Here is a 144,179-nt window from a genome sequence, read left to right as displayed (position 1 = left end):
AAACTTCACCATACCACTCCATATTTATTTTATTAAAATTTTGATCTCTCCATGTCCTTTACCTATTTTAGTTTGTTCAGTCCACATGAAAATTTTAATGTATCCTTCAAAGTTTGGAATCCTACATCCATCATGCTCATGTGTTTCCATAAGAAAAATAATGTATGTCCCCTCCGCTATGGGCCCCAACCCTGGTCCTCTTTTCCACGGGTAACCTCTGCAATTCCAACGTACCATGTTTATATACTCCTGTGAGGCCCCAATTTCCTATTTCTTGTGTGTCCATCAGTCGGTGATTTGAGCATTCCCATTTTTCATCCAAGCTCATTTCCCTACATCTCTTGTTGATTTCACTTTCTCTCATTCTTTCCTTTGTTCTTCTTATTGATCAAGAGTCAAATCATCATCAAGGTAAATATAAGTACCTCTAAGCATCCCCCTATTTTTTACAATAGTAGATTTGTCCTCCAAGCTTCTTAAAGTAACTCTCACATGCCTATCCTTTCCTTCTCCTATTTTCTTCCTGATCCTATTTGTTTTTTGAATACAACCTGTCCAATTTGGCTTGTCTTTGAGAAAATACCTTGCTAAGATGTTTGTTATTTCCCTCTCTCCAAAGTCCTTCAAACCCTTGATGATGATATTTACCTCCTTGTCTTGTTTGTCTTTTTCTTCTTTTATTTGCCTCTTGATTTTTTTTTTCTATGATCTCCTTTTCACCCATTATCGGTTCCTTTACCACTTCCATCCAAAATTTGGCTTCTTTCATCTTCTCTTTCAACTTGTTCTCTCTTGCTACCATGTCCTATACTATTGATTGAAACTCCTCTAATTGTGTCATGATATCTATTTTTACTGATTTTGAGTTATCTTTCTCTACTTCTCTTGTTTGTTCTATCTCTTGTTTAACATTGTTTAGCTCTTGATGTCCACTTTCTATGTTGTATTTCAGACTTATTACCTTCTCTTTTAACATCTTGTTCTCCTTTTCCAAATTCCAACGAGCCTCTATAATTTCCCTTAATCTCTTTTCTTCTTGCTACCCCTTTGATTCTAACGTTTCAATCATTTTCTTCATGTTCATGATCTCACTAACATAAAGTTTTGGTGACCATAGCAAAGGAGAGGTCATGAGACTGTATAAATCTTTATTGCATTGACTGTCATGATGATCTTCCTCCCTTGTCTCCTTGTCTAATGTACAAGTTTTAGTTTTAGCTTGTGCAATCTCGTATTCATCCTTGAAAGAGATCACCTCCCTCTTTTTGTTATTGTTTCATTCTTGATATTTCTGATCAACTACTAGGGCATACATTTTAATAGTTACTACGGAGTTGCTTTTAGCAAACTTTGGTAGAATCATAATAAGCCTCTTTTTCTGCAACTGCCTCCTCTTACGAATTTTCCTACACCTTAGTATCCCCAACTATTGTTTTTCATTTACAAAAATCAGATTATCACTTATGATATCCCTATATGCACATTTTCATAAAGAATTTTTAGAAACTTACCCACTCCAAGATGGGAGAGAATACCTAGTCAACTCCTCCATTCCATTGTGCAGTTAAATGTATTCCAATATTGATTTGTAATTGAGTCTTACAACTAATTGAGTCTTACCCCTACATTTTAAAAAAGTATCCTTTACTTCCAAATGGTCATCTCTACTCCCACTCAAGGCCTATCATCAATGCATAAGAACATCCACCACACCATTAAGAAAATGAAAAAGAATGAATATTGATACTAGTAATACTACTCCGACGGAAAGGAATTTGAATGGTATTGATCTGTTAATTCATGTTGCTAGTAATGATTTTTATTGACCCTACATATTTTTTTCGGTTTTTTTGTTGTTAGATTTAATTTACATTTTGATTTTTAACTTTGTTATTATTTTATGTATTAAATTGTTTTTAAAAAACAAGATCTTTATGAAAAGCCTTAATCTGAATGGTCTATGGGTTTCACCCAAACTATTAACACTCAAAAAAAACTTACAAATAGGGACTTAAGCCTCATTTCACTCACTCCAAAAATAAGTTATGACCAAAATTTGTAAGAGAGAAAACAAATGCAAGTTGAGGCACTAAGATTGAGGAATAGTGAGAGAAAAAGAAAGAGTGATGTCAATCCACCTTTAAATCAAATGAATACAAGAATTATTGGACCCTAAAAACTAAAGTTGTAAGTTTCCTTCATAATTAACTTAGAGATTTATAGGAATAGTGAGAGAAAAAGAAAGAGTGATGTCAATCCACCTTTAAATCAAATGATTACAAGAATTATTGGACCCTAAAAACTAAAGTTGTAAGTTTCCTTCATAATTAACTTAGAGATTTACAATTCTTATTGTTGTAAATTTTAATTTTAATTTATTATTTTAGTTTTACAGAATAATAATCAAATTTTAAAATTTAAAATTTTATAACAACATTATTATATTTGTTTGATATTTTTTTTGTGTCAAAATGTTATTTTAACTTTTTTTTATCCTCTACTTTTATGTTTTGTACAATCTAAAATAAGAAAAATAAAAATGAATTATTGTTTGACAAATGTTAATAATAAGAATTGTATTATTTTCTCCCACGTTTCATGTGACTTGAAATAAGAAAAAATAAGATGCAAATTCTTGTGTTTTATTCCATTGTAGTATGCGTGATTTTATTTTAATTTTTAAATTATAAACCTATAGATTTTATATCATTTATTGTAGTGTCACTATTAGTATGAATTCTCAAGACATGAATGACGATGAAGTTAAAACTCAAAAATTTGAAGAAATTGAAGTGAAATGTGAATATGAATTTCATAAAAGTATAAAGTGAAGTGGCTAGTTCTATTGGGAGTGCAACTACTAGTTGACCTTCCAAAATACTAAAAAAATATGATAAACATCCTTTTGATCATGAATCCCTTATAATGTAATTTGCAACTAAGTTGCAAATAAAGATTAGGACATTTAGGGACACTTAGTTGTGGAAGTGCCACCTTTTTAAGCTTGAATTTCATAGCAACATTACCAAATTTAACATCTACCTCCTTCATATGCAAACCAAAGGTGTAGAATTATATAAAGAGTTGGCACAAAACCTCAAATACAAAGCAAAGTTAAGTAAATTATGGGGTGGCAGTGAAGAAAATGCACCTACATCTACTTATTTTCTACTAAGGGGAGGGGTTATTAGATTTTTTTTCTACTTATTTACAAAATCCACATGCACATATTCTATAATTCTCTAGTTCAACCAAAGGCTAAAGGTAAATCTAGGGCAACTAGTGATGCTCCAAACATAAAAGAAAATGTATTCATATTTACAAAATCCACATGCACATATTCTAGAATTCTCTAGTTCAACCAAAGGCTAAAGGTAAATGTAGGGCAACTAGTGATGCTCCAAACGTAAAACAAAATTTATTCAATGTGCAATTGAAAGATGAGGCAAATGATGCCCTTGGAAAATTCTTGTGGCTTGCTCACATTATAAAAAAAGTTGTGGAAAAGATAATAAGAATGAGCCTATCAATGTGCCACAAAGGGAAACTAAATTGAGGACAAGAATCTTGGATAAGAACTATTCCAATATTAATATTTTAATGCAAAAAATAAAATAATCTTGGGTCACAAGTGGATGTAACATAGTCATATATGGGTGGATGAAGATCAAGTATCACCCACTCATCAATGTCATGGATACATTGTCATGCCCAAACTTTAGGGCAAAAATGAAAAATAAAATAAAATAAAATAAACAACATAAAATACTAAATAATCAACGATAAAATTGAGATAAATAAGTTTGTCTAAGCTAAGGGTTATCTCAAGCGTTAAAAGAATGGCGTACTAGAGTTAATTTAATTAACTCCACAATTATAACGTTTATAATTTAAACTAGACTAATTATACTTTAAAAGGGTCGTCACAACTTAATTTATTAATTTAATTAATTTACCCCAATTAAATTCCCCAATAATTAATCAAGAGATATTAATTATCTCAAACGGTATTTAATTGCTCTTGGACTAATTAAAATAGCGTTAACACATATTTTATTGAAATTAAAATAATTAATTGAGCAATAGTAATAATGTTTTTATATTCGTCTATTAAAATTAACTAAATCAAATAAAATAATAATCTAGTCAATAACCTCATTTAATTGATGAAATAAATTTCCCAACATTAAATATTAAATATTTAATATTTGCCATTAAACTACCTCCTTAACTTAAATTTAATCATTAAACTATATAAAATTCTCATTTAAAAACTCTTCTAATAAATTTACTCAATATGAGTATATTATTACTCCCAATTTTTAATTATAATCCCAATAAAAAAGTCTACCAAATTTAATAATAACATAAACCAAATGGGGCAATTCCCATTTCAAATTTTAAAATCAATTTTCCCCCTCTTATTATTATTTCCTCTTTTATTATTATTTCAATTCCTAACCCTAATTAGGGTTTCTATTTTAAAATCTATTAACTCTCTTCTTTTTCTTTTATTCTTTTTGTTCTACCCTAACCCAAAATTGGGTTAGGGTTTTACCGAGCCACACCAATATTTTTTTTCTTTTTTGTTTTTGTGTGCGTGTGCAGGTGGAAGATGGCAGAGCAGGCCGAAGGAGGTGAGGGTTTGTAGGGGCTGAAGGGTTCAATGGAGGCGGCGGTCGAAAGGTTTTTTTTTGTGCATAGAGGGGTCGAGGCGGAGCCTTGGTGGTCGTAGCGCCACCAGTGGGAGGCTCCACTGGGTGGGTTGCGGCCCACTATGGGGGTCGCAAACCACTCAGTGGTCGGAGCCCACTGTGGGGGTCGCGGACCACTCAGTGGTCGCGGCCCACTCAGTGGTGCTGCCCACTGTGGGGTTCGCGGACCACTCAGTGGCCACAACCCGCAGCTTTCTCAAGGGAACATGCCTCCTAACTTCCTTTGCAATTTTATTTTTTTTTTATATTTAAATATACATATTTTTTTTGAAACAACAGGTTTAATATATATATATATATATATATATATATTGCCCAAAGGGATAGGAACATTTGTATATATATCAAATATATGGGTATTTTATATATATATATATATATATATATATATATATATATATATATATATTTATTTATTTATATGTGTGTGTGTACATAAATTCCCATGCATAGATATATTTATTTTCAAATTTAAAAAAAAAATTAACTGATCTTTTAAGTCAGAATATTAGATGTTCCTAATATACATTTCTACATATTTAAATAACCTATTTAAAAAAAAATTGAAATTAAATGTATGAAAAGTTATGATTTAATGCGCAACACATGTTTTATTAAATATTTTTTACAAGAGCATGTTTGATAGATGCAAAATGGTAGGTTTTTAGATTATTTAATCATATATGCAAATATATTTAAATATGTGTATTAATATTCCTAAATCTGCATTTCTTTTCTTTTTGTTACACTAATTAGAAACAAGTATGACAATAACAAAAATAACTTATTTACAGTTGCACTAATCTTTTTCACATTTCTTTAAGATAAATAAAACAACCAGATAGAAATTCAAAGGAGATTAAAACTAACATTTAAAAGTATTTTTCCTACATTTCCTTTTTAAAAATATAGCTTTTCATTTCCTTTCTATAACTGCATTTCTAACACTTATATTTTGCAGAATGAAAAAAAAAACAGAATGAAAACAACTTAAATATTCATCTTTTTTTTTTCTTTCCCATTTCCTACATGCATACATTTTATTAACAAATAAAATAGAAAACAGATTTTTTCCATCCTTTTTTTTTCAAGCAATAAATAATTACAAATAAATAACTTAAGCCTTACTTCTCTCTTATTTTCTTTCAATGAACTAGTCATATAAATATGTTTATTACATCATGATTTCCTTCACTAAAATAGGAAGATTACAAAATCAAGCCTCTTCATTTCTACCAAATGAGGGCTTGCCAAATACATTTGTTTTCTTGCAACTAAATACAATGAAAATAGGATAGTACAATAGTATCCCCTCCGATCTTTATTTTCCAAGAAAACCTGCAATAACATTTGTAGGTTGTGACCATGGAGGCTCACCTCCCAACCTAGGCTTACATGAAGCCACCCCCGAGCTAGGAGAACCATGGCTAAATGGGTTACAAGCATAAACACACAAGCAAGAACAATACACAACACAAACACTCTCAACCCAAGGATAAACAAAGTCACTTAAGTGACTATTTCTTATGGGGTGAAGGTGGACCAAGTACCTAGAGGAGAAATCTGCAAGCAGGAGAACATAATGTCTTTGCAAGTCTACCAAGTAGATTATCCACAAGTTCAAACTTGACCCAACAATACCCTTATGTCCCCCATGGTATACAAGCCAAAATCTCCCCTTATGACCCCCAATGCATAAACATAAAACACTATGCAGCAAGGGTCCCATAACCCTTGTATATCACTCTCTTCCAAAGAGAGTATTTACAATCTTAGGCTATCAAATAGCCCTTCACCCCAAGGCTACACTACCCTCCCAAGGGTGAGTGTGGCCTTAAAACACCCAAAACAATAAACATGATACAAGCAATGCAAAAGAAACACAAGAACTCAAACATCTTCCATGACTACAAGGAAACAACTAAAGAAAACACATACAATCTTTCATATACAATGCAAAACATAAAAGGAAGTATTTCAACCAACCTTAAAACCTGCAAATGGGATGAATAGAGAAGTTGTAGGAGAGCTTTCCAATCCACTAATCTTTTCCTTCTCAAGACTTAGCCAAAAAACTTTAGTACCAAAAATTCCAAACTTCTCAAGATTCTATGTCTCCAAAAATGGAGAGTGGGTGATCAAACTTCTCCCTCCCAAACCATTCCCTACGAAGACACTCCTCGCTCTTTCCAATCCTCTTGGGAAGGGTGAGGGATGTTCATAGGTTGGTCTTCCCAACACCTTACAAGCTCTCTAGCCAAGGCACCTCAAAAAGGTAAAAGAGAATGGGGAAGAGCAAAGTCACTCATGAGGAAGGTTGTCTAACCTAGGTAAGATCCTCAAAAGTTGAAATTTGGCCATCTTGAAAAACTCAACTTTTGGGGTGACTAAACAGTCCCTAGGGAGTGGACACATGGCTAAAATTGTCCTTTATCCATAGGTACATCATATGGCCCATTAAAAATGCCCCTAACTTGACCTTAGGAGTTAGTTTAACCCTCTAGAAACTCACCCAAAGTTTACCTACGGGTCAATCCTGAGTTGACCTTCCTAATGGCTCCCTATCCAAGACTTTCTTGGGACCATACTAGGATATTTGAAAAATGCATTGGTAAAACAAATTTCTTCCAAGGGATATGTCACTACCAACTCACTTTACAACACGTGTCAAGTGACACCACAAAATTACACATCACTTAAATACACATGGCAATGTCCCTTTTTTTTTTGGAATTAATGAATTTAACACACATCCAAGCATAAACATTTACAAATTAAAACACATTTACACACGAGGTGTTGTCTCTCCAAATAGAGAACCCTTGGCTTCACAAACGCACATAGGTTTAGGCTTGATTCTCCGAATAGTTTCCATGGTCACATGGATTAGTTTTCCTACACATCTCACTTTGTACATTAGTAACCCCAAATAATCACATTTAATATCAACATATGAAAAGAATACAATTCAAACACTTTTGCATATAATTTCAATCATAACAATCAATTTATCATTTATCCAATAAAATCCACATAAAACAATTTACTCAAAAGGCATCATCGTAATCCTCATAAAACTCAATCATTAATATGGCATGCATCCATGTTTTCTAATATCATAATGCAATACAGCAAATTTTGAGATAGCTGACATACGTCATATCAAGATTATCAAATCAGTGGATCATATAGGATCTAAATCCATAACACATCAAAATGTGCACCGCAAGGTAAAATGATTCCATACCTGGTTCAATTTTTTTTCCCACTAATCTATCCATCTAACATAGCCCATCCTATTGAATTATAGCATTCATTAATACGGTCAACCATGGTCAACTAACCAGAGCTTGATCAGGGAGGGGCTCTACATACATGTACAAAGAGCCCTTATTTCCTTATTTTTATTAATTGTTCAAAATATTGTAAGGAATCTAATTTTCAATTTAAAATGCTTAAAGATGTTATAGAGGTTGGGGCCACCAAATATGGTTTAAAAAGTGATAGAGTGGTTCATGTGTGCAAATTTGAAACCTAGGGTTAATTGTAGTATCCTAAAGACATATTTGGTGGACTCCTTGTTGTGAGAATGCCATAAATAATTCACTTGACATGGAAAAAGTTTCTAGATCAAAATAGTTATTAGTAATGTTATATATGTACAGTTGTTCATCTACAACCACCGCACTTCACACACGCTTTTCAAGACCACCTTGAAAAGGGAATTCTTAAGACCTTTAAAGACTATGTATGCATCATATTTCATTCTCTTGAAGATAATTCTTGAGTTGAAAGTGACATTGTAACTAATGGTTATGGTAGTAGAATGAAATTAGTGGCCTAAGTTCAAGACAAATCAGGGATGGCATTGGAGAAAATGGTGAAGAGTAATATTTTGGGGGGTGATGAAAATATATCGTATCTATCATTGTTATTGTCTTCAAAGTGATTAAATATGGAGATGTCAATGCATCTAGCCTTGAAGAGATTTATGGTTCCATTGATACTATTACCAAACCAAGGGCTATTGTGTGACAAACGAACACATTGTAATTCTACAACAAACATATTCAAGAACAATTCATCACAAATGGGAGAAGCATGACACTCCTTTGCACATGATTGCTTATGCATTGAACCTGATTTGGTACATGAAGAAGCCTAACAAAATTACAACTATGAAGGATGTTGAGGTGAAGACAAAATTTGTGAAAGTCATTCAAAAGATGTAAGATTATATAAAATGCAACATCATTCGTACTAAGTGGAAAAAACTTGACACTTTTATTAAAAAAAATTAAAAAGCTTGAGATAAATAGGAAGAATATGGCACAAAGGGACCCAATTTTGTAGTGGACTATAACATAGGCCTACTTCTTTTACTACATATTTAACCATTCATTTGTTGTTTCAAGCTTCTAGTTATACTACTAAGAGGAATTGGTTTATTTTTAGCTTTATCCACTCTATTGCAAAGAACATACATCTAGGAGGGCAAAAAAACTTGTAGATATACATAGTATCATGTTCATTAACCACAACACACTTTTACACAAAGAAAGTCTGGCATCCCAAAAGGATGTAGAGCCAAAGGAGATAGAACAAGTTGATGATGATCTCACATAAATAGGGCTAACTGTTATTGGTTTGGAGGAGTCTAAACCTTTGGATTACAATAGTTCTAATGATCTAAAGAGTTTGGATATTATTTCAAGCATCTATTCAAGCCATTTTTTATTTTGAACATTGTAATCATCATTAGGAAATTTTGAATTTAAAATTTTCATTACAAATGTTCACTTCAAAAGCTAAAATTTTCAATGCAATCATTACAATGTATTTAACTCTACTATTTAGTAGTCTTGTTAGCATGCCAAATTTTCATTTGTAGTTCTTGTAATGAAAATCAACCATGGTGACCAATCCATTTCCTATATAACCGCATGAGATAAAAACATGCATACAAGTATATAGATAACCAAATTGAAATATCAAATGCATATCAAAAGGTAACACAAGATATACCTTGGGAAAACTCTCATAAAGAGAAAAACCCAAGCTCCAAAAGCATACATACTTAGTGTATTATTTAGCAATGAAATACGACAATACAGTTATAGAGCCTCTATGAACACCTGCAAAACATTAAACCTCTTCAATACATCCTTAATGTGTCGAAGCGTGTATCCACACATCCCATGTCATGCTTCCAATATGCACTCTTCGGAAGTAGACTCAATATAATGATAGCCAAACTAAAACCCCAACTATCCAACACTAAACATGTGCATACTCTTATAGACATAAGCTCACACAAATACAATCAAGTGGTAAAATCAAATCATGACTCAAAATTATATGAATTCACAAAATCATTGATTCCACATTTACTTTTTATTACAAACATTTTTAAAATAGTTTCCTATGTGCAACCCACATAAAGTATCCAACCCAATATTACATACAACTCTATAAATGGATCCAAATAAATATTTAATATGGCTTAACACATCACCTAGATGCACCGCAAATAAATATTTATTTAATTACATAGTTAAATTAAAACAATGTTATGCAATTTGTACAACATCTAATCCTAACATTCTCTCACTTGTTTTATACATTGCATAAGGGTCAATCAATGAAGCATGTCATCATAGCCATACATGAAACCACATGAATCTCCACAATGCTTTCATCTCCATCAAGATACCTACAACAACATAAAATATGTCCACCATCTCAAGCAATAAATCATCTCATCCTCCAACATGCAACCAATGGAAGAAGATGAACAAGCCAACGTAAAAATGCACCAATCTAAAGAACACAAGCATCAAATCTAGGTGTTAATAAAGGCTCTAAGCTATTGTCATTGTAGCATTGTAAATTATACACCTTTAATTAGGGTGTCCAATTACATGCTCTGTTAGCACTCATTTTAGCATGTCCTATTATACTATGCATTATAGGAATCTCTTATGCACTTAATTAATATTTAATTCAAATTATGAACCCTTTCTTGATTCTAACCCCATCACACTCTCATTTGGGACCTTAATTTTAGGTGTGCCCTTTATCTTTTAATCATCCCGATTTATCATAAATCCTAACCTATTTTAAGTCTTAAGACATGTTTCCCTTACCTAAAAATTATATATTGTCACACAAACTTATTCTCAGCATTACAACCCTATTACTCTCATCCCTAGAAATTTGGGTTGAAATGGTCAAGACCTGGGCCAATAAATGCATCTTGATCTTGCCCTTTTTGTTCCAAATTTTCAGACGATAATAAGATGGTCCTATCCTATTCAAATCTAGTTTCGTGCAAAAAAAATAAAAATCTAGGTCAGCTATTTATCAAATCAAACCTCAAATCCCATATATAAGCAATTATTTTCTCATTTTTGATATCTATCTAGAATTATCAATTGAAGGTGTGAATTGGTGATACCCTCATGAAGTGAAAGTGCTACTTTTAAGAAAATTTCATATCTACAAATTTTTCATCATCAAATCTTCATCAACCATGGAAGCTTCAAGAGACATTAGGGAATTATACGGAGTTACCGACTAATGATTGGCTTCTACCTATTTCTAAGGGATTTGGTATGATTTCAGGTTGTTCTCGTATTTCTATCATTAAGCTTAAGATCTACATTTTTATTATTCAAGTTATGTGATTCATACGTTACTACATTCAAATCATATCATTTAGAGTTTTCCTCCAACACATTGGAGTAGGCTCTAGTTTGCATTTATACACTTTAGCTCATAGTAATCTTAAACACACATAAGGTTCAAGACCACGCACATTATTCCAATTTTAATACTGGCTATTCGTGGAGGTGGAAATCACGAAAATGGGGGGTTTGACCAAGGCAAACCCCTAAATAGAAACCACCCTACCCTCATTCTATTTTGCAAGTGCAACTATAGGTTTTTGGCGAATATAGGGAGAACTAGCGATAATCAGTAAACAGTTACAAATCAACACCCAGAATCATGTCAGAAATGCCTTAGACTATGGTGCTCCAGGCGCAACTGTCTAAGACCAAGATTCTCTAGAATTCAATGGAGTAGAGTACAGGACCTCAGGAAGTCTTAGTTTAGTTGGTGTGCTAAAACAGGAAGACTACTGCACTCTAGGTGCCCTAGTCTAGTGAATTTAGCTCTAAATTATAGTCACAGGTGTTACTCACCCTACACATTAATCCATGGTCGGTATTTTATGTCGTGAACTTCACTTCATCACGGAAGTCCTTTATCTGTTGTAGTTCTCAAAACCCTCGATCGGTCAATAAGCCTTTAAGCGTCGAGTCTTGGTTACGTCCAAAAGGGGCCTCACCATACCTTATCGGTTTATCAATATTCGATGGAAGTTAACTTACTAGTTCTCATTGTTGTCTAGGCTTGTTTCACCCAATACTCTGATCCTCAATAATACTATGTCAATGGGTCCCTCACAAGTCACATATCGACTGATCGCACGATAGGGATTTTTCAACACACACATTTCTTTGTTTCGCAGTTCTTAAAGGATGTGATTTCTTCATACTCTGATGGTAGTAGCTCCAAGGTCGGTGACTTGCATTGTGACGTCAACCAAGTGATTTTTTATAATGGGCAATAAATGGGATAATTAATAAAAGTTTTGTTTCAAGTCCCAAAGCAGTACAAAAGTTGTCAAAACAAAAGAATTAATTGCTCCAGGTTTTTATACGCATGTCAACCTTGCCCATGCCATTTGCATTCGAGACTTCTAAAAGATTGGAAGAGGTGCAAAGGCTGAAGCATAAAACCAGGTTTGAGGATAGAAGCTCTCTTTGGTTAAAATTGTTGAAATTTCTAGTTTTCTTGTCAATAAAGTAGGTGAAGTTTGTTAATTTGACATTCATGAACATCTGCTTTCCTCAGTGTCCCTTCCTGTTCTATCCCAATCTGATTTTCCACCCTACTTTATAAACCCTGTCATTTCTACATTTACCTTTAATGGTGCCCAATCTCTCTCAACCCATTGAAATTAAATTGGACTATATTAAAGACACAGAGATCATTCCATTTACCATGCATGATATTCAGAAGAGGTTGCATAGTTCAGAGAAGTCTCCCATTATGCAAAAGGTCAATGAGTTTGCTCTTTCCCAAGCTAGAGGTTATCCTTTTGTCATTGCATGCACAGAACTGGTTGCCTCTTGTGTACAACATTACCATCTTGATTCCCTGGAAATCAAGAGTGCAAACCAAAATTTGATAGCTAAAAAAGACACAAGCAACATTTCTCTTTCTCTACGCATTCCTGAAAGAGAAGGACATATGAATTTGTCTTTCCAATCAAGATGGGAATACTTCCATAACCGGGTAGATTGGTGCCTGGATATAATTGCACAAGGCTGGTTGAAAGCTCCTCAACCTGGGAAATCTAGGTTACCCTCTCAGATAAAAATAGAGCTCTTCAGGGATGATATCGACAATATCATTGTGTTGCTATGCCGAGAAGTTGGTCGACCAGGAACGAAATTCTTTGAGTGGATGTGTCATTTTGTTCTCACTATCTGTGATGATAAGAATCAGATTGACTGGGCAAGATTGATATGTGACTCTCTCCATGAACAGCTCATCAAGTTTAATGATAGGAATCGATTTCATTTTTGCTCTGTGCTTTTGTATGTGATAGCTCTCAGGAGAACTTCTTGGCCAGGCTTGAGATAGGTTGGCAATCTTTCAGATGGCGCCCCTATTTACAATTGTTTCCCTCGGTTACAAAGAGGAGAAGGTATGAGTAATTTCTCTTGCATCCATGACGTTTTCCTCATGATAGACACTAGAAATATTGAGGGAAACCTAGACAAAAGAATATCAGAGGGAGCCTTGGCTCTAATCCAAACTTGTGGTAGTTTCTATATTCAATTCAGGAGATTATCTTTCTTGAGGGTCGGAGGTTATGAAAAGGACCCATTGAGACTACCTAGATATGCCTCTGATTACCTTGTATTCTTAGAATTGTGTTGCCAGATGACCTTTGTAAATATCAAATATGTTCAAATGAGGAAGAAGGGATATTCTTTTCCCCTGAGCCTATCCTATTTTTCTTGTAAAAATAATGAATCTGCCAAGTTCTCTGATAAGCTTCTAGCTGAGCTCGGACTCCCTTCTCTACCAATGAGGACCCATTTTGACAAGAAGGGTTATGTTAAAAAGAATTTTTACAGAGAAATTCTCTATGTCCATGTGCCCAAGCTGGAGGAATTTTGGGAAGATTGCATTGATGAAAATGAAGTTTTCTAGAGAGACTTTATGCAACTAACCTTCAGTCAAATGCTAAATTTAAATGTTATTTTTGCTATTCCAGAAAATGTCATAGATGATGATTCAAACCTAGTAGACAATTCATACCAAAATGCCATCTTACCCCCTTTTTAGTGGCCTAAAAATGAAGAAGAAATGAATATCAAAGGAAGAACTTCACAAGTTCTAGACAGGTCGCAAGCCTGTTTGGAGCATGTAGTTAGAAGTCATTACGATTCTTCATCACAAAAGGGGACACCCAAGGAGACCAGCACAGTTGCTCAAACTTCTCAGAGGGTGGCAGGAAAATCAACATTAGAAACTAGTGTATCTTAGGAAGATTCACAATCCGGTGGAGATAATGACCCACTTGAAAAGAATCAAAAGTTGAAAGTTGTTTATGAAGCAGGTGTCATAACACCTCCCAATAAGAAAATGACAGCTTTGCAAATCAGTTCCAGTGAGGAATACACCTAGTTTCTTCACCAATTGGAAGAACAGAGCCCGTTAATCTCTTTGATCGATGATGAAGATCCCCAGACTCCTTCTAATGTTCCCATGTTGATGCCTGATGCTACCATTAAAACTTTATCTGTCAAAAGCCCAGCAAACACTTCATCCACTCTGTGGCTTAGAAAGGTGATTGAGAAACGAAATAAACAATACTCGCCAGCTACTCAAATCAAAGTTGATACAATAACGCGCCTGCTAGGAGAGACAGCAAACCCTAAAAAGGCAAAGCAGATGGCCAGGATGATTGTGGACCCGCAAACGGAACACCATGTCTTGGAAATTGTTGACCCTAATGTCGACAAAACTAAATAGGAAATCACAAAATGGGAATTTAATATAAGTAGAATTGGCATGGGGCCCATGACAACAGAGGGAGATATCTATCATGCTTAGCATTTTGTTGCTATTCTGTCCAGGAGAACTAAAACTGTGGAAAGGAAGAATCAAGAGCTTGCACAATAGGTGGATGTTCTTACTTCCTTCATTCGACTTGCTTTGTCAATTGAGAATCTCGCCACCGATTCACCTTCAGGGGTATCCATCACTGAACTTATCAATTCGGATAAGTTAGAGATTGTCAAACGATCATACACGATCGCTAAAGCGGTAGACAGGCCAGTCAAGTAATTTTGAAAGGACTTTCATTCATCGAGCATGGTCTGAGAAATTATGACACCCTTAATCAGATGATCAGTGTTCATCGGATCGATTTGCAAAGAACAAAGAAAGAAACTAGTAGATTAGTTATTGCCCTCCAAGAAATGCAAGAGATTACCAAGTTGCCCCCAAATATTTAAAAATTCTAATGTAGATAATGTCACCATTTGGATGGAGATGCTAGAATGGAAACATCATGTTATGAATGAACTTCAATCACACCTGACTACTTCAGTAGTTCAGAATGTAAACCTTCGACAAGACCTGAAAAGATCCTTTGATACAATTGGTATCAATATACTTAGTGATGATAGGAAGGAATTACTAGGAGGAGAAATAGTGAGAAGAGCTTTTCGCCAAAAAGTACAGAATAGTCTCTCTGCAGCTAATGTAGGATCTAAGTCTTTAGAATGCCTGAAGGATGTGATGATAGTGTTAAACTATGTCGGTGAAGAATTCTCAGATGATACTGGTAAAATTGTCGAAGCAAGTCAAAAGATTACCAAGTAGAGAGTCGGATATGAAGCCACAATTGAGCCTGCAACAGAAAGCATATCACTGATTCTCTCCAATTTCAGGGCCTACAGAAAGAGACTAAACCCACAGATGGCATAGCAACTACATGGCAATGTAATGGATATAGCAGTGGTAGGTCAAGAAGCGGCATATGATGATGTGGATCTAGAAGATGAAGAAGCGGAAGGGGGCGCAAGGGTTTTATTTCTTGCTTTCTAGTTAATTATTTAATTTCAAGTCTTGCCTCATAAACTATTGGTCCTAGTGGATCGTTTATTTGGTGGTTATGTTTAAGACTTTCTTTAACTGGTTCGTCTCCAAGAAGCCATTATTTTTTATTAGTTTAAGTTGAACTATTTAAAAATAGTATGAACCATTGTGGGGGTTCCGAATTAGTTCTAAATGACCTAACTTTCAATTAACAGTAATTTTGCATGCTTATGAAATTTTAATGAAATTATGTTTGAAGGAGACTTTGTGTTGTTTCAATTAGAATTCTAATTTGTGTTTGATGCTATCATCATGCTTATATCTAAATGGTTCATTGAATGTTGCCAAATCAATTCTTGATTCAAACTTTGTGTTGAGGCGAAGGGTTGTTTTCTGTATTATTGTAAATCTATATCAGATATTCTGCATATTGTTGTTACTGATCTCTTTATGTAGCGATCGTCCATTAGTAGAAATCTTTGCATGAATGCTAGTGGATGATTTGAATTTGAAACATATGGTGATTGATCTTTATACTTTGTTGTGGAGATCATGAGTGGTTAGTTTTATCATGTCTTCTTTATTTTGTGAAGATTGCCTTTCCTTCTTTCTGGTTAAAAGCATACCCTGGAAAAACCCTAAATTCATATCATAAGAGGGAGCTATACCTCTAAAATTCAAAGGAAAGTTGCAAAACAAACGCAACTTATCCAACTATTGTTAATAGTTTGGTTCCTAATCCAGGGCTAGGAGTCATATTGTCATATTTTGAAGGGAAGAAAATCTATTAACCAACAACGGATGCACCTTTGTGATCTCTATCCTATTTCGTACCTGTTAATGAGTTTATGTTTGTATATTGGTTTGCTACCATCTTTTAGGTTTTCATTTTAATTTTACCTAGATCCTAGTTTAATATCATCTCAAATTGTTAGACTTTCCAAAGCAACATAGGAATAGAAGCCCCAAGGTACAATTTGACTCTCTTTCACAAGAGTTATTCAAATCTAATCACATTTTTGTGGCTTTGTATTCTAATGTTTTTGTGAAAGTGGACCTTGGTCCTAATCCGACCTTGCTCCATTGTTACATTAAATAGTCATATTGAAGAAAAATCCAACATGACTAGAAATAGCAATCATAGAAAATTTGGATCCATCCAATCATCCATACCTCTAAGGTGTACAAACATCAATAAAATTATGTCAAACAACACATACAACCCATAAACTACAATCACAAGCTCCATATGCCAAACTTGTCAATGAAGAACATACACGTCTAGGAACTCTCTTTGCATGGGTAATGTCAAAGCTAAAAATGATCAAGGCATATCAAGTCTTATAATAACATCACATTGAAGATGTAACCAATATCATGTATAGAGGAACATATACAAAGATATGCAAATCTTGTAAATAAGTCAACTGCAATATACTTCTCATAACTAGTCTCTAAAGCTCTCCCAAGCTCACACCTAACAAAGGAAAGAGATAAAGGAACCTCTATGTCATCACAAAAAAATAATGAATTACAAGTGACAAGATTTGACCACAAACGTATCACCATGTACTCCACACAAGACCTCAACTTCAATGTCATGTGAATACAAACATCCATGAAGATAAACAAGGACAAAGAGAAAAACATGCTGCAAATTAAAAAAATGTTTTAATTTGCATGTTTTCTCTTTGCTCTTGTTTACCTTTGTTTATGACAATTTCATAAATTGTATCCTTTTACAATTTCACACTTGATAGTTGTGCCTAATGTGTACTTAATTTATGTTTGATTATCCTTAGTTTTAGGATCATTTCTATTAAATTAATGTAGTCCCTTATTCACAATATTTTTCCCAACTCAAACTACTAGGACTAGGTCTCTTGGTGTCAAGGTAGTTTTCCCCAAAAATTTGAAATATGAATATCGGCTTTGTAAGTATCAATAATTATCCCTCTGATGTCAACCCTCCCTAATAATTAAATATGAAAAGGTGTAAGTTCCATATAGATACAACTCCCTCTCTCATTTCAAATCCTATCTAATTCAAGTGACACAATTCAATTCCTATGAGCATTCACTAAAGAATACTTAAGTCAATTAAGCATAGATCTGCAATCAAGGAGCAAGAAGCATTCAAGCATAAATATTTGTTTCAGGAATCATGATCAATCATAATGTATTCCACCATGTTCAAGGCATGCATTAACATCTTTTAGCAACAACAATCCTTATGTGAGACTTCATGTCAAGGGTTTCATATTTGAGGTAATATTTGTCAATTCAAACATTTCCATCATTGGTTAACTTTACATTTCTAAGGACGGGCTCTCTTTTACTTCAATCATTGTTGTTGTGGAGGTGGGAGCACCAACACTGAGTTTGACTCGGGCAAGCCCTTATACAACACGACCCTTCTCTCTTATTTTTTGTCATAGTAGGTTCAGATCCAATAATAGAGAGTGTTACAGGATTGTAGAACAAATAGCGATGCACGTTCTCAAATTTCAAACAAGCAAAAATGCCTAGACTGGGGTGTCCATCACATGTGTTTGACACTTTTTAGCTAAATTTTAGAGAGATGGACCTACAAGACCTTCTAACTATGAATATGCACCTTTCTTCCTGCATAAACATCCTCAAATTGGGGCACCTATCACAGTAGTTTAGCACTTTCAAACTCAGCTTGTAGTTACAGGTTCATTTATGTGTCTTTTTCAGATCTAGCCTACTATGTTGGCTTTATGTTCTATAATATTTTGTTACTATTGAAATTTATCATTTCCTACCAAATAACATAAATCTTAAACACACACTTCACAATCTAAAGTACGTTGCAACAAAAAGGAACATAAATGCAAAGCATTCAACTCTCCTATTAGGAGCATTCAACTCTCCTATTAGGATTATAGTTGAATCGTATTATTGTTCCTAATGATATGCTATGTAGGTTTTCGATCTTAGTTTGCATCCATAGGTTAGGATCTCATTTCATATTCATCACCAAGATCAAACACAACATATGTATCATGTAACCAACATGGATGTAAGCCTCTCAAACCATGGAAGATCAAACTATAAACAATTCCCATAACTTGTATCATGTAACTAGCATTAATGTAAGCCTCTCAAACCAAGGAAGATCAAAATATAAACCATTCCCATAACCAATAAATCAACCCAATACATATCCTAAACTCCACATTTATGAATGCCATCATAAATGAACTCATATGCTTAAGGATATAACCATATCAACCCACCTCAAATGAACCCTCCAAAGCTAGATAACCATAGCTCAATATCTATATGCATGATAAAACAAAGCATAAAACATAATCCGTCTAAAAACGAGAATGGATAATAGCTCTGAGATGACTATCCGCCAAGTAGACCAAGAGTGAGGAATGAGAATGTCCCTCTAAGATACCTATTCATCATGACTCATCCAAGAACGATCTCCTTGTGAGTCCATACTAAACTCGTGTCTAACCAAGGTGTAGCCTCCTCAAACTTCTGGTCGAAACCTCATCAAAGAGTGATCGTCTCAACATGTCTCTATAATCATAAGAAAATTCCTAACCTCACCTATGTCTCTAGGTATCCATAACACATTTAATCTAATCAATCCACGTCAAGCACCAAATGCAACAAACAATGTCAAAAAGCAACTAGAAAAATTATCAAAGTACTCAATACAAAGAGATCCAACGAGATTGATGTCAAAGCGACAACCATGGAATCAAGAACACAAACATGACATCATGATCTCACATCTCCTAAAATGAAGATCATTTGCTACAATTAACATATCATGGTCTCAAGAGAAGCTATATCATGCCAACACTCAAATTGTGTAATCAAGAGCACATCATAGCATAATAAAACTTATACTCTAAACCAAAGATCACATCTCAAGACCAAAAAGTCATTCCACCTCAACCAAAGACTAAAAACGTCTTTCATGGTTAGCCAAGATGTCAACATTTTCAAAACACATGAAGATAATCATTCATCACCAAGTGATGAATCCACATCACTACCATAGACTCCCACTGAACCACGTAATCAACATCTCTAGGCAACACAATAACCATATCCTAATTGAATATCCTTCATGACTCCCACATAATCAAAGAACTCAACACCATGAGCTCCCAAAGGGTACAACTAAACCATGGTATTCAACCCAAGAAAATCCAACTACCATCAAATCGTTAGAAATGAATTATGTATTGTCAAACCATAACTGTAAACAGCTCCCATTGAAATGTATAACCAAGCTATCATGACATAGTGATCAACTATATGTCACAAGTCCCAAAAATCAGCTATCCAAACACTCTAAACAAAATGCATCCTCTCCTCTCAATGCACATATCAATGCATAGATAGTCACAAACAAGGCCAAATAATTGAATTCGTATCAATGTTGAAAAGACATATGGATATAGATAGTCCACATCTGGGTCATCCCACTACAACAAATGGGTGACTAATCAAATGCATAACTCAAAGATCCAAAACTAATGAAGAAAACAAACTCAACATCACATTAGTAACATGTAAACAAAAATAACTAACAAGATAACTTGAAGATATCAAGACTCAACACCAAATCAACCATAGATCCAATTTGCCAAAAGAGTCCACAACCAAGTACCATAGTTAAGGAACCAAAACAATAATGAAAAAGGTAATATAAATCTCCTAAAATTAAACCAAACCACCACCAAACAAACACAAACCTAATCATGTTTTGTTGGTGCACAAACGTACCTACATATCCATGACACCATAATTGTTAGGATTAAGGTGTCACTACCTTGTAAATCCTATTACATGGTTCCAACATCCTTGGAAAGTGTTATAAGGCACTTAGTATGTATTGTGAAAATGATTTGTAATATTTAATTCTCACCATTGTTTGTAATACATTCATAAGGGGTGATGGGTTACACTAACAACGCTAAAAATGGGTTGTGAACATAAATATTTAATATTATTTTCCCCACTTATGGATGTCTAGAATACGATATTTAATGACTTTAAAAAGTGGAAAAAGAGTGACTTGTGGGCTTCTCCAAGTGGGGGTATGTAAGAGGCAACATGGGTCTCTTGGTTTTCGATCATTTATTACATTTATTGTGATGTTTATCTTGCAAGTATAGGTGTCCATGTTGGAAGGAAGGTATTGGAAGCTAAACTGATTTCTTTTTGAGTTCCATGGAGGCATTCCAAGGATTGTGGTCATGAGTAATGAAGAGTCTTCTTTGGGAACCTTTATTGGTGGTTTTGAAGCTGTTATTCTATAAATTTAGCCTTTGGGTGTAGATTATATACAACAGTTGGGAACAATTGAATGTAGTTTTCTCTATCGGAATAAATGGTGGATGGGAGGCATAAGTTGGTGATTCACATGTGCATAGGTGCCAATATGGTGGAGGCAAAGAGGAGAATGGAAGTGATTGTATTGTAAGCACTTTTATTGTTGTTAATACAAGCTTCTCCTCTCTTCTTGGTGGAGTTTTTTCCCACAAGGATTTCTCCATGTAAATCTTGGGTTATGTGTGAATATTATGTTTCTAATTTATGCCTTGCTGTTGTTATCTTATGCTAATGTTAATCATTATTTATTGTTGTACATAAGATAGGTTTATTAAGCATGGTTAATAGGCTAATTTTTGGCATCATAGAGAAGAAGGATCTAATCATAGGTTTTCTACAATTAAGGAAACTTAATTTTCAGATTTGCATGAGTTTCAGATTTGCATGAGTTTCACGATTTTATGTTGCTACGATCGAAGCCTTCAATTTCATCCTTTGATTAGTTTATTGGATAGAGATTGGTCTTTACAATCTTTGGTATCGACCCTGGTTATTTCCCAACAATAACCAACACCAATGTTATAGCTATATTCAAGTATCACTCACACATGACTCCAATTCTACATACATCTCCAACCATGTCCTCAAAACCAAAGATAACCTATGTACTTGTTTCCATCAATGTCCAAACTTTGAAAACACCTGTAAACTTGTATTAGGAAGCACCAAAATGATAAATCAAAAATCATTATGTCATGATCAACAGTCATGTGACGTGTGATGATCCTCTGCAAAAGAAACTTTTAAAACATAACCCTCTCTTAAGGTTTCCCGTGGCACTAGATGAAAAACAAATGAATACTAAAGTACTATTACATTCCAATCTGTTGTTTTAGAAGGTACAATAAAGGATTTCACCTCTCATCCAAAAGGGCCTTCTATACTGCACTCTCGAAAGTTACGAGTTGCTTCCCCTTGATAGTAGGGAGAAAGTAGCCAATACCCGGGCACATTTGTTCTACGTATATTGTACCCTTTTGTTGAGATCGTCTGTAACACAACAGATCGATCCAAGCCACTTAGCTAACTAATATGGATGGTCAAAGAAGATATGTTCATTCATCAAACTAGAGACCGACCTTTATTGAATATTCTTGTTTCTTGTCCTTACGGTGTAATGTTTTCCATTTTCTAGCAATAATTGTTGTTTCCATTTTCTAGCAATAATTGTTGTTACAACTGCTTTCTAGGGATTGCAACCCTTCAGCTTATTTTGTTTACACATATAAACAATTGTAGACCTCTACCAAGATGTCCATGCTCTGGGGATCTGAGTTTGGCGTTTAAAACCTTGTGCCTGTGTGTATGTCCAGAGAGGTATAACCTTGGTTTACAATAAACAACAGTTTATGTATCTTGTTCTCCTTATCCTGCCAAGTTAAATCAAATTTTTATAGAGTTCTATTGGGCAATATGATGAAAAGAAGAATTCAGAAATAGCGGCAATTAAAAAAGTTAGGTTGGATTGCTGCAGGTATGCAAAGTAAATTATATATAACCTTTCCAAATTTTAAGACAAATGCCAAACTTTGACTGCCTTTGACTTGGAAATGAACCAAATTTATCCTTGTACAGAAGTCCAATCAAAATTGAACAGTAGAAATGTATACCCCATGCTTCCACTTTATGTATCAAAATTTGCTTCTGTTTCTAAATTTGGGAGTGCCGCACAATTCCCAGTTAATCTCGTCGTACGTTATCTAATGATATAATATTTCTATCTTGCAAAAGGCTGCCAAGACTAAAGGTTTAGCAGTGAATAGTAGAAGCTGCGTCAGCTAACATTCGTAACGATTGTGGTATTGGCTGCGAACATTCATCCAGTAATTTTATTAGTTCGGCTGCAAGAGGTGCATCTGCTCCAGAACAGAAACTGTACAGGATACCCATTACTGAAAAGCGTGCCATTCCAGTCAGCAGTTTGCTATACGATTGGAGAGAAGATGGGAAGTCATATATGATGAGAAATTGTGCTTCACTAAGTATGTCTGCCTGACGTAGATTTTCAGTTACCAGAATCTGTAACCTGTTTCAATTCCATTCACAAGAAAAACCACAGACGCATGTTAATGCATTAACACTTGATGGAAATAAATCAAATCACAAATAAATGAACATTCAAATAGCATTCTAAAAGCCAACAATCAATAAGATACAAATAAATAACTTCTTAAGTTTAGTAGTATTTCTCAGATTTGAAATTCACTCAATACACAAAAAGAAAACCACCACAAGCCCCACTGGTCCTTCTTGCATCATTATTCGACTCCACATTCAGAATTCAAAAATCACAAAAGAAATTTTATTTCAATATATCTGCTCCCTTTCTGAAGGTCATAACTTCCAAGTTCAATAATATTTTCACCCAGGTTAAAGATCCAGCATATCATAGCTATACATGATACCAAGAATCTTTGTTTGGCATATTAGAGGACCATCATAGTCATCAAAGCCAGAAAAGTATCAATTGCTTCTTCCAAGTTGCTTCACTTCATTTGTGCAAATATAAAGAATGTGATCAGTAAGCAAAACCAGCGTTATTTTGCACTCTATTTTGTTAATAATATCCATTAAGAATCTAAGGTTGGCATTTTCCTCCTAAAATTTAAATAAAAATATAGGTTTTCAGAGGATGACACATATCTTCCTGACAATGCACCATTCTATTGGATGGTATTTGCCATGCCTGAGGTAATTACTACTTCCAAGTTTCACTTCATTTGTGCAAATATAAAGAATGGGATCATTAGGCAAAACCAGGGTCATTTTGCATTCTATTGTGTTAATAACATCCATTAAGAATCAAGATTGGCATTTTCCTCCTAAAATTTAAACAAAAATATAGGTTTTTCAGAGGATGATAAATATCTTCCTAACAATGCACCATCCTATTGGATGGTATTTGCCATGCCTGAGGTACTAAAGAGTCTATACTGTATAATAATGATTACAGGCAGTAGAATTCTCCTAAGAGAAGTTTTGGCTGTGAGGAGCTCTTCAAAGTTACTTCGTTACGTTATTGCAATGCTCTATTTGGGACCAATTGTGACTAGTAAATTATTTTAGTATCCCAAACACATCCGGAGGATAGAACTCTCTTCTTATACATATTAACTGTGATCCTATCTTTTGCCAACAGGCAATGATCCTTCCTTAAACCTTTTACTCCAAAGGAACTACATAAACAATAAGATTCACTTATATATCATATCATGAAATTTCATTAGTTGACCTTTAACTCCACCAACAGCTTCATTTCACCATTGCAGATCAGACGTAAGATGTTATATATCTTATGCCAACTAGAACAGCTAGCATTCAACATTGAACCACAAGAGTCAAGGATAAGGGCACTGCAGGTGCCAACACAGCATGATCTCATCACCAATTTATTTACTGCACTGGCCATGGACATTGGATGAAACAAGGCTCCTAACAGAAAATACAGATAGGCCGCTAACTAATTCATTCAAACAGAACTAGTAAGACGCCCTATATGGAAAAAGCATACAACTAAGTTTTTGGTGGACGATTCACCAAACTGGTTATCTCTTGCACCAAATCCACTGCACCTATGGATGATTCATTAAGTACTGCATTGGTTATATGGAACTTTAGGAATCAAATTGTTTTTCTCAAGAATGTAAAGGTTCGCATCTTTGCTAGTTTAAGAGTGAATGAGGTTCAAAAGTTTAAGTGGCATAGTACAATGGTGCAACAGAACTCCAGAACTCTTGCGTTTGGATATTTGGCAAATGTCAAGGTTTTAACATGTATCTTGATGATGCAAAGGTCCACACCCCTGCCAATTAGTGAGTTGGCAAGATTTGGAGATTCATAGACTTGCAAATTTTGTTCTTGTGATGAAGAGACTCCAAATCTCTAATATTATGTCCATAGGAATCAAAGGTTGAAGTAAATTTTACACATTTGGCTTTTTGCATTCAATAACTCTGAGATTCTGCCTCTAAGGGTGAAGATCAAGAGTTAAATTTCATTAATGCAAGGACTTGTTTTTGTGACATAGATCGCTGAATCTCCATTCATATAACTGTGGAGTCTGGACCAAAGATCAAGTCAACCTTGGTACAGTTTTAATCCGGATTTGAAACCTTAGAAGTTGCTAGCTTCCATACAGCAAGGATTTGAACCTAGCATGCTAACAATTCAAAAAACAACATGCATGCTTGGAATGATCACTCTCGCCACAAAACCTCATAACAAATGAAACACCCAAAGAGACAGATTTTAAGCATATGAACATAAGAAAGAACGAAACTCCAAGTGACTATAAAATGTGAAAATAGGGGTCTGTCAAGAACAGAAGCCTTGGGTTGCAGAAAACAAACATGATAATATTGACCATATCAACAACATAACCCTCGATTGTAACATGCCAAACTTAACCTACCAGTAAGAATGCAAATGTGAAGCGTAAGAACTCAAAGCTGCAATGAGAAGCTCAACTCCCCCTTCTATGGCTGTTGTGCAAATACAATGTGTGTGATGATGAATTGATGGCTACCATCTAAATAGATGCACGAGAAATGCTTGAAAGCTCAAATGCAACAACTAATAACAAAAAGATAAGTCAATGGGGCTTTCAAACTAGGTCATACACACAAAATTGCAAAAAATGCACTATTGAGGAGGTAAAGCAGAGGCCCAATGGGTTGTCACAAGGGTTTTGCAAATGTGATGCTGATCACCAAAATTCCACCACTCTTTAAGGCACTAGAGATCAAAACTTTTAAATGTGTTTTACAAATTTAGAGCGGTCATAAAAAAAGGTCTTAACCTTCACAAGATAAGTCTTGCACAATAAATCAAGGATTTAAATATACTCTTAACCACAGTTGGACTACTTGCCGAGTACTCACTGACTCGGCAAGTTATTGCCATGTTAACTGGCAAAGTTTCTAGCATAAACACGCTATCTTTTCGGCGTGTTTTCACTAGAAACACGACTTGCGCACCAAAAAAATGCCATTTTACATCAAAAACACCTATATTTTTTGCTTTGCCCCTCCTTCCCCCCACCCCCCCAATCAACAGCAAGCACACCATTTGCAATGGTTTTTCATCAAGAAGATTGAAAGACTTTTTGGTGAATTTCGAAGGCAAATAGCACAAGTTTTTTGTTTTTCTTTTCTTTTAAACATTTTATTTCCTTTTGGCTACATCTAGGTTAAAAAGAAATCATCAATACTAAAACTAAGTAGTATTTTTAAATTTAAATTCCACAAAATAAGATTCATCACCATTTTTTGTCAATTTTTCTGATTTTTTCACAATTTTTTCATACCCAACTTATTTTTTACTTTAATCCTTTTTTTGAAGAAAATGTTTACAATCTTTAGATTAGATTTAATTTTTACTTATTGAAACTAATCTATGTTGATTTAAGCTAATTTTATGCTAATTTTTAGTGATTTATCTGAGTTACCGGGTTCGCCCTTGGACCCCCCTGGTATTGGTCCTGGTTCAAACAGGTTCCTGGTTCGGGTCCGGTTCAAACTGGGTTCAACAAGGGTTCGAAAAACCCAGAGGTGGTTCGTCCCTGGTTGAACCCAGGTCAAACCCAAGTCAAACCCAATCGAACCCGGGTGGCTGGGCGGCCCAAAAAGGCAAATTATATGCAAAAAAAAAAAAAAAATTAATTCCGCCTGCTAAAAAGTGAAACTTATACCCTAAAAGTGACTTCTAAAACATTATATTCACTCATTTCACCTCATTTGTGTTGCAAACAAAAGTTTTATGAGAGCAGGTTGAAGAAAGGCTGAACAAAATTTGGCTTCCAAGATCAAAGAGGAGTTGAAGACTGATTTTTGAAGCTTCAACAAGTGTTGCAGCATCATTTCCATACATTTTCAAGCTTCCATAGGCTGCAAGAGGTAGGTTTTTTAACATTTTTTTCCAACTATATTTGTTTCACAAATTGTCAAACATGAAACTTGAATTTTTTTTCATTATTTAGTTTTTGTTTTTGAATATGTTTATTGTAAATGTATTGTAATTTCCAATTTAATGGGCAAGTTATATGCAGGATGGTGTATTTTAATTTTGATATTATGACTATGACACTAATATTGCTATCTTTCTTTTACTGCAGGTAAGGAGGATGAACATATATCGATTTCAATGTCATCTCCTTTGATTTTAATGATGTATAAGTAGTAGGATGGCCACGATCAAGTGGCACCTTGATTGGACATGTCTTTTAGACATGTCCGACCAAGATGTCACTTGGTCGTGACTCTTACTAACATTAACCGATCCATAACTAATCGGTGCTACAAACATTCCTGTTAATGTATCGGTATCATTGTTAATGGTAACAATGCTTATAGACATACCCGATAATGAATCGGTATCATTGTTAATGGTAACAGTGCTTATGAACATACCCGATAATGAATCGGTATCATTGTTAATGATAGCAGTGCTTATAAACATATCCGATCATGAATCGGTATTTGTTAATTGTTACAGATATAAAACATACCCGATAATGAATCGGTATCAAAGCATATAATAATGGATCAATATAAAGTAAACAATAACAATAACAGTTAGCATTATATGCTATTGGGTTAATACCCCGATAGCATATTAATGCCGATTCATATATGAATCGACATTAATATGCTATCGGGTTAATAGCCCGATAGCATTTAGATTGACGCTTCACATAGTTAAGTAGGTCGTCAATCTAATCCATCATTATCCAATATCAATATCATAATTATGATCAATGTTATAGTCTGATAAACATAAAGCATGAATGAGTAAACTAATAACAGAGTAGAGAGTTAGGAGAGTCTTATCTTGCAGAAGCTACTAATGCATTAACATTTATATTATTTCTTTCCATAGGAACTAGAATGGCATCTACATCTTCCTCCATTGGCAATGAACAAACAATTGCAAAACAAAGAAATGATCCAAATTCTCCCTTATGGAAGTATGATGACATTATAAAACAACTTCCAGGAGGTGGGGGATTCCGTTGGAGATGCCAAGGATGTGGTATTGAACGTAATAGTTCATATTATCGGGTGGTAGGCCATTTGTGTGCAATAAAAGGAAGAGGCATCAAAAAATGCCCTAGAAAAAATGGTAAACCTATACCAGATGAGACAATGATGAAATATATTAGGGAGCATGAGGCGTCAGAAGAGAGAGAAGCTTGTAGATTGAACCAAACCGCATCAAAGAAAACAAGGGGAATGCAAGCCCCTTCTATTCCCAATATTGTAGTAGAAGCCACCCCTTCTTTGCCACAAATGAACCTCAAAGTGAACCACCCTTGACACGCAAAAGAACAAAGGGACCTTTAGAAACCGCATTCCAAAATGAGAGTAGAGACATTGTTGACGAAGATATAGTAAGGAGCATTTATGCAAATGGGTTGTCTTTCAATGTTGTTCGCTCCCCATACATATTGAATGAAAATAACATTAACATATTATCATTGTATTATCCGATGACTTTCAAGTCATGTTCGATATTACTACTACCAAATTGTTATTGTTAAGCACGATAGATGATTCAGCACATAACTAATGACGATTGACAGTATATGGTGAAGTGCTATGGATACGTAGGGTCATGACCATACGTGGCAACGTAGGGGTCATGCCTCTACATAGACATAACCCTTCACCGATATATATATGCCAATGATATCGGTGCTTGCTGATAATGAAATCAATAACCGTAGCAATTACATTATACAGCAAGCAGTCGATAAGTAATATATTCATTAGTTATTATTTGTCAGAATCGAATACATATCAGCAATCACTTTGAAAATCTGTTCTTACCATATAGCATTATTCTTATTGTATTCTCAGATCAAATCTGAGATTATCCTTACGAAAGAATATCTGAAGACTAATAAAATCTGAAAGTAAATATCATATATACATTGAAATAAAAGACTATTGTTTTTCTCTATCACTGATCTATATTCCTTAACATGGTATTAGAGCCAAGTTGGTAGAGAAATAAATAAAAGATAGTGACATTTTTTAATTAAAATTCAGACTTGCATTCCGAATCAAAGGAAGAACAATCATGGTGAACAGTGTTAGAGTGGAAGATAGACTGGAAGGCGCATCAAACTTTGTCTCATGGAAAATTCGAATAATAGCAATTCTTCAAGAACTTGAATTGGATACATATATAGAAGAAGACACAAAGATGCCCGAAGACGAACCAGAGAAAACAACCTGGAAAAGACAAAACAACAAGGCTAAGAAAATAATAATTGATGCTGTTAAAGATCACATTCTTCCAACCATATCAAAACTAACTACAGCTTATGATATATTCAAGACCATCCAAAATACATATGAAATAAATAGTGCAAGCAGATTGCTTACTTTAAAACAACAATTAATGCATATCAACATCCTATTTCATGAGAATTTCAGAGTTGAAAGACCAATTGTCAACTATTGGAAATAATGTAGATGATATGGAGCTATCTCTAATAGCACTTAAGGGATTACCATCCAATTGGGAATCCTTTATTCAAGGCATTAGTGCTCGACCTACACTACCGAAATTCGATCAACTCAAGAACGATTGTACTCAAGAAGAATCTCGACTAATTACAAGAGGGATGGGTCAAAACAAAGAGGGAGAAATTCAAGCACTACATGCTAACACAAGCAACAAAGGGAAAAAAAAAAAAGTTCAAACAGAAGAGAGGAAATAACAATCAAAATCACAAAAACAGAGACTTCTCCAAGATTCAATGCTACAGGTGTGACAATTTTGGACACACTCACAAGTTCTGCCCGGAAAGAAAGAAAGCCCAAGCAACCATAGCTGAAGTCAAGGAAGTAGAGAATCCTCTATTCTTCTTAGCCTTATCAAGCGAGCTAAATTCAAACAAAAATATGTGGATAATCGATAACGGAGCATCACGACGCATAACCAGATTTAGAGATCAATTTGAAACCTTTGAAGGGCACTCAACTGAAGAAGTTACAATTGGAGACAATTCTACCTATCTAGTGAAAGGAATTAAGACCTGCTCAATTCAATTAAGAACAGGAGTTACATTACAATTGAAAGATGTTCTTTTTGTACTAGGTATCAAAAGAAATTTGGTCTCTATATCAAGACTAGCTGATCAAGGATATCGCGTCACCTTCCATGAAGATAAAGTTATACTCTGGCCTAAAAATTCTAACATAAAGAATGCTATTCCTATAGGATCTAGAGATGGTAGTTTATATAAACTATGTAATGCTCAAAAACATGCACTAAATCATGAAGTATCAAATTCTAATGAATTTTGGCATAGAAGATTAGGACATCTTCGGTTTAGTGCCCTACCTTTTATAGGAAAGATCACTACAGGATTACCTAATCTAAAATCTGATCATGTTGGAACTTGCAAAGGATGTGCTCTAAGGAAGAACTCAAAAGGGTCCTTTCCTTCAAGTGAACACAAATCAAAAGTTGTACTAGAACTTGTCCACATTGATTTGTGTGGTCCAATGTCATTACCATCACTAGGTGGATTTTTGTATTACGTGATATTTGTTGATGACTACTCTAGGAAAACTTGGATCTATTTCATAAAACTTAAAGAATCAAATGAAGTGTTATTGAAATTCAAAGAATTTAAAGCCTTAGTGGAAAATCAAACTGGGAAGAAAATAAAGACTCTAAGATCAGATAATGGGGGTCAATATATCTCTGAAAATTTTAAAGAATTCTGCATTTCTGTTGGGATTAAGAGGTAGTGTACAGTACCTTATAATCCTCAACAGAATGGAGTCGCAGAAAGGAAAAACAGAACCATCATCGAAGCCGCTAAAGCCATGATGCATGATCAAAATCTACATATCTCATTCTAGGTTGAAGCCTCAAATACAGTTGTGTACATTCAAAACAGATGCCCTCATTCAATCTTAGAGAATATAACACCTAAAGAAGCCTCTACAGGGAATAAACCAGATTTAAGCCATCTAAAAATCTTTGGTTGTCATGTGTATATTCATGTTCCTAAAGAAAAGAGGACCAAACTAGAACCCTCCGGGAAGAAAGGCATATTTGTTGTCTACAGTGAAACCACTAAAGGATACAGAGTCTATATTCCAAGACGAAGATCTATTGAAATCAGTAGAGATGTCAAATTTGAAGAAGATGCTGCTTATAAACTCTCTCTAAGTACAGAAGATTATCAAATCACAGAATCAGATGAAAATCTTACAATTGAGAATCAGAGGGAGAATAGCATAGAAGATCATGAACCTCAATCATCTAATTTTGAGAATGCTGAAAATCATAACAAGAAGAAAAGACCACTATGGGCCAAAAAGATGATTGAAGAAAATAATGTGGAACCTAACGAAATCTTCAGAGAGAATAAGAAAACAAGAAATCAATCATGCTATGTTGCACTCATGACCAAGCTTACAAAATCTGAACCATCAAATGTTGAAGAGGCTTTAACATGTCAAGCTTGGAAAGATTCAATGATTGAGGAATACCAATCTATCTTAAAAAATGATGTCTGGGACATTGTACCTAGACCAAAAGACAAATCAGTTGTCACTTCAAAGTAGTTATTCAAAATCAAATATGCACCAGATGGTAGTATTGAAAAACACAGCCAGATTTGTTGCCAGGGGGTTTTCTCAAAAGGCTGGAATTGATTACGAAGAGACATTTGCTCCAGTTGCCCGATATACTTCTGTAAGAACCATTATTGCCATTGCAGCGTCTAAAGGGTGGAAGATACATCAAATGGACGTAAAGACCGCATTTTTGAATGGTGTTATTGAGGAAGAAGTATATATAGAACAACCTAAAGACTTTGCTACACATGATAGAAACCTCTATGTGTGTAAACTGAAAAAAGCTCTCTACGGCCTTAAGCAAGCTCCCAGGGCATGGTATGAAAGGATAGATAGTTATCTCGCCAAGCTAGGATATTCCAAAAATGAAGCAGATCCTAACATATACTTCAAAATTTCGGATAGTGACATGTTAATACTTGTTCTCTATGTTGATGACTTGTTGATAACAGGAGAAGATCATCTTATTACAAAATGCAAACAAAATCTTGTGGCTGAATTTGATATTAAGGATCTAGGTCTTCTGCACTATTTTCTGGGTCTAGAAGTATGGCAAAAAGAGAATTATATTTTCCTAAATCAAGGAAAATACACCATTGATATCTTGACCAAATTTGGTATGATGGATTGTAAACCTCTATCCACTCCAATGGAAACAAATCTTCATAAGCTTAAAAGTGAAGCAGTAGATTCAGAACCTACAGATCCTACATACTATAGACAAATTATTGGATCTCTTATGTACTTAGCAAACACTCGCCCTGATATTTGTTATGCTACTAATGTGTTGAACCATTTCATGTGCAAACCTAAGAAGATTCACCTAATGGCTACTAAGCATATTCTGAGATACTTGCATGGTACTATTGGACTTGGCCTGAAGCATGAAAATGTTGAGATACAACTCCAAGGGTATTCTGATTCCGACTGGGCAGGCAGTTCCATTAATCGTAAAAGTACTACGGGGTGTTGTTTCAGTCTTGGATCGGCTATGATATCCTGGTTTAGCAGGAAACAGTCAGCAATTGCTCAAAGTTCCACTGAAGCCGAATATATGGCTGCCTCCATGGGAGCTCGTGAAGCAGTGTGGTTAAGGAAATTGCTAGTTGGACTATTTAGGAAGCCCCTGAACCCCACAGTGATTCACTGTGATAATCAAAGCTGCATCAAACTTTCTGTAAATCCAGTTTTTCATAATCGATCCAAGATTATAGAAATCCCTTACCATTACATAAGAGATATGGTAGTGTTGTGACCATTTCACACATCGCCCCATTTGAAATGGGGACCCCCTCTTTTTGCTCGCCTTTCGCTTTGCTTTTTTAGGGTTTTGGTAGTTTGTTAGTTGTCTGGATTTAGGGTCAAGCCTTAGGGTTTCCTTTACTGCCTTTTCAGGCCAGAGTCCAGTCAGTCTTGAGAGCTTTTAAGCTTCCTCTCGTAAGATGCAAATTTTGAATGAAATGAATTCGCCAGAATGGTCCATTTTCAATTGGAATTTTGGGTGCAGAGTCTTAATTTGTCTAAGTGTTAATGATGAAATGTGAATTTTTGTCCAATTGAGTAATTTTGACTAAATTTTGAGTTTTTTTTATTTTTGATCCTGGGCATTGGGAATGATTTGTTTTTGCCTTGTGAAGTGGTTAAACTTGTAAAATCATGATATTTTTGGCCTGTAGGAGCAAAATCGCTCCTATCCCTCAGTGAAGGACCGGAGCTCGTTTTCAAAAATCTCACTGTTTCTGCAGGATCAAGATGATTTTTCGAATGGAAATGATAAAGAAAGGTGTGATCGTTCCGTTGAATATAAATTGAAGAATTTCACGAACACGGAAATGCCCCAGGGAGCAAAATCGCTCCTGTCCCTCAGTGAAGGACCGGAGCTCAAAATCAAATATTATTTTGTCCTTGCAGGATTTTAATGACTTGACGATTTGAAGAGGTCCAAGGAGATGTGTTTTATCAAATGAATATAACTTGAAGTGTCGTCGTGAAGAAGAATGACCCAAATATGCAAAATCGCTCCTGTCCCTCAGTCAGGGACCAGGGCGAAAACCATTGTAGCTCCCGTCCCTCTCCCAGGGACCAGAGCGAAATCCTTCATAGGGCATGTTCTGGGCAAAGATCAAGCAAGTTTTACGTTCGAAGGCAAGAAAGGAAGTGAATTGAACCTGTTGAAGACAAATTGAAGATTACCAAACGTCAACAAGGGACCCAAATGCCCAAGTTCGCTCCTGTCCCTCAGTCAGGGACCAAAGCGATTTTTGTCTTAGACAAATTTCTTGCCAGGTTACAATGAATTCCAAGGCATGGATGAATGAAAGGAGGTATGACGAGACCATTTAAGATAATTTTGAAGTTAGCAAAGTGAGACAAAGCCTACAAGAGCAAAATCGCTCCTGTTCCTCTCCAAGGGACCAGGGCGATATAATGATTATGTCGCTTTTCCTCCAAGTTCAAGACACTCCAAGTCCGGATATAAGGTGGCAAGAACATTTCGAGGCATCTCAATCAAACACAAAGTTACGAAGATCACCAAATTGAAGGATTTGCATTAAAATACCCTAATTCGCTCCTGTCCCTCAGGAAGGGACCAGAGCGAAATTCCTATAAGGGCCTAGATTTTGAAAGTTTATCAAGTATTGAGCAACCAAGAAGGATCAAGGGACTACGTTTTACCCAATGAAGGTAATGACAAGTTGAAGAAGGCAAGGACGAGCTCAAAACCTTGAAGTTCGCTCCTGTCCCTCTCCAAGGGACCAGAGCGATATTTACTATATTTGCCAATTCATGCAAAATTCATGCCAAGTCAAGGTTTTGCGAGGTCGCACAAGGTCTAAGGCGTCTTAACAAGATAATATACAAGGGTTTTAAACGTCAAATGAATACCAATTTGTACAAAGAAGCTATATCGCTCCTGTCCTTTGGACAAGGACCAAAGCGATTTTTATTAAAACCTTCATTTTCCTTCAAATACATGTCAAGGCAGGGTCGCACAAGGTCAAGGACGTTATTTGGAAGGCAATGAACGAAGAACAAAGATTGAAAGGTGGTGAATTTAGACCAAGACACAAGGATCGCTCCTGTCCCTCTCCAAGGGACCAGGGCGATATTTGTTAAGTCACTTGTTATCCGTTGAAGATCACGTCAAGGCAAAGTTGCACAAGGTTTAAAACATCATTTGGAAGGCGATACAAAGGAGGTGAACGTTAAGATGTTACCAATTTAAGCTTGAAATGGAGAAAACACATGGATCGCTCCTGTCCCTCTCCAAGGGACCAGGGCGATGATCCTCCAAACATCAAAACGCCTTGTAGAAGTCAAGTGAAAAAAGCATAGAATGAAGAAATAATGTTATTGTTCGCCTTATGATGAAAATTGGAGATTAAAGATGCAAGATCTAAGTGAAAACATCTAGATCGCTCCTGTCCCTCTCCAAGGGACCAGGGCGATAATGGTCATAAAGGGCACTCGTTCACACAAGCAAATCAATCAAGCTCGAAGAACCCAACGAAAATGGCAAATTCAACGTGGAGATGAAGACTTTGAACGTCAAAAATGCAAGGATCAAGACAAAGTTAATGGATCGCTCCTGTCCCTCAGTCAGGGACCAGGGCGATGAGGTTTGAATCTTCCCACTTTCCCAATTTTGGCGCTAAACAAATATTTTTGAATTTATTTAAATGCTAGAAAATTCGATAATTTGAAAATTTAATTAAAAATGGCATTTAAAATTTGCGCTTGATATTAATTAATTAATTGTTTTTGCCTTGTAAAAAAGGATCGAATTTATTAATTGAAAAACAATGGCATTTAATAATTAATTATTAATCAATTAAAAAATTAAATGAAGCGCTTGGTTTATGGAGGTCGGCCTTTTATTTTTATTTAAAAAATCGTTTTAATTGCCTTATTTTTACAAAGTCGGCCTAAGTGAATTGGTGATATGAGCGCTTATAAAGGGTGGTGAAGATTGTTATTTTCACATTACCATTTTATCCTTCAAGTGCGATTTGAGGAAGACAAAAGGAGGAGTGCGAGTTGTGTTTTAAGGTGCGAATCCAATCAAAGGTGGTGCGAAACTACTATCCAAAGGAGAGGCGAACTTGAAGTTTCACTTGGGCGAATTTGCCAAGGACGTCAAGGGCATATCAAAGGTGGCGAAGTTGCTAACTTGAGGAAGAGATCACGTTGAAGACCATCTAACGTCAATTTTGCCTAGGCGATTTTATTCATTTTGCATTCTAGAGTTAGTTCTCTAGTGAGGTATGGCGATATGGTTTTATTGTTTTAATTTTAATTTTAGATCGTCATAGCTTAAATTTCGAATTTTGAATTTTGAATTCCCCTAGCTCGATCGTTTTTTTTAGGAAATGATAACTCAAAGACTTATCGTGATGTTTCCTAAAATCTATTCTCTAATCTATGTTATTCATTGCAAAATCTAGTTTCTCATTATGAAATGTTGTGTAGGTATGGCGACCCCGAAGGCGGGAGCATCCACCAGTCGTTCAGCTCTCATGAAGGAAGATCAAAAGACCGAAGAAGTGGAGACCAAGATCGTGTCAAAGTGGAACAACATTGGAGATACTAACTTGGGTAACTTTAGCACGAAGAAGTTTCGAGATGTCCCTTACATTGGCAAGCCATCACCTGTCGCCTGGAGGATAATTGAAAGTGGCATCATTAAGGCGGCCGGCTTCCCTCCAGCAGTTCAGTGTCATGAGTTGATGATCGAGTGTGCTCGTCATTATGATCCGCAGTCCAGAACAGTCGTGTCCAATGAGGGAAACACTTTGGCGTATCTTTCAGAGGAAGCTATAAGTGAAGCTTTCCATCTTCCAGAGCACAGAGACATGATATACAAGAGCATAGAAGGAGCCAGGTCAATGTATGAAGATGATCCAGATGCTTGCCTAAGCATCATTAACAAGAACTGGTTACTCAAGAGTCGTCCTCGCCTGAGCAAGGTACCAAACACACCACACAGGATTGATTTCTAGGAGGAGTACAGAGATTTGATTACAATGCTCAACCGAGTCACAGGAGCCCCTCACGCCTTCTATTTTGAGAAGTGGATGTTCTACTTCATCCAGGTGATTGTTCAAGGGAAAGGTACCATAAATTGGGCTAGAATGATTAGCCATTGCTTGGACGTACAGTTGAGGAGACTCAAGGCTACCAAGTCCTTCCACATGAGTTCATACGTCATCTATGCATTGATCAGGAGTTTTGAGTACGCAGGACTACCCCACAGAGGAGTGATTGGAAGAGGACCCAGCGAGGTCAGGGTTTGTGATTCCTATGTCCACTTGCATCATCCGCCAGGAAGCAACTACAAGTTAGTTAATGATACCTTCACGATGAACATCACAAGGACGTTGCAAGGTGGGATTCACAACAGATTATCTCAGGATGCACAAGAATTGGTGAAGAGGTACGGTGCTTGGTTTATCCAATTTCCGAAGTTTACTTATATCAGAGTTCATGGATGTCCTTTACCTCCATACATGTTGCCGAGATATCCGACAGACAGAATTGTGTTACTTGAAGTAACAAGACAGTTGGCAGCGTATGCAAAGGCATTCAGACACAGACATGGGAATGGAGTTCCAGTACCTATCATTTTGGGCAATTCAGTTAAGGTATGTCCTAATGCTTTAGCTATGGATGACGCAGAGAAGGAGTTAGCCTTGTATTCTTTTTCAACCTTTGCTTTGAGGGAAAGCTTTGATCCACATGGACATTTAGAGGAGACAGTCGGTAGGAAATTTAAGCATGAGTACCAAATTGAAGATTTTATGATGAATCTCTTAGATGATCTTGAAGTGAAACGAAAAATGCATTCTAGATTGCCTTTGGATTTCATCAGGAAATGCAGGATTAACAGAGTGGCCGACCAAGCACAGGACAGTGGCAGACATATCCAGTCATCCTATGATCGAGAAAGCAAATCAATAAGGTTAGATTGGAATGAGCCCGAGGTCGTGGATTTAGATGCTTTAATGGCTCCAGTCTTGTCTTGTACTCGCAGATGGGTTGACGTACAGCATCAAAAGTTGAGAGAGCAAGGCGTAGCTATGACTTTCACTTTGGAAGAGAAACCAGCCGAAGGTGGAGCTAGTGTGAGTGAAGGCAATCCTAATCCTAGAAATTCAGGTGAAGGTAACCTTCGATGTGCCAATGAAGGCAATCTCCATCCCAGAGGCTCGAAGAGGAAAGAAAGACCTGGAAAGAGAGAATCTTCCAAGAAGAAACAAGAGGCCAACCGAGATCAATCATCCGGTACTTCTTCTAGACCAGAGAAGAGGACACTTCAAGTGGAAGAATCCATGGAGTCGATGGTACAGAACGACAGGCAGGAAGAAGGACAGGCACAACAAGGGTCACCAGATGGATCTCTCCAAGATTATGAGTTAGATGAAGATAAAGAAGACAATGAAATGACATCTCCTCCCAGACAAGAAGAAATAGTGCATAAAGAAATTCAAGTTCAAGAGACAAGATCAGCTATCCCAGATTGGTTGAAGGAAAGATTAACCAAGGTGATTGTAGTAGAGGACGAGGACAATGCAATTGATTTAGAGAGCCTTGTTGGACGCTCACACGAAGTAACAGAAAGGAGGAAGGCTACCAAGATGTCCAAGATGATTAGAGATGAGACTGGATCCAGAAAACTGCAGATAGCTACACCGGCAGTAGACAAATATGAAGGTGAGATCCTAGCAGAGGAATATGATATACAGACTTTTGAGCTAGGACCATCCACAGCTGAGCAGACGTTGGATGATGCCACCGATTCATTTGAAGCATTGAAAGACAAGCTTAGAGAAGAAATGGAGAAGAATAGAAAGCTTGAGAGAGAGGTCGGTGCATGGAGGACATATTTCAGTCATCTCAATGAGCCTTTAGGACGTCAGGATCCAGCTAGATCACCAGTGCAGGCACTTCCACTTCAATCAATTAATGAGGCAGAAAGATTCAGGAATATGGTCCAGCGTACGAGTACTTGGATGGATAAATCTCATACAGTTGCCATAGAGCTTGTAACAAGGATGATGAAGATTATTCATCAAGCTATCCAGGTTCTTGAGATAATCCACAATTTGATGATAACAGTAGCCGCATTTGCCCATACCAAAGATGTTATCATTTCTGTCTTGAAAGTAATTAGACACACATCAAGGAGGGTCTTAGCACAAGAAAAGATCATGGATGGAGGACCTCACAGTTTGCTTCAGTGGTCAACCTTACTCCATATGAAGAGTGTTCTCTTCGAGGACATCAGTACTAAATGTAGCCAAGTTGAGGAGGTGATCAATCCTATCCAGGACAGAGTATTTGAGGTACTTCGTACCATTCTTGGCAGGAGGATCGAGGTCGAGATAGATGTGGATATGCAGGAATTAGAGGATAGAATCAATGTCATCTTTTGCAAGGACGCTAATGTTACAGACGAGCAATATGATCAGATGTTTGCCACCATGCTCCTGATTGAAAGAACAAAGGAACTTGAATCTTCATGGGACGCAGCTCTTCTAGATGCATTCGATCAAGTCATCCATTTGGAAGAAAGTATGAAGAATCTTCCCGAGATTCCAATTGCTGAGATCGAAGGAATCGTGTCAAGATTCATTACATATGCTAAAAAAGAGAATTGGAAAGGGAATAAGATTCTAGATGAGAGGTTGTTATAGATGACATGGCATCTTATTTGTCATTGGTTCATGTCTCCTAGGTTTTTGTGCCAAATTTAATATTTGGCTATGCATTTAATATTGTTCAGTAAAAAGGAGGCCATTTGTAACAAACCCTAATTAGGGTTTAGGTGTCATGATCTTGACCGTTGATCTACTTTCGATCTGGACCATACAATGTAATTGAGGATGCTATTTATACCCTCATTTTTCATTTCATTTATATATAGAATAGATGTAATAGAGAATAAAGATAGTCAAGAGATTAGAGAGATTAGAGTTAGAAGCAATTTTACTTTTGTAGCAAGATTGAGTTTTGAGGAAAGGAATTCAAGCAATTGTTGTACATGATGACTTGGAAATCAATGAAATATTGAAGTGATGGTGTTTTGTTGCAACTTTCTTGGTTATCTTCATGGTTGTTCAATTTACTTGAATCATACTCGATCAAAGTAGTGTGTTAATTTGAAGGACATAGTGTGAGACTTGATCTTTGGTAGGATTCGTAATCCAAACCACTAGCTCCTTGCTGATTGTAGGAACGCCTTGTGTGGTCGCCTGGAGAATACCTGAATCATTTAAACTTCAATCATTATTGTATCCTGGATATGTACCTTCGTGGTAGTGTCTTTGATCTTTGATACGTTGAAAATCATTTTGTTACCTTAGAAGATCGCATCAATTTCAATTGAGTTGTTATTTTATGGCGAAATTGAAGTTGGTAGAATCTTGCCAAGTCTTGTCCACATGAAGTCATTCTTAGGGTTAGACTAGATTAGACTTCTTGCAAAACCCTATCCTTTTGTTATTTTTTGAAAAGCTTCTTAGTTTAGTAAAATTTCAGGCTTTCGGAAGCGTAAGACCCCTTGAGGATACAGCAAATCACATCATACCACTGGTGCTTGTCCACACGTAGAGACCCTACTAACCAGAACATTGGAGTCATCCTAACTGATCCTTCATGCGAATCTTCAGCAGTTAGAGACTTTATTCAAGAGAGGATAAGATGCCTTTAGGTATTTTATTCTGTGTATGATGGTGTACAAAATACACGTCAACAGGTAGACAGAGATGTTATCAAATTGGTCTACATCAGCACTGAAGAGCAAAGTACCGACATATTCACTAAACCTCTTGCAAAGTAGAAAGTGGAGTACTTTAGAGGTAAACTTGGTATGACTAAATTGTGATTGAAATTTCTGATATTAAATCTCAGTCATGTAATTTGATATATTCATGAATATTTTGAATGCAATATTGCAATTGTGTTATGTCATGAAAGGTGACGATCTTTCATGTGATGTACGTGTAAGATCGCTATTGTAAGGAGACGACCTCAACAATAGCTTGATCTGTTATCAAGATTGACTACATTAAGTTGTTGTCCCAGAATGTGCCAGAAATCTTGATACTAAATTTGTTATGTTTGAGTTATTGATTTGTTGTCATTAAGTGTTGTCCCGAAATGTGTCAGAGATTATGATAACAATCATATCATGATTGACTACATTAATTTTCTGTCTCGGAATGTGCCGGATGTCATGATACTAAAATTATTGTTCCTGTGATAATGACAAAAATTAATATGTTGAAGAACATAATACCTGTGATAATGACAATCTTACAGTTGTTACTAGGATCAAGGTTGTTATCTGATAGACTTCATGTAGTTGTTGTCCCAAAGTGTTGGAGATCAGATAATCCATATCTCCCTGAGATATGAAGTATTTCACTGGTAAGCATTACTAATCCGAAATGAATATATATCTAGAATGTTGTTCCTTAAACATAATTATGAAATTCAATCCTCTTTTGCTAAGAGGGAGCGTTAAGGATGTAGCCTCATTCGAATTGAAGCAAGCAATATATTATGAGTAAAATAATACATATATATATGTTTGAATGGAAATATATATATATATATATATATATATATCAATTAAAATCATATACATATTGAATGAAAATAACATTAACATATTATCATTGCATTTTCCGATGACTTTCAAGTCATGTTCGATATTACTACTACCGAATTGTTATTGTTAAGCACGATAGTATCGAGCATGATAGATGATTCGGCACATAACTAATGACAGTTGACAGTATATGGTGAAGTGCTATGGATACGTAGGGGTCATGCCTCTACGTAGACATAACCCTTCACCGATATATATATGCCAATGATATCGGTGCTTGCTGATAATGAAATCAATAACCACGGCAATTACATTACAGCAAACAGTCGATAAGTAATATATTCATTAGTTATTATTTGTCAGAATCGAATACATATCAGCAATCACTTTGAAAATATGTTCTTACCATATAGCATTATTCTTATTGTATTCTCATATCAAATCTGAGATTATCCTTACGAAAGAATATCTAAAGACTGTGATTATTGTATTCTCATATCAAATCTGAGATTATCCTTACGAAAGAATATCTGAAGACTGTGATAAAATCTGAAAGTAAATATCAAATATACATTGAAATAAAAGACTATCGTTTTTCTCTATCACTGATCTATATTCCTTAACAGTTATGAGAAGGTACGTGGAACATTATTGGAGAAAGAGGTGAAGAGGGTTGAAGATGCATTGAAACCCATAAGGGATTCATGGGTTGAGACAGGTGTAACAATTGTTTCAAATGGGCGGAAAGATGCTAAAAACCGTCCCTTGATCAATGTCATAGCGGTGTCCCCTAAAGGGGCAATGTTTTTGAAAGTTGTGGATTGTGAGGGCCAAATAAAAGATGGCCAATTTATTGCAGAAATTCTCATCTCCGCCATTAAGTCAATGGGACCTCGCAATGTTGTCCAAGTCATAAAAGACAATGCCAAAAATTGTAGAGTTGTTGGTTTGTTGGTTGAGCAACGCTATGATCACATCTTTTGGACACCTTGTGCGGTACATTCACTCAATCTTATGCTACAAAGGATTGGGCAAAAAATAAAATGGATCAGAGATGTGTATGCAGAGGCTGAGGACATCCAGATGTTCATCACAAACCACCACATTTCTCAAGGGATTTTTAGAACCTATTCGAATTTGGAGCTATTGAAGGTAAGTGAAATAGTAATTTAATTTTACATTTTCTGATTTTTTTAATTTTCAATGTTCATAATATCATTGTGTAAGCTATATTGTGTATTCTTCTTTAAAGTTTGGCTTTATTTATTAATCATTTGGCATTAATTAATAATTTGTGTTATAGGTTGTTGAGACCCGTTTTGCATCAAACACAATCGTCTTAAGACAACTTGTGAAAGTTAGAGTGGCACTATGCAATATGGTGATTAGCACCAATTGGGTTGTATAGAAGCAGAGTAGCACTGAGAGGGCAAAAAAAATTAGGGAGAGAATATTGAATGAGAAATGGTGGGATCTTGTTACATATCTCCTAAGTATCATTGAGCCCATCATGAGCATGATTCGCTATACAGACATGGATAGGCCTTGCATAGTTGAGATTTATGATGGTATTGACTCAATGATTGAAAAAATAAAGGTCACTATAAATAAAAAAGACAATGACCCCCAGGAGAAATTCTTCAAAGAACTGGAAGCAATTATGTAGAAAGGTGGAATAAGATGACCACTCATTTGCATCTTCTTGCCTATGCCTTGACACCTAAGTATTATAGCATTCAGTTTCTTGATAAACCAAGAAGGATTCCACCATGGAGAGATCTAGAAGTATCTGATGGGTACAAGGCAGCATTTCTTAGACTATATCCTGATGATGATTTGCGAGATGTTGTTACAAATGAGCTCATAGAATTCGCAAATGGGAATGGTCTAAGTGTTGATGCACTTCGTCGTAGATCCAAGAAGGATGCTCATAGTTGGTGGTACTTCCATGCCACATGCTTCCAACACCTACAACCCCTAGCTATAAAAGTTTTATCATAAGTTTAATTAATTAAAATATTAAATTTACAAGTTTTAGTTTATTTATAGTTTACTTTGTCTTCATAGGTTGCTAGTAATTTTATTTTTATTAATGTATAACTTTAATTGTTTACTTTGTCTTCATAGGTTGCTAGTTCATCTGCTTCAGAAAGAAATTGGAGCACATACTCTTTCATCCACTCAGTAAAGTGCAATAGGTTGCTATCAAAAAGAGCGGAGAATTTAGTATATGTGCATTCCAACCTACTTCTTTCACACAAACAATGTGACTACACACAAGGGGAAACGAAGATGTGGGATATAGAGCCAGAGCATACTGATTTGGATGTTCCTGCTTCTCAGCTTCTTGCATTGACACTTGATGACTCGGAAATCGAGCCAACTTATAGTGCAAGTGCAAGTGGCATTGGCTCATCTAATGTCAATGTCAATGTCAATGTCAATGTCAATGTCAATGTCAATGTCAACGAGGAGGAGGAGGAGGAGGATGAATTAGATGATCCATTTGATGATTAAACTTTATATTGCTGAAAGTTGAAACAATGATACTTGAATATTTTGTCATTTTGATATTAAACTTGATGTACATGATGCTATTATGGTATCATCATGATGCTATGATTACAAGCTTATGTTTGTTTTGTTGTTTATATGATGTTATGCGACATGCAAATTTTAATTCATGCTTATAGGCTTCACAAATATCAAAATATATATATATGTGTGTAAAAAAAAATTAATTGTTTTTGTACTAACGAACCCAACCCCTTTTCAAAATTTTGTCATACCGGGTTCTTCGAACCCGAACCGGTAACTTAGTGATTTACGTATAATTTAGGTTTTTTCTTGTATTAGAAAATTAATATGTTGTGCTTTCACTTTGTATGTGTGGATTAAATACTTCATAAAATGGTAAATAGAGAAGCTTTTGCATCAAGTTCAGCCTCAGGCTCCACCCCATTGTTGTCGCCGCCACCACCATTTGCAGGATCTTGCAGGAGCTAGAGACCTTGCTTGGAAATATGTCTATCGAGGACCGAAACTTGGTTCAATTTACTACATAGCATGCAAAAAAATATATCATGGAGGTATAAACCGCCTCAAATACTATCTCACAGGCATTAGTCATTGTGATGCCAAGGCTTGTCTTGGGTCCACCAAAGAGATAAAAATAGAGATGAATGCCCATCTTTTAGCCACAAAAGAGAGAAAATAGCAAAGGGAGAGGACAAAGGGAGAGGGCAAAGGCAACCATGGCAGCATCCATAGATGTTGCTCAAGGTGCTCCAATCCAACTGAAATCAGATGAAGATATATGTCAGGGCATAGTGGGCTCTCTTCGTGGTCCACACATCCAAAACAAATCCATCACCACCTCCACTTTATCTACTTCTTGTATAATGGAACCAGCAACGCTTGCACCGAGCAATGCCTACGCCGACATGCACACCATAGGCACTTTTGTGCCCAAAAACACACTTGGAGCACAACCATCATTGGAAGCTATTGGGTGGAACAAGGAGGTGCATGAACATGCAGATATTGCATGTGTTGATTTTTGGTACTTTAACAACATTCCTTTCAATGTGGCGACTAGTCCTTGTTGGGGCAATTTAGTTACTGCATTGATAGTGGTGGGAAAAGGCTACAAGGTGCCTTCTCACAAAGACTTGAGTGGGAAGTTAGTTAATTTAAACTTTATGCTAAATTTATACTTCAGTAATATATGTTAAATTTTAGACTAAATTTATGTTCTTTCATTTATAATAATTTATGTTGAATTTAGGTTATTTTTTGTTTAAAAAGTAAAACTGTGTACTTAATTTCACTTTATACTTGTAGGTTGCTCATGAATGCAACTAAAAGGGCAAGGGTAGTGATGGTAGAATAAAAAAAGGAATGGAAAAAATATGGTTGCACTATTCTTTTTGATGGGTGGACGGATCGGAAAACCCACACCAATATTAAGTTTTTGGCAGCTTCTAAAGTCGAGGTTTTTTTTGAAATTGGTGCTTGCTCCAACATAGTCAAAAATGCAGAAACATTGTCTCAAATGTTGGAGGAAGTTGTCATCGAGGTGGGCATAGAAAATATGGTGCAAATGAAATCTTATAATGTTGCAGCATACTTTGTGGCTGGGAGAATCCTTGAAGACAAACACAAGACACATTTTTGATCGCCTTGCGCAACACATTGCCTTGACCTTCTTTTGGAGGACATAGGCAACCTTGATTGGGTGGCACCAATTGTAAAGATGCAAGGAGCATCACAAAATTTATCTGCAATCACCCTTGGGTTCCCCATTTGATGAGAGATCGCACCCAAGGGAAAGAGTTGGTCAAATCGAGTGTCACAAGGTTTGCAATAATTTTCTTAACGCTGCAAAGCATTATTGGTCATTGACAACTTTGAACCAAATGCTTGTGAGTAAGCATGGCTAGACTTATCTTATTCAAAGAAGTTTAAAGGAGGGAGGGTTGCAAGTATAGTCTCTAACAACTTTTTTGCACAAAGAGCTACAAAGGTAACTTCAAAACATTGAATTTAATTTCAAATTGAATATTTATTTTTTAATTTAAGTCTTTCATTATCGTAACTTAAATCTTTTTGTATTTTTAAATTGTAGGTGTCAAAGCCATTGATTAGAGTTCTTTGTTTGGTAGATGGCAACAAAATTCCAATGGAGTATATTTATGAGGCCATGGATAGGGCCAACGACTCTATCAAAAATTATTATAAGCAGGACCACCTCAAAATTGATACCATATGGGAGATTATTGATAGGAGGTGGAACAATCAACTCCACCAACCCATCCATGCAACCGGGTACTTCCTCAATGTTATGGTAAATCAATGTATTAAAAAAGGAGACAATCCTCAAATAGATTTATAAAGACGATGTTTCTAAATGAAACAATTGTAGACTGAAGACAGAAAAGGAAACTTCCTAAAGCAACTGAGATGACCATTAAAGAAACATTACAATATTTTAATACCCTCCCTTAATGGTCATCATTCTAACTACCCTACAAAAAACAATCTGCAAATCTTTTGATCACAAATGCATAGAAGGTTGTTCCCTTGTGGTCACAAATGCATAGTAAAAACTGCCCCCCTTCTCTTCGGAACGCTTAGCACAATGAGCCTGCTGCTAAGACCCTCCCTAACTCTGCAAAACTTCTGGAAATGACTAAGATAACCAAAACAAACTGAGATTTGTCCAACTTGATGTTGGGAAACAAAACTATCCCTCCCTGTAGCTAGAGATACCAAGAATAGTTTCTCAAACTAAAACCATGATTTTGAGGAAAAATTACCAAACCCAAACTGCTTCTGAAGAACAGCCACGATTTTGTGGAAAAAATCAGCAAACCCTTGTGCAAACCGTTGCCCTAGCAACTCTGGGTGTGATTCAAAACAGCTACAAGAAACTAGACACGATTGTTTAGGAGAAAAAACGATCAAAACCAGACATGAATTTTGAGGGGAAAAATCGATCAAAACCCAAACAAATTTTTTAGGAAAAAAAGGTGAAAACCTAGACACTGAAACATCAATAGGTAGCTAGCACAAAATCCGCAACACGAATCAGCATACAAAACCTTGTTTTTTAAGGAAAAAAAAGGTAAAACCCTTTGTACAAAACGATTTTTGTGGAAAAATTCTTACAAAACCCACAATAATTGTTTTGAGGAAAAAATTATAAAACCTAACCAGGATTTATTTATTTTTTTAAGGAAAAAAATTATAAAACCCATCCAAGATTTTTTTTCGCAAAAAATCTGAAAACCCTTTCAAAACTTTTTAAGGAGAAAAATTATTAAAAAAACCCACCACTAATTTTTTATGAAAAAATATTAAAAAAATCAACACTAATTTTTTATGGACAAAAATTAGAAAACCCACAAAAAACAAAGATTCTCGTTGAGGAGAAACCCATCCACAGAAAACTCGCACAAAGCTTGTTGTAGGGACAACACAGATCGCCAAAATATGCAAACACAAAGCGTTCTACAACAAAAAAAACAAAGTCGTGGACAAAGAGGAAGAACCCCCGACGGCAGAAACAAAAACGATTGAAGACACTTTCGCGGGCCCAAAAAACATGAAGAAAGGAAGGAAAAAACCTTAGATCTAAACAAACGCGAGCAATAATTTATACAAGCGACAAACCGAAAAAAACAAGCTGCAAGGGGTCATGTGGGCCGCAAAAACAGAAACGCGACTTCAAGGAAGAGCTTGGACAAGAAAAAAACGTGCGAGTCGCAAGAAGAAAAACCCTCCCATTGCCAAAAAACTACGCATGCCTACCCTCCCATCGCCAAAAAACTATGCACGCCTTTGAATTTCTCAAACGAAAAAACCTCAAAATAACACTAAAAAAGCTCCAATGATTTCAAAAAAACCTCCAACAATTATTATTTTCAAAAAAATCAAAAAACAAATTTCTGGAAAAATTCCAAATAAGAAGAGGCTACAAATTTTTTATTAAAAAATTTGCCAAAATATGAAAAACCCCATCAACCCGCTATGATACCATGTTATGGTAAATCGATGTATTAAACAAAGGAGATGAAGGCTTCTTAAATAGATTTACAAAGATGATGTTTCTAAATGAAACAATCGTGAATTGAAGACAGTAGGAAACTTCCTAAAGCAACTAAGATAACCATTAAAGAAACATTGCAATATTTTAATACTCAATACCCATTTTTTCTACTCAAATACCTTCTTAGATCCCAATGGAGAGGTTATGCAGGGCCTCAATACATGCATTCACGGGATGATATCCAAGTTCAAGTGAGAGACCTCATGTCAATGAATAGCAAAGTTACAATGAAGTAAGGAGTAAGCTCTTTTCTTCAGAGCTAGCTAAGCAAGGAAGAATCACTCAAACACTACGTATAAAATTTGGAGTCTTCCACATGCATCTTACAAGTTACAAATTTCAAATTTACAAGTTTGCAATTATTGATAATTTGATTAAATATGCTCTAACATTGCTTTCTAACTCTTCAATATCTTATTTTGTACAGTTTTGGTTGGCAAATTTGGGCTACAAATACCCCAAATCTCCAAAGATTTACCCTCCAACCTTGTAGTGCATCCAGTTGGGAGCATGATTGGGGCTTGTTTGAGGCCATCCACACAAAGAGGAACAAATTAGCTCAAAAACGCCTTAATGACCTTGTCTTTGTGCAATATAATCTTTAGCTGAGCACAAGAAAGATATGGGGCATATCAAATGATCCAATTGATTTGGATGAAATAGATCTTTATAGTGATTGGACAGGGAAAGATGAGAAACCTCCATTGTTTACAGAATATGAGATCCTTGATTTGGAGAGGCAGGCATTGGAGGAGGTGGTTGCAACGGGAGATTTGGGATTGGATGACATTGTTGAGGCTAAGGAGTCATGCCACTAGAATCTACATCCATGATAGAGGTCAACCACAACCTGTCATACCAAGCGAGGTGGATGAGCCACAACAGACTCCAAGGACTAGACCCTCTAATTCTACCTCTCCCCTACTTTTCGATAGATCACATAAGAGTAAGATGTAAAATGTTGTATTTACTTTAAGTTTTACAAATACAACTTACTATTTTCATTTTGTTTCAATCTATCACCCATCAGCATTCCACATGAGGATGCCATTTTGTATTACAATTTGCGTTCACACATCGCCTCATTGCAAATAGAAGACCCCATGTTTTTGCTTTTTAGGGTTTTGCCTTGGCGTCGCGACTGCTAATCACTAGTCTTTTTTTTACAATGAGGAGTTAGAGTTTTTAGAGTGGTCATCCAAGTCAAATGGACAAATCATGCTCAGAATAGTGTTTAGACGTCACAAAAGTGCTCAGAAGGCCCAAAGGACAAAAAACGCAATTGCTTAGGGTCAATTCTGACACCTTCCTATTTTTGTGGGATTCTGCTTTTTGCTTTTTTTATTTTTGGCACTTTGGGACCAATCCAAGAAGCATCTTTTTCGCCTGCTTTTTTGGTTTTTGCTTCTTTCAGTTTTTTTGAAAGTTAACATAGGATTAGGTCCCGCAGGTCATAGCAACAACATTCCTATCTTCAAAATCAAAAATTTGTCTCCAAGTGCAAAAAACAAGGTGAAATCTCCAGGTGAAGTTTTGTTCCAGATGTTCCGGATAAACATGAATGGTTGAGAAACAAAATCTACTAAGTGGTTGTGCCAAAGACAAGTTTGAATCAAGATAACAATGGAAGAAGACCACGTCTTGCCAAGGTTAAAGTTCGCTATGACAAAGGTGAGATGGTGAGGTAAGTGCCAAATCCGCCATGGCACAACACTCTCAAGGTACACCATCCTCAAGTTAGCTTGAATGTCCAAGTAAAGCTCAAATCCGCCCTCCCAAGCTTGGATTGTCCAAGGCCTAGCAAAGCCTGCCCAAGGGGAGATGGCATGAAGTTGGCTAAGTCCGCCCAATGATGGCTGGAAACACTTAAAGTTCGCCATGTCCAATCAACCTTAAAGTCCGGCCAACACCTAGAAAGGGAAGTGGCACGGCAAAGGGTAAAGCCTGCCCTCAAGGAATGTTCAACATCAAGCCAACTTCGCCAAGGTAGGGAATGGCAAAAGGTTGGCAAAGTCCGCCCAAGCAACATGCACAATGGCCAGCCAAAGCTAAACTCCACCTTGGCATACAAGCTGCTAGGTCCACCCAAGGTGCAAGGTATAGTTGGCATGTTGATCATCAAGTCCACCCAGCTAATGGCTAGACATCTACCAAGTTCACCAAGGAGAAAGTAAAGATGGCCAAACAGCTACAAAGTCTGCCATGCCAAAGGCAAAAGTTGCAAGACAAACTTGAAGTCCACCCATGAAAACATGGCACATGAAGTGCAAACTCCGCCTTAGCAATGTCAAGGTGGCATAAAGAGGGTGAAGTTCGCCCAAAGGGAAACCAAGGGGAGATGGCAAGAGAGCTGCAAAGTCCACCCTCCACATGACATGTCAAGTGCAAACTCCGCCCAACCAAAGTAAAACATGGCATGCAAGTCTTCAAGTTTGCCCAAGTGAAAAGTGGCATGACATTGCCAAAGTCCGTCGAGATACATGAATATGTGCAAGCAAGCTACCAAGTCCACCCATTACTTGAAGAAGGTGCAGTCCACCTAGGACAAGGCAATTTGGCGTAACGTATGAATCAAAGCCCGCCATAGCGAGAAGTTAAATGACATGACAAAGTTGTCAAATCCGCCAAAGAACATGTGAAAATGGCACAATACATGGGTAAATCCGCCATTGGAAAAGGGTTAATCAAGTTTTAGGTTGGAAAAATCAATCCAACACTTAGAATTATTTTTCAAAATTTGCCCAACACTTAAAAAAAAATTTGAACAAATGAATTTTTAAGAAATTCCTTACAATACATGGCCAAGATGAGGGCAAGTTGGCTAAGTGTGAATTCGCTGGCAAAAGCTAAAGTACTACCCAAGGAAGGAAAGGAATTACCAAAGTCCGACCCAAGTATTGGAATTTGCCAAGAGGAAACAAAAATGGCTAAGTGTGGAGTTTTCCACAACAACAGAGTCAAATTTTGACTAAGTGTTGGAAAGGAAACAGGAAGTATGAAGAAGAATAAAGAGGAAAAGTAATGAGGAAATGAATAAAATCCTTGTCCAAGGATGGAGTTTGTCCTATTTAGCACAAGCCAAATTCATAATAGAAGGCAAATTCACAAGCAAAGTTTGTCCCACCATAGAAATGGCTAAAATCATGGCTAAAGTTAAATGTTTGCATGAAGGTGTTACAAAATGAAATTGAATAGCCAAAATTTGGCTAAGTATGGGAAATACTTCACGGAGAAAATTCCAATTTCCTCCATTATGGCAAAAGCACAGAGGAATTCTTCTCCAAATTCAAGGCACTTGAAAGAATTTCAAGGCATCAAGAAAGAAAAGTCCTCAGACTTGGTGAAAATATAGAAAAAAAATTCAGACTTCTTGAAGGATTTCATCCCCTGGAGAATTGAAGACAAGCTCCCAATTAAGAATTAGATGGTGACAAGAAGAGTATTCCAAACAAATTTCCATACTTGGGCAATTTCTCAACACAAATTGGAGAATTCAGTGGAATAACATCAAACCAATTCAAGCAGGAGGAATTTCAAAGCAATCAAGAAAGAAAATTTTAATAACTTCAAGTCGAGACATTTGCTCCAAGAGGAGACTTCCAGACCTCAAAGATTCAAATACAAGGGAGGAAAGATCAAAATCTCGAAAGAAATCTGAGATCACAGCTAGGAAGAAGCAAGCGCAAAGGATAGAGTCGTCAGCAAGGAAAGATATTCTAAGGCAAGTACATGGAAAAGGAAAAAAGTGACCAAGGAGGACATCCAACACGCTGAGGTGGCATCTTGTCATCTTCCAACCAATCAGATTGTTCCATGTCAACATGTCCAAGTTCAATCAACCTGACTTATCCACAGAGGCTTCTAGAAGGCACACTTCACAATGCAACAACTTTCTATTTTATTATTGGTTTATATTTAGCAAAAGGACAAGTGTCCCAAAAGGTAATTTTCTCATTGGTCGAGAGGGAGTCAATTGTAACAAACCCTAATTAGCGTTTTATTTTGTAATCTCGGCCGTTAATTTGAAATCAATCCTGGCCATTGAATTGTAATTGAGGAGCCTATAAATTGAGCTCGCCACTCATTTGTAAAACATGGGAGCATGTTGCAAAACATGTTGAGATAAGTAAATTGTTGTTGACGACGACCAAAGTAATAAGTAATGCATTGTTCAAATTGATGGTGATTACTTCTCTTATTTTGGAGTTTGCATGGTTCTTATCCCTCATCATAGTTTAGATTTTATTTCATGTATGTTAGACGAATGCAAAATCTGATACGTATTGATTTATGGTGAATCTTCGCTTATACTTTTGATGAACCGATGACTTTTGTTCATTGTGTAAAGTTAGTCTAAGCCTACTTTGTGGATGCATAACTTCTGTCTAGATGAATATTGTTCGATTTGATGGTAGTTATTCATGACGTGAAAATCATAAAGCATACCCCCTTGAAGATTGAACCCACTTTGTGTAGTTGTCCCAGAGTGGCGAAGCAAAGCGTGGTTATTGGTTTCGCCAAATCAATACTGTCTCTTCAATTCTTAGGAATAAATTAGAACTCCTAAACCCTTGTCTCCTTTTCAATTTTCTTTAAGTCCATGATCCAAGACCCAAACAATAGAGCTTCATTGTCTAGACCTTCATTGTGAATTGAAGGAGCCAAGCATAAGTCCCCCTTGTATTTCAGCATACATAACCAAGGAAGTTATCCCACATAAAGTCACCCATTCGCACATATAAACCTTGGAGTCGCCGTGTGGTCTTTCTTTGCAATCTTGGCACACGTAGTCATTTTGTTCAAAAGAGGGTAGAGTGTCCTTGACATTTTATTCTAATGTTGGCTGAATGATAAAACGTACACCAACATATATTGGCACTAGAAGGAGGGTTGGATATTAGGTCGTTTATTTTCACAAGTGGAAAAATTCAACTGGATGGAACCAGTATGAACTTTGAAATGCCAAATCAAAGATATGTTAGATCTCTTTTATGTCAAAAAATCAAAAAAAAAAGTGAAAGTTGAATTTTTTTATTTTATTTTTAAGTATAAAATAAAAAAGAAAAAAAAAATAGAAAATAGAAAATCAAAAAAAATGACTTCTCAATGGATGGGCGATCATTTCATATTTCTTGTTGTCAGAACAATCTCCTTGTGGACATTGCTCAGATGCAAGAAGATTTGAATGCACAATTGCACCCCCGGAATTTGTCACGATTTGCCTTACCAGGGAGGTGCCGGATTCATGAAACAACCAAGCACGATGAGATGAATTGCTTGACCAGAATTATGCATACAGTTTGACAATGAGGTCAATGGAAATGATTCTTTCTCAATATTCAAGTTGAGAATTCAAAATCAAATAGAATTGGGCAATAAACGACTTGAAGGCATGTTGCTTCCTCGTTGGTGTTGGATTCACAATGAACCACATTCAGAATTCACTTGTTCTATATGTGAAGAGGCCATCAACCAAGCTAGATGTCAATTGGGATTATCAAAATTGCCAAGGAAATGCATCTGGAACAAGCATCGTAGTCCTGCATCAAAAGAACAAAGCATTGCAATGTCATCAAGTTGTGAAGGAAGAAAATTGGAAGAAGATAGTATAATTGAATCAAGCATTCAAGTAGATGAAGATTGTTCCTACATCACACAAGAACGAGAGGCCATTGGAGTAAAGATCAAATAAGCAATGGAATACATCCAAGCAAGGGGAATAACCCAAGGCAACTGTTAGCATATGGAAGCGAATGAATATGCAAAATTGCAAGTTATTGAAGATCATCAAGAACCAGAAATGGAGGACTTAGCTCAAAATAGAGATGGTGTCAGAGATTTCCAACGTTCATTCATCCAAGGAGAAAAACATGAAGAGGGAAGTGGTTCCAATGCACTTCAAGAAGGAATAGTCCTTCATGAAGAAGTTTGTTCATGCATGCTTAAAATGGAAGAAATGATAAGTGGCTTGAGGCAAGATGGAATGTTTGACAATCAATGGGCTACCAAGATGGAGGTAGAATATGAAATACAATTCGCGTCAGCACTTGATCCAATGATCACAATCGTGGAGGAATTGCTAGATGAAATTGAAACAAATGGAACACTACCTGATGAACAAGTAACTGTGAAAGAGACCGAAAATGAAGAACAATTCAGGTTGGGGCTTGATCCATTGTTAGGGATTCCAAAGGAACCAATGCATGAAATGTTCCAAATTTCCAAATTCCCTTTTGAATCCAATGCCCACCACACTCCACCCAATTTGGAATGCGATGCTGATCTCCATGTTTCAGATGCAAGTGGTATGGTTCACCATCACCTTCGACATCCTGATGAAGCAATGGATGACGGACAAGAATTTATGTCCACGAATGAAAACCTCCAGGTTGTATCTTTCCCTACTATTGACTACAAGGAATATCATTTTGATAATGGAGATTTAGGAAAGACAACTTGTTTATGGATCAATCATGGTCCGAGTGAGTTGCCCCAGTTACTAATCTTTCCTAAAGTTTTACTTGAGTTTCAGATTTCTACTTTGAAAGAATACTTTTCCGAGTTTAAAGATAAGTTTGCAAAACTTCGGACCATGATTGCCGCTTTGCTGTTACGACACATCCTTAGAAATCATGCTAGGACTCAAAAATTTTGGTTTTTGTTTAGAGTAGGTTTTCTTTCATGGTTCGAGTCAGTTTGCTTTGTTTGCTTCAGATTAGTTGTTTTGCTTTCTTAGTTTAGTTTGCTTATCTGTTTTGTTTTGCTTTCAATAAAAAGGGGATCCCATTTGTGAAGGGTGTTGTTTCTTGAGAACTCTAGCGTCTATGCTAAACTATGTTCAGTCCATTTCTTGGATAATTATTTATGAAGTACTTTTGAATCTGAGGTGGTTCTTTTTCAACTTCATCATTTGGTTAGAACTTGTACTTGACTCGGAAGGGGATCATTTATTGTGTCTTGACACCAATGTCATGTGATTACTATATTTTTACACAATTAACTAATCGCTCTAAGTCAGTAAGGTTTGCAGGAAAAGTCATGGTAGGGAAAAAAATCTAAGTCTTGCTTCAGTGCCACTGTGATTCGCAAAACCCACATGTGAACTTCAATGTTTACAAGGCAAGTGAGAAAATATGCAAAGAATAAAACAAAAGAAAAAGAAAAGAAAAGAAAATGAAATGAAAAATATCAAAGTACTTGGTTTTGGGAACGTGTGAATAACTCCATCGGGGCTATGGACGCCCGGCTGGTAGTGGAGCAATATTCATGAGATTACAGCGATAACCTTGTCGAGGCTATGGACGCTCACTAGCAGCAAGGCTCTATCCAGGATGCTTTTGAAGTTAAGATACTAACATAGCTCACCATGACAGATTCTCAAAGTCTTACTCTTCCTTTGAGCTCAAACTAACTCAATTGCACACACTTGGGTAATCCAGGATGAAGTGTCTTGATCCAATTTGAGTTTCTACTTCCCTTTTGCGTATGTTATCTAGTCATTTGATGGATTTGAAGGAATTTTCCAAAGTTTCTAGGTATAGATTGGTCTTATCTTAGAAATGTTCGGGAACATTTATTCGCGTTGGCGCTAGATGTTGCGACCTTTTTCACACATCGCCCCATTGCAAATAGGGGATCCCCTGTTTTTTCTTTATAGGGTTTTGCCTTGGCGTCACAACTACTAATCACTAGTCTTTTTTTTTTCAAAGAGGAGTTAGAGTTTTTAGAGTGGTCATCCAAGTCAAATGGAGAAATCGTGCTCATAATAGTGTCTAGACGTTAGGAAGTGCTCAGAAGGCCCGAAGGACAAAAACGGCAATTGCTTAGGGTCAATTATGACACCTTCCCTTTTTGTGGGATTCTACTTTTTTGCTTTTTTTTATTTTTGGCACTTTGGAACAAATCCGATAAGCAACTTTTTTGCCTGCTTTTTGTTTTTTCCGTTTTCGCTTTTTTCAGCTTTTTTTCAAAAGTTGACCTAGGACTGGGTCCTATGGGTCATAGCAACAGCATTCATATCTTCAGAATCAAAAATTTGTGTCTCGAAGTGTAAAAAGAAGGATGAAATCTCCAGGCGAAGTTTTGTTCCAGATGTTTCCATATAAACATGAACAGTTGAGCAAGAAAATCTACTAAGCGCTTGTGCCAAAGACAAGTTTCAATAGAGATAACAATGAAAGAAGACCACGTCTTGCCAAAGTTAAAGTTCACTCTGCCAAAGGTGAGATGCCGAGGTAAGTGCCAAGTCCGCCATGGCACAACACTCTCAAGGTCCACCATCCTCAAGCAAGTTTGAATGTCCAAGTAAAGTTCAAACCCGCCCTCCCAAGCTTGGATTGTCCAAGGCCTACCAAAGTCCGCCCAGGGGGAGATGGCATGAAGTTGGCTAAGTCCACCCAATGATGGTTGGAAACACTTAAAGTTCGTCATGTCCAATCAACCTTAAAGTCCGCCCAACACCTAGAAAGGGAAGTGGCACGGCAAAGGGTAAAGCCTGCCCTCAAGGAATGTTCAACATCAAGCCAAGTCCACCAAGGTAGGGAATGGCAAAAGGTTGGCAAAGAAAGCCCAAGTAGCATGCACAATGGCCAGCCAAAGCTAAACTCTACCTTGGCATACAAGCTGCCAAGTCCACCCAAGGTACAAGGTAAAGTTGCCATGTTGATCATCAAGTCCGCCCAGCTAATGGCAAGACATCTACCAAGTTCACCAAGGAGAAAGTAAAGATGACCAAACAGCTACAAAGTCTACCATGCCAAAGGCAAAAGTTGCAAGACAAACTTGAAGTCCGCCCAAGAAAACATGGCACATGAAGTGCAAAGTCCGCTTTAGCAATGTCAAGGTGGCATAAAGAGGGTGAAGTCCACCCAAAGGGAAACCAAGGGGAGATGGCAAGAGAACTGCAAAGTCCACCCTCCACATGACATGTCAAGTGCAAACTCCACCCAACCAAAGTAAAACATAGCATGCAAGTCTTCAAGTCTGCCCAAGTGAAAAGTGGCATGACATTGCCAAAGTCCGCCGAGACACATGAATATGTGCAAGCAAGCTACCAAGTCCACCCATTACATGAAGAAGGTGCAGTCCGCCTAGGACAAGGCAATTTGGCCTAACATATGAATCAAAGCCCGCCATAGCGAGAAGTTAAATGACATGACAAAGTTGTCAAATCTGCCAAAGAACATGTGAAAATGGCACAATACATGGGTAAATCCGCCATTGGCGAAGGGTTAATCAAGTTTGAGGTTGGAAATATCAATCCAACACAGTATTATTTTTCAAAATTTGCCAAACAATTAGTATTTTTAAGAAATTCCTTACAATACATGACCAAGATGAGGACAAGTTAGCTAAGTGTGAATTGGCTGACCAATGCTAAAGTCCTACCCAAGGAAGGAAATGAATTACCCAAGTCCGACCCAAGTATTGGAATTTGCCATGAGGAAACAAACATGGTTAAGTGTGGAGTTTTCCACAACAAAAGAGTTAAATTTTGACTAAGTGTTGGAAAGGAAACAGGAAGAATGAAGAAGAATAAAGAGGAAAAGTAATGAGGGAATGAATAAAATCCTTGTCCAAGGATGGACTTTGTCCTATTTGGCATGGTTCTTATCCCTCATCATAGTTCTCTTACTTCTCTTATTTTGGTGTTTGCATGGTTCTTATCCCTCATCATAGTTCTCTTACTTCTCTTATTTTGGAGTTTGCCTGGTTTTTATCCCTCATCATAGTTTAGATTTTATTTCATGTATGTTAGACGAATGGAAGATCTGATACGTATCGATTTATGGTGAAACTTCGCTTATACTTTTGATGAACAAATGATTTTTGTTCATTGTGTAAAGTTAGTATAAGCCTACTTTGTGGATGCTTAACTTCTGTATGGATGAATATTGTTCGATTTGATGGTAGTTATTCATGACGTGAAAACATAAAACACACCCCCTTGAAGATTGTACCCACTTTGTGTAGTTGTCCCAGCGTGGCGAAGCTAAGCATGGTTATTGGTTTTGCCAAATCAATACCGTCTCTTGAATTCTTAGGAATAGATTAGAACTCCTAAACCCTCATCTCCTTTTCAATTTTCTTTAAGTCCATGATCCAAGACCCAAACGATAGAGCTTCATTGTCTAGACATTCATTGTGAATTGAGCAAACCAAGCATAAGTCCCCCTTGTATTTCATCATACATAACCAAGGAAGCTATCCCACATAAAGTCGCCTGTTCGCACGTATAAACCTTGGAGTCACCATGTGGTCTTTCTTTGCAATCTTGGCACACGTAGTGATTTTGTTGAAGAGAGGGTAGAGTGTCCTTGACATTTTATTCTAATGTTTGGTGAATGATAAAACGTACACCAACAAGACTCTTTGTATGCATCTTGTCATTGAATTTTGTTAAAAAATGTGCTTTTAATGAAATTTAAGCAATGTTTTTAGTTGTCAAGTGTTTGCTAAATTTTCACCTAGTCAAGTTTTGTGGGCCTAGCGAGTTTTTGCCTGATCCAAGGTTTCCAACTATGCTCTTAACAACTTTGCAACTTTGTAGAGATGTGTCTAAAAGTCTATCAAGGTAGTTGAGATCAAGAATTTCAATTGCACCCTGCAAACTTGCATTCTAGGAGGAAAACACCAAAGTAGTTTCTGAGCAGGAGGTTGAGGTTGAGGAACCATCTGTCAAAATGCATTGCAGCATGTAGGAATCTAGAACTCCGCGCCTCAATGAAAAAGACTCAACTTTGACTTGAATGACTCGAAATTTTGAACATTTAGACTTCACTCCAAGACCTCGATGAAACCACTTCCATGCCCCTACAACAAGTACACCTAAAAAAGAAGATTTTCATGACTAAACTCAGATTTTCAAAACAAGGGGAAACTCCCAATTCAAATGTTGAAAACAAGGGGGGGGTGGGGGAGGGAGCTTGGGGAGGAGTGGGGACATATTTTGCGAAGACAAAATGGGGTATATTGTGTGAAGCACAGCACATACCATGGCCAAAATAATCAATCTAAAACTGAAAATATCTGCAACTTATTCAAAGCTCTAGACGAGAAATTAAATAACAGAAAAAAAATGTTAGATAATTCTATCTGTATTTCTAGTTTTATCTCTATTTTATTAGCTGCTTGTATTATCTAATCCTCTTTGTTTTTAAAACATTATAATCATCTTCACCCTTTTTGTAATCCTCCAGATTTGTATAATAAGTTGTGTATCATTGCATATGGGCACTTATTTACGGGCATTTACCAGAAGATTACAAAAGATCACCTGAAACATAATAAACTTATGCGAACATGGTTAAAAATAAATATGAAGCTTAGCAGTTGGGAAGTTTTTGATCAAACAAATAACTCTTATAGTCAAGAGATATCATTTATGGGTACCAATCATAAGCTAAAATACTGAAGGAACTAATGGCGTATTGAAAGCAAAGTATTATGTACATCCTTTGATAGTATGAAACTCGATTTGTAGCATGCTATTTGATTTACCTGTTTGGATTTTGGAGTCCCAATTCATGGATCAACTTTTTGAGGTTAGGATTAATTAAGAATTACAACTTAGGATTACAAAGTATTATTTCCAAGAGTTGATATTAAAGTGCCACAATAACATAGCAGCAGCATAACAATGGAGCAATGTGTACCAAGATCTTCACTCTACAACACGAATAATCTTCCACACACACAAGAGAGAAGCAACAACAGAATATTCTATCCCACCTATCAAGAATATAATATGAATACAATATTCACAAGATGCTAAAACATGCAAGATAAGTCTTTCTTATAAAGGCTGAGGTGAGACCTAGGAAGGCATAGGATTAGGGAAGGTGTTGTAATCATGAGAAATGAGACAAAAAGAGATAAGCATCCTAGGTGTATTCTAGAAGCTACCTAAGTAAGCTTAACTACTACATGTGAGTAGGTCCTAGAAGAGAATCAATTAGGGAAATAAACATTTTCACACCAACACTCCACCCCTTAAGTGCAACTTAGGGAGGAACAAACCAATGCAAGAAAACAAAAATGGGTCCGGGCAACAAGGCTTGATGAGGTATCAATGCACAAACAATCTCTCACAAATGGAGAAAAGGAGAAAAACCCTATGGGAAATAACTCTTAGTGAAGGAGGACTCGAGAAGACCCCCCAAGGACAACTTCCTTCACCCCAAGCATTAATCACAATTGAAGATAACAAGGCAATGCCAAAGGTTTAGTAAAGATGTTTGCAACTTGTTGCTCCGCAAGCAAGTACGCCAAAAGAGAACACCATCTTGGATGAGCTGCCTAATGAAGTGCATGCAGATCTCGATGTGCTTACTACACTAATGCTCCACTGGGTTGCATGAAATATGAATGGCACTCTGATTATCACACCAAAGAGTGGTGGTATGATCAAGAGAAAATCCAAACTCAATCAATAAAAATGAGCACTGTGAGGAGCCATCGATATAAATGAGCACATACCTAGCCTCTAAAATGGAGTCAAGAATGACATAACATCACTATGAACAACCTCTAGCAATGTAGTACATGTGGCGTTTCCCCTTGGAAAGGGATCCCGATGGTGTTTGTCATTAACACAAGCTCAACAAACTTCCTCTATGCAATAAATCCTAGAAAGACCAATCACCAAGTCACGTGTGCTCATTTATTAAAGATATCTATAGTTGAAGTACCCAAACTGATCATGCCAAAGCTTATTCATTGCATCCATCGAAGAGTTGAATCCATCAAACCTATACAAACGGCCCAAATGATCTATTGTCCCTATAGCAACAACCTTCTCAAGATCCTATAATTGTTGAATAGTCACATCATGTAGAGTAAACTCAACTATTTTTCCATCTCGGGATGACAAATCTGATATATAAAAAGAAGATTTGTTGAAATATCAAGAACAAAAAGAGCATCCTGCATCTAAATGAACCCTATCCCCAAGACTGGAATCTGTGAAGGGTTTCTTACTACAATCTAAGAAGTATTTCTGTTAGATATGAAATCAAGATCATGTGAATTAGTCGTGTTAAGTGAAGCACCTAAATCAAGAATCCAATTGTCTGTAGATGAATCCAAAGCTCATGCAGAAAAAACTAGTCCTTTGCATATGGAAGAAGACTTGGGCACTGAAATATTATGCCCCCTCATAGCTTTCTCCAAGGCTACTAGCCTTTTGAAACAATGAGACTCATCATGCCCAATTTTCCACAAAATAAACAAGGATTTGGGTGAGTGCAGGATCATGGGGTCCCAAAAAGTGGTGATAGGAAAAAAGTGTTTTTCATTTGCCCAAAAATGTGAAAAATTGATTTGACTTTTTACTTGGGTTGTGTAAAAAGTACATGCTGCCATGGTAAGAACCAAAAAAGGGAATGGATATCAATTTCTAGCTGAATCAAATAAAATAAAATAAAAAACAATTATAATATAATAAATACTATAATATAATAAATATTATAATATATAATATTAATATTTATATTATATATTAAGATATATATTACTATATAATACTAATATATATAATACAACATATTATATATTATATACTATATATCATATATTAAATTATATTATATTATATTATATACAAATCAACATATAACTTTACCTTTTAATAAAAAAAGTCATGGCTTACAAAACGGATATCTATTTCGAATGCATATCCATTTTGGACAACAAAATTTAAAAAAAACCAGTCAAACATTTTCAATGTTATCAATTCTAATAACATTTTCAATATCAACTTCAACAATTTCATTTTCGACTTCAATATCATGTTCCACATTTTCAAATTCAGTTTCATCTTCACTTGAAATAACACTTATGGGTGGAGAAGAAGCCTCACCTTGACAAATATTGACATAACCTGTCTTCTCTTCCTCTGACTTTCTCTATTTTTTTTCTCTTTACGCTTCATTTTGCTTCGGTGTGAGTTCTCTTGCCTTTGTTTATGATGACTACCAATCACCATTATACTTGCAAAACGATGCACAAAAATGATTGCTAACTTGAGATTTGTGTAAAAGAGTCCACCAAAAGCTCAAATTTGTCTGCATGAGACATAAATTACAAGCTTCCCGACAACAAAGAATGTGGGGATCATTCAAATGTTCAAAATGGTCCTCTATTGCTTTTTATATGGTCCACAAAACAAATATCTGTCTTGACGGATATCTGTTCAAGACGGATAATCCGTTTTGATCACCACACAAAGGGTGCCAAAGGATTTAGCCTATTTGGTTAATAATAGGAAGACTAAACCGATATCCACTTTTTTTTGCCACATAAAGGGCACCAAAGGATTTACGTTGGCCTCTTTTGCTTTGTATGTAGGAAAACAAAATAGATATGATTTTGGAACAAATGTCCATTTAGTATTTTTAGAAAACACAAAAAGTACATTAAAGTAACCTCATGAAATTTTGTACTATTAACATATAATATATAGTATATTACATACATAGTATATATAATATATATTATATACAATATTATAATATATATAGAGTAAGAGAGAGAGGGAGTGAGAGAGAGTTATCTAGGTAGGGAGGGAGTGAAGGAGAGTGGGGGCGAGGGAGGGGGTGAAGGAGAGGGAGAGAGAAATAGAGTTCTAGGTAGGGTGGAGGGATAAAGAGAGGGAGGGAAGGAGAGTTATATAGGTAGGGTGGGAGGGATAGAGGGAGGGAGGGAGCTCGTGATAGAGGTACTAGGTAGAGAGAGAGAGAGAGAGAAGGGATTGAGATAGAAATCTAAGTAGAGAGAGAAAGGGAGAAAGGTAGAAAGGGTGAGGGAGAGTACAATAGGAGAGAAGGGAGATTGGGAGGAAGGAAGCTCGAGATCTAAAGGTACCAGGTAGAGGGAAAGAGAGAGAGAGAGAGAGAGAGAGAGAGAGAGAGAGAGAGAGTTATCTAGGTAGGGTGGGAGGGATGAGGGAGTCAAAGACTTGGGAGAGAGAGAGGTTGGAGGGATATAGGGATGGAGGGGGAGAGTGAGAGAGATATATCTAGGTAGGGTAGGTGGGATAGAGGGAGGGGGAGCGAAAGAGAAAGAGAGAGAGGTAATATCTACTCTATTAACATGTGCTTTTGAGAGGTGAAATAATGTTTAGGGTTGTTGGATGAATAACCAGCAACAAAATTGACTTTATTGTTTGTACTATTTAATTTTGGACCTTCCACTCTTGCTTGCTTGGGCCTTGCAACACCATATGATTGTCTTTCTCATTTATGAACTATGAAAAAAATGTCGGAGACTAGGACTAGAAGGTGACAAAGAAATAAGAATTAAGGCAAACTAGAAAGGATGGACTAAGACCTACAAGAAGAAAGTACAGAGGGAAGGGGAGAGAGAGAGATGAAAGTAAGGTGGGAGGGATAAAGTGAGATATAGGTAGAGAGAGGGCATGAGGGAGAGACCTAAGAGAGTGAGGGAAAGTAGGTAGGAGGTATAGCGGGATGGAGGGAGGGAGCGGAAGACATATAGATCTAGGTAGGGTGAGAAAGAGAGAGAGGGGGGGAGAGAGAGAGATGGAGAGAGAGAGAGAGGAGCAATAGACTCTATTGTCATGTGCTTCTTAAAGGAGAAACAATATGTAGGGTTCTTGGATGAATTGTGTATAACAAAATTCACTTTATTGTTTGTACTATTTAACTCTGGAACTCCCACTACTGCCTGCTTGGGCCTTGCAACACCATATGATTGTCTTTCTCATTTATGAATTGTAAAACAAATGTTGGTGACCGAGACTACGAGAAGGTGAAAGAAATAAGAATCAAGGCAAACTAGAAAGGATGACCAAGACCTGAAAGAGAGAAGTGCAGAGGAAAGGGTAAAGAGAGACGTACGTAAGGAGGAAGGCATAAAGTGAGAATTAGGTAGAGCAAGAGCACAAGGGAGAGACCTGAGAGAGATGTCTAGATCTAGGTAGGGTTGCAAGGAGAGAGAGAGAGAGAGAGAGAGAGAGGAGTAGACTCTATTGTCATGTCCTTCTAAGAGGAAAACAATGTTAGGGTCAAGAATTGCCTACAATAAAATTCACTTTATTGTTTGTACCGTTTAACTCCACCTCCCAATCCTGCCCACTTGGGCCTTGCAACACCACATGATCGTCTTTCTCATTCATGAACTGTGAAACAAATGGTGGAGACTGAAACTAAGAGAAGGTGAGAAAGAAATAAGAATCAAGGCAACCTAGAAATTAGTACAAAGGAAAGGGGAGAGAGAGAGACGTAGGTAAGGTGGGAGTGATCAAGTGAGGTATACGTAGAGAGAGAGAGAAGGCGAGAGGCATAGAAGGATGGATAGAGTAAGTGAGAGAAATACATCTACGTACGGTGGGACGGAAAGAGAGAGAGGCGGGGAGAGAGAGAAGCAATAGACTCTATTGTCATATGCTTCTGAGAGGAGAAACAATGTGTAGGGTTCTTGTATGAATTACCTACAACAAAACTCACTTTATTGTTTCTACTATGTGGAGACTAGGAGAAGGTCAGAAAGAAAGAAATAAATATCAAGGAAAACTAGAAAAGGTGACCGAGACCTAACAATACACAAGGAAGGGAAAAGTGAGAAACATAGGTCAGGTGGGAGGGATAAAGTGAGATACAGGTAGAGAGAGGGCACGAGAGAAGATAAAGATCTAAGTAGAGGGAAGGCGAGAGAGGTGGAGAGTAAGGGAGAGCAATAGTAGGATAGTAGGAGAGGATGGAGGTTGGGAGTTCAAGATAGAGGTACTAGAAAGAGAGAGAGAGAGAGATGTAGGTAAGGTGGGAGGGAAAAAGTGAGATATAGGTAGAGAGAGGGCACGAGGAGAGATAAAGATCTAAGTAGAGAGGGAAGGGGAGAGAGGTAGAGAGAAAGAGAGAGGGACAATAGGAGAGTAGGAGAGGAGGAAGGTTAGGAGAAAGCGAGATCGAGATAAAGGTACTAGCTAGAGAGGGAGGAAGGGGGAGGGAGAGAGAAGTTACAAAATAGAGGGATGAGGAGAGGTGGGCAGAGATAGGTGTAAGGTGGGAGGGATAGCAAGAGAGGTAAACTTGTATAGAGAGGAAGAGAGTGTCCAAGAGGGAGAGTAGGAAAGGGATAAAGGGAGATATCAAGCATATATCAATATTTAATACATATTATATATTAATATCATAAATTATATCACACTATATATTATTAATATATAATATTATATATTAAAAGAAATATATAATGGATATTAATATTAAATATTATAAATTAATACTATATATTAATATCATTAATTATATTATAGTATATATTATAATCATTATAATATATTATTTATTATATGCTAACAAATTTATTATCAAAATACATAGTTGACATAACAAATTAATTATAACAAAGAAACTTACAAAAAATAAAAAAAACGTATCCACTGAAAACGGATATCCATTTGGAACGGATATTCATTTTATGTATATTTGTTTCAAATGGATATCCATTTTTTTTGACAAAATTTGTAGCCTTGGGATTTCCCTCAAGATTGCTTTGGGATTTGGCTTGAGGGTGTCAAACCTAGAAAGTCAACAACAAAAACATGTTTAGAAGTTTTCCTTGGTTTTGCAATCTTCACCCTTATGGCTGACGACCAGAGTTGTCGGAAACTCCTTTGTCCCTCCCTAGGAACACGTATACCTGTATCTGTTCCCGTTTCTGAAACAAATACGTATCTGATACAGCCCGGATACACGTCAAATATTGTACCCACGCATGCCCAAAAATCCTTGATTTCCAACCATGCGAGATACTAATGTGATTTGATTTTTTTGAAAATTTGACATAAATCTTCCTAAATTTAATTTTAAAAAACTTCATTCATGCATTTTTTTTTTTTAAATTGATATTAACAAAACCTACACCAAATGAGAAAGACAAATGAAATGTTTTTCTATTTCAGTGACCCATTTTTTGGGTTATCTTCCATTGCAACTCTACTATTTTTGCATATTGTAAAATGTCAAATCAACTAATCATTATTTATGTAGCAATTATGTGTCAATGTTGCTTTTGAAGTAATGAAAATCTCCTCAAATAACTTAGAAAATTGTGTTAAATATATGTGTATGTGTTTTTTATGAATGACGTATCCAACTGTATCCATATAAGGGGTCTTAAAAAATAGGCGTATCTGTATCCGATACCGTATCCGTATCCACGCAACTTTGTTGATGACATTTTTTATCCAAATTTGATGGAACAAAAAGAATTTATTGAGGAAATTGTCAGCTTCCCACCAATATAAGATATGTTTTATTTTGAATCTAATAGACAATTATTATTGAAATCTACAAGCATTATGACTAAAGTCATTGACTAGGTTGATTGAGAAAAATCTATATGTAATGTCTCCACTTTGAAATACAATTTAATAAAAAATGATAATAATAAAATTAAAATTAAAATATAAAAGAATACAATTAAATATAATTAAATTTTAATTAAGTTAATGAATGGTCAAAGACATGAAATGAAATGTTGCGACTCCCTCAAACATGAGATATAAAAGGAAGAAGAGAACCTCATTTGAGGGGATAATTTGAGAAATCAGAAGTGCAGATCTGATATAAATAAGAAGTGCAGATCTGAATGTGAAAGGTTGTGTTCCTTTCAAAAGGCAGAAATAATGAAGAGTTGCACTCTTTCAAGGGGTGCTAATGGTGGAAAGGGTGTGTCTCTTGCCAAAGGGGCATACATGATGAAGAGGTATGACCTCTCCCTCACATTGGAGGATATAAAAAGGAGAAAGTCTCATTTGAGGAGGGCATCCAAGGGAGATCAATTTGAAGAATAATTTATTATTCTCAAAGGGCGGCAATGAAGAGTGATGACTCATTTCTTATGAAGAGGTGTGACTTCCCACAAATGAAGATATAAGGAAGAGATTAATTCAATTGAGAAGAGGGAATTGGAGGAACCATCCATAAGATCAAAGAAGACGAGAAAGTCAATGGATCAATATCTAATATCAGAATTAATAAGGGTGAAAATTAGCAGACTTTGATATTTACAAGGGCAACATTCAAGGCAATTCCAAAAGGGGACATTACACTAACTTTCAAACGGTTTCACAATTTTTGAATCCAAAAAATGCAGCACATTCTATGCTTCCCATACTATAGGATTAAAAAACAAAATGAATTTCATAAAGTTTTCATCAAGTTATGGTGAACAGACATACAAGTTTTAATATTTTTAAAAAGTTCTAATAAAAAATTAATAACTAGTTATTTACTTGCAAAATACAAAAAAAAATGCAGCATATCCAAGCATGTGCAATCTACTTATAATGAAAGTTACAAAGAAAAAAAAAAAAATTGTTTGTAGTTAGGTTGGTCAGACATACACCTTTTCAATTTATTCCTAAAATTTTAGTATTACTATGTTGAAATTTCAAATTTTCACCAAATTCAAATTTTCACCAAATAGATTTACCTTTTTCCAAAAAAATAACTAGAAGTTTAGAAACTACATTCAATTTGTTACAAATTCCATTCTTACATAATTTTCAAATTATGTTGATAACCTATTCAAACTTTTATGTCAAGTTGCCTAACTCAATTTTTTTGAGTTTTCATTGCCACTTAAGGGCCTATTTTGGACCCCCATGATCCTACAATGACCCATCTCCTTTCTTCTTCTTGAACTTGGAGGAAGATTCTTTTAAGTTTAAAGTAGGAGAGAACTTATGATTATTCTACTTTGGTTTGGAGGGTGACTCACTACCTAAAGGATACTTTGCCTTAGGCTTCTTATTCCTTCCTCTACCCTTGGAAGATTGAGCCATTAGTACTTGGCTCTTAAAACTAGGAAGTGCATCCATCTAAATCATCTTGGCCCGTTCCCTATTAAGACACACAAAACAACTCAAAGGTAGGCAACTTATGATATTTCCCCAAGGCATCCATAGTAAAAGAGAAAGCGCATGAAAACACTTAGTAAGAACCTCTTAACTTTGACAAAATCAAGAAGATACATTCATCATCAATTTTATCACACCTACATCCCTTCAATTGTGACAAAAGCAATCTGAACTGGCAAAGAAATCTCGAATAGTAGGAAAATTATCTAGAAACAGTAATGTCAAATCTGTCCCTAATTGCAAAATTCGATAATCATTGACTATACCATACAATCTATCAAGTTTGTCCCAAACATGTTTACATGTTGTGCACTCCGCAATATAAAACAAATTATCGGATATATCCAATCATATGAGGCCCACGGCTTCATCAAGTTTGTTTCTATGAGCAATTTTTTTCAAATTCCTATGTATAATTAGGTTGTTTATCATTCCAAATTTTCCAGACACTTTTAGATTGCAGTAGTTATCTCATTTTTAGCTTCCATGTGTGATAATTGTATGGAGCGAGAAGCTTAATAGTCCTTAGATCCACCATGATTAACAAAAGAACACCAAGAGAACAAAGACCAAATGGCACTTAAATTGTGCCTCACAACAACCTCCCCCCTCCCCTGCCCACCCCCCCCCCACCCCACACCAGAATGCATTAAATTTGTATTTGCAACCCCCTAGGAAATTACCATGAACAATTTTTGCATATTGTACAAGTGAAAGGCTCAAATCAACTATTTATTACAAAGTAATTTTTACAATTTTCAAAAAAAAATGGCTTGTCAAATCAAAAAACAAAGGTTCCAAATAGATTACTTGCATTATTTTAAACAATTTCAAAAAAAATTGTCAAATTTCAATTTCATATGCAAAACTTACACCAAAAATAATTTTATCAAATTTCGACTTCATATGCAAAAGTTAAGCTAGTCGCAAGAAATCAAAATGTAAGATGTACATTCGAGCTATTAGATTTAGCAAAATTGGCAAAATCAACAAAAATCACCTGCACCAAAACAAAGTTCATCGAACCAATTTTCCGACCACTTGTTTGCCAAAATCCAACACTGAAAGATACCAACCACTGTTTTTGACAGCTGAATTGTTTGTTTGATTCAATTCTTTGACCAGAGTATGATTGTTTTGGGGTTTTTGAAGGAATTTTGTGTTTTATGCGATTTTGAGGGTTTTGAATGAGAATAAATAAAGCAATTTTGGAAATCAATACAGGAACAACTTACAACTACTGAAATTAATCTTCAGAATGTCTAATTTATTAACAGCTACTTAGCAAATCAAATTGAATCACAATCTTGGACATTCAAAGCCAGAGATGGCATACCAGGCAACTAAGGCTTATCCAATAAGGCTTATCCAAATGGGCCTCTTTATTATCAGAAATTGAATGAATGCAGATAGATGAACCTCCACTATGCTTTAACAACTCCAATCAGCTTTATTTTGCAAAAATGAGTAACTACAATAAATCTGAAGAAGAAAGTGCAAGGTAAATGCAACATTGTATATGATGCCATGCGCAATTCATCTGAACTAGGGCTCCTTTCCCCATCTAAACATTCATTTTTCTCTCCCACGTGTGCGATCTACTGAGATGATGATTTGTATGCTACTATTATACCCTGACAATGAAATCCGAGCCAGATAGAGGGCTCAAAACCCTAGCATTTATTTTATTCGACTCCTAGACAAGCAAGGAGCCTGAAAAAGTACGATCTGCATTAAAGAGGACTGCACTTGCTGGGAATTCACTGTAAACTGCTCAGATCAGAAAATTCAATCACCAATTAGCTTATATAGTCCAAAAAACTCCTGAATTTGGCCCTCACGGCTTGATTGGAGTTTGCCTGTAGTTGCTACGTGGCTGCCAATGATTGGGTGGACGTCCAATCTTGCTGAGAATAGGGAGTTTCATCCCTATCTGCCAATACTTAGAGATTCGCTGCTGCTGCAGATAGAAGAACAACAAATTTTGAACCAAAGAATGCCAAAAACAATCCCAACACATTGCTATATTCTCATCAAGCTCTCACGCCAACCCTAAACCTCAAGATTCCAAGATGCTTGTGGAATCTTCTCCTTCATAAAGTGGCGCCAACTTGAGGGGGGTCTTCATCATGAGATTTATAACCACCTTTTAAGTTACTTTTACCTAGGAAGATGTGCCAAGGGGTGAATTAAAGAGTTCTATTAAATCATCCTTTAAGTTGTCTTTTTATATTTTTAGAAAAAGTGAGTTTTATAACTTTATATTATAAAGTTATATTAATAGTAAATTGCTTGCAATTTGACCACCCTCCTCACAATCTGTTGTTGGTGCAAAGTCTCGCAAGTGGTCCCCAACAGGCTCTGCAACATCTTAGATGCTTAGCACTGTGAGTGCAGTGCTTTTATATATTTTGTTTTTTTTAATTCTACAAATTGTACCAACTTGCGCAATGGGTGTATGCCCTTCCTGCTAGAAAATTTTGCCTCACAAAAACATAAGAGCAAATATACACAAATTTATAGTCAAAATTCATTTGCTTGACCTCTTAGACGTAACAACATGGTCTTTTTGGACAGAAAATGCTCCAATAAAAAGTTGTCGACCAAATTTGAGTTTTAAACCCTTCTTTGCTACTATGTAATATGGTGGCCAAATTGAGTAAAACAAAATCCAAATCTGACTTTCTCAAGCCTCCTAGATGAAAGGGAAGAGCCAAAAAAGATGCTACTATAGCCAAAATAGCTACAATCACCAGATTTTACCAAGAAACACGCATTCAACATAAGATCAACAAATCTTCATAATCCATTCTGACTCTCCACATTGTATTAGAACACAGGAGAAGAGTATGCCAGAATTTACAAGATCGTATATTAAAAATCTCAAATTACACTAGAAAAAATCGATGGTAGAAACTCTCTAGATTAGGAAGGAGCTTGCCAAATTCAAAGCTTAATACCATATTGAAGTGAGCAACCAAAATTTTCCATCTACAACACAATATAACCTTCCACACAGACAAGAGAAGCAACAATAGAAGATGTTATTCTACCAATCAAGAATACAATGTACACAACATGCTAAAACATGCAAGAGAAGCCTTACTTATAAAGGCAAAGTGAGACCTAGGAAGGCATAGGATTAGGACAAGTGTCATAATCATATCCAATGACACAAAAAGAGATAAGTATCCTAGGCATACTCTAGAAGCTACCTAACTAAGCTTACCTGCTAGGTGTGAATAGATCCTTGAAGAGAATCGATTAGGGAATAACCCTTTTTACACCAATAAAATGAAGTCTGATAACAGAATTAGTCATAACATCTTACATTATCAACCTATTTGAATAATCAAGATCCTTATAAATGTAAAATAGAAAATGAAATTTATTGATGATTGTAACCTTGCAAAAGTTGTACCTATAAAATGATCGAATGGGCCGAGTTCACATAGTTAAAGAAAATGGGATTTTAAATTAGTGGGCCAAGTTCAAAATCTACAAACAAGATTAGGGATGAAATTGGTTAGATACCATATACAACATATACAATATGGTGTACCCCAACGGGCAAAGTCAGGGGCAAGACCCAAGTGAATTCAACAGAAAAGACACCTCTTGGTCATGGAAACTAGGCCAAAGGTTACTCAAAAAGAGGAATTTATCTAAACAAAAAGCACTATACCTCCAAAATCTGAAAAATAGGGTCACGAATTATTGTACTGGCAGTCATTCTTCACAGCAAATTCCCAGGAATATTACACTGTCAAGCATATATATAGTTTTCCATAGCATGATGAGAAAATCCATCCCAAAGTTTTGATAATATAAATGTTGCTGACAGCTAAACCATAAATAGTAGCATCCATGACACCATTTCATCTAAAATATCCATACAATCTTGTAATATAAAATCAATCATGATTTCTCTAACTTTAAACAAAAGAAAAAAAAGTTGCTTAGCCAATCATGGTATTAACCATATAAATTAAAATCATCTAACAATTCCGAAATGTCCTTCATCTCTGCATGGAATCAATCTTCTATTAAACAAAGCATACTCATTTGTAATAATGCTTTGTTGATTTTTCCCAGTGCTGTTTCATTCTCAAGCCCTTCTGTTTTCATCTTATGTTCACAGCCTGAGGCTAACCCTGTACTGAACTTTAATGTTAATAGAGAAAGACCTTTCCCAATTTGAAAAGCCAAAGCATTATCATCAAGGACCAGAAATTTATACAAATAGGATATAGAGAACAATTCAATTAAAACATCTCAACGAAAAGCATCTGCCCATGAGATTAATAAAATATCGAGTGGTAAACAGTTTGGAAAAGGATTTAGGACAATATCAAAATAAGGCATACAAACTTGGTTTTAAAGGAAACAAAAGCAATAGAACTGGATGCAGACAGAGTGGATTGAGCATTAGCATCTAGAAACTATGTTCAATTGCAACTATCCCTTATCTCATGCATTTAATAAGAGATTGAGAAGCAAACCTGTTATTCTCTAAACCACTAAGAGAAATCTTTTCTTCAACTTGTAGATTTTTAATGAAACTGTTAACGATATATCCTTCATGTTCCATGGCAGCCACTAGTTGTTGGGCCTTCCCAGCATTATTAACTATTAGCACAACCCTGACTAACACAGTACCTTTCTTTTCATTTATTTGTCGCAAAATCCTCGAAACCTATATTAATGCCAATCACAAACAGAAAGTTATTAGAATAAATCAATAAATAAACCAATAAAATATGTTAAAAAAAAAACAACGTAGAAATAAGTTAATAACTCATAACAAGATATTGCAGGAGAAGCCAATGTTGTCAAATGCAAAGAAAGATGTTGTGGTAACATTGACAAGTGACAGCATAGGTCTACAGAAGATTATAATAGCAAAAAGAATGTAGCACCTAAAGAATCCCCCAAAAAAAAATTCGCTTGGTAAATGGAGCTCAATTTGTTAATACATGTCCCCCATCTTTTTTAAAAACATGAAGATAAAAATAAAAATCTGTCCAAATAGGCCAAAGCCCCATTGTTTTGCCCCCGTGGGGTGTGTGCATTTTGTGCATAACAGTACAGAGATATAGGAAATATAGCAATACACAATGATGCAAGTAAGAAGAAATCATATGTCTATATTCATTGATTCCAAAATGCAAGTACATTTAAAACATAGTTTCCTGAAGCAATATCCACATCCTGAAATAGAGACCCAAGTACATATATATAGGTGGCACTACAGGTTGCCTGGTGCCAACTGTCAGCAACCGTCAGGTAACCACCGACCCTTAACAAACTTAACATTCTAATTACGATATGACATAATCACCCGACAACATCATCCCCCCCCAAAAAAGGAGGTCGTCTCCTAACAACTTACAAACAAAATGGCGAATGACACCAAGACAAAACAAGAAAAATCAAAGCCGAGGGGGTACAGAGGGCATCCCTGATGAAGAAGGGGTCGACGATGCTGCTGCTGCCAACTGCTACCTCAACTAGTGGACTTGTTGTGTCCTATGCCTCGGATCTCGCTCAGCCACCAACTGCCTCTCCCTGGATTTCTTCACCATAAAAACCGCTTCCATGAGCTCCTTCTGCTTTCCGTCCAGCTCCTCTAGGGTAGATGTGAGACGGGTCTCAAGGGTTGTCCACTCTGCTACCACCTATGCTCGCCCCACCATCTCCTAGGCCAAGTCTGCCTTGGCACGAGCAAACTCCTCCTCCAAACTGGTCGCTCGAGCCTTCTGTTGTGCCAACTCCATCTCCATCGTGAGTGACTAGCTCCTCTCAAGCTGTGATGGTCGCCACCCGCTCCGTCTCTGCTGCAAATGCACTATGCTGGGTACGCCTGAGTTGGTAGTACCTGTCCCGGAATGCTTTCTCTACCCTCTGTAGCAACAAGTGTACTCCACTAGCCCCAGTTGTCTACTCGCACCTCCATTCCTCCAGTATCTCCGGAGTCTCCACAACAGACCAACCCTTGGCCTCAAAACATCTCCCAAACTCCTCAGCACACCCTCCTGTGGCAAAGGCGAGGAGACCCTCAACTGTCAACTGCCCGAGAGCCTGCTCCTGAATAGAGGCTGCCAATCTCCGTGCACTGGCCTCTACCTCCGCTGCCATTCTTTGCGTACTGGCTCCCATCTCCGCCAGAAACATCTCCATGATCCCTGGTTGGCTCTCTGTAGTGGCCATTATCCGCGGTTGCATCTCTCTCGTCTCCTCCCCAAACCCAACGGTATCTAGCAGGAAGTCCATCGCCAACTCCTATCGCCCCTCCTCCTGATGAGAACTACCCTTATCTAGGTGCACAATCTCGAGAAAAGGACGTGGTTGGGGTGAGCCAGGCAGGGGTCCCACTGGTGACATAGGAGGCATCTCATAGCGACCCAGCCACTCATCCATGGTGGCATCATCATCTGTCTAGTACAATCACCGTACCCTTCGTTGTCATCCCTCTGTGTGTACAAGCTCCCTCAATGCAGCAGACTCAGTGCAAGAAGGTTCGTTGTAAACTGATGATATCGTTGGAGCTCCCTCTGCCACATTTTGTGCCTGAACCACTGGTATGTCTCCTGTCGAAACTGTTGTGGCAACACTAGAGGGTGTCAGCAATGGAGGTCGGGGTCTCAACTACCCAAATCCTAGGATGGGCACGGCTGGTATTGCTCCCATCATCACCCCCAAAGCCAAGAGTGGTGTCAATCCTCCATCCGAAGTCAATACCGATGGCGCAAACACCAGTCGGCCCACTCCCGCAGGTCTCACTCCACCCGTCAGCAATCCAAGGATACCTCTCGTCATGTGCCCAAAAGACACCGCGCAGACACTAGTCTCCAACCTCTCCTCTGTACTAGGGGTTCTCTCGACTTTTTTTTGACTAGCAAGGCGAAATACCTCGTTTTTCTAGCTGCTCCTAGAAGAAGTATCATCGGAATCTTCCTCTTCCTCTACACTACTATCATCTTCTTCTTCAGCCTCTTCCTCTACATCGCCTTCAACTGTCTCTGTCTCCTGCTCATTTTCTGACACTACTACTTGCGATGCTCTCCTTCGCTTCTTGTTGGAATGGGCTTCCCCACTACCCGTGAAGGTATCCAGGTGGGTCCAATAAAATATGGCTGGCTACGAAGATTCCAACATCTCCCGAGGTTTCTAGACATGCCTCTCCGAAGAAACTTGTGTGCATACAGCATCAAGGAATAACCCAATGGCATGGTACGGCATGCAAAAAGCTTTATTTCGTAAGGTCAGAAATTCATGAATTCTATCTGATAAGACTGCAGCCCAATTGTACACCGTCCCATTCCTCAATACATTCATGAGTGCAACCATGGTTACTGTCGTGTCTGATGCCCTGTTGGCTCCAGTAAGTTTGCTTTTCATGACATCTAGCAAGCACTACCACTCTCCTGGGACTATTTATGATTTTTTCAATCCTTTGCCCTTAGGTGCCTTAATCGTTGCCCATTCCTACTCTGAGAGATCACTTCGACATATCAACTGGAGCAGTTGCTCCCTCCTCTCTGGCGACATCTTGGTAGCGTTCTTGTCTACTTTCTTCCCCTCATCTGGTATGCCAAAGACCCTAGCAAAATCCTCGGGTGCAAATGATACTGTCACATTGCTCTGCTGATAAAAGAATGTTGATACCCTTGTTGCACTGTCGTATGTGGCCACCATTACTCGCATATATGGCTCAAAATCCTTGATCACAAAGATGGGCATTTGAATTGCCCAGTGCACCTGTGCTTTCCTGAGAGACCGCTTAATCAAATTATTATCTGAGATCTCCAACCACAAGGTTCTGCATACACTTCCACTTAATCCTTCAAATGTAATGGTGTCAAATGTAATTTTTACCAACATTGTCTTCTTTTTGCCCTTTGTTGTGTTTGTTGGCCCTGCAACTTTTACTCCAGATTGCAATACTCTCTTTCCCTTGTCCATGCCTGCAATGCTTGCTTCCGCCATCTTTCCTGACTTAGACGGTTGCTCCGTGGAACGCTCTAACTATTGCAACCATTTTCACCAGTCCAGCTTCCCCAATCTTGGTTTTCCTAACTCCATCAATTGATTCTTTGAATTGCTAGCAACACTTATGAATTCCAAATATTGTTATTGATACGACTTTTCCTGCTCACAGTGACTTTGACTTGTACGATGTTGGACGGAATTCTTGTCTTCTCCTGTATGGTGTTCTTCTAGCGATTACTCCTCAGCATTCCGCTTGTACGGATTTCAATGTACTGACCCTTCACTCAACAACTCCGGTAGATGTACGGACTTCCCCCTCCAAGTCGTGTTGTCATACGCATCATCTCGTTTGCTGCCGATGTACGGATGTATGCTCCTGTCAACCTCCTTTGTTATGCTGTACGGAAATATTGCTCCTTCGTACGGATTTCGTCCTTAAAGTGTACTGCCCCTGCAAATTGAATCGTGCGGATTTGATGTCTCTGTACGGCCCCTTTGTCCACTCCTTTGGTCATACGATGCTTTTTCTTCTCCTACGGTCATACGGTCCTCTTCTCCACCGGCTCCAAAATTATGATTATTATTATATATATATATATATATATAATAATATAAAACTAAAAGATAAAATAATTACCTTTTCAAATTGTTCGACTAGGCCCCGCCTCCGGACGAACTGGGTCATTTCGCTGCTGCCTGCGGTGATACATTTTTAATTTCGACCCGTTCACCGTCTCCTTTATTGGTTGGTTGTCCAATGTGGACAACTTAATGGCTCCATTCTCAGCTACTTCGCAAATTTTATATGGGCCCAGCCATCTGACTCTGAATTTTCTAGGTTTGATCTCATTCCGCCCATTGTACTTCAGCACCCATTGTCCCAAAATGAATTCCATACATCGGATGTGCTTATGGTGCCTAAAATTTTCGTTGTTGTTGGGCGACTTCGGTGGCCCATTGGGCCATCATCCTTCGTTCATCCAACTTGCCCAACGCGTACAATCGTTCCCGCAGGCTTTCCATGTCTCCTAGTCGGTTCTCAATTGCAATCCTTAGACTCGAGACCATAAACTTTGTCGTTTCCTTAGGCTTTCCATGTCGTACATTAACTGGAAGGGTGTCTGACCCGTCGTCACTTTGTAGGTGGTCCGGTATGCCCACAGTACCAATGGCAACTTCTCTTCCCAATCTTCCCGTTCAACTCCACAAGACTTATAGATCACAAAAACCAGTATTTTATTAGTGGCTTCGGCCTGCTCGTTGGCCCTTGGGTAGTACGGCCTTGAGAAGGAATGAAAGATTTTGAATTCCGTCGTGAGCAGTTTGACAACATGGTTCACAAAATGCCCACCTTGATCACTAGTCAATTGGATCGGAATGTCATCCCTTGTGATGATCTGTTCGTAAATAAACTTGGCCATACTCGAAGCTGAATTATCCGGCAGTGCTCGTGCCTTAGCCCACTTGCTGAGGTACTCTGTTGCCACCACAATGTAACGACACCTCCGTGTTTTGCTAGCCTCCAAGGGTCCAATAAAATCCAGGCCCCAACGTTCAAACAACTCCTAGGCATGGGATGGGTTGAGGGGCATGAAGTCCCTCTTCAATGGTTTTCCTACCCTTTGGCAAGTGTCATAGCCCACTACCCATTCGCGTGCATCATTGTAAAGGGTCAACCACCATAGACCTGCCAGCAATACTTTACGTGCGGTGGTGTCTGGACCCATGTGGCCTCCTGCGGGCCCTTCGTGTGCTTCCCGTAGCACTCCTGGAATCTCTTCTTCTGTCACACCTTTTGAGGACTTGGTCGAGTCCCATTTTGTACAGCATCCCATTAATTAGCTGGAATGTCCTGCTCCTCAGGACCAATTTCCGTCTCTCTCCAGGTAACATATCGACTGGAAACTGAGAAGTGGACAAGTACTCCCCGATGTGTGCATACCACGAAGGTAGTGCGGCAATTTGGAATAGATGTGCATTGAGAAAGTCATCATTGACTCCCTCTAGTGACTCTCCCAACTTGATTCAGGACAATTGATCCGCGATCACATGGCTCCTACCTGGCTGTACAAGTATTGTGAATGTGAACTCTTGAAGGAGTCTTAGCCACCAGCTTATTCTGCCTTGAATAATGGGTTTATTCATTAGTTACATCAACGCCTACTGATCCACATAAAAAGTGAATGGTGTTGCCAACAAGTAGTGTCGAAATTTTTGTATGGCATAGACCATTCTGAGGGCTTCCCTCTCGGTGGTACTAGTTCGAGGCATCCACATGTACGTGGAATTCTCGGTCCCAATTTGGATAGGCCAGAATGGGTGCGGACACCAGTCTCCTCTTGAGTTCATCAAATGCTTCCCCCTGTGTCGATCGCCACACGTACGGTTCGCCCTTCCGTGTCAGCTTGTCCAATGAGAATGAATGTTGAGCAAAGTTCTTAATGAACTTCCGGTAATATCCTATATGTCCCAAGTAGGACTTTACTCTTGTCACGTCAATGGGCGACTCCATCTCCACAATTACCCGTACCTTATCAGGATCAGTTTTTAATCTAGCCTTGCAAACAATGTGGCCCAGCAGCTTCCCTTGTGGCACCATAAATCTACATTTCTTCGGATTCAAGGCCAGCCTGGCCCTCCGGCATCTCTCCATGCATTCCCACAGTGCAACCAAGTGAGTTCTTCGCTACTAAAAATAGACCAGTCATCCAAGAAGGCCTTAAAGTTTCCCATAGACATTTTGTCGAAGATGTGGAGAACTATCCTCTAAAATGTTGTCGGAGCATTGCACAAACCGAACAGCATTCGGTTGTACGCATATACTCCATCCTCCACCACAAAGGTGGTCTTTAACTTGTCCTCCTCAACTATCGAAATTTGATTGCATCCCGAGAAGCCGTCCAGAAATGAGTATATTTCATGGCCAGCCACCTCCTCCAGGATGTTGTCTGTGAAAGGTATAGGGAATGGATCCTTGATGGTGACAACGTTAAGGCACCTAAAATCAACGCAGATGAGGATTTCGTTGGCCTCCTTCAGCGAGATTACGATCGTGTTGTGCATTGCACACACTCCCTGTCGCCGACAAGGTCCCCCTCTCTTAGTTTTCAGCCTTCGTCCTGTTAAGTTCTGCGCGGAGAGTCTCGCGTCATTTTTTTTGAATGCCCAAAATCAGTCCAAGAGAGATCTGGTCATAGCGTAAGCCTGGGAATCTGCAAGGTGAGTTTAACGCTTAAATTGAAAACTGTTCAATTATCGCTTCTTGGCCGATTTTCACCAAATCTGAGGGCAAAATTTAGAAGTTTGAAAAAGCTCCAAAAAGCCCGAACTTTGGCAATGAAGGAAAACTTTAAAATATCGAAAGGTTTGCAAAGTGCCTATTTCGCCCAAAGCGCCGAAATTCGCACCAAAGGGTAAAACGCGAAATTTTAAAAAGTTTGCAAAGGAGCGATAAAACCCAAAGTCGGCGCACCAAAGGGCAAAAACGTTGAAAGTTAAAGGCCTTGCAAAACACGCATTTTGCCCGAAATTGGGCAAAGCAACCGGAAAGTTAAAATTTGCAAAAGCCTCGGCAACTTGCAAAAGCCTCGTATTTGCCGAACTTCGGCGATATAAGGTAAAATTTAAAAAGTGTTTTAAAAGGTTAAAAACTTTAAAAATCGCGAAACTCCCCAATTTCAGCGATATGGAGTGAAATGCAAAAAGTGTTTAAAACTTGGCAAAAATCCCAAACTCCCAAACTCTGGCGATATAGAGTGAAATGTGAAACATTAAACTTGCAAAAAATCGTAAAACTCCCGAATTTCGACAATATGGTGAAAAGGGTTTTAAAAAGTTACAGTTTGCAAAGAATCGTTGCAACCCGAAAATCGCCAGTTTTAACATTCGCAAAATGGAGGTTTTACCCCAAAATAGGGAAGGGCATCATTCTTTTTATATAAAATCGCGAGCTATGCATTTTATCTTTTTTTCCGAAAACGCAAAACATAAGATAGGGGGGCACTTTTGCAAGCTTGTAAAGATTGGTCTTTTTTCCCACAAATCAAGCAGAAAGGAGAATCACGGAATAGTTGAAGGGCGTTAGGCTTCATGAGTTTGCAAAAAATCACTCCAGTCCGAAGGTCGCCTAGCAAGGAGAATTTCGCAAAACTTGGTGGAAGGGTGTTTTAACATTCGCATTTTATGCCTTCCACCCCGAAAATCGGCAAACGCGTGAAAGTCACAAGTTGGGGAAGGCGTTAGAACTCTTCGAAAAGTGAGAAGGCACTGGTTAATCCGATTTTCGCGTGATAGGGTTTTATCTCAAGGTTTCCAAAGCCCTCCCAACCAAAACTTGAGTTAAGGAAAAGTAGAAAGGCGTTACACTTTGCAAAATCGCCCAAGTCTCCGAAATTTCAAGAATCACACTTTGCAGAACATCATTTTTGGTCGAAGATCATCTCGCGTTGGGCAGTCCGCCAGGTAGGATTCGATTCTCTCCTTCACATCGTTAATTTATGCAGAATTGGTCATGATTTTTGAAAGTATCAAGCGTAGCATGCAATAACAAAACCGGCTAGGAAAATTGACCGTTGAAATAAAATTCAAACTCAGAGAAATATTAATTTTTAAAAAAAAACTAAACTTAGGCCAAACTCTTTTCCAAGTACAAAATTGGCAGTCGGTAAAACATTTGAGCCCTAAGTCGCAAAATTGAGCATTTGCCCGTGCCGTCGTGATTGGTCAGAAGTGGCACTGTTGGAACCCCTCCAAGCAACAAATTTTAAACAGAACCAGCTTAGTTTCCTGTTTCATAGCATTTCATGTCCAAATTAATCAGGGTCTTTTGTTGAGGCATCGTACTTTCTTCATTTTGGTTTTCCATTGATCCTTATGTGCTAACGTTATCCTCTTTTGACTAACCTGTTTGTTTCCTTCATCTCATCTCGTAATCTGTGTCCGTTTGTGCAGGATAGATGCCTAAATCTGCGCTAGAATCCTCAAAAACGCCTGGTGCAGCCGGAACATCTCGAGCTTCTAAATCAAACATCCCCCGCAAAGGCGAGAAGATGAAATACCAGTACCAGAGAGGAAGACTGAGGGAGTCAAAGGTCCAAAGCATATGGGAAAATGAAGGCAATACTGACTTGGGCCACATAGACATTCAGGACTTCCGAGACCGGGTATATTCCCCTAATGCCTATGGCAGGCCTAGGCAGATGATGGAAAGTGGTATTGCCCAAGCGGCAGGATTTCCTCCATCAGTGCAGAATTATGAGCTAGTAGTTGAGGCTGCCCGACATTATCAGCCAGAGACCAGATTAGTGGTTCTGGAGAATATGGTCCTAGCTGACTTCACACCTGAGGCCATTGGCGACGCATTCGACATCCCGTTCCCAGATAACCCCATTGCGACAACCATAGATGAAGCACAAGTGGCATATGACATGAACCCTGCTAAATGCAGGACATTGGTAAACGAGGAATGGTATAAGGAGAGAAGGCCTCCGAGTATTAGAATTGGGAAAAAGACCCCCAGAAGTGACTTTCACAATTAGCATGGAGATATGGTCACTTTGCTCAGCCAGGTTATGGGACTCCCCCAGTCTAACTTCTTTGAAGAATGGATGTTCTACTTTATGGAGCAGGTCTTTGCTGGGAAATCCAAGTTCGACTGGGCCCAAATCATCAGTGATAATATCCATACCCGGTTGGTCGAACTTGAAGAGAAAAAGCACTTCACCATGACCTCTTACCTAGTTTATATGTTCGCCCGACACCAGCCACTGACAGGGTTAATCAAGAAGGGTGAAATCGGGAACGGGCCCAATCAAGTAAAGGTGTACGACTGCTATTCTCAACTACATTACCATGACATAGCTCAGAGGGAAAAGAACAACCCTTCTTATGCAATTGGTCAGTATGAGCATGTCAATGACGCCTTCACAATGCGCCTAGTTAGGCTGATGCAGGCGGGATTGCACATAAGGCTCTCAGAGCAAGCTACCATTTTGGTACAAAGGTACGGGGCTTGGTTTATTCAGTTCCCTAGGTTCTATATCCGGATAGCCGGCTTTGAAGGAGCTCCGTTCTGACTTCCACACTATCCAACAGACAAAGTAATTCTTTTGGAAGTTGCAAGGCAAGCACATCCAACGGGCAGCTTACTCAGAGACAAGAAGCAGTCCAGATTCGCCTTCCCTATGATTTTGGGTAACCTCGATGTGCATTTAAAGAATGCAGCGCATGTCGATGAGTCACTTGCTGAATTAGCATCTTATGGCCTACAGGAACCTTTCCCAAGGAAATGTTTTGATCATGACAATTTGGCAAAAAGAGCCTATGGCAGGCGTTACAGAGCAAAGGAATCAATTGAAGACTATTGGAAGAATTGTTCTGATGACTATGAGCTCCGACAGCATGAATATTCAAGGTTAAGTGTTGCAGCAAATGCGACTTTATGATACCGTCGGGTCCTGGATCAAGTGACAGATTCTGGAAATTGCTTGCACGTTCGGGAGTTTGAAGCAGTAAGGCACCTCTTGTCGGGCATTGATTGGTCTCTGGATCCAATTACTGATTTTGAAGCAGTTATGGCAGCCCTGGGAAGGTACACCGATCATTGGTTACACCAACAGATTAAGAGACTAACCCATGAGGGAGTTCAATTCACATACCATATGATGGGTAGTCTTGATTCTCAGTCCTCGGAAGATGAGGGAACCTCAAGTGCACCAAAGGAGGAGGTTGAGAAACCCGAAAAAAGGAAGAAAGCCAGAGCTAATAGAGGGACTCGAACGTCAAAAAGGACTAGAAGGGAAAAGATCCCTATTAGAAGAGCAGAAGTCACTTCATCATCCAAGGACCCCAGTTCCGATGATGATGTAGTTGAACTTGATTATATACCTGCTCCGCCTTCCCAGAGCGATGATGATGCATTCGAGGCTGATAATCCTCTGGCACAAAATGAGCTAAATGCAAAGGTGAGAATCATTGATTCTAGTGAACCTGAAAATCAAGTTGAGGAAGGAGAAATTCCGTCCAATCAAGAGGTTGATGTTCATGAACTCACCCAGGGGAGTCGACATGAGTTGCAACTGCATAGTACTGGCAAAGATGACACCACCGTCGAAGGAGAACGAAAGGCGGATGAGACCAACGAGCCCGATAGAACTGAGGAGCAAACATCACATGGGGATACCCGACAATTGTTCAGTGAGGTAGGGGAGAACTCAGCTATAAACAAAGGATTGGATACTGCCTCTGCTCCTCCTATGACAAACCAATTGCAGATATGCAATGAACCAACTGAAACCTCTGAGCAGAGTGGAAACTTGGCCAAAACATCCAAGCAGACCATACCTCAAGACTGGTTAGTTGCTCGTGTACAGCGGAAGGCAGCCACCAAGCCACCTATCGACTTGGAGGATATTTTCTCTCGCCTAGGGGAAACAAAGTCCAATGGGAAGAAAAAGCCTAAGACCTACTCCCAAATCACCAAGGATGAGCAGAGGAACCGCACCATCCATATCGCTACCCCGCCTGTCGATAAGCCAGTAGATCAAATTGCGTTGGCCGATTATAGCATTACAACCATCCGGATAGGGTGAGCCACCAAAGAACAAGAAAGGGAGGAGTTCAAGGACTCTGTGCAAAATATGCTCAGGCAACTCGACGAGATAACTGCTGAGAGAAACATGTACCGAGTTCGTGCTGAGCAGGCTGAGGGGTACGTTGATCACTTGCTGAGACCGTTGCATCATGCCCCTGAATCCCATGTTCCCCCATCAGCATTGGCGCAAAGGACTACAACAGAGTTCAAAGGAGTATGGGATACCGCCAAGGCTGTCAAGGAATGGATTTGAGACATTAAGGAAAGGGGAGAGCTAATCATTGAAAATGTAAAGGAAATGGCCCACCACCGAGAGACCATTTTGGTCAAATTGTTCGAGGTAAAGAGGGAATGCCTCAGGGTTCATGAGGTCGTTGCTGCAACTCTTCCCCTCATGCGGGCTCTTTTCTGGACCCATGCGCAAATTCCTACATTGTCCACCATCCTAGATCCCTATGACATCAGCATTTTTAAGGAATGGTATTGGACCGCCACCATGAAGAGTGAAACAAACGATACCATTAATAAAGAGCAGGCGGAATGCGAGGAAATCTTGAAAGACATGAGGGACCTTGGTGGGAGGATCCTCCGATCAATGGTTTTGGGCTGGAAAAATAGTTTGTCCGATGACCTAGTGCAGCCGGACTGGGAGGATAGATTGAGAATGGATAAGGTCGCCTATTCCACGGAGGACCTGGATTTTGCCAGTAGATTGCACTTAGATATTTTGTGTTTTGAAGCTCATCGATCCGACTGGAAGGATGGGTTAAAGCATGTAGATCGTCATTTGGAGGGCATGCAATATAAAATACGCCAGCCTCTTATGCCTCAGTTCATGGTGTTGTTCCAGCTATGCATCAGATTTCAAGAATATGTTCGGGCAGAACGTGCGGCAAGTCGGGATCTCTGGAAAGAATATTTGCACGCCGAGGATGAATTTCTAGAAAAGGGGTCTACAGCAGAAAAGGAAAAAGTGCCTTCATAAAGTGCAGAATTCTTTTAAAATCTAAAAAGCACTTTTTGGCCATAAAGTCCATTTCTAACTGCCAAGTCAATTGTAAATCTTGGGCTTCGTGCATGTGCACTTTTTGAGCTACTTTTTGGCAGTTATTAATTGCCTTTTTAGGTAGTTATTATTTTTCCTTGGGTCGTTGTTGATATTTTGCCTCCTATTTATGGGCATGGGTACTCTGTTGTACGGATGAATCTGGGCCACTTGTTTTGTTTTAATCTTGGCCATTCATCTGAGTTTTGAAACTCTATTTAAAGGGGTTGGTTTTCCCTTATTTTTGTAAGAAGTCTAAGATTGTTGCTGAAACTCTGACGAAATTCATGCAGAATTAATGGAAATTAAAGTTGTTTCATTTCTTTGTGAGTGCATGGTCTCCTTCACCATTTAATATTCTTGTTATGCCTTTTGTTTTCAGATAGTATTTTTAGGATAATATTTGATAGAAACATTGGTGTTCATACCATTAAGGATTGGTTGATTGTCACTCCCCCTACATGGTTAGTCTGAACCCATTTGTGTGCTTAGTTCAGTTGTTAAACATCAAGTGAATGGACATCAAATTCTGCATTTATGTTTAGTAGCATGAAAATTCAGCTCCCTTTCAAGATTGCACTAAATTTTACAACATTGTGCTTTATTAGCTGATAATGTTAAATCTGGTTTTTTTTAGGTTTCTGTCTATTTTCCTGAATATGTTATCTTAGATAAATTAATCAGATATTCTCTATCTCTTTTCCCCTTTCCTTTTCCCCCTTTTTTTATCAAGAAGAAACTATACAGTCAAGTTGAGATAATATCAATCCAGGTGAAATCAAATGATATAGGACTGTTAAACTTTAGGGAACTCGCTCGAAGCCGTCCGTCTAACCTTAAGTCCCCTTTGTGTTTCCAGCAAAACACATCAAACCGCTAAGCTATCCTACTGTCAAGACCTGACAACCGAAACATTGAGGTAATCCCCATTGATCAATTAAAAAACAGCACTAGGGATTTCCTTATTTCAAGAGAGGATAGGATTCTTAGTATTCTATTCTGCGTTGGCCGGATGGAACCGTAGTAATGCGATTTCAGACACGTCAACAGATCAGCGAGACCCACTCACTTGTCTCCACCCGAAACATGATGTCGGCCTCCAGCATTCGTTCGATTTCTTCGTTCACCTTAGCCGCATAGTTTTTATTCATGTGGTACGGCCTCTTCCGTACTGGCTGGGCTCTAGGGACCAATGATATCCAATGGACACATAGTTCGGGCAGGACTCCTTTCAGATCTTTGTAGGTCCAAGCGAACACGTCCTTGTATTCCACAAAAATTTTGAAGGTTGTCGCCTTCAGCACGGGATTCCAATCGTCTCCCACCAAGATATTTCAAGGGGTTGCAGCATCCCCTGGGTTCGTCTCCTTCAGGGTGGGGTCTCCGTACCGCATCGGTTTGTCCTTTGCAAACTCGTACGCTGGAACGTCATTCACTCTGGCATCTCCCTCCTTATACTCCTTGTATTCTAGTGGGAACTCATCTTTCTCGCCCGACTCCTCTTCAATTTGCAGCATATGGCACGCAGGATGGAAGACTTCATAGTCCTCCATCTGCCAGTGGAATGGCCCATTCAACGAGCCTACCTCATCATCAGAGCAGTCTTCTAATTCCAGGACACCTTCGTTGTTCGGCTCCTTTTTTAATCTCATCCACCCCGGAATCCCCATCGGAGTCTGAATATGAAGAAGAGGCCATTTCTTCACTCACCATCTGTGTTCAGAGGTCGATGATAAATTTTCGGCCCCCACTCTCCATGGAGAGCGTGTTCCTCTTCCAATTGTGATTTACATTGGCTTTAATCAGCCAACCACTTCCAAGGATTGCGTCATAGCCCTTTTTCTTCAAGGGGATCACCACAAAGTCGAGAACAAAGGGCTAAGTGTCAATCGTCCCCTGTTGAGCCGTGAGTGTCCGGATGGGTTTGATACCGTGTTGGTCGGCACCCACCAGGTTGAAGGTCGGCGGCCATAGTGTTGGCTTGCCCAATTTCCGCCAAGTCTCCTCGGGAAGTACATTCACCCCCGACTCTCTGTCTATGATGGTGTCGATGAGGATAGTACCCAATATCCCCATTTCCACCACTGTCGGGTGTCTCCCGTTGTTCACCGCCAACAGCATGGGGTCAGCCGAGGGGCTGATCGGCACCTCTGTGTGAAGTGTTGTTGTACGGATCAACACTTCTATGGCATTAGTGATGGCTTCTCTTAATCTGGGCATGATGTTGAGGAGGTCCTGGAGTTTGATGGGTACCTCGATCTACAACACTTGTCAAAGGATGTTCCGTTCGGATTCAGCATGTGTACTTGTCGAGGTTTCTCGGGGCTCCTTCCTCATTTCCCAATCAATATCGGCCTTGGCTGCTCGTACTCGTTCCTTCTCTATACAGGGGTCAGGATAAGTAGCCTTCTTCGTTTGTGCTCTAGTGATGGCGAACGTCTCCCTTTCATTGGACTTTTCAATTGTTAACAAATTTATTCCAAACTTCAGGCAACTCCCGTCGTCGTGATCTCCTGGCCCGCACCACTGACACATATGCTAAGGGGTGTCTCCCTTGGGACAATCGCGTGCATAGTGTCCCCATTCATTACAGGCTCAACACTGGATCATCGGGCGGCATTTTGCATCATACTGCACTCGACAGGTTGCTATTGTTGTTATTTTTTCCTCCTCGTCTATTGCTTTTGTACCCGTCGGAAGTTGTGGTATTGGCTGATTGCTATGGGTTAGTAGTTGTCGCGGTTGTGGAAGGTTGCTCCTGAGTCAGAAGCACTTGGGCGCTTCTTGTTTTCATATTGTACGGGCACTCCTTGGTGGAGTGTCCCAGTAGTTGACAAATGTCACGGAAAGCTTTCTTCGAATACGTACCTTTAGTGTGACCTTCCTCCTTGCAATCTTTGCACCACAAGTCCCCTTCGTTCTTACTATTGCTTCCCTTCATTGCTTTGAATTCTCTCATCATCCTATGCATGTCCTTTTCTCTCCTGGTCTCGTCACCTCTAAATGATGTGTACGGCTCTACCGTACTCTCGTCGCCAATCTCCTCCAACATGAGGGAAAGGTCCTGTTGTGACCTTTTCACACATCGCCCCATTGCTAACGGGGACCCCCTCTTTGTCGGCTTTCTGCGTTGTTAGGTTAGGGTTTTGGCTGCTTAGTGGGCAATTTTGCGTTTCTCGTGCCTTAGTCTCGAAGTTTTGAACATGCCTAGTGTCATCTAGGGTTTTTGAAGTTATAGGATCACGTTGCAAACGTTGATATTTTTAATGATCCTAAGTTTTGTCCGAGTGTAGACCTATTGAGCGTTAACGTGTTTTTAAACATGCACATCAGTGATTTTAAAGTGCCAAGGTATTCACAGACCTTTTGGAGTTGTTTTCTCGCTCCTAAGGTATTATTTAAATTGATTTTGCACTTTATTCCAATATTTTCCTAGCGTTTTGCTCATATTTTTGGAAAATTAGCCTAAGTCTAGTCTAAATTTAATGTTTTTAAGTGATTTTGAGTGATTAAAATGATAAAATTCCAAGGGAAATTCATATTCCAAGGGTTAAAGTGTCAAATTCCATGCTACAGGTGCTTTTCCCCTCACATTCCAGACTACCCAACCCATTCCCCCACTCAAAATCCACACTACACATGGGTTTCCCCTGAAATCCATACTGGCTACTATTTTCCCCCACTGTTTATCCATACCCAAATCGATTTTCCCCTAGGAGTGCTAAAATTTGGCTAAGTGTCAGGATTTATCCAAACTGCCATCGATTTTCCACCAGGAGTGCGGAGTGGAGTGCGGACTGAAGTGCGGACAACATTGAGGATGATTCCATGCCTGGGTCGATTTTCCAACAGGATTTTTGTGACAAGTGTGGATTTTTGTCCGGATTTCCATCCAGACAGAGGTTGATTTTCCCCTGAGAGCTTTTTTGTAAGGATTTTTGTCCGGATTTTCATCCAGACTGAGGTCGAAATTCCACCAGGGAGTATTTTTGCAAGTTAAGTGAGTTTGGAGTGTGGATTTTTCAATCCAGACTGCCATCGATTTTCCCCTGGAGAGTTTTATGTGCGGTTTTGATGAATTTATACATGGATTTTTATCCAAGCTAGGATCGATTTTCCCTTGGAGGCTTATTTTGGATTTAATTTGCAATATTTCAATAAATAAGCCCCATTTTTAATTGCTTTTAAATAATTATTAATGATTATTTAAAATTTAAAAGCAAAATTTAATAACTTGCAATAATCATTTAATATTTGAACCTTCTAGAAGCAGGTTAGGTTTTCACCAAGCAAGTGTTTTATCCCACATTGCTTGTGTGGTCAAAGTAAGAGGTAAAAGCAAGTATAAGAGAGGAGCCTTAGCATTATTTTATTATAAAATTTGCCAGGTGTCTCCATGAAAGCGATTTTTTCTCCAAGTTGGGTGAATTTTAGCAAGTGATTGAAGTAAAGTGTTGGGTTGAGGATTCTTTCCTCCTCTATTTTTTCCAGCTTGCTGATCTATTCCCCTTTGCTGCCATTAAAGACCAGTTCTAGAATTTTGATTTTTGCTAAGTTTGGCGATTTTTCCAAATTTGGCATTTTTTGGTGAAAGTTGGCGATTTTTCCAAATTTGGCATTTTTTGGTGAAAGTTGGCGATTTTATGTTTGGAGACTTGGGCGATATTTTCCTCCATTATTTGCTTGTTGTCCAGACCTCCATTGTTGCAGATCAAAGCTGCCATTAATAACATTTTTCAGAATTTCACCTTGGTGCCATAGCTGGAAAAATTCGATTTTTACTAAGGAAGGCAATTTTTTGCGTTTGGGGTATCGAATCCCAACTTGGGCGATTTTCCAGATTGCTGCCATCCTTGCCATTGCAGATCTAAGCTGCCATTGACAACATTTTCAGAATTCCACTTTGGCGCCATAGTTGGGAAAATTTCGGTTTTAGTTTGGAGAGTGGTTTGGTGCCACATTTTGGTGATTTTCATGCATTCTTGGTGGCTGTCATCATTTCCAGCCTGCTGATTCGCTTCAGATCTGAGGTTTGCTTCAGATTTTGACCTCCATTAATGGCTGCCATTAATTTTCAGACTTAAGTTTTTATTGCCTAGCCAATTCCGACTTAGGCGATTTGCATTTGGAGGTGTTTTGTGGAGTTTTCTGTGCATTTTCAGAGCCATCTTATCGCTGTTGCAGGTCTGAAAACTCCATTGTTAAGCGGTTGTCTTCAGAAATTTTCATTTCCAGCCACCTAACCATTTTGGCGATTTTTCTTGGAGATGATTCCTTAGCCATTTTTCATCATTTTCAAGGATTTTTAACTACTTTGCAAGGTACTGGTAAGTCTGAAGTATTCAATTTTCAGACTTGTCCTCAGAAATTATTTTTTTACCAACCACACTTACATTCTTGAATATGATTGTTTTGATCATTAGAACTGATTTTTATCGAGTTTATGCACATTTTTTAAGATTACAACATGTTTTAAAAAGTCTGATTTTCAAATTGTCTTCAGAATTGTTGACCTCCATTGTTGACTGCAAAAGGTGTCTTCAGACATACATTGTGCGAAAACACAACCTTTCACACCTTTCCTTAGTCATCATTTGTCCAGTATACTCCTTTGCATTTTAGCTTGCATATTTTCTAAACATAAGGAGGTATTCGTGAATTTTATGAAAGGCTCCCATGCCTTAGTGTTGTCACACTTTGAACTTAATTGTTAAAATTTACCAAGTGTATGGATTATTTTCCTGACTCCATGCTTTAAATTAGCTAAATCTTTAGAAAGTCAGGAATTTTATTAAGAGTATTATTTATTTTCCTAAGTCTAACTTCGAGCTTCGTACAGGTGCGATGTCAAAGTCTGGATATAAGGAAAGGAAAGAACTATTGAAGATGCTGTAGACTGGATTTTATCCAGAGCTTAAGATTTCATCTAGATGGAAGCAAATCACTGATACAAACGTGCATTTCCTAGACTTCGACCAGATGCAGCGACGGATGTTCAGAGTCGGAGATCAAGTTCCTTCCCCAGCATATGCGAACATTATGAAGAGTGGCATTTTCCATGCCGCTGGATTTCCACAGTCCATACAATGCAGTGAGCTTATCCTGGAGTGTGCACGATGTTACGATCCGCTCACAAGAATGATTAAGACTCCTAGGGGCGTTGTCATCGCCTACCTTGCTGAGGATGCTATTGTAGAGGTGTTCGGAATTCCACGCGGAACAGACATGAAGGATGTGAACAAAGAGGATTATGCAAAAAGATACACGAAGAAGATGGGTGTATGCAAGAATTTAATTAACAAAGAGTGGATGATTGAGCCTAGGTCTCATCATTGTAAGGCTCCCAAGACACTCATGTGCATAGATTTTAAGAAGGAATATATTGATTTGATATTCCTACTCAACAGAGTGTTGGGGATGCCGCGGGGAGCAATATTTGATGGATGGATGTTCTACTTCATCCAGGATTGTCTTAGAGGAACACTAGTGAATTGGTCCAAGATTATAAGTGACAACCTGGATTTTCAGCTGAGGAATGTAGAGCAATCCAAGTCATTCGCCATGACTTCTTACCTAGTCTACCTGCTTGCACGGTTTGTTTCATACAGAGGATTAATATGCAAAGGTGAAGTCGGGAATGGGCAAGGACAGTTCAAGAGTTATGAATGCTACCCCCAGCTGAGCATGCATAGAATTGAAGACTATAAGAGAGTGAATGATGCATTCACTATGTACATCACACGGATGCTGCAAGGCGGAATCCAGAGAAGATTGTCCAAGGAGGCAACAGAGTTAATAGAAAAATATGGATCGTGATATATACAGTTTCCCACTTTCACATACCTGAGGATTCATGGGTTTCAATCTGAACCCTATAGACTTCCTAGGTATCCAATTGACAGAATGATATTGTTGGAAGTGGTAAGACAGCTTCTAGAGTTCGATGTTATCCAGAGAGAGAAGCACAGGACAAGAATGACATTCCCTATTTCAGTTGGGAAGACATCAGAGGTTTGTCAGTCCGCCATAGCCGCCAGCACTGCGAGTGAGGAGCTTGCATTCTATCAATTTGCTACATATAAGAAGAGAGAAAGATTTGATCCAGACAAGAAGGTCGGAAATATTAGAGGAGAGAAGTTCACTCACAAGATTGACATAGAAGATTATTGGGCTAACCTGATGGACAAGCAAGCAGTGAAGAGAAGAATGTGGTCCAGAATGTCAATGGATTTCATGAGGAAGTGTGGACTTTTCCTCATTCCTGATCAGGTATTAGATGATAGAGATCATACACATCCACAGTATGAGAGTGAAATAAAGAAGTATTGCCTTATCGGTCAGTGTCAGAAGAGATTGACCTGAATATATTGATGAGAGAGGTCTTGAATCTCTCCCGCCTATGGGTGGATATACAGATGAATAAGTTAGTTGACATGGGTGTTCCCTTCACTTATGAAAGGATGAAGCTGGAAGAGTCTACTTTTGAGGATGATCAGAGGACTATCAGTGGTGTCAGGATTCATGCAGACGAAGAGAGTCAAGCTCCCAAGAGAAGGAAGAACACGCCAGGAGAAGTCAAGACCAGAGGGAAGAAGATTGAGGAGGTGAAGAAGAAACATAAGGCTATCATCCCTTCACCCCCTCCCAGTGTCTCATCAATCGAAGTGATTGAAGTAACAGAACAGAATAAGGAGACTCAGCAGTGTTCGAACACAGTGATACTACCAGAGAATATTCAAGAGTTCCATGCCACAACGACATCTGCACCTCCTGATGAGAATAATGATCAGCCGGAATCCCCTACTGTCCTTTTCGAAGTTAGTTTGGGAAATGAGGTATATGATTGGACCAAGAATAATCCTGATCATGATGATGATGTTATCTCGGCATTGAAAAAGCTTGATCAAGAAATATGTCTCGATGATGGTATGGAGATGGCCGCTATTCCTGAATGGCTTATGAGAAGTATGGAGAAAAGTAAACAAATGATATAGGTACAGCCTATTGATGATATTGATGACTACCTAGCTAGGAGTGCTAAGGAGAAGGAGCCCAAGAGAGCAGAGATTTTGTCGCACATAGCTAGAGATGAGACAGGAATGCAGATTGTGCAGATTGTTGTTCCTATTGCAAGCGTGACAGCGGACATTGCTACTTCTATGGATTTCCAGATCACTTCAATTGCCCTTGGTCGTACATCCAGAAAACAGGAATTCCAGGAGATTGGTGAAAACCTATAGGCAATCGATGCGAGGTTAGGCAGAGAGGTTGCGAAGAAAGAAAGGTACAGAGAAGAGAATATCAGACTTAGAGAGTATATTGCAGGGACAAGGCATGGAAATCCCACCCTTATTTCCCCTATTGCAGTTGACCATGGAATACATTCACACTGTGAGGTAGCGAGAGGTACACATTCGGAGGTGGAAAAGTGGATTGAGAGCACAAGAAAGCACTCAGTTTGTCCATGCATATGATAGGACAACAAGGCTTGTATTCAAAATCCAGTATTTGGAGGGAGTTTGGGAAGAATTCCGACCTATCCAAGAGATGACTATTCCACGCCTCCACACTTTGAAGAAGATTCCTAATTACACCTTGGTCAACAAGAACATTGCGCATAGTGGAGATAGATACGATTTCCATGGCTGGTATTGTTCACTAGCCGTGAAGAAATCAACTTATGAGAATGCCCAGACGAGTTGTATGGAGATGGAAGGATTAATTCAAGACATTCAGATGAGGATCCTTGCCTCGATTGAGGAATTATTGGGTGTTGATGTTAGTGATGCTAGTGGTTTACACTTAGCCGAATTAAGAGACAAGATGAAATTTATGTATTTTTGCCAGTTGGACTCTTTGAAGAAGAGTCAGATAGATGACTTGGTCTCTTTGTTGATTCATGTTCATAGTTCGCAGAAGCTCATGCCAGAATGGGAGAACACTTTGAATGCTTGCTCGGATTCACTTGACGTGATTGATTTACAGCAGGATACCTTGCCTAGCATTTCCATGGAGGAGTTAGATTCAGTATTGGCTAGATTATTGGAGTATGCTAGGAGAGAGAGAGATGCAGGGAGGAATCTTCTAGAAGATTCCCTATTTGATGACTAGGTATCTTTTCATTGGGCCATATGTTGGTGGCACCATTTTTATGTAACCCTAATTAGGGCAATTCTAAGGTTTTGTTGGCATGATCTCGACCATTGATCTTAGATCAATTTGGGCCGTCCATTTTGTAAGAGACTATATATGTCTCCTTGTCTCTCATTTGTAAGAGAGAGTTTTTGTAGAATTGTTGGTATATGGTACAGCTATTTGAATCCTAATCATTGTTCAATTGTAGGTGATTTTGCTCTTCAAGTGTTGTATTTGCATTCATGGTTCTCAATTCCTCCAAGTTAGATTAGAATTTAGATTAGAATTTATTTTCATGTATGATTGAGTGAAAGATTTGTTGAATTCATTTGTGTGGAATCCTTAATCCATACCACTAGCCTCTTGCCGATGGTAAGTGCGCCTTGTGTGGTCAACTGGACTTTAAGTAAGCTTAACTTCAACTATTACTCGTCCCTTGACAAGCATCAACTTGGATGGTGTCAACGTTTGATGGTGATAGCCTAAAAATCTTTAAGTATACCTTAGAGGATTGCACTAAGCTTGTGTCAATACCTGATTGTGAGACCTTGCCTGGTTTGATTCCATTGAATCCATTCATCATTTCCTGCATTCCTAGGCTTAGAATAGATTTCCTAAACCCTATTCCTTTTGTCCCTTTTTTAGTAAGAAGTAAATCCAAAGCCATATTGATAAATCTTAAGTTATCCGCACCTATTCCGCATCATTCATGATAATCCAAACATTTGCGTAAGTCCCCAAGTGAACACAGCAATTCACATCAACCATTGAGTTACCCACTCGTCAAGACCTGACATGTAGAAACCTTGGAATCATTTTAGTTGATCTCATTCTTAGCATCTGAGGTGATTTTGTTCAAGAGAGGGTAAATTATTCTATCAATACAGAAACTTGACCCTCGCCAATGGAGCCATCATTGCCATTCCCTCCACTTCCTTCCTCGGCAATTTTCATCAACTGTCTCCTTCGTTCGGCTTGTTGCTCCAACCTTAGCGCCCTCACTGCTACCTCGAGCCCATCTTCCTCTTGTCCCTTCGGTACATGATTTTTGTCTTTGTTCAACGTCACGGGCAACAATTCCTGCGTTCCGTTGAGTGGAAGGTTCGTCGGCGGCCTTCATCACGTTCGTCCTCCTCCTGTCAACTCCTCTCTTCGAATTGTTGTAAAATTTGTTGCTGACGGTTCTCACGGTAGGTTTCCTCCAAGCGAGTTTGTAGGGCAAGAAATGCTTGTGCCAACAAGCTAGGCAGGTTATTCATCAACCAGTTCACCGCCAGACTTACACCAAGGGCACTCCACATGACGCTCTCATGGACGTCCCCCTCTGTGGCTTCCCTTCGTACGTAAGTTTCAATTGATGCTTGTAAGATGCAGGTGAAGTCCCTTGTCAATGCCCTCTCGCCTTCGAACAACTCCTCTGGCTCTTCCTCGGGATTGCTACTTGTCCCCTCGCTCAATGGTTGTCCCATTATCGTCGTGCCATGTAGTATACTCCCGTCATTCCTAGGTTTAACTTGGCAACAACGCCAGATGTTTTGCCCTTGTGGGGTGTGTGCATTCAGTGCATAACAGTACAGAGATATAGGAAATGTAGCAATACACAAAGATGCAAGTAACAAGAAATCATATGTCTGTATTCATTGATTCAAAAATGCCAGTACATTTAAAACATAGTTTCCTAAAGCAATATCCACGTCCTGAAATAGAGACCCAAGTACATATATATAGGTGGCGGTACAAGTTGCTCGATGCCAACTGTCGGCAACCGTCCGGTAACCACCGACCCTTAACAAACTTAACATTCTAATTACGATATGACATAATCACCTGACAACACCCATTACAAGAAGATACTAAACAAGAAAATATCTTGAGACAGCATGCTTTTACATACTTTGACTTAGTAGCATCATTCTAGCCCCCATGGGCCATGCTAGCAAATTACCAATCATATTAGCATTCAATATAGCAGAAGCCAGGAACTACTCACAGTTAATGGCAAGTAATCACCACCCAATCATCTACTTATGCCAGGTCCAACCAGCATACCCAAGTAATTGGAAGCCTAGTCCACACCTAGTCAAACTCAAGTTGAGTCAGTTGACCCGGAAAAATTTTGTCGTCAAAGGAAAAATAAACACATGTTAAATGCATGTGATTGGAAAAACAAGCAGATTTTTGTAGTGTTTTTCCATAATGGCAGCAGATTTTTGGCTATAAAGTCCTCACATTTCATTTTCTGGTCATCTTTTCACCGTCAAACTGCAGGCAGACAAATCAGACTTCCCCAAGCGTACATAAACACGAAAACAGATATTTTGTGGTCATCAAACTAAGGTATGATAGAGTGCCTTCTGCATTGCTCCTTCAAACCCTTGTTTCCCGTATATTTCAGCTATAACATGACAGAGATGAGGTTTTCATTGAAAAATTCCAAACTTTTTAAACCCTAACTCTAAAGCATAATGTCGCAAACCTTAATCCTAAACTATAATCCCAGATTTTAGGATTAAGGTTAGTGTAATTTAATTTTTAAAGAAGATGTTGCCTTTTTTTATAACCTTAACACATAAATTATTTTTTTATATTTAGAGAAGTTTTTCTGTTTTCTACAGTTTATTAAACGTTCGGTTAATCTTTTTTTTTAAATCTACTAGAGGCTTCTAGAGTTAGTTTTTTTTTTTTAACTAAACCTAAAGGCTGTTATTACATCACAACTTTTTTATAGTAGGGAGAAGACTTCAACTATCCTACCACCATAGAAATGGATTGCTGAAGCCACCAACTAGACCTTCATCATGGACATGAACATTCCCTGCAATCACCAACCATATCAGCTGCAGCACCAAAGACCTAAAAAGATAGGAGTGCAATGTATACATAGCATAAACATTATATCCAAGTCTGCAAGACCATGTCAGCAAATGCGGAGGAACGCAGAGCATTCTTCCAGACACACATCAATACATACTTCTGCACCAACTTGTTTTATCAAACTTCCAAGGACCAGTGTCCTGGAGACATCTTCCCAAGCATTTGCAAATACAATATTTGGCATTTCAACTATCCTTTAGGATTTGAAAGATTAGCAACCTGCCATGTTCCCTTGTTTATTATAATCCAACTCAATTTAATATATTCTATCAACTGCCTACAAATATTACCCTCCTTTCACACCTGATCTATTGATAATTTTAGGAAACTCATTTTCAGGATTGTCTTCACCTTCAATATTAATGATGTCAGTCTCCAAAGAAAACTCAAGGAAACATCCTGGAAAATTGTCAGCAAAAAGGAATTCCTCAAATGACCTAGGAAAAGTTGTCTTTATTATTGTATTGCACATTTATAATTCAGATAAAATAAAAACGAACACTAGTACTAGGCTCATGCTCCTTTTCCAGCTCAATGAATGTGGAATCACCCTGAATTGCCTCATCACAAGAAATAATAGGGAAGCATTTTGCATACAATTTTCTAAAGCCACCCAATGAAGAAGAGATGGGATGTTTAAGTTGCGGGTTGCGTATGGAAGGCTAGACAAAGAAGCATGCCTTTCCCCACATATTCAATTATCTTGCTATGGACCAGAATTTTGTACATACATCTGCTGCATTTGCAAGTGTTTTGCTATCTACATCTACAAGTTCTAGAACATCTACTTTCTAATCTCTATTTCATACTAGAAGTTAAAGATTACTCTCAAAATGCAATTGTTTCATATTTCATTACTTTTTATAGAAAAGCTCCAACATAGAGAAGATTTAACCATTTTTCAAAACACATTTACGGCTTCCTGGGTAATCTAACTTGGAGTTATACACGTGAGATGCCACTTCATATTCAATCTTGGATTTAAAGTCTATATAGAGAAACAATTATGCAGTGAAAGTGCAACTCTTCTAGATGGTGTTAATCTATATGACGCATTCCTAGCCCTTAAAGCGCTGATATACCACGATTCCGTTAATTCTGATGTCAACATATTTGTGAGACACTGTTTTAATTTCCACTCAAAATTATGTGATTTCCATGATATTTGGCCTAGTTGACTGTCATTATATCTGTGTTTTTAACTTACAAAAACTATTGATCACCAAATCCTGTTCCTTCACCATAGAACTTATAGTTTCTACATACTGATAATTCTCTAGGGTAACTATATATGCTGATAATTTCTTTGTAGTTTATGTTATGGCATTAACAGATATCTTATGGCTTTGTTATATATGGTATCTAGATAATGTAAGGTATCTTTGTATTAGGCTTCCACTATTGTCTATGTTTTATATTATGATATTGCTATCAGGATTCAACTGTGTAGTTTTCGAGTCAAACTCATTGACCCATGTTTCATGAGTAGTGCTTCACAAGAACCCATCTCTCACGAGGATGAAGCAATAATTGTTTTTTGTGCTTAGCATTTGTCCTTAGTACATTTCAGTATTGAAAACCTGAAAATCGTCAGGCTTTCTATTCTCTTTCACACAAAATGCTCTTCGGTTGATTCACAGAGTCACAAAGTTCAAAAATAAACTTTTTATGATAGCATTTGTTGAGTAATTGAAGCACTTCCGCTAATTTATTGTGTAATATTCAATTCTCTACAACAATCTACCACTACCTCCAAATAGAGGCTTAAGATTTAGTTGGAACACTTTGGGCCAAATTCTATGCTGTTCAAGCTTCCATGAAGGATTTAATAGAGACTTATTTTTACCTTGTAAAATTGGTTCTATCATCAACAATTCTTTTATAAAATGCAAAAGCCATATAAACAAGTAAATGAATAATGTCCTGTACAATACCATCTTTGTGAACTTCCTCAACAGAATTGCATTAAATAAATCAAATCAGAATACTGAATTATTTAGGCCCATTATGACTGCTCTTTGAATAGACCATTGTTTTTTGCACTCTGGATCAATTGTACTTCATGTACAAGACATGTCTTTGGAGAAGATAGGGAACTCACATATTAACAAAATAATAAACCATCCAACCATTTGCATCTTAGGTGACTTCTCTATCCTTGCTACAAGACATGCTTCCTCAATTTGATTGCATAAGGTGCATCAGATACTGTTTAGGAATAAGCCACAACTGATTTTATTAGAACAATCCAAAGTGCTATGTTCAAAACAGTGAAAAAAATAAGCAGAAACCCAGCAGTATTATCTGTCATGATGGTTTCAGTCCATGCAATTTCTTTGAATTTGCTTTGCAGTGTCATTAACAAATGTTATTTAATATTTGTTCCCAGCACATATTTAATTTCATTATATAAGAGAGGAAGATTAACAACCATTGGCCCTGTTCCACTTGCATTAGTTTCAAGAACTAAAGATACATCTTTTTATCAAAAATTTGTTGCACATTACTATTCCTCAAGCCATCTTCCAAATGCTGGTCCAATCTCACTGGGACAATATTTATGAAATCAAAAGCATTAAATTAATGGCCTGACTGTATCCTCAGGAAAATTACTAGAGTGTGTATGCCATTCCTGTTTATACTATCATCAATTTCTTTTCCTATAGATAGTGCACTTCCATTTACTTGGTTTTTGAAAAAACCAACTTTTTAAAAGGATCAAATGTACTGGGCATACTCTACAGATTGTACTTGAATTTTTGAATATCCAATTTAAACATGCATGAACATGATCTTAACAACAAAATGCATGGATCAAGTGGTTACACCTCAAGGAATATTGTTACAAACCACCCATCATATATCGATAGGGATGAGTCCAAGGCCTTGTATGTGTATGACGAAACCTCATTTGGAAGTTTGATCCTCCAAGGAAATCCTGTACCAGGGGCCAAACACTTTGTGCAACAAAATATGGACATTATAAATACACTTAAAGATAATCTACACCAAGCACAACACCAACAAAAGATAGATGCTGATTGGAGAAGGACAGAAAGAACATTTGAAGTTGAGGACTTGGTTTTTATAAGGTTACCACCCTATAAGAATTCTTCAATCAAGATGAGTGGCGACAAGAAGCTTAAACATAGATTTTGTGGACCATACAAGATTTTGAGAAGGATAAGAGAGGTTGCCTATGAGTTGGAACTACCGGCAAATAGTGGGATCCACAATATCTTTCATGTGTCTCGACTCAAAAAGGTGCTAGTACATCATGTTACTCCATGTTTAGAATTACCCCCGCTCAATGATGAAGGCAAGTTAATTTTGGAGCCTGAAACCGTTCTTGATATGCAAAAAACAGATTGAGGAATAAGTCCATTCCTAAGTATCTGGTCAAATGGAAGGATCTATGTATAGAAGATGCTACTTAGGAAGGAGCTGAGATCTTTCATAATCCAAATTTAAAATTGCTCTAGGACAAACAATCTCGGGAAGTGCAGACTGTCATGTCCCCGCCATGATACATCTTCCACCCATCCTTAAAGAGAATTAAGGGCTCCAATCAATGTATATTGCCTGTTCTGCAAACCAGAACTCTGCAACAATTTTGTCAAGAAACCATATGACATCTAAGATCATCTGTGATCGTTTTTACAATGATACAAAAAAAAGCTCTGCAAATATTCAAAACTATGTCTTCATCTCAACTATTTTTTTTCTCACAGAAAATAATGATGTATTTGTGCTGAAGTTATCCTCCCATGCAACCAGGCTTTAAACCTGCTGGGCAATTGTATCAGATTCTGATACCACTGCAGCTGAATTAGATATAAAATAAAATAAGAGGGATTATTTTATTATTCATGAATAAGATTATCCAATTTTGATCATTTTACGGTTACCATTCACATGGTGAGCACTATGTTCCTATGTTATAATGACCAGGCAGACTAATGGCCAAAAACCGGCATGTCATCTGGATTCCACACAAATTGATAATTTTTCCGTCCTCCAACTGTCTTGTTTTCCTCAGGATAGAGGCCCTTAAGTTTTATTGCTGTCTTCCAAATAGAGTACTTAAGTTACCATTCAGAGAACAGCTTCTCTAGTTCTAAATTTCATCCATGCTTCTGTGAGGAGATTTATTTCTAAGGCCCCTTGTTATTCACTTTCTTGCACTTCATCCAAAACAAATAAGATAACCTAACAGCTCTCTAATCTGTAGTCTCAGACAGCTGCATAAGCACAAACCAAATAAACTAAAATTAAAAGAGCGTCTAGATTGAATATTCATCTAAATGTAGAATGAGTTGTTCTGAATAAGTACCTGAGCATTTGGTTAAGATGATCGTATGTGCGCAACTTATCACAACTTTTGAACTGTATGTTTAATCAATAGGCATTAAACAGTGTTCCACTGAGTTTCCTGACTGGGGGACGCGGGGGTGGAGATGGACTGAGGGCCTCAATTTGGGGACGGCGAGGGGACAGACACAGAGCGGTGGTGGGGGACTGGTGCTGATATAAAAATAGAGGTGAATTGAAATCTTCAAGGCAAAATCTACAATATAACATCTTTGTGAGTGCCCCACGAAAAGCCAACTAGTTTTCACGAAGTTAAAGGATGCAATAAGTATGAAATGACATGTGAGATATAGCAAACGACCCAGCGGCATCCACTGCAGACATGGCGGACGTGGCGGAAGTGGTGGTGCTATGGGGGAACGTTTCCCCCAAGTCCCCAAGTCTCGGAAATGTCCCCCTACAAGGGATGTGGATTTTTATGGGGGGGACGCGTCCCCGTGGAACATTCATCATGTATAGGTCATAATTATTATTATTTCTCCAAGTGGGGCTAAAACGAAACAAAAGAGAAAATTCATTGAATTCTGCTTTGTTGTTACTTTTTGGAACCCAACCTCAAGGCTCCATTAATTGGTCAACAAGAAAAATTACTTAAGTCAATGTACTATCTCCAGTTGAAGTCCAGTCCTCAATTATTAAAGATCTCGCCCTTTTGAATTAAGTCAATGTACTGTCTCCATTTGAAGTCCACTCCTCAATTTATAGGCAGGCAGCAGTAGTTGCTGATGAGGAGAGTGGACTGTGGCCAATGCTTCCAGGTCAGCATTTTGTACTACATAGTTTTAACTCCAATGCACCTCTTAATTGACTTCAATTTATTCATATGCTGATGGGATATAAATGAATGGCAACACAACATTTAGAGAAGCTACGTCCATGTCAAGCTACAGTTTCAGGTTTCAATCATCTCAAATTTGACTTGTTTACAGGATATATCCTTTGCTTAATAGTAGTATAAATGGGCATAAGCGCGTAATTTCCTTTCGATTATGCAGTATCCTCATCAAAAATATCGGAACTCTAATCCACATCTAATGTTAGGTAATAATATTTTGTTTCTAATACCAACTGCAAAAGTACTACTTAAGAATCAAGTATCTTGTGAGCAGTAGGAAATATTATCCTTGCATATATCTTTCATTCCTGAAAATAACTGCCTAAATATTAACATATTGATGCATATTGGTGAAACAGAAATATAAGCCAATAAAGCATACCTTCTGTACTTTCTTGTCTTCCGAGGTCAAAACAGAAACAGCTTGAGCAATGCAGGCACTTTGAAGAATAATAGAGCTATCTGATGACACTCTTTGTACAGGGTCCTTAAGTATATACTGAGCTAGAGAGGTGGTCACACCAGTGTATGTATTACTTAAAACAACTGTTTGTGGATTTCCAGACATATGAGATCTCAATGATTTCATATTTTCAACAGAATATCCCTCCAGAATACTGTTTAGGCCATCAATAACCTGAAATTTTCAAAGAATTAGATTGAAAAATAATTATATTAATGTTCATGAATGACCATTTTCAGTCACAGAGACTCAAAAGCAAAGCAAGTTACATTAGCCAATAAAGAATGTAAGATTGACAACCAAAGTCAAGTCAGAGCGCTTTCTAAATAAGGCAAATTATATTGATGAAAAAAACTTTCACAAACTTCTCAACACACAACTGTGGGTCTATTTATGAAGATATTACAATTACACATAGAGCAATAAATGTCAGATCTGAACTACAGCAACAGTAAATAAACTTTTACCCGCAATATAACATGTACAATTATTCAGCATAGTTGCAACAAAAAGCAATATGTAACCTGTTTGCAGCTTTTGAAAAATGGATGGTACTAAAAAGATTAGGCACAAGAAGATAGCAATCAGCTTCAGTATCAGTGTCAAGTGGTCAAATTGAGATAAAGGATCCCCGAAACCACTCCAGGAGCCCGTAGCAGTTTCCTTTCAGGATCTATGCATCCATTTGGAAAGAGACTCTGACTACAGACAATGAATCTTTTTGCACATGTTTTACACGAATTGGATGACCAGGTTGAGCATGTTTTGATGTTTGCTAGGTGGCATATAGTAGCCAAGATACTGAATGAGTTCAGTGTACCTGTACCAACCAGGTCACAATAAAGTATGTCTTCAATCCCCAAGTTGCAATGCTGCTGGTATAGATTACAGGCAACAAGAAATCAATTGCTTGCCACGAGGTGAAGATTTCAATTTTGAAAAACAGAAACATTGAGGCTACTGTCCTTGACTTCTTTGGCATTGCAGGAGTTTGGGTAGAAAATTTTGAACCAGAGGAATGTCCACATCATTAATTATGACAAGCCCTTGGCTTTGAACACCCCCAAGAACTTACTACGTGACAACAAGGTTCTGAAGGGAATGGAGATGTTTCTGCATGGCTGAAATAGTTCTCAGCTTTCTCTGAAAAACTTTGTCGCATGTCCTATACTGCAGCTATTTTGAGCTTCTTATTCTGCTTATATATCCCTAGCAAGCAGCAAGAGCTTCTTAGCATGCCTTTGGCAGTCACGTAAAGAGGGTAAATTTGTTAATGATTCTGGTGTGATGTATTAGTGACATGAAAGCCAGATCATTCTCAGGATTTGAAGCTATCCACAGTCTTAGATATTTGGTAAATTTTTCTGATTTCCCTTGTGTGCTTGAGGATTGGAATAAGTGTTGGCGATGGAGTGAAATAGCTAGCAGAGATGTCACCTTGAGGCATGCAGACACAATGGTTTTGTTCCTCAGAACACCAATCTAGTGAGAACCAAACCATGATTCCTAATTGATACAGTAGCCATTTTGTTCTTCCTCCACTGTTTCAATTCTCATTGATGGTGTGGCATAATGAGGCTGCTGGAGAATACCACAAGAATTTGAACAGAAAGAAGTTTAAATGCATGGTGATTTCCAAGCAGACAAACTGCTATTGCGTTAAGTTGAGAGTATGTTTTGTTGAGTCATGAAGACTATATGGTCAAAGTTTCAAACATGTTGGAGGAGTGAGACCACAAATTTGATGTTTACTCTAAGAATGTTGAACCATAAGCACATTGCCAAGTATTGTGTAGCAGAACTGATAAAATAATATTTCAACAGTTGCAATCTATCATATCTAACAAGCTTCTTACCTCTATAGTATCTGAGTAGAGTGCTGACTAACAAGTCCATTGAATGGGACTAAGGTGGAGATGTAGTTGAACAACATCCTCGAAAACCTTTGATATGAACTAAAGAAGAGTTTATTGGATAAGGATAGAAATCCCCCACTGATGCCTATCAATAATTATGGCTTAGGTGTTTTTTGAGTCCATTCAAGACAATGCTATGGACCATTGGAATCATGAAGGGCAGACCATGTCCTGTATCAGATACAAAGGGCAAATGGTGTTAACAGGAATGAGGTTCTGACCATCAACAGGTGTTTAAGGAAAGGCTCTGTAATTGCATGATAATATGCAATGTGTCAAGATGGTCAGGAGGTGTTGAAGAGCAGAGAGAATAGTGCGAGGGGGAAAGCACAAAAAGAGTGCAGAATGTGGGAACTGAAGCCTACAGGAGGGTGTGGAGTTATAACTTGTTCAATGACAGGTCAAAGGCACAGCTAGAGTTCAAGGGCACAGATGGAGTTCAAGAAGACTTAAGGCAGCTGTATGCAGCCCATATGTTAGCATATCGCATTCGTAAGTGAGATAACAAACAAATTAATTTAGGGAAATAAAACTCTACTTGCAAATGTTAACACCAAAGTCGAACATAATTCTAAATGAATTCCTGAATTTACACTCTATAGATCTAGAATACACTGTATTTTCACTCCGATTCATTCATTTTCTACATGACAATTAATCCTTAAGAGATGCAAAAAATATAATATATTGAAAGTACCTCACATAATCAACAATATCATACTCATCCCCTCTACTCTGTCTTTCCCTAGCCCCTAAGATTTGAGGTCACTCACAAACCCATAGCAACTCTTGGTTGGCACTTACACCTACACTACACCCATCCTTCATATAACTTATTATTCGGAACTATATTCAGAAGATTCATATGTATAAACTATAAAGCAAATATTTGATTCACATTTTAACTAATGAATCAACAAACTCTACAACTTGACATGACGAACTTCAGTTCCTATAACATACTTTCTTGGTTATTCCTTTTCTAGAAGAGACAAGAAGTTAATAAAGAGAGAATTCATCGTTGGCATGAGCACAGACCTATTGTTTGTCATCTATTCAAGACAGCTACCAAACTACAAGTTGAAGTAAAAAACATAATTGAAATCACATACCATAAACAACAAAAGATATAGAAAATCAAAATATTAATGAAATGTCCCCTTTTTAGCTTGTTCCTATCTTGATCGGTTTAGCCTATCTCGTAGGCTAAGGCAGTTGGTTAGAGGGTCTCAGTTATCAGAGCAGGAGGCTTATTCCCATCCAAAGTTCAGGTTTCGCCTTCGTTGGACTCAATTCTGCATACTTACTATTTATAGTAAGTCAATGGTTGATAGAGAGGGACCTTTACTATTTTTAGTAAGGCAGTGGGATGCTCAGTGGAAACAATGGTTGACCTCCAGGTTCAGACAGGAAAGAGAAATAATGAGTATTTATGGAGTTATGATATTTTAATTATTAATAAAATAATACTTTATTGATAATTAATCATTTAAGGCATATTATAAAGTTTTTATTTGCACTTTATATTCGATGGGGCCTTGACCCTTCATTTAAATGATTAACAGTGCAATTAATTAATTATGCTTTGGAGGCCAAATATTAAAGCATTTAATATTGACAATGTGCAAATATTTAATATTATTAAATGTTGGGGAAAGAATCTTCTAGATGGGTCAACCTCTTCTTGGAGAGATTATAAAAAGGGAACAGCGAAGGCTATCGAATCATCCAGATTTGATATTTGCTTTGATATGCTTGTTGTGGAGAAGCCTTGGGTTTCTGCAGCTTACTTGGTCTTTGGGAACAAAAACTCCCTTAGAGCAGCATAACTAAGGTGGTGAGATATCCTCCGAAGGGTTACAGATTGGAGAGGATAAATCAGTCCTTTCATCAGTGCCAGAATTGATGACCAAGGGTCAATTTTGTGATTAGCTCGACTTGGAGTTGGAGATAGCTCTGCATTTCAGTTGTGGAGGTCATTAGGAATTTGCATTTGCAAGTGGGAGAATAAATTATAAGTCTGATTTTTAAATTACAGCATATATGTTGCCATTAGAAACCACGATTTTGTTTGTAGCTTACTCAGTTGGCATCGATTTCACAAGGCACTTGCAGCGCATCATTCTAAGAGGCCAAGCAATGATTTAAATACAAATTGACGGAGGTTACAGGCTGCTATCTTTATATCAGAGATCTGATTTCCAGAAACAGGGGTGGCTAGCAAAGGAGGGCGATTTCCAGCAAGAGGGCACAATCAACTCCAAATTAATTTGTAAGGAGTTGTTAGATGGTGAGAAGGCTGGGCGCTACATCCTGGGAGGCAATTTCATTGTGAACAAGAAGAATCGAAATTATATGTCTTAACAGCCATCACTTCCAGGTTTGCTACTGTAGGAGTTCATATCAGACTTTGGCATTGTTTCAAGGCATAATTGTAAAGCCAAGAGCCTTGGCTATCATATTAGCATTGAACTCAAATTGTCATTCTTTTTAGGATCAATAAGCTACATGCCAAATGCTTGATGAAATCTTCATGTTGAATAGAATGATAGTATGCATGCCAATTGTTCGACAAAATGTCCATTGGCTGTAGGTGTTCATTTTACTTGTAAAATTCATTTACATGCATTTGAAAAGTCAAAGGAAAGTTGCTTTTGCATCTAGCTCATTGCTTAGTCGTTGTAGTGTTAATTGCAAGCATTCAAATTATATTCCATGTCCATTTAAGCCAACAAAACCGACTGAAAACTACAGACCAGCGTACATAGAGGTTGCACAAGAAGTGTTTCACAATATTCCTTGAAGGCTTAGACAGCAAATTCACATCTAAACAGCAAGGGTCTACTACAGTGGTATCAAAGTGGTTTCTTACCATCATTTGGGTTTAAATCAGATTGTTAATGCAACCAAGTGACAGGGAAAGAAGGTATTATTAGAGGGAAGCACGAAAAACTTGGCAACCACCACAAGTACCTGAAGAAAAAATAGTATCTAGGTTGATTGTGACTCATCAAGAGTCATCTTCTGGGAATACGGAACAAGTTGCAGGCATGGGTGATAGAAGGGAGAACAGACCACCACAAGATGAAGCCAGAGAAGTGAGGGAAACCATGAGAGGATTACAAGATGGACAACAGCGTATAGTTGATACATTGCAGCAGCTCACCATAGCCATACAACACTTGGCTAATCCTAGAAGACAGAATAATGAGTAGGAGGATAATAGGAGTGTGATTGAGAATCCCAGGGCTCGTAGGACTCCTACGCACACCATTGATCGGCCTACCAAGCCAACTTTCTTGAGGAATGAACTAGAAAGAGGAGGTGTTGGGGAAGATGATGATGCGATATTTGCTAATAATGTCATGACAGTGCATGATGAGTGGAGTTTACTAACCCCTGAGGTGAGGGAACATTTAAACTTTGACCGCTACATGAGTCAAAGGAGGGAGCACGCTAGAGCTAGACAGGACAGAAGACCAAGGAATCAGAACAAGGATTTGAAATATGCTACCAGTAAACTTACCTGTTGATGTATTTTTTTATGCGCAGTCTAACACAGAATAAAATACCCGAAAGTATCTTATCCTCTCTTGAACAAAATTACTAAAATGCTAAAGATTAGCTTAAGGATCACTTGAGACAACTCCAAGGTTCTTAAATGTCGGGTCACGACATGTGGATAAGCTCGTTGGTTTGATGTGATTATGTTGGAATCACAAGGGGACTTACGTTGAATTGTTGAATGCTTGAATCACTGGAACTTAGATCCTAACTACATACTTGGAGAATAAAGAAAGAGCAAAAGATATAGGGTTTGAGGAGACTACACTATTCCTAAGAATGCAAGAGAAGAGTGAATGATTCGATGGAATCCTACTAGGCGAGGTCTCACCATCAAACTGAACAATTTGACACTAACTCAGTGCAATCTTATAAGGTGCAATTCAAAGATGTTCAAATCATTATCATCAAACATTGATTACCATTCAAGTTAATGCATAAGCAATGGATATATAACAATTTGAAGTTAAGCTCATATCATTCCAGTTGACAACACAAGGATCACTTACAATTAGCAAGAGGCTAGTGGTATGGACTAAACGGATTCCATACAAATGCATTCAACAAATTCCTCCAATCAATCTAATCAACATGAAAGCAAATGAGTTGAGAAGTAGAGACCATGCAACTTGTTGAAATAACATATCAATTCACCATAACTTCAATGAAATCATATGCTCTTTACAACAAGATTTTGGCAACAATCTTTGCCTTCTCCTAATCTAACTTCTACTCTAATTGCTATCTGCTAATGAAATATTCTCTATTCTATTCTTCTATTCTATTACTATTGACTATTAATTATCAACCTTTACAAATGAAGAGCTTGAGCTTTATATAGAGAGCTCATTTAACAATGAATGGCCTGGATTGATTTGAGATCAATGGCCGAGACTTTACAATGAAACCCTGATTAGGGTTTGTTACAACAAACCTTCCGACCAATGAAATAATTACAATGCTTTGACAAATGTCATCTTTAGAATATTCGACCAAAAAAATAGTGGGGGTAGGTATGTCGAAGTTTGCGCCCCCATGGATGAGCCTGGTTCGTTGCATCTGGACATGTTAACGTAGAATTCTTCTAGTCAGTGGAATAGTGACTAGGACGCCACCTCAATCTACACTTGTACTTGGTAAATCATCATGAAGGAACGTTGAGCAATATCTCTTGATACTCAACATTATCCGGTGTGCTCAATGTGATGATGATCAGAAGCATCGTTATGATCTAGCAAACTTTGATCAACTCTTTTGAAACTATCCGTTTCGTCGATCATATTTGGTGTAGACTGTGTGATGTTCTTGATTGATCCTCCTTGCTCATGATACACTTGGTGGGATTAGACTCCTCAATGTACTAGCTTTGATTCTTGGATTCCCGAAGGGAATTCAAGATTGTAAAACATTCTTTCATCATGTAAGTTATCTTTCCTTCTGACTAATGCCTTGACCTTGATTTCATGACTCAAGCCTGATATTGATGTTTTTGCAGTTCGTATCTTCATCCTTTATTACCTACAAAATAAACAAAGATAGTATTAAACACACATGGATAGGTTTCACAAACCTACAATTTGGTATACCCTCAAAACGATGATGAGATGGTGATTATATCTTTCATTTCCATATCTGATTTTGAAATGCTCCAAGGTCTGAGTCACATGTTTGAGATCTCATTCCACCTTTTATATGCAAATGTAGGGTTGATTACACAAAGATTCTGATCTGAAAATGCCTTTAAAATCAGAATAATGATCTTCAAATTGATTCCATTCTCCTTGTCACTGTGTTTGATCAATGAAATGATCAAATCTTCTTTCCAAAATCGCTGTTATAGGTGAGTTCGCCTCCTTTGTAGATTAATGTTTGATAAGTAATGATCAATTCTTCAATCAAAATCGCTGTTCTGGAAAGAAAATTGTGATTTTCAGAGATGTGGTTATGAATATTGAATTGATTTCGTCCTTCTTACAAATGTGCAATGATCAAATTCGCTTTGCTCGTGTAGACAAATTTGCCCTCAAAATTGTGAATTCAGAGATGAAAATCTGAATGTTGAATTGATCTTGCCCTTCAAGTTTGTATCTTCAGTGATGCAGATCTGAATGTTAATCTCCAACTTATTTTTCCTCTTCACAAATGTGTAATGATCAGGTTCGCTTTGCTAATCTGAATATTGATCTTCAAATTGATGTCTTCTTCACAATCACTGATGTAGAAGAAGTTTGCCTTACAAATCTGAATGTTGTCTCATGTAGTTCGCTGTCTTTAAATTTTAGAGCAGCCTGCTTTATTTGATTGTTTTGATTGATGCTTAGAATGCAGGTCACCACTCTTCTTATATAGGCGCTGGGGTTGAAAGTGTGTCTCTCCATTTTAAACTTCTTAGGCGACTTACATTTTGAACATTTTAATTTGCATTTCTTTGGAGGCCGACTTTGCATCATTTAAAAATAAAACTTCTAATTTCTTGATCTTTCATCTTTGGTGGCTTTTAGGGAGACCATTGCACCTTACTTACCAAATTGAATTTTCTAAGCATCATTGCATGTAATGATCAAGGCGGCATTTCATGGCACCATTGCATGCAATGATCAAGTTGGAAATTTAGGATACCATTGCAACTTTTCAGCAAATCGGATTTTTGAGATATCATTTCAAGATTATACTAAGGCGGCATTTTGGGGGATCATTGCAATTCAACACATAGGCGGCCTTTTAGGATCCCAATGCAATCAAACCTTTAGATAGTCTTTTGAGATGATCATTGCAACTTTTGATGAAGATGGCAATTAGAGATAGCATTGCAAGTTAAGCTTTTTGGTGGAAATTTGAAGGAGCATTGCATGTTTAACTTGAGGCGGCTTTTGAAGACATCATTGCATGTTGAGATCATGGCGGCAATTTAGCTCACCTTTGCACTTTGAACATCTTGGTGGCTTTTGAGGGGATCATTGCAAGTTGAGATCAAGTCGGATTTTTAAGACGCCATTGCAACTAAACTTCATGGCGGAAATTTGGATGACCTTTACAAGTATTGATTGTGGCGGCATTTCACGACGCCATTGCATTTAAACATCTTGGTGGCTACTTGGAGGAGCTTTGTATCTTCATACCTTGGCGGCATTTGGAGGCACCATTGCAACTTCATATCAAATCGGGCTTCTTTGTGACCATTGCAACTTTTGCTTGAAGGGGAAGATTTGAAGTAGCTTTGTATCTCAATCTCCAAGTTGAATTCTCGACTTCTTTGCAATTTCATGTTTACCATTGCAATCAAACCTTAGATTGGCTTTTCACACCACCTTTGCAACTAGACATCAAATCGGCGTTTTAGGGGGTCATAGCAACTCAACACCTAGGCGGCATATCAAGACCCCATTGCAAGTAGATCAAGATAACGGAATTTATTTATTTTTTATGACCTTTGCATGTAATACTTGGATCGGCTTTTTGAAGGAGCATTGCAAGTTAAGATTAAGACGGCTTTTAGGGATACCTTTGCAAGAATTGTTTCTTGGCGGCAATTAGAGGCACCATTGCAAGTCATTACCTTGGTGGCATTTTGAGACCCCATTGCAACTCATTCTTGAAGTCGTATTTTCAAATCACCATTGCAATCTCATCATCAAGTCGGAATTTTGGAGGAAGCATTGCAATTCAACCACCAAGGCGGATTTTAGGAAGACCTTTGTAATATTTGACCAAGGCGGCTTTTTAAGACCCCTTTGCACCTCAACGCCAGGTCGGTTTTCAAAGGTACCTTTGCAAGTTGAAATCTGATCAACCAGCCAGCTTTGTAATTCACTTCTTAGTTTGCCAACTAGACGACCTTTGCGATCCATTTGCATCCCAAAGATTCATCAAGATTTTGAGACTATGTTTGGCAAATTTTCAAATCTTGATTCAATACTTCATCCTTCGGTCATCTAAGGCTCCTTTGCACTAGATCTTGATGTAGTTGAGACAAATTTTCATTCACATTCCTCATGCTCTTTTCAAACCCTCATTGACCTAAGCCAAGAGATTTCGATAGTTCCACCTTTGTTACATAACTCTTAACTCATGAGTATCATCCTTAGTCATGGTGATTGGAATTGCTCTAGAATAAGGGAATCCATTTGAAGATAATGTTGTACCTTACTTTATCCTGAAGAGAGAGACTTGATCCACCCCGAAGTATTACATGTAAGAGGCTAATAGCAAAGACACGACAACACTAAGACAACTAAGCTAAGGCAACTAACCTAGAAAATGAAAAAGAGTGGGGGTCCCATTTGCAATGGGGCAATGTGTGAATACGTCACAACATTACCCACCATCATTACAGGAGGCAATGAAGAAGGCTAGAAGTATGGAGTTCGCAGCCCCAAAAAGCAAGAGTTCGCATAAAGATGTTCCTTCTCCCAGCAATGAGAGTCCTCAACAATTTGCTGATAAGAAAAAGAAATCAGCAACCATGGTGGATGAGGAGACATGGGAGGAGTTAAGGAAAAAGAAACTGTGTTTTTGGTGCAAGGAGCATTACAGCAAAGAGCATGACTGACTTTTGAGGCCTAAGGGCAAGGCAAATCGTATAATGTGGGCATACTATGAGGATTCTGATTCTGAAATTTCAGATCAGCAAACTGCTTCAGGGGATGATCAGGGTGGAAAAGCTTCAACAGAGTTTGGGCCTGATGGGAATCTATCTCCTATGGCATTATTGTTGTGTTTATATCTCTTTCAAGCATTGTATTACCATTTAGCATCAAAAAATACAAACCAAACCAAACACTCCCTTCCCTGGTCAAAGAAAAAATCAGACAAGAAAACAAACCAAAATTCCGAAAATTCAGTCCAGTTTTCAGCTCAGTTGGAAAAGGGATCTTTCAAGTTATGTCAACATTGGACAAGGTATGGAAATTGAAAGATGAAACCAAAGAGAATATAGTGCAGGGCAGAAAGACTGATGCTTAAGGTAAAATATTGAAGGCTGATATCAAGAGATTGGAGCTGCAGGAAGGTGAGGAAATGGGAATGATAGAAGCATTAACAGGACTACAGTTGGATGAAGTCAATAAAAAGCTAAACTATGATCCCACTAATATCCCTGACTCTACTGATGAGGAAGAAGGTATGAAGGCTTAGGAGATAATTTTGAGTTTGGCACCTGTGGTGATCTAGGCTACTTGGCTGAAATGACTCATCGCCAACTTATACCAAATCTTGTAACTACTTTATGTATTATGAATGATTAGTGACCATCTTACCAACTGGAGCTGGGCCTTCCAATGGTACTAATCAAGCTTCTTTCCGGACTATTATGTGATTTGCTTTTACAGAGGTTATGCTTCCTAGCTCCCAAAGGAAATAGAGTGGCTGACTGAATTTTTATAGAGCCATTTCTAGTTTAAATTCATATGTTTAATGAAGCTCATATGATGTAATGGAAATCTATTTGAAAAACAATAGTACTTGTATAGTTTAACCATTATTTATAACAGCTCTCCAATAAGTTGTTGATTTATCACAATTTGGTTTGTGGTTATTATATATTTGTCAGACATGCATCTCCTTTTTTATGGGCCTTATCCTAAAAAATTTGTGTGAGGCAGTGATCTAATCAACATTCAGCTACAGCAGCACCTCACAACCATTTATAATGAATTCAAAGGGTACAAGCCATGCCAATGCTGACACTACACGTTAAGGAGTCTAGGACCAACATGGAGGCAATAATCAACAATCAAAAACATGACACCATAAATGAGAAGAGCAAATTTGAGGCAACTATAACGAAACGTTAAACAACCTTCTCTCAAATCCAACAACAAAACTAATTCCCCACATTATCAGACTAGCCTTTGCTCACTATATCATTTCCACATGAATAAAAGCCGGTACCGCAAACTTAAAGAGAAAACCTAATGATTAGTGCCTAAGAGTGTCCCCAAGTTCAAGAGGATTCCTTTGTTTGGTTGGTTGTTATCAGAGCATCATCAAAATTTATCCCCATGTTGCCATGCCTCTTAACATATTTGGTGAAGGAAGAGTCATTTGTATGGATGAAGGAAGCAGATGTAATATCAAAAACTTGACAGCATTGTCATTGGCTGGTTGATCACTATCCAAAACAGAACCATTTGAACTTGTCATCAATGCCTGTAACATCATTGGCGTTTAGCATCACAAAAATATACATTTTGACCAGTTTCCGTTGGTTGAAATACGGTAATACCTATTGACAAGGCCATGGCAGTTCAATTTTTTGCTAAGCAATCTTGTATTTAATTTCAGCTTGAAATGATGACTTATTATTTTTGTATAAATACCTCATTATGTGCTTGGTAGTACAAGATTTAAGCATTGCATCTTGAATCACTTTTATAATGCAAGCCTACTATTGGATTAGAGATCTCCAAAACAAATTTTGACTATTAAATGTTTGGGAACATTTTTAACAAAAGTTGGCAAGGCCTCCCAATCTGAAGAAAATTCACCAAAGGATTAGGTTAGGCAAAGTTGCACAGTGGATTGCAATCATGTCTGTAGAAGTTCATATTGAATTAAAGAATCACCTATTCCTAAAATACTAAAACCTTTTCCATATAATTGTAAATCCCTCCATCTTTGTTGCTACAGATTGTACCACTTGCATGCAAGTCCTCCAAGGTTTAATCAGGTGATTGAAATTGACTTCTCATTCCACTTGAATGCACATGAGATTTTTAATGTTTCTTCTAAATATAAAATGAAATCTGCAAATATAGGTTGCATGCAGAAATGGTGTCAAAACACATTAATTAGGACACAGGTTAATCTTAGCAATGGTTATTAGCAGTTGAAGCTCAATAATGAAACATAACAAAATATGATTATACTAATGTATTTTGAACAACATGGAACATTGAGAGAGTTGTACAATAGCCCATCTTATTCAAATCCCTAGCTCATCTATCATGCAACTGCGGTATTAATGAGATCTATTTATTCTCTCCAGTTTTAATCTCCCTTAATATATTTGTCTATGAACCTAGTATATACGCTAAACAAGTGTGAAGAATTAAATCCAAGCCCATAAAATGTTTGCATAAGTATACAACAAGAACTTCAAAGATATAAGGTTGAAATGGAAGCTTGCCAGGAAAGAAACACTTGATATATCAAGTGCCTTTAATTCAATGAGTTCCAAAAGTCGTTCGGGAGTTGAGACCAATATTTCTGGTTTGCATATACTCAACCTGTAAAATAGAAATAATTTTAAGCTTTGTTGGAACTTGAAACAAATGAACCAAAACATCAAACATACCATCAATGCTATTAGATTTCCACAATCCATATACATTGTATGTAGCTTCTGGACTAGATTGTGTATGCAATTTTTATCATCAACATTTCGGATCACACTCCGTGATCCGAAATGTTGATGATAAAAATTGCATACAAAATCTAATCCAGAAGCTACATACAATCAAGCATACTATTCAGTCCTTTTATATGACTATTTGCAGTTACAAATTTGAGTTGATTATTAAAACAACTCTGTTAAGCATTCTGACAATGCTGATAGAAAGTAAAACACTTTCTACCACAACATATATCATATATGGAACAATAAAATCTAGAGTACAAAGATGCACACAAACGCAGAGATCATCGTTGTTAAAACATAAGGATCCTAAGGCTGTTGTACAAACTTTCATCATATATATCATAAAAATCATAGTAAGATTATACAGCATCATAAAATATATTCCAAGGGATTTCCAACCATTTACAATTTTAAACATATCTGTTCTGAAGTGATTAACCATGCGAGACTAGTCTTCCACCTTGTAAAGCCAAGGCGCAATCCTAACAACCCTCGGTAAACAAAACACAGTGAAGAAGAAAGAGTTTGTTCAGAAAGGACCAAAGATGGTAAAAGCAAAAAGTACAGCAAGGTACAATATGAAGTATCTAAAATTGAAACTAAAGCATAGCTCATAAAGATGTTAAAAGAAATCATCCTCCAATAAGTATCTAAAATAAAATGATCAAGCAATAAAACCAAATAAGAAGTGGCTACACCTTATAAAATTTAACATAGTTGCAAAATTCGCCAAGTACTCACAAAACTCACAAGTACTCACAAGCCCACACAGCCAATGAACTACTCACCACATTACTCAACAACAGGTTTTTAAAAGACTTGTGGCAATTTTATCAAGGAAAATGTGTGATTAACCCGCACAAATCGCAACTTTTTTGAAAAAAACTTATCAAAATCACTATAAAATTTAAAAACAATCTGCTTGCTTACAATTAAAAAAAACACTTTATAAATTCATTTATGCCTCCATCCAACATATAATTGGTAGGGCACAAAACAGCTGATTTATGGCATGCAATTTGGAACACGAATCACAAGTTTTCACAAATAATTTTATGATGAATTTTAAAAACATTTTTATAACCAAAAAAGCACCAAACACCTAATTTCATCCTTAGGTGACAAATTGTGAATATGGCATGCCCCATGAAGGTCTGTGGTTATAATGGTCTTAATTTGGGCTGCCCCTTGACCCTCTACTGGGGGCATTGCCCCAGGACCCCCCCTAGGAGCACTGCCCCTCGACCCCATTGGGGTCTCCACTCCCAAATACCCAATACTTATTGGGATCTCTTGTCACATAAGAAACTTGTTTATAATGAAGAGGTGAGAAGGATTGGGATATAACTCCTGAGTATGCTGACTTAGATATTATTATCGCACAACTTGCCAAAAATCTCTTTAGATGAGGCAACTTCTACATATGACATGGCTAGTGTAAGTGGTATTTTAACTCATTTAGAGTTTGAACAAGTTCTTTGGTCTATGATATGTATTAAACTCTAATTTTGATTTATATATGATGGAAATTGGTAATATTTTCTATAAAATTAGTAATGTGTTTTAAAAAATTTGGGCCTGCTAAGTAATCGTTGAGTCCAAGTTTTACAACTATGAAATTTAGTATTTGTTAAGTCATATGATAAGATCAATCAAATCAATTTAAGGACCTCATCAAAATGTACCACTGCAAATGCCAATGGTAAGGAATTGATAAAGAAAAAGGCACTAATCTACATAAGGTCTAGAGTAAAAGAAAAGCTAGCATCCTTGTAAATTACATTTAAAGGGCCGATATAAAACCTGATGGTGTCCTCAACAAAATACCGAAGACTAAGAGAGCTCAGCTGAATAATACTAGTAAGAAACCAGGTAAACTTCTACACAAACATCTAAGGCTAGCAAATCACAATCCTCCAAATCTAGTGCTTTAAGGAATTTAAAGCATCACAATGACATTAATCTTACAACATCATTCTAGTTCACAGGTTGATAGATAAAAACGAGAATAGTACAAATGCCCCCAAAGAAGCTCCTATTGAAGGGTCAGATTAAATTTTAGTTTTAATGGAGCTTCAAAATGAAATATAGCAGAGGTAAGGACAAACTTTGTTCTTAAACATCCTAGAGATGATACAATTTTCTTAAGGGAAGTCTGGTTCATCTAGGCTTCAAAACTGCAAATGAAGCTGAACGGGAGGCTCTTTTAGCTAGCTTAAAAGCAACATATGTAGAAGGATATTGTTCATTAGATGGCAAACGCAACTCCAAGATTGTCATAGAGGCAGTAAAGCAAAAAACATATCCTAATTGGCCATTGCATTCTCTTCTTGTGGAGATCCTCTACAAGCTTAAGAAGTTTCAACAAGTTAATGTATCTCATTTTTACAAGGAAAAATATCAAGTAGCCGACTACCTTGCTAATCTAGGTGTCACTCAAAATCATTTCTCTTCTTTAGAGAGCAAAGATATAGAAGATTGGAATTTGTTAAAGGCCGTTGTAACCTTTGATAAACCCTCTTGAATGCAAAGGTGGTGTATGGATTTTGAGGGATGGAGATGAGTGATTACTGTGATGTCCCCTTCTAGTTGACATCTGTCAGCTGAGTAAACTAGCCTATCACTGACCCTCGTAGGCTGACGAGGTTGGGTAGAGGGTCCTCCAGAGTTTGATCCACCACCTTCAGAGCAAGCACTCCAGGTCTGGTCTTCGTTTGAGGTCTCCAGGACTCCGTTTGAGATACTTTCTATTTTTAGTAGTCCTGCTATTTATAGCCAGTAGGTTGGGCAAGGACAGATTTTGGTTTGGCAGTCTCCAGTTCAGACGGCAGGCATTTCTAATGAATAGAGATATTAATATTTAATTATTTTTAATTAAATATTAAATGGCGAACTTTAATGTTTTAAAAAAAGTTACTTTAAGTTATAACTTAAGTGAGGGTCTATTTCTCATCAAATGGGGCCAGTTTTTTATATTAAATGGAAGATGATTTCTTTTTGACACTTCAATAGTCAAAAATAAATAATAAAAGTTAAAGCATCATTAAAGGCCAAGTAGCACCTCTCTTGGGAATCGCGCCAACCCTAAATGGAGAAGATTAAAGAAGATTTTAGGTCTTCTTTTCATTATGCTAAGTTTTGATATTTTTGTTTGGGGCTCTGAGAGGAGTTTTGGTCTAGGATTTCAGCAGAAGATTCTTCTGCACTGATTAGAGGTATCGGTACAGGAAAACGTGGGATTCTTGTGCAACAGCATCAAAGGTTGTGAAATATCAGCTGATCTTGCTCTTTCAGTTGGTTTTATCCAAAAACCAAGATTGGACAGATTGGAAAGGGGTTTATTAATTTTTATGCAAAAGATTGATTGCAGCCGCAGAGTCAGAACAGAGGCAGGAATAAGTGTGTGACAGATGGGGGTTTTGTGCATGTATAGCTTGCTGATCTGCCGTACCTTTCTTCCTTGAAAAGGTACGATTTTTGCTGAGGAGTCGTCCAAAAATTCCGAAACAAATGCCAGAAGGGACGCCTTGCCAATGTCTTTCCATCGGGCTAACATGCGAGTATTTCAGGTCAGTTTAAAATAAATTGCAGCTTGCTGTCATAAAATTTGTGCATGACCAGCAATAGGAAAATAAGGGTTTTAACAGAATATACTGGTATTTATCAGTTCTTCTCTAGCTTCTTGTTATTTTTATTTGAGTATTAAATAAATGATGAACGGATGTAATGAGGGTTTGATCAGTGTTGTTGAATATAAATTGATTTCCAGCAAATACCATTAGTTGCTTTTTGTGCTTAAGATTGTCAAAATTCTATTTGCTGTCATTATTTGCAAAGAACACACTTGAAACGCAACAGGTTCAGCAAAACATTAGTTGTCTCAGTTGAGGGCCTTTTGAGGTTCTTACAATTACAAGCACCAAAAATATTAGTATTGTCTTCATCATGTTCATTATGATTTAAGGAGGGCAACCCACAATAGCTTAAGGATGAGCCTGTGTCAAGGATCTTAAGGTCCAAGGTCAAATCAATGTTATGCCTACATGCATCTCACATGCGCTCCACCTTGTTAAGAGTGACCACCATTTGCACCTGAGGATAGGGTTTATGCAAGCATACCTTTCAGATGCGCCCCTCTTCCTTTGTATTTCATATTGCACATCATGTAAGTTGGTTAAATATTGATCCAAGGTGGGAGGGATCTCTTTCATAGGTAGCATCTAATTTGTGCAAACAAGCCCCTAAATCCCACCCATGAGGAGAGGTGGATAAAATTTGGCTGTGACATACAACCCCCTTTGAGCATGCATAATTTTGTACAAGGTTAATCCCGCCATACAATTTGCTTGTACAATGGTACCCCTTTTAAACACTCAACCTCAAGCACTTAAAACATGCTTATCAAACCCACTAATGCGAGTTGACCCTCCATTTGCGCCCAAGGAAAAGAGGGGAAATATGAAATTTTCTAAGGCATAGGTTTGTGCATGCTAACCCCCTATATGCGCCCAACATTCATCTTATTGTGCAAAGCCACTCCTCAAGTGCGCTCCATGCAAATTAGTGCAAACAAGGTTCCAAAATGCGCCCAGCACTTACATTGCGCAAATCAAGGTATGAATTCCACTTAAGGCATGCAATTGTACAAGCATGTTGTCAAACTCAGACCTAGTGTTGTGCAAACATGAGTATCAAACCCGCCCACTAGCTGGCGCATACAAATGCTTCCCATGGACTCATGAACAAATTTGTGCATCTAACCTTGCCAAAAGTGCTCAGCATACAGATTATGCATGTACCTAGTATAAATGCGCTATTCACCAAAAGACATGTACCTTGTGCGCTAAACTCCTGCATTCATAAACCTGAAATCCACTTTGGTTTATGCATTTGACCCTCCAAATGCCACCCAAGATGAGAGCAAAGCAGTGCTAATGATCACCTAAAACCCACTCTAAAGATGGATTGTGCAAAGGAACTTGTTAAACCCGCTCTATATTTTGTGCATGCTTGCCTACGAAATGTGCTCTGCACTAGGCCACTCTAAAACCACCACCATTTGTGCATACAAGGTCACAAAACCCACTAAGATGAAGAAGAATGGTCTGAGTCGGCTTGCTCAAGGTAGAAAACAGAGGATTGATTGACTAAACAAATGATTAAATGGCCTAAGTCTGCACACCTTGGTGTAGGATGAAGTTGAGAATAAAGCAAGTTATAAAGGGGTGATCAAAACTTCCAATTCAGACATCTCTCAATTTAATTTGAGGCTTAAATTAAAAGGAACAGGTATGCGACTAAGGCAGAGATCAGGCTTATTGATTTTTGTGATGCTTTATTATTTATTTTACATGTCATTCACAATATGTTTTTGCTTTCTTTCAGCCAATGAGGAGCTCACCAATTCAAGGGAGGCTAGCATCAAGATCATCAACATGATAGAGAGAGCGAGTTAACACCATCATTATCATCAAGATTCAATCACATGAAGGAGGCAAATCAACATCAAGGCATGGTAGAGAGCATCACAACATCAAATCTACTAGCCATGTAACATGAACATCAAGATGGAGAAAAGGCAACATGAGGATGATGAAAGTCCAACAAACTTGAAGATGCAACTTGGAGAGAGAACTTCACAAAGATACAACAATAATGAAGATGAGAGGATGTTGCAATTATCTTGAATTTCCTTCAGAAATCCAAGAGTAACTATCAATACAATGATGATGAGAAACATTGCAACATGAAGCTACCCCCATACATCAAAGCAAGGGATTCAAATTAGTGTTACTAAGAGGATCAAGGTCAAGTGCATCGTGAACAAAGGATTCCACATCAAGCACGGACATCAAAAGGACTACATCAAACATCATCAAGGTCAAAGCTACAAGGAAATCATGGATCGAGGTGAAATATACAAGAAAAACAAGCCTAGGCAACTTGAAGTCAGGACTAGGCATCATTCATCAAACATCATCAAGGTCAAAGCTACAAGGAAATCATGGATAGAGGTGTCATATACAAGAAAATCAAGCCTAGGCAACTTGAAGTCGAGACTAGGCATCATTGAGGATAGTGTAACCCAAGGTCAATATTCCCATGTTAGAGGATGAAATGCAAGGATGATCAAGCATATAGTTTCAGAACAGTTAAGCAAAGTTAGAAAGTCAACTTGATCACCCAAAAGATAATACAATTTGGGAATATGCCCCATCATCATCACATTGAGAAAACTGGATAATGTTGAGTATCAAGAGATATTGCTCAACCACAAACACTTCTTCATGTTGATCTACAAGGTGCAAGTAGCTAAGTGGCATCCTAGTTATCATCAACCCAATCAAGTTCTTCCAAGTCAACATGTCTAAGTTCGTTGAACTTGACTCATCCAAAGGTGGAGCAAGTAACACATGGCGATTCATCAAATATTGTTTCGCATACCTACCCTTGTCTCAAATTTGTCAGAATTCAAGGAAGGACATGTGTCCATCAAAATGTAATTTTCTCATTGGCCACAAGAACTTAGTTATAACTAACCCTAATTAAAGTTTTATCTTGTAATTTCAGCCATTGATCTTGAATCAATCTGAGTCGTTGAATTTTATTAAGACCTCTATATAAGGCTCAGTCCTTTCATTTGTAAAGGTTGATAGTTAATAGTTAGAGAATAGTCAATTAGTAGATCAATAGCAGTTAGAGTAGAGTAGGAGGAAAGGAGATTGTTGCCAAAGGTTATTGCAATAACATACTATTTTCATTGAAGTGATGGTGAATCTTGCGTGCTATTTCAACATGTTGCATGGTCTCTACTTCTCATTGTTTAGATGTGTTCGATGAATGGAAGATCTTATTGTTGATGAATGGTGAAGCCTAATGTTCATACTACTTGGAGTTTGTTGATTGTGAATTGTAGTGTGTGGTTAGACTGAACTTGATTAAAAGCTTAACTTAAATTGCTATATGCTCATTGTTCATAACGTTGGTGTGCATAAGTGATATGAAAATCATTTGCTTATCCTTTAGGAGATTGCACCATCTTTGAGTAGTTGTTTCCTCGTGGCGAAGCAAAGCTTGGTTTGGTTGCACCGAGTCAATAATCATTTCTTACATTGTTAGGAGTAGCATAGACTTTCTCAACCCTTTCAGCCTTTTTGTCTTTATTTTTCCAAGTTGAGTAAGATTCCATGTTCCAACTATGTTCATAAACGTGAGTCCCCTTGTGATTACCAGCAATATCACGTCAAATACACTGAATCTATCAAAAGCATAAGTCAATTGTTCACATTGTAAACCTTGGAGTTGTCTCATTTGATCACATCGTATACAATATGAGGTTTCTTTGTTCAAGAGAGGATAGAAAACTTAGTATTTTATTTTATGTTCGAAGTGTCCTAAAAAACACATCAACAAGGTGTAACCCTCAACAATTGTAAAACCATGGCTTGTAGGATTGGCACAATATGTGTATAACTAGTCTCAATGGAATCTTTGAAGGACCATGTGAAAACAGGAAGCAAGTTTTTTGTTAGATTCATGGTGAGCAAATCAAAATCTGAAATTGAGAAATTCAATGGTAATAACTTTGAGTTTTGGAAGTTGAAAGTTGAAAACCTCCTAGTAAAAACAAATCAATGCACGATGGTATCTTCCTTGTAAAAAAGACCTACAAGTACATTTGATAAGGAATAGAATAGATTGGAAAAGAAAACAAGAAGTAACATTCATCTATGTCTTTCAGATTTTGAGTTAATGAATGTATCAAAAAATCTTTTTTCTTATTCATTGTTGATGAAGATAGGAACCCTTTATCAATCCAGGAGTCTTGTAAACAAACTCTTCTTAAAGATGAAATTATATTTCTTAAAAATGAAAGACGGATATTTAGTAAGTGATCATCACAACATCTTTAATTTGAATTTGAGTCAATCAATGATCAGAGGTTTTACTCCACAACCACAAGCCATGGATGGTATATAGTTGTAGTGCATGACAACACACGCAACTTAAGTAAAGTTGGTTAATAGTCTTTGATCACATGTGCGTTACAATGGCTTATTATGTGTTATTATCATTCATTTGGAGAAATCATGTTTCATGTAATGTGCAATATGTTGACATCAACGTACAATCATGAGATAAAGCATGTGACTATTTGTGATATCCCTACCCAAACATTCAAATGACATACCATATCATATAAAATGTATTGCAGTAGAAAATGTATACGTGAATTTAATATATATATTATTCTACTTAGAATTATATATTATTGCCGTAATAAATTATGCTATCTGACGCTACTTCATACACATGTTTATGTTTATATGAAATATTTTTGTATTATATAATATGTTATCAAGCCGTAAACACTAATATCGCTTTAGTGGCTAAATTCCACATATAACCAATTATCGATTAAGAACTATTTATAATCGTTTCCGTAAAACAACTTATGGTAAGTGCTTAATCCATCGATTTGCTGATGCGGTGTAAGTATGAAACGGTATACAGTCAGCATGACTATTCGCAAAAGTCACGACCACAGAGGCATCTATCCAATGTTGTATAAACAAGGTCATCGTGATAAACGAGAAGATTACAAAAAGGAGAGAAGGGAGATAATCGAAGAGGAATTTACAGTTTGCGACCATCCTATACCTCCAGTTCTGCTCAGACCTTAACCATGTACGTATGTTCTGAGGCAAGAGAACATGTCTATGGTATGAGTTCATGATTTACTGCAATTACAATCCAATTATCGTAATCCATCAGCAAACGTTCTTAAGTTGGTAACTGTTGTGACCATTTCACACCTCGCCCCATCAGGATGGGGACCCCCTCTTTTTTCTTGGGTTTTGCTTTCCCTTAGCTAGGGTTTTTCTCCACTTGCTAGGTGTTTTGAGTGAGTTAGTGATCACCTGGGCTGGGTAGATTAGGGTTTCCTTCGAAAAGCTCATCCAGGGTTTCTTTCATAACTAAATTTAACCTGGGCTTGGGGAAGTCATATGGTGTCTGCCTTGAACCCTAGTGTTATCTTCGAAGGATCTTGCCTTTCAGGAGATGGAAAATGGATAAATTGTGCAAAAGGGATAAAAGTCGTAAGTCAAGATAGGTCAGGGTTGTTGGTTTTCGAGTCAAATTCTTGTCTTCTGTCGAGTCGGAGTCGATTAAACAGAGCCAGTGGCAAAGTGAAGATTCGGGAGGCGATTTTAAGAATTGTTGAGCGAATTGAGATTGGAAACGGATAGGTTATGCATCAAGGGATGAGTCTGGAGGTAAAGTCAAGTCTACCTTAGAGGAAATCATGCCAAGACTAAAATTTCGCTCCTGACCCTTCCAAAGGGTCTAGAGTGAAATCCTCATTTGACCCTCGATTTTAGCCTAAGGCATTGATATATTATAAATTATTTAAGTTACATTCTTAAATCAATTTGTAAATTATAATTTGTGTTAAATATATGTGAATGTGCTTTTTATGAATGTTGTGTCCTGCTGTATCCAAAAGAGAGGTCGTATCCAAATGAGAGGTCTCGACAAATAGCCGTATCCATATCCGATGCCATACCCATATCCATATCAGTATCCGTGTCCATGTCCGTGCAACTTTGACAGAAATCCAATTCAAAAATACTGTACTATATGCCTGTCATACCTTGGATTGAATGGAAGTATAGTAATTATATCTTTATGGAATACCCGGTACAAAAATAGCTCCCATGATCAATTGACAACCACTTAATCATGGTGCAGATTCTCTTCTAAACGAGATATTTTTATATAATGGATTCCTTAAGTGTCCTAGCCTGCCCAGTCAGTATTCTCAAAAATTTATAATTTAATTTTTTCAGGTTGATAAGTGGATCAATGGAAAACAAAAAGAGAAAAATTCTGATGTGTATTTTTTTAATTTTTTTATACATAAATAAAAAAGAAAAATAGACCATAAGGATCATTATTCTCTGTTAATATGTTACTGCCTAGCAATTCATCTCGTATGTTAAAAACAAGACTCACCCCTCAATTTGATGGTCCACTGAAGCTCCTGAATGCAAGCTCACTGATTGTATGCCAAGAAGCTTTCTGAGCGGCTTGAATACCATTCTCACCTGAAGCAAATCATTTAATGAGGGAAAAAAATATAATTACACACCAATTGCCATCCTACTTTATTGGATAGTAACAGGGCATAACAATGAAAGAATCTTTTATCAAAGATAAGTGTCAGATCTACCTATGAACTTTTCTGAAGAAATTCATAATATAAAAGAGAGATACACTCAGCAGAAAATGAAGGTAATCAAAAATTGCTTTAGACTATCAGAAGGTCCCATTAAGTTACTACCTTTAGAGCAAATAGCAAGCTTTTCAGAAATTATAAATAATAAATACCATAAACTGACCTTCCGTGCATGTTCTTGGGAAACCACTATGTACAGAACCATAGGACCACAGATAACTGAACCCTTCATCACCTTATTTATCACATGAGAAGCAGCAGCAGAAACTACCCAAGCAGTTTGCTCGAAGTCAAATGAAGCTTTTGAGACTCCCAAGATGTTTGAACCCTTTAAACATGCTTTCCAAAATTCTGTTCCCCACTCATTATTCAAAGTTAATTTCTGAACCCCTTCAGGAATTATGCATTCTTCAAGTTCTATTTTCCTTATTGCATCCAAGGATGTTTTAAAAACCATCTCTGGAATGGCATTTATGTGCAAATTGCTTAGACCTTCAGAAATTCTGCAGTGTCCAAATGAAGATGCTATCCCACTTAGCTTATCTTTCTTCTTCTTTGACTTATTAACATCTTCCACTGGCTTACTAACGTTATTCAATTGGATGACTTTTTTCTGCAACTGACTAGTTTCTATATTATCTAACAAATCCTTTTTTCTTTTCTTTCTTTTTTGGTTAGAATTGCTGATCTCCTCTTGAGCAAAAGATGTTTTCTGAACTACCGCATCTCTTTTCCCCACATGTTCTTGAATCCCAGATTTCGAAAGTACTCTCTTTTTGCCACCTTGTTTCTTCTGAGAAATCTGCTCAATTGTGTCATTAAACGGGTTTTCAGGAGTTGGGAGTGAATAGCACATACCCTGCAACATCATAGTAGCAAACATCAGACAATGCCTGAAGTAGACAAATATCAAATTAAATCCAACATAGAAGAACAGTGTGCTCTTTTAAGCTATACAAATCTGTGCACAGATGTCATGACCCCGTTTTGAATGAGGCTAGTTGGCCTCATGGCGGTGTTCTCTAACACCCACATTTACTTTAGAATAAATGAATAAATTGCAAATTTATAATAAATGAAATTATTATTAAATTTCCTAAATCGTAAGTGGGCTGACCTGTTGGGTTTGGCAGTTAGTTTAATTTATATTTTTGTTTTTGTCTTTTGTGCTAGCCGACTTGAGGTCGGCCATTCCCTTACCCCAGCACACAAAGCCTTTTAATTTATATTTTTGTTTTTGTCTTTTGTGCTAGCTGACTTGAGGTCGGCCATTCCCTTACCCCGGCACACAAAGCCTATCTAAGGCGGACTTCCTGGGGGAGAAGACATGCTTGATTTCAGATCGAATTGCCTCTGTGCAACGCAGGCTTTCTAGGACGGAACCTCCATGAGCCAAGCCAGGTAGGACATTCCCCCTATGCTGGATTCTATTGAGCTTGAGCATCAAAATATTGATTTTCTGAGACATCTCTGATGAATGATTGTTAACAGCAGGAAATAGAAGGATTGGAAATAGGATAAGGCAGGAGGTAGAACTAAGCATCCATGAACCTGATATAGGCTGCTTGGAGATCCTGGTTTGTCTTTGCCTTTGTCTTCGACAGGGCAAAGCCAAAGACAAAGTCATTGAGTTGGCAAACAGCAGATCACAGGGAGAAATAATGCATCCAGGGTATAAGTCGCAGCAGAGACCATTGAATGTGTCAACTGGAGGAAACCACCATTACTCCACAAAGTATCGAGCTATTGGAGGCTGCCTAAGATCATTCTACTACTGGATTGAGGATTACACAGATCAGACATTCAATAAGTTAGCAACTTCCAACACCAACCATTGCCCAACTTATACACATCATGCCTGGCAAGGTATACCAAGGGAAAGGGCCTGTTGTAAGTCTGATTCCATCTGGCAAGACTCTCTGATTCTGAATGAAAGACATTGTTTTTTGTATCTCTGTTATTAAGCTGTGACACCTATGCCTGGAGTTCAAATACATTAAATTCATTTGTAATCCATTGATCAAGTCTGAGTTTTGTATTCTCTGGAAATTCATCAAATCTCATTTTAGCTGTCTGAGAACTTTGTATGGATCTGAATTTGATGTATTAACTTTTTGCAAAGAAAGTTAGTTTGGAATTGGCTAGGCATCTAAATTTTATCTTTGTCAATGCAATGCTCATAAGTCTTTGAGTATGCGGTCTCAGCCACCCTTATCTCCTAATTAATGTTTGTTGTTTTATGGTTTTATCTATCATAGTAAATATTATATCTAATATTAATAATTTATAAAATATTTATAGTTTACAAATCAATAAAATTATATTTATATTTATTTATTTTACTTTATATTATATTTATTATTTATTTATTTAGTACTTTTTAAGTTGCCGAGTTTTTGCCGAGTTTTCATCAAGTTTTGGCCGAGTCAAAAAATTTGGGCTTGCTGAGTACTTTCCGAGTTTGAGTATGTGATCCATGGGTGGGATGATACCCAATCCTCTTTACCAATCATTTCTGAGCAATTTGTAAATATTTCTGCCCTATGATAATCCCATTCATCTCCTTACTGTTACACGCGCACTGTGGCATAGGGATCACATGGATTTGCAGAAGGTTGCAGTCTGAGAGGAATCACGTGGATGTTTTCCTAGAATCACTGATCTCTTGGAGCTCTAGGCACATGTTTGATCGATCTACCCTCACCTTTGTCTTCAACAGGGCTCAGGCGCCAACAAGAGACTACAGCAGAATCAAGTGGAGACACGCTATGCCCAGGCCATCATTAAGATTGAAGCCCATCAACCTGGCAGAGCATGTACCAGATCGTGTTTGGGAATCAAGACATCTCTGGAGGAGTATCCCAAGTATTCCAGAGGAGATCGAAATAGCCAGAGTCATCTTTGTATTGAATTGCATTAGATCAAGGCGGCTTAACAAATCTGTATGTAATTGATTCACATATCAGTCTCTATGTGCAGTTTGGAATTCATTTCCACTCCTTAGTGTATGTCTGAATCTGCCCTGGTAATCAGAAATATGTTCTATTTTGTAATGAGATGTAAGTTTCAAACTTTTGTGAAAAATCAATCTACACTCTATTCAAAATAAGTGTTCCTTTTTAGTTGGTTCTTTTCAGTGGTATTAGAGCTTTTGATCCTACCAATCATGGGTCTGATTGATGAGAGGAGGAGGGCAGAGGTACAAGCAGAGGAAAAAAAAAGAAGAGTCCCAACATGAGTGATCCAATTGACAAAGATGCAAGGGCCTTCTTTAAGCGATCTGAGGAACATCATCTCAGTATGTCTGAAACACTAAAGGAAGTTGCCTAGTTGTTGAAAGGAGTCCCCCACAATCAAAATAATGACAACCCAGCAAACGATAAGAGCAAGGGAAGCCATTCCAACAATGGAAAAACTGAGGAGGTAAGAGCTTCCAATACCAGATCATTTAGGGCTAAGTTCTTGTCAAATGAGGAGGTTGGAGAAAGTCAGCCAAATAAAGTCAATGAAATGGATTGCCTTTTAACCGAATATAATGTGTTGAGTGAGGCAGTTAAGAACAACATGACCTATATGGAGTATTGTGAATTGAAATCGAAAGGTGGACATAGGAGGAGAGGGTATAAAGAAAGAAAAGACATCCAACATCGATTGGGAAAGATCACAATTCCCAATTTTGATGGGACGAGTAATATATCAGCAAGATCATGGTTACAAAAGCTTCATACTTATTTTTCATTGAATCCCATGATGGAGGAAGAGGCCAAGTTTGAGACCCTAAACTTGCAAGGAGTGGCCCACGAATGGTGGTACCATGGATTAGTAACTCAAGGGCATGATTCTATTTCCACTGTTGAAGAATTCAGTCAAAGGCTAATTGTTAGATTTGATAGGACAGACCCAGAGGTTCATTTCAGACACTTAGCACAATTGAAACAAGATGCAATGATAGAGGATTATGTTGCTGAATTCCAAATACTTGCAGTTATGGTGCCAGATGTGGCGGATAAGAGGTTTGTGGTATTTTTTTCGAAGGGTCTAGCTGAGCGTTTCAGAGGATTACTCAAAGCTTTAAACCCTGCAACGTTCCCTGAAGCCATCACTACAACTCTTAATTTGGAGGACTCAGTTTTAAGGGATAGCTTCAATAGTAGGACAGCTCCACCTAAGCAGTTCAGTTCAAAAAGCCCTTCCAAAAGAGAATAACACCCCCCAAAGTACCGACAACAAACCCTGGACAGATGGATGTAAGCGGAAGGGAGTTAAGGAGGAGAAAACTGTGCTTTACATGCAAAGAGCCATGGCAGCCAGGTCATCAATGCCTAGGTAAGGGGCAATTGCACTATATAGAGGTAATTTCTGATGAAGATACAGAAAGTGAAGGTGCTGGTTCTGAGAATGAAACAGAAAAAGTTGAAGGGCCAGCAGGAGGCACCCTTGCAGCTCTCATAGGTGAACCACATTATAATGCTTTCCGCCTTAAAGGAGTCTTAAGAGGAAAGAATGTAATAATCCTCATTAACAATAGAACCAATTACAATTATGTTAATGAGGAAGTGGTAAGAAGCCTTGGTCTGAATACAGACCCAATTGAAGGGTTTGAGGTGAAGGTAGCTAGTGGAACAGTCCTTTCTTGTACCCAGAAGGTACCCCAAATGGAGTTGGCAATGGGGGAATATAAATTGAAGGACGATTTTTATGTAATAGACATGGAAATGGAAGTAGTTTTGGGATGTCAACGGCTGTATGCAATTGACAAATATGAGACCAGCCACCGAACCATGGAGATCTTTTCAACATAATGGAAAAAAGGTAGTGTTGCGTGGGTTATCCAACAAAGAAACAATGGAAATATCAGCAAAAAGGAAGTAGCAAGTTTTCCATAAAGCACAAGTAGCATGGGTAGCAGAATGCTCAATCACCAATACAATTGCTGTTAGGAAAGAGGGTATTCCCAATGTGCAGATTCAATCTATCTTGGATAAGCATAACAAAGTATTTCAAGACATTCCAACAGAACTGCCCCCTGATAGAGGTTTTCAGTATATTACTGAGCTTGAGGAAGGAGCGAAACCAGTGATGATTATTCCCTATCGCCATCCAAAGGTGTATAAGGAAGAAATTGAGAAGGCAATCAAGGAATTGTTAGATATGGGACATATAAGACCTAGTTCCAGCTCTTTTGCATCTTCCATAATGCTGGTCAAAAAGAAGGATGGAACTATGAGAATGTGTATTGATTATCAAGCCCTCAACAAGAGGACTATTAAGAACCGCTACCCAATACCACAAATTGATGAATTGATTAATGAGCTACATGGAGCTAGGTATTTTTCCAAGATTGATTTGTGTTCAGAATATCACCAAATCAAGGTCAGGGATGAGGATGTACACAAGACAGCATTTCGGTATCACTATGGGCACTATGAATTTTTGACGATGCCCTTTGGACTAACAAATGCTCTAGCAACTTTCCAACCATGTATGAAACAGGTATTCATCCTACAATTGAGAAAATTCGTTTTGGTTTTCTATGATGACATTTTGATCTATTGCAAAACCTGGGAAGATCATTTAAAACACTTGGATGAGGTGTTAAATATTTTAGAGCAGCAGTCCTTTTATGCCAAAGCATCTAAGTGTGAGTTTGGGTTGCAAGAAATCTTGTATTCAAGATTCAAAATCAGTGAACATGGGGTGAGTGTAGATGAGGAAAAAATAGAAGCCCAAACAATCTAACGCAGCTGAGAGATCTTGTTGTGTTATGTACCTACAATAGAAGATTTGTAAGAGGGTTCTCACAACTTGCTGCCCTCTTAACAAATCTAACAAAGAAGGGAGTATTCGCATGGACACTACCAGCTCAATAAGCCTTTGATAAGCTCAAATAAATAATGGGTTTGTGTCCTGTTTTGGTGATATCAGATTTTTCACTTCCCTTTGTTTTGGAATGTGATGCATCCGATGAAGGGGTAGGGGCTGTTTTGACGCAAAATAAACATCCCATAGCATATGAGAGTAGGAAGTTCAAAGAGGCTAAGCGTAAGCCCTCAATTTATGACAAAGAAATGCTGGCTATAATGGATGCCTTGTCCAAATTCAGGCAATACTTGGTTTGTACTAAGTTTGTGGTTAAGATAGATCACAACAGTTTGAAGTACTTCCTCAATCAAAGAGACTTGAATGATAGGAAGCAGAAATGGATAAGCAAAAGTCAGGCTTATGTTTTGACATTGAGTATGTAAAGGGGCATAATAATGTGGTGGCTGATGCATTATCTAGAAAAGCTCATTTAAATTCAAATTCCGATATATCTACTGATTGGAAGTCATTAATTACAGCTGATTATGTAAAAATTTCATTTGCTAATGATATTTTGGAAGGAAAGGTGCAAGATGGCAGGTTCAAAACAGCAGATGAGCTGATTCTTTACAAAGGACGAGTATACATCACACTTGAATCTAAAATGAAGGAAAAGATTCTTAAAGCTTGCCATGACAACAAACTTGCTAGCCATCCAGGTTTCTACAAAACATACAAACAAGGGAACATTTCTCATGGAAAGGATTGAAAAAAAGATGTGATGCAACATGTAAGGGAGTGCAAGGAATGTCAACAAAACAAGGAGGAGCATGTGTTCCCTGCAGGGTTATTGCAGCCTTTGCCTATCCCAAATCAAAAATGGGAGAGCACTTCGATGGATTTCATCACCAAGTTACCAAAGGTTTAGGGTAAGGACTATCTATATATGGTGATAGATAGACTCACTAAATATGCTCATTTTCATGCTATATCATCCAATTTTAGGGTACCTCAAGTGGCAAATCTGGTTTTTAGGGAAATTTTCAGACTTCCTTGTTTGCCAAAAACAATTGTGAGTGATAGGGACAGCACTGTCCCTACTTAGTATGCTTTTGCAAGAATTGTTTCATTTATCAGGGACGGAGTTGATAGAGTTGACACCAAGCACAAGCTATCAACCTCAAATAGATGGACAAACTGAAATTGTGAATAAATAAATTGAGAGATATTTGAGGAACTATGTCACAAGGCAACAAACAGCATGGATTAATGGTTGCACTTGGGTGAGTACTGTTACAATACATCTTATCACATGTCTATTGGTATGACCCCTTTTAAAGCACTCTATGGGTATGATGCTATGTCATTTATGGATCTGATATTTATTGATAGTAGAATGCCAAGTGCAAAAGATTCAATACAGCAAAGTAAAGACATCATGGAGTTCTCAAAAAAAAATTGTAGCAAGCTCAGAATCAACAAAAGTTGTATGTGGGTCGACATCGAACCGAAAGGTCATTTGAGGTTGGAGACATGGTATTTTCGAGACTGCAGCCCTACTGACAATCTTCAATCAAAGGAAGAGGAGCAAAAAAGTTAAAAACACGTTTCTACGGTCCTTATCAAGTGATAAGTAAGGTAGGGCAAGTTGTTTATGAGCTGGAATTACCACCCAGCAGCAGAATCCACAATACATTCCATGTCTCTTGCCTCAAAAAGGCACTGGGTCAGCAGATTATACCTTCTATGGAGTTGCCACCACTTGATTATAAGGGCAAATTAATACTAGAGCCTGGAACAATGTTCAATGTGAGGGAAAAGAGGCTAAGGAACAAAGTAATTCCTGAGTACTTGGTGAAGTAGAAGGGACTACCACCATAAAATGCAACTTGGGAAGGAATAGACATTTTCGAGCATCCCAATTTGAAATTGCTTGAGATCAAGCAATTAGAGGATGGGAGGACTCTAATGTCCCCAATTTAAGGAGTGGCCTTTGGGGCTAGCAGTGTTTTATAGCACCTTACTTCTTTATTTTTGCATTTTTGTTTCTTAATAAATTGGGAATTTCAGACAAATAACATTGTCTAAATTCCCTATGTTCCCTATGTCGGTCTGGGCCGACCTACTTGGAGTTAGTAAATTTAATAATTTTATTTGTTTTAGTTGTTTATGCCGACCTTGGGACGGTGGCTACCTAACAAGGCACAAGGGCTACTTATAGAGGTGTGCACCTCTCTATTGAACATGTTGGGAATTTGAATAAAGTGCAATGCATCAAGAAAATTGTGGAAGGCGATCTAAGAGGTGGAATGATACCCACGTCCTCTTTACCAATCATTTATGAGCAATTTGTAAATATTTCTGCCCTTTGATAATCACATTCATCTCCTTATTGTTACGCGAGCACTGTGGCACAGGGATCACATGGATTTGGAGAAGGTTGCAATCTAAGAAGAATCGCATGGGTGTTTATCTAGAAACACCGATCTCTTGGAGCTCTAGGCACGTGTTTGATTGATTTGACCTCGCCTTTGTCTTCAATAGGGCTCAAGCACCAATAAGAGACTGCAACGGAATCATGTTGAGATGCGCTAAGCCCAAGCCATCATTAAGATTGAAGCCCATCAACCTAGCAGAGCATGTACCAAATCATGTTTGGGAATCAAAACATATCTGAAATGGTAATTGCATGATTAAATTAATGAAGAGAAACGAATACATATAGGCAATTACAAGACGATGTTTCTAAATGAAACAATCGTGAATAGACAACTAAATTAGAAACAAACTAAAACTAACTAATGACCATTAATAATAGAATAAATACTTTAATACTAATAATATAATAAATAATTTAGTGCCCTCCTTTAATGGTCATCCTATCAACTACACAAAGCCCCTAAACTTGACAAACTTGCCTGGGCTCAAAGACTTGGTCAGAATGTTTGCAGTCTGGTCCACAGTTGGAACATACTACAAGACCACAGTTCCATCTTCAAAAATCTATCGAATGAAATGATAATGAAACTCTAAATATTTGGTTCATTCATGGAAGACTGGATTCTTGGCAAGTTTCAACACCCCTTGATTGTCACAGTACAAGAGTGAAGACCCTACTTGAGACATTTTCATGTCAGAAAGCATCCTTCGAAGCCAAACTACCTCACATGTTGCCTTAACAATTCCCTGATACTCTGCTTTTGTCAAAGAAAGAGCTATTGCTTGTTGCTTCTTATTGGTCCATGTGACTGCACCTATGCCAAGACTGAAGACATACCCAAAAGTAGACGTCTTGTCATCAACAAAACTTGTCCAATCTAAGTCTATAAAACCAATAAGCCAAGGATCTTTGCTTTACTTATACAGAATGCCAAAGTCAAATGTTCCTTTCACATTTCTCAGTACATGCTTCATTGCAACCTAATGTTCTTCTTTTGGGGCTATCAAGAAACGAGATATGTAGCTCACAACATAACCAAGATCAAGTCTAGTGGTTGTAAGATAGATGAGGCTGCCAACTAGTTGCCTAATTGTCAACTCATTCATCACAGGTGAATCTAATTTGGTTGATAGTTTAAACCCTTTCGCCATAGGTGTAGACGAAGGTTTGCAATCTTGCATCCTGAACTTCTCCAACAAACTCTTGGCATACTTCGACTTAGAGAAAAAAATGCTACCACTTGTCTACCAAACCTCTACAGCAAGACAATAATACAAAAGTTCCAAATCTGTCACATTAAACGCCTAACACAAGTTCTATTTATATTTGCTCAAGCAGGTGTTCTCCACTACCAGTAATGATGATATCATCAACATAGATGACAAGAAAAATGATGTCATTACCAACACTCTTGACATACAAATTGGGATCTGAAGGACTTCTCTGAAAGCCCTGTTGAACCAAGTATTGATCAATCTTGATGTACCATGCCCTACGGGCTTGTTTTAGGCCATAAAGAGCCTTCACCAGCCTACATACCTGGTGCTCTTTGCTTGCAACCTTGAAACCTTGAGGTTGCGTCATGTAGACCTCTTCCTCCAAATCACCATTGAGGAAGGCACTCTTCGCGTCCATTTGATGGACTTTCCAACCAAACTGTGCCACAATGGCTAGAACCAGTCAGATGGTGCTCATCTTTGTTGTAGCAGCAAAGATTTCCTCATAATCAACACCTTCTTTCTGTGAGAAGCCTTTAGCCACCAACCGAGCTTTGTATTTATTAAGTGTCCCATCAGCTTTTTATTTCACTTTGTAGACCCATTTGCAGCCAATGGGTTTCTTCCCAGGTGGAAGATCTAACAAAACCCAAGTGTTATTCTTTAGAAGACTATGATGTTCAACTTCCATAGCCTTTTCCCATTCAGGTATTCCTTTTGCCTCTAAATAAGTCTGGGGATCATAAACACTTTGAATGTTGGCCATAAGAGAAAAATTGACCATGTTCTTCTTGCTCCTCATCATCACGAACATCATCGATGAGCTTTTCCCACCACTTAGGACGGAGTGCAAAACCATCTACTTCCAAATTAGGTGTAACTACATGACTTGGGCTGCCTGGAATAAAATCATCTGGATGTTGATCTAGATTATCCTGAGGGAACTCTGGTGGTACAATATCATGCCTAGGTGATTCCACATCTTCAGGTTCAAAATCATCAGAATCCCTCCCTTCAGGTGAAGCTGATGGAATCCTAACACCTATATTTGTTTTCTACAGAGGTTGATCTCTAGGACACTGGATGGCAGAATTGAGCTAAAAGGGCCCACTATCTTCATCCAAAACCACATCTCTATTGAATGTGAGACAGTCAATGTCCACATCAATTAACCGATAGGCTTTATGATTGTCATTGTAGCCTATAAGCATCAACATCTAACTCTTGGAATCCATCTTTATTCTCTTTGCATCTAGAATCCAAGTATATGCAGTCAAACCAAAAACCCAAAGGTGGTTAAGTTTTGGTTTCCTCCCTGACCAAGCTTCCTCAAGAGTGATCTTCTTAACAGATTGTGTGGGAGACCAATTTAGAAGGTATACGAAGGTATACTGCAATATAGACTGCTTCAGCCCAAAATATCTTAGGCACATTCTTGTTTGCTATCATACATCGAGTCATCTTTGTTATGGTTTGGTTCCTCGACTCAATAACACCATTTTGCTAAGGGGTATAGGGTGTGGTGAATCCACACTTGATATCGTTAACATAGAAGTTTGACAATTCAGTGGAACAGAATTTACCCCCATTATCTGACCTAAGAGTTATGATCTGATGTCCTGACTCTTTTTCAACTAATGCTTTAAACTTTTGAAAATTATTAAACACATCTGATTTTGCTTTGAGAAAAAAAACCCACATTTTTCTGCAAAGAGCATCAACAAACAGAAGAAAATACCTGGCACCAGAGATCAATGTCGTATTTATTGGTCCACAAACATCTGCATGAACCAACTATAATACCTTGGATGCTCTCCAAGCTTGTCCATCGAAGAATGGAGTTCGATGTTGCTTCCCTACTTGGCAAGCTCTGCATACACCATGTGTCTGCTGCTGAATTTCAAAGTAAACCTTCTACCAGATTCTCTCGAGCCAACTATGAGAGATATGATAGTTTTATATGCCCATACCACTGATGCCAAAGAGTGCTTACGGAAGAACTCTTCATGGCCATTGCAATCTCTTGAGACTCTCCTGTATCAATCAGCCTATACAATCCATGATCTTCGAGGCCAACAACAATTGTCTTCTTGGAATCCTTATCAATAATGTGGCACTTGTGTTCACTAAAGACGACATCCAACTTCGGACAATGTTGCATCATCTGACTAACAAAAAGAAGATTCAGCTCCATGCCCGAAACATAGTATACATTGAGAAATATGAGATTTCTCCCACCGGATGTTCTATGAACATTGCCCTTCCCAACAGCCGTATACTCTTTTGTGCATGAAATGTCGAGAAGCTCCAAAATCAATGTACCAGGCAAATGATTTGTTTTGATTTTGCAACCAACATACACATTACCAAAAGGTTGTTGATTAGGCCCTTCAATTTCACTAAGCCATTGGTTGCAAATTTCTCTGTCATCACATGGCACACCCATTTCCTTTTGTTAGATTTCAACATTTGACACTTTGAAGGATTGTATTAGTAGGACACTTGACAAGCTTCCACAACTTCAAAAGGTTGTCAGAACTTTAGATTTTTTGCATTACACAAACCAATCAATCAAATTCTCATCTAACGACCACCACATATCCAAATAATGGCAAAAGCAGACAATTTTACCAGGTATGCCATTGGTTGGTAGAGAGAAAGTCGTCAACATGCAATAGGCCCATGCTCCCTCACCCACTTGGTCACTGAAAAAAAGGTGAAACAGCAATTGACATCATAAATAGTATATTGCAAATCTATTCTTCCAAGTTCCTCAAGAGGTTGTCAGTGAATTATACATTGAGTTGTTACAGCATTGACTATGAAATATATTTTAAAAAGATGGGCATGTGTTTTCTAAAAGATTTTAACTCAAATAAAGCTTATTCTTTATCAATGTTAACATCAAGTTGAGCTGAAGCATCTAACAATCCACACAATTTCAATCCCTCTACTCAAAGGTGTCAAAACCATAGTTACAAGACTCGGACTCGGCAAGCTGATTTTTGACTCGGACTCAGACTTGGCCAAGACTCGACAAATTGAAAAACCCAAGAAATTCAAAAAAAATTGAGGATTTAAAACCTGTTTCATGCATCCTTTAATAAATAAACACTAAAGACACAATAATCTCATCAAATAGAAGCACATACACAAGTTTACATCTATGTTACCCGGGGACGCGTCCCCGACCTGAAAACCCCCGTCCCAGTCCCGGGGACGTTTTGGGGACTTGGGGACAGCCAGGGGACGTTTCCCCCCATCCCCAAATTGTCATGCATTTTGAGGGGGCATCCCCGAAACAGGGGGACACCTGCACTAGCTATGGGGGACATCCGTACATCCTGAGGACGGCTGGTGACGGCTGGGATGTCCCCAATCCGTCCCGGGGATGGACAGACGTCCCCCATATCTAAGGCCATTAAAAAATATTAAAAAAATAAAAAAAATTGTATTTTCAATTTTTTTAAAAAATTTTCTAATATAGGCCTCTTATTAATTCAAATTGTTATTAAAAATAAAAAAATTAAAAGATAATATTTTAAATTTATTAATTTAATTCATAATTTTATATCAAACGTTTAAAATTAATTCATATTATAAATATAAAATATTAAATTCATTGGTTGGGATTCCATTGGATGAGGTGGACGTAGACCATGACAGTGGGAGAGACTCAGAGGACTCTGATTTTGATGCAATGTTAGGAGATGCAGTTTAGGGGCAGCATTATACTTTGCTTTTCTGTATTTAGTTTTACTTAGTACTATTTTGATTTTCATATCGTAATTGACAATGAAACTATATGGCAGCACTGTAGCCTTTGGGCATTTTGACATTTTGTATGTTATTTCTTTAATATCTATTATGATATGCATATTGACAATGTGAATGAATTGAAATTCTGATTAATGAATGCATAATTGCATATTGACAATGTGAATGAATTGAAATTCTGATTAATGAATGCATAATTGCATATTGACAATGTGAATGAATTGAAATTCTGATTTATGAATGCATAATTGTATATTGTCTATTGAGTATTAACAATGTTGTATGTTCAGAATTTACATTCTAAAATGTTTTCAACTTTTCATAGTATCATACACATGCTATATCCATGTTTTCATATGAATATAATGTATATATGCATGCTTTATCCATGTTTTCATATGAACATTTAGAATTTTCCTATATATTTTAAATTTTCCCTATATTTTATATAGCCGTCCCCTTTGCCGTCCCCAAATTTGGCAAAAAAATTTGCTGTCCCGGAAACGCATCCCGCCGTCCCCATCCCAAAAACTCGAGGTAACGTAGGTTTACATTGATCACAAAGTAAAAATGCAAATCAACAACATGTACTGTGGAAATCTGATGAATCTAATTCATAAAATCTTCCCGATATTTGTGGAACACCTACAAACACTTTATAAACTCTATATTGAATTCCTCAATGTGATTATGATTGGACTCATCTTTGTCTGACAACTGCAACTCTTAACCTGACAGGCTAGCAAGGTCGAACCTCTGTTACCACTGTGAGATACCCTTATTAATTTCACCCCAAGTCCTTGTAATATATTCCAAACAATTATAACAAACATTTACACAATGTCTAATGCTCAGAAAATAATATTTGCAAAGCACACTTGGTTTGTAACCAGCTTGACATTTTATAAGAACTCGGACAATTACAACATGGTGCACCTTATCAGCTGTGTCTTCCAACATATTTGCATTCAATCTTATTCAACTAAACAAAGATATTTGCACACTGAATAGCAACTAAAACATAATAAATGAACAGTTATTACTAGACAGATTTGTAGAAATAACTTTAATAGAGAATTTCATAAATCTGAGTTCATAAATATTGACCAATGTTGTTATATGGAACCTAATCAAACTCGAAAATTAAATTTTTCCCACTTTTATCAACGCAATTTCCCCCCAAATTATTCAATGGGTGTTTGGGGGCAGCACCCCTTGCGGGGTCCAGAGTGCCCCCGAAAGCTCAAACGACTTTTATTATTTTATAGAGGCGTCGGGAGTTATTTTTTCTATTGGCTGATATCTAATGCTTAGAAAATAATATTTGTAGAATATCCATCAAAGTCCAAGTTTTGCGTTGGCTTTATCAATCCTCACGTCCTTGAAATTTGTCTCTAATGGAGACTACACTGACTTTTTTTTTTTTTTACTTGCTGGGCGGCAAAGTCTGGGGCTCAGGACTCGGCGAGTTTGCCGAGTCTAACAGACTCGCAAGTTTGTGCAAACCCGGCCAGACTCAGTCAAGTCCGAGTTCAACGTCCTCTAGCCTCAACAAAGGTGACCTGCCTCGGGACTCGCCGAGTCTAAGCCAGACTCTGCAAGTCCTGTAACTCTGGTCAAAACTAGTACAAGCTAAGTGTCCAATGTATTTGGATCAACAATCCAAATTTGTGCTTATTGTGATGATATTTCTATAATCTCACTATTATGCTTGTACCTCTTAAAAAAATAATAGTTAATATCCACAAATTATAGCTGTTGTTTTTTTTTATATTTAAATGTTTTCCTAATGACCATGCTACAACATTCAAGATGCAACTAAGGCACATTTACTCCTAGAACTATTTCATGCAGTCAATTAAATGTAGATTCTCCGCTTGATCAAGGCATTAATTGCCCACCCTTTTTCAGTTTTCTAGTTTTAGTTTCTCTTTTGTATAAATAAGAATAATACACTCAATTGTATGGGCGGAATGCACTAGATATCCTCATGCTAAAAGAGCTCTACAATGTCTACATACTTGATATATTCTCCTATTTTCTAGTTTCAATAGCCTCCTTGTTTCTAGAGTTATTGGAGTGATCCATAAATATGTAATTATGCATTGTAATCATATTAATATAAGAAGTCATGATCAATTTCGTAACTCTTCTACTTATTCAGATCAAGTGGTGAGCATTCATGCACTAAGTGGAGGAAATAGTTCATATAGGCAATTACATGTAGATTCTCCACTTGATCAAGGCATTAATTGCCACCCTGTTTTCAGTTTCCTAGTTTTAGTTTCTCTTTTGTATAAATAAGAATAATGCACTCAATTGTACAAGAGGAATGCACTAGGTATGCTCATGCTAATAGAGCTCTACATACTTGATATATTCTCCTATTTTCTAGTTTCAATAGCCTTCTTGTTTCTAGAGTTATTGGAGTGGTCCATAAATATGTAATCATGCATTGTCATCATATTAATACAATAAGTCATGATCAATTTCACAACTCTTCTATTTATTCATATGGATAGCATTTTATTGGATTTATGAATACTTAAGTAAAATCCATTGATTATTGTTTTGCACTTTCTATTGTTGGAAAATATCCATTTGACCTAGTGATTGCTTCTAGGATCATTCACTTAGATTAGATTTCAATTTAATATTTCTATTCAAGTATTTTCTCAATTTTCTGCTATTATTGAAATTAAAAGTAAGTGCTTAATGAAAATCATAAAAGGAGCTGGCCTTTTAATCCCGAAGATTGTTCTATGAGTCTCATCCCATGCTCACAAGCTTTCCATGCCTAAAAACTAATAAGTATAAGTTTGTCTGAGAACATAAACTTAGAAATCAACAATAACCTTGCTTGAAACTATGATGTAAAACTACAATCCAAAACCCTCATCTTAAAGCAAAAAAGGTACAAACAAAACCACTAGGATAAGAAACCAACCAAGCAAAGCCACCAAGGAGATTACATGATATGTATCCATGGGTTATTTGCAGCATTCTACAAGGTTCTTGACCCTTTTCACTAGCCTAGGAATTCATATCCACATGAGGACAAATGCCCACTAAACTTTCTAAACACCCAAATGAATGAGTCAACCTTGTAAACCCTCAACTGATGATTCTACAACATAAACCCTCTCATAGATTCCCTTCTACTTCATGCCAAGTGGTCAAAGATACCTTACAATGTAACCCTCTATTCAATGCCCCTTACAATCAATATTGTCAATTGTTCGAAAAAATATTCCACTCCACATTTACCTCCAACTACCACATGGGCATCCCATTTCACCCATTCCATGATCTTTGGAAATGCACAAATAAAATAATATTTACAACATTACAATTCTAGCTAGCATCCAAATTACAACATTATTTACAAGTACTCAAGGTGAATAGCACACCATGAGATATTTACATTGCAAAAATATAATAGAGAAACATAAAAGAAACTAATTGTTAGGGAAAACAAGGTCCACAGCCTCCCTGCACTTACAGCATTTGTCTGCACTCACTAGCTTAGCAAATGAATTGGCTACATTCGCTAAAGTGTCACCATTCTCAATTTGAACCTTCTTATCCTCTACCACCCCTTGACCAAAATGATATTGCAAATTAATGTGTTTGGTATGAACATGGTAATTTTGCTACAGTATTTGGTATTTATGCTAGAATGTACCCAATAATAGTTACACCACAACCTCGCCACATCTCCGCTGACCATTTGGGCGCCTTATTGCAGTGGGTGAATTTGTACCCGGTTTAACTCTTTTGGAGGACCTCCGCTGCCATTACGCATAGCTCCTTGACCTTAAAGGAATCTGTGAAATTTAAAATAGCTGCAAGAAGGATTCCGGATAAAAATTGCGTAATAAAAGACATTTGCAGAATCAATCGTTAAAGGTCAAGTCCAACATCATCATTCATCAGACTACTGATCAGTACAAACACTAATTCTTCAAAGGTCTACCAAATAGTTATTTTTCAAAAACCATGTTGCAGCATTGTATGTACTATAATATCAATTGTAATTGATTTTAGTCCATAAGATCAAAATAGTCTACGGCAACCATTTAAGGTAACTGAAAACATACATCCCACGAATTGCAACCTCGCTTAATCAAGCTTACAGTTGCCAAAACCCATTTCATTTTTTGAAGTACCGAAAACCTAAAATCTTTGATTGGGAACAGTCTGAAAGGTAACTTTTATCTACGGAAATTGGCCGCAGATTCTTTAGAAACATTGTCATTCGCATTTTATTTATCCAACACGGAGATTTGCAGCGAAAACATAAATGGAAGTGAAAATTGGGACGAGTACTCACTCTGCACATCCGACGCGTTTGGTCTTTTTTACGTCGTTTTGCAGCAATAATATCATTTACGTGGACGGAAGAGGTAGCCAAATCCTTCCTCATGCGTTTGCGAATACCCTTGTTGCGCTTCTTTGCAATTGCGTCGTCTCCTTTCCCCATCTCTTCTGCCGCGGAGCTCAACCCAATAGTAGACAAGTATAACACTGTAAATATTTCAAATTTAGGTCTGAGTAGATTTAAAACTGCACTGGCGTTTTTGGATTTTATTATATAGAACTTTTTAGTACCGTTTCTCATTATATTCTATGAGGAAATAATAGTTATAGTAACAGAATAAAAATAGAAGGATAAATTGCAGAAGACAAAAGGAGACATTATGTAAAAATCAGAAAAGGAAGGAAAATAGGGAAAGATATCTATTAAATCAGTATCATATTTTTAATATGTTATGTTTTTGTTGTGTGGTTTTTGTCAAAGTTTAGGATGGGATAGGTTTTTATAAAAGGGTAAATTATAGACAGACAAAATGAAACATCATCAGTAAAAATCAGAAAAAGAGGGAAAAGAGGGAAAGATAACTATTAAATCAATATCATATTTTTAATATGTTCTTTCTCTAGTAAATCAGTATCATATTTTTAATATGTTCTTGTTGTGTTTCAAAGTTTAGGATGGGATAGGTTTTTATCTATGAATATTAAATTTTCTTGATGTCTTAAATGGTATTTTTAAATGACATTTTTGTAATAGCTTTGCAAATAAGATTTGGGCAAAAAATTGGAGTCAAATAAAAAAGAGAGAAAAAAGTGGGAAGCAACATGTCATTTTTGTCAAAAAAAACAATTGTTGCTTATTGTGAATCCTCTCTTATTTCAAAGCTTAGGGTTGGTCACCATGTGACTATTTAGCTTATTTTGGCTAACAATCACTTCTCAATTTTTTTCTAACTAATTTGTGGAGCTAGTGGTCCCATGAGTATTAGATTTGGCTACTTAATTTTAAGCAATCATCTTAATATAGAACTTTTTAGTACCATTTCTCATTATATTCTATCAAGAAATAATAGTTATAGTGACAGAATAAAAATAAAAGGGTAAATTGCAGACAGACAAAAGGAGACATCATCACTAAAAATCAGAAAAGGAGGGAAAAGAGGGAAAGATATCTATTAAATTAGTATCATATTTTTAATATGTTCTTGTTGTGTTGTTTTTTTCAAAGTTTACGACAGGATAGG

The 144,179-nt window shown here is 37.6% G+C and overlaps 1 protein-coding gene across 1 annotated transcript; it reads right to left on the bottom strand.

The window, feature by feature from the left end:
- Positions 1–22,736: 22,736 nt before the first annotated feature.
- On the bottom strand, positions 22,737–143,289 carry LOC131076330 (ATP-dependent RNA helicase DBP3). Its single transcript, XM_058013469.2, has 7 exons — positions 142,952–143,289; positions 125,546–126,241; positions 125,160–125,251; positions 114,912–115,011; positions 102,225–102,479; positions 72,502–72,695; positions 22,737–23,316 (listed from the first exon to the last, which is right to left on the bottom strand). Exons 1-7 carry the CDS (start codon positions 143,237–143,239, stop codon positions 23,040–23,042), a joined length of 1,902 nt encoding a protein of 633 aa, XP_057869452.1. The 5' UTR covers positions 143,240–143,289; the 3' UTR covers positions 22,737–23,039.
- Between the last annotated feature and the right edge of the window lie 890 nt (positions 143,290–144,179).

This window comes from Cryptomeria japonica, chromosome 11, assembly GCF_030272615.1.
Source record: "Cryptomeria japonica chromosome 11, Sugi_1.0, whole genome shotgun sequence".
NCBI classification, from domain to species: Eukaryota; Viridiplantae; Streptophyta; class Pinopsida; order Cupressales; family Cupressaceae; genus Cryptomeria; species Cryptomeria japonica.
This window is presented reverse-complemented; position numbering and strand designations above follow the sequence as displayed.

Bases quoted from the DNA above. Each gene is read 5' to 3' on its own strand.
- LOC131076330 (XM_058013469.2), bottom strand. From the start codon at position 143,239: ATGAGAAACGGTACTAAAAAGTTCTATATAATAAAATCCAAAAACGCC. The intron at 102,480-114,911 runs GCAAGCTTCCAT...TGAAAATTTCAG, and splicing joins TATCAAGTGTTTCTTTCCTG to GTTATTGATGGCCTAAACAG. The intron at 23,317-72,501 runs GTTTGCTTCTCA...GAATTGAAACAG, and splicing joins AGTGGTTTAGAGAATAACAG to GTTACAGATTCTGGTAACTG.